Source organism: Cupressus sempervirens, chromosome 2 (genome assembly GCF_028749045.1).
Source record: "Cupressus sempervirens isolate cs-2001-9-10 chromosome 2, ASM2874904v1, whole genome shotgun sequence".
NCBI lineage: Eukaryota > Viridiplantae > Streptophyta > Pinopsida > Cupressales > Cupressaceae > Cupressus > Cupressus sempervirens.
The window spans coordinates 124,551,957-124,696,135 of record NC_143119.1 but is presented as its reverse complement, the minus strand read 5'-3'; the positions used below and the strand labels follow the sequence as shown (position 1 = coordinate 124,696,135).

At 32.5% G+C, this 144,179-nt stretch overlaps 3 pseudogenes; all 3 read right to left on the bottom strand.

The window, feature by feature from the left end:
* Positions 1–11,294: 11,294 nt before the first annotated feature.
* LOC149571343 (putative aspartic proteinase GIP2 pseudogene) lies at positions 11,295–17,917 on the bottom strand (annotated as a pseudogene).
* Positions 17,918–40,996: 23,079 nt separating this feature from the next.
* On the bottom strand, positions 40,997–87,815 carry LOC149571342 (putative aspartic proteinase GIP2; annotated as a pseudogene).
* Positions 87,816–123,712: 35,897 nt separating this feature from the next.
* LOC149571341 (putative aspartic proteinase GIP2) lies at positions 123,713–128,070 on the bottom strand (annotated as a pseudogene).
* Positions 128,071–144,179: the final 16,109 nt, after the last annotated feature.

The following is a 144,179-nucleotide window of genomic DNA, read 5'->3' as shown; positions in this document are numbered from 1 at the left end:
TCCTACAATCTACACCTAATGACCCAAAAAGGTCATGTTTCATCTATACCCACCTGATAAAACCAATCTAATCTCCTCTAAACCACTATAATCTACCCCCACTGATTCAAAATAGCCATGTTTCCTCCATACCCACTTCAGAAACTAATCTTTTCTCCTCTAATCTATTACAAGATACACTTGATGATCCAAAAAAGGAAAACAAGCAATATTTCCTCTATACCCACCTAAAAAAACCAATCTCATCTCCTTTAAACCATTGTAATCTGCCCCCACTGATTCAAAAAAGCCATGTTTCCTCTATGCCCACCTCAAGAAACCAACCTTTTCTCCTCTAATCCATTCTAATCTACACTTTTGATTGAAAATAAACCTTGCTTTCTTTGTACTCAGCTCAAGAAAATGGCATTTCCCTCACTACAAATGCTCACTTCAGGAAACAAAACAAACAATTTTGATCAGACCCTCTTCTATGCTTTAAAATAGCAAGTTCAAGGCCAAAGCCAGTAATGTATTCTTCTTAGGGACCCCACATGTATAATCCATGTGCAAAAGCATGGCCTTCCTTATTCGTTGAGCTCCACCCCATTTGAACTATTTTGGCCTTGTTATCTACTCTGAGCCACTCTATTGTGAACTTTATGTTCCTCCCGAGATTGTCTTACCCATTCAATTATAGCTACAGAGATCTTGGGATTACCCAATGAAGGAAAAAATTGTGATGTGGAGAATTTGCGTGTGATTTTCCTTGATTCTTTGGAGGATAGTTGTGAGGAAATAAAGTAGTTTCCATGCAAACATATATATCATAACAAGTACTATATTGTGAGAATTACCAAAATTAAGAATAGTTGTCCCCTATGTCCTGGGGTATTTGATTGTAGGGAAAGACAGTCATGTTGTAAAAAATAAAAGAGATTTTATTGTATTTCTTGCATCTGTTGATTTCTCCTATGTTCCTCTTTTCAACTAAACATTCTTTTGAAAACAAGATGTATTAAATGTTTTTGGAAAATTGGATAACTTTTAAAAGTTTATTATATAAGTACAAGTTTTGTAAGGAGAATGTTGAAGATAAATTTTTTATCGATTGGAAGTGGGTACATTCATGGTGGAGAATACCATGTAAGATAAACCAAAAGTTTTTCCTTTCTCTTTTGATTTGTCAGTATGACTTTATATAAGTTTGAGTTTATCAAAAATCTAATGTTCATTTGACAATTTATATTGAGAAGTTCTTCTATGCAATTCATGCACATATGTGAGACAAATAATCAACATAGCTGGATATATATTTTCCCCTTAATCTAGATCTTTGGTTGAGCTTTGACACATTCATAATTGTTGCTTTTGTTCTCAGAATTTACAAGTGTGCAAACACTTATTACTAGTACAAGTTGAATATTGAATGTTGCCACTTGCTCAAAATAGTTGATTACACATTGTTTGGTTTATTCCATGCATGGGTCTAATCATATCCTAGGCTATGATACACTTAGCCTCTGTATATGCACAGGTGTGAAATAGGCTACTCTTTGTTGTAGGGGCTCTACTGAAATAATAACTATTACTCCTTCAACATCTCTCCAACTAAAAGTTATTTATTGTAAGTAAAAGTTATTTATTCAACAATTTTGAGAACATCATATTTCTATAGAAAGATTCAACATAAGTTTTTTGAGTAAGAGCACAGATGCTCAACAAAATGTGAACACTCAATATAGAGTGCTAAATAGTTCTAAACAAGACTAAATATAATATAAAATACTATTTTCCTTATCCCTGAGAATATTACAATCCTCAAAATTTATATCTAATATAATCTTCCCTCACTGTGTCATCCATCTCTAAGAACCAAATAGCTCTTGTTGGTTCTTGCATAAAATTATTAGATGCAATAGTCATAGTTTGTTGACTGATTCTGGGGATGGCTTTCAAGGTAGCAAACAAATCTGTAGCTTCTTTCCTAGTATCCTCTTTATCAAATTTGATGGTGTATGACTTTTTGATTCCCTCCTGTATCTCATGGATGCTTTTAGATATAACATCCAAAGAAGTGGTCATGGTTGCCTTCCTCCTCTTTGGCCTCCTTGTCATTGGTGTTGAAAGAATGCTTCTAGTAGATGTAGTGGACTGATTTGACTAAATGAAATCTTCATCCAAATCAGTAGCATCATTCATAGGTGTATTCAAATCATCATCATCATCTAGATCAACAAAATCATCATAAAGGTTACCATCTTCATCATCTTGTGGTGTTCTAGTTACACTTCTTTCTGCCATGTCATTTTCCACTATGATAGCTAGATCATTAAAATAGTTGAATGGCTGCCTCCTATACACTTTTGCAGTTATGAATTCTTTTCTCTATACACGTTGCCAAAATTAAATAATTAGATATTTTTTATGACATTAGTATTGAATTTTTTTTTGAAGAGGACATTACCTTCAAAAGTTCATCCCACACACTATCCTCAGCATCCACACATTAAGTTACCTCATTCCAAGAAAAGCCACTAGTATTTCATAACTCCTTCATTATTCTATATCCCATCTTCCATGTTTTCAACTTATTTCTAAAATTTTCCTTTCCAAGGTTCAATTTCAACTCTTGATTGAATCTCCTCTCGATAGCACTCCATGCTTCTCTACAAAAACCTCCTTCACCTTTCCTTCCTAGGTTGACTTGCTCAAGGAGAAAATCCAACAATTTTCTCCATATTTCTTTAGTCCATAAAACTTTTGGATTTCTACATGAAGTTAAAGTAGGACTAGAAATAGGTGTAGCAATAGGGGTGGCAATGGGGGGCATATTAACCTCCTCATGTATGCTCGTCAAAAGATTTGTGAAAGACATATTGCTGCAATAAGCAATTGTTATATTGCTGGAAAAAATCCATAAAATAAAAGTGCACATTATAAATTGTCAACAACTAAAAATATATATCACCAAATATCAACCATACTCTAAAATAACCCTTTAACAAACCTATTTATTCATTCACATGGACTAATTATTCGGTACAAGTAAATGTTTTTCTGATAACAACTATGTAGGAGTTTATAAGTATGTGATGTGATATAAGAATATATGATGACTTAACAAATATACTCAAATTACAAATAATATGTAATTATGAGGTTTCATTATAACGCAGCTCACAGTCAGATTTTGTATCTGATATAACAATATTACCATGCAATAATGATGGCTGTGTGTACAACTCTTCCTTGCAATCTCTCAAATTTATGGTAGAATATAACCTCTGTGATCTCCAGACAAGAGATTTGATTCTAGATATTTAGGAGCAACTGAGAACCTCATTGATTGGCAAGGTAATCTTATTGCTAAAAAGAAAACATTTCCATCTGGCATTAAAGTTTTGGTAGACCATGCCCATTCTAAAGACTCAAACTTGGTATATATGCTAATGTAGGGTGAGAATTCTATCTCAGAATCAATCAAAACCCTTTTATCTTTAGGCATACCCAAATGTTGATAACTAGTATTGACTTCAATGGTTGGTTTCTAGTTAATAGGTATTTTTCATGTTATTTCCTCTATTTTCTGAGTGCATCACTCCAACATTCTCATGTTAATAACAACAAAAAAGTGCAGAGATATACCCTCACAAATAAAATTTCATGTAAATATGTGATTGTAACATATGAAATTGATTTGTGTAAAGGAAAATCCCTCAACCTTTCACACATTCCCCTACCTCTACCAAAGTGGCAGCTTATAAATGGGATGTTCATCTATCAAAGCATCAACTAAAAGGGAATTTTAGTCACATATTGTTGTAGTTGGTGTGGCCTAGTCAACAAGCATGAACAAAGGTTTCTCTATGAGCTTTTTGACTAAATCCTTCAATAGGTGCGAAATGTGGATATGAAACCAAACATGTGAATTGATTTAACAAAATCCTTCATAGAAATATGGTTTCATAAGTGCATAGCACACATGATATGTAGAAGATGGATTTGCTAAAAGTTTGTTTTGACATTTAAAAAAATGCAGTTGGCTAATGTACGACTAAGCTCAATAAGCAATACAAAGGACCTTTCATAGACCAAAATGAAATCTTTCAAAAATCATTTAGAATGAAGAATGTAGTTACTAAAGAAACACAACAGTAGCATTCGTCCATTGGTGCAAATAAAGAGCATATATCTGGAAAGAAAGGAAAGAAAAAAGGCCCGTGGTATTAGAGAAATTCATTTGAAATCTGAGAAAATATTCAAGTGCCACATTCTCATGAAAGCATGGAAGTTGAAAGTAGGGTGCCTTGGAAAAAAAATAAAATGATTGTGTCCAAACCAAGGTATTTGTGTCAATATGAAAGAAAATCTCCTTGTTCTTATCAAAGTTTAACAAAAAATATTGATTTTTATTGAAATAAATTTGTATTGAAATAATGCGGTACTATTGAACACTAGCTATATTTTATATGTTGGTGTTGCAGGGTAGGAGACCTGTGATGAAATCCTTAATTGAAAAGTTAAGTTGGTAGACAAGTCTCCTCCATAGTTAGCTTATATAATTTAAAGGCTTACTTTTAAGTGCATTCTTTTAACTATCATATATGGTAGGAAAGGAATTATATTAGAATCTCTTGAACAACTTACAAATCTCTAGAGTGAAGCAACATATGATTTGTTAGGAATAGGTGTATTGTAGAAAATAAATTATTCTAATATTTTGTATAATTGAGATTTGTTATGTATTGAGGATAGTTCACAATATCAGATATTTGGGAACAGAGGAAAAAAAAGGCACATGTTAAAATTAGAGGCCCAAAAAGTATTCAATCTATTACTTCATTTAACATCTCTTATAATAGAGAGATAAACGAGAACCAAGATTTGAAAGCCATATCTAGGAGGAAAAGAAAGTGGCTCATTAAATCTAGTAAACTCACCCTTAAGTAAGTAAATTGACAGACAATAGCTACAATTAATAGAATCAACAATTAGATTTAATACACACAATGTGATCTGAAATATTGACTCGGAACTATACACAATTAGGATTCATAAACATAAAGAAAACTCATTATAAAGTAGATTAATTGTGTAGTTTTTAGTGATCTATTTCTTGAATAGAAATTATCCTCTAATTAATTAGCTTGAATGAGATCCTTATGCTTTAGGGAATTATAGATCTATATAGAATGAAACAATGAATTTCAACCTAGAATTGTACTTTCTCACTACTTTTACTTGTGGAATTGTTAACAGAGCCTGAAGCATTGGGATTTTTTTTGAAATAATGTTTTGAAAAAACTATACAAAGAAAATCTTATTACAGAACCTGAAGTAGTCAAATTTTATTTGAATAAATTTGGCTAGCAGAACAAACTCATGGATAATAAATTAAAGAATTGAAGAGTAGGGGTGATTCTATCCCTTCACCGAAGTTCAAAAATTTACATTGATCAAAGAAAAACAATACCCGTAATTCGAAATTCTTTACATAGACTAAAGCAAAAGAATCCCTATCATCCCAATAAAATGGCAGAGCATATGTTTTCTATGGATTTGCTAAATATTCAGGTGCCACATTCTCATGAAAGCATGATAGTTGAAAGTATGGTGCCTTGAAAAACAAATAAAGTGATTGTGTCTAGACCAAGGTATTTGTTTAAATATGAAAGAAAATCTCTTTGATCTTATCAAAGTTTAACAAAAATTATTGATTTGTATTGAAATAAATAGGTACAAAAAATTTGTAGTATCTAGCTATTCAAAATTGAAATAGAATGTATCAATGCAAGTAAAGGGATCAACTAATGTCGAGATCTATAGTCCTCCCACATCTTTTCTACTAGTTCATCTCAAAAATTTCCCCAATCATCTCTATCTCATTGAGTCATCCCAAAAGTCTCAAGAATCGGGACATTTATCCCTCCATGATCAACGCCCTCTTCAATTTCTACATGTGTGGAACACCATCCTCTATCATAATGAAATTGTGTAGCATGCAACATGCTAACATGATCTTTGTTTGAGTCATGATACTATAAGATGTCACATGCCTCAAGATAGGAAAATGTTGCTTCAAAATATCAAATGTGCGCTCAATCACATTCCTAAGAGAGGAGTGTTAGTGGTTAAATAGCTCATGAGCATTGTTGATCACATTTTCTTTGGAAAACTCTTTTAGGTGGTATTGCATACACTGATAAGGGGCGAGAAATCCAGGAACATTTGGATAGCCAACATCAACTAAATAGAATTTTCCTATACAAAAGAACAATAAGTATTATGATTGAAATAACATAAAGACTATGGTTTACAATAATGACTATATAATCATTAGAAATATGATCAAATATACCAGGGGGGACTATTAGTGGATCTACTCTTGATAGAGATGAAGCAAGAACATAACTATCTGTAGCTGAACCTTCCCAACCAGCAAGAATATATTGAAACTTGTAGTCAAAGGAACAAACACCCATTACATTTTGTGATAGGTTTCCTTTTCTATCACCGTATTTTTCTTGGTTGTCCACATCAATGGTAAATGGTGTATGGATCCCATCAATTGCTCCAACACAATCCTAGAACATGAAAAATATTATAGTCAAATATGTAACAATATACTCAAGCAAGAAAGTACATGAATCCAATAGATTTACCTTGAAGTACAGATCAAAACGGTCCTTCCCAAGAATTTTTGGAGGGGTAGTTATAGAAGGGGACAAAAAGTAATTGCCATGGAGCAATAAGATTGCCTTCAAGACCTTGTGGAAGTGATGACTCATAGTCTCTCCTGAGTGAACAAAGTTATGGCCAATCTTACGATTCCTTAGATTGTGGCCAAGGTTATGTAGGAACATGACTAGTTATTCTTCCAATTTTATGTTTATCATATCTTTAGTGGTCCCTCTCTCCCTTAGAATATTGGTGAGTTTGAAGAAAGCTCCTCTAGTCATGTGTATTTGGTCATGGCAATCCATGTCATTAGAATATATAATACATTTAAAGAAAGGACAAGTAGCTCTTCTTTGCTTGTGTCGTTGTCTTCTAGCATCTTCGTAAGATGCTACTATGAGTACTGCTTGGTTTGCAAGCAAAATTGCAAGTACACACAAGAGCATGATCTTCCTAACAATGCTTTTGTAAACTCTTTTATCAATATAAGGATCTATCAAACACCCTATAAACACATATATATATTTAATTTAGATTGAAACACATTTTTGAGTAATAAATCTGATACACAACTAGTTTGGCTATATAATTCATATTATTGAAATGTATGGTCATCAAAATTGAACTCTTGCCTATCGATTTTATGTTTCATGCTGAAAATCAGTAGATCTGTTTGATTTTAATAAATAAGATAACTAAACCACTCTTTCACAATTTGGATCTCCTATACTAATATCCCCTGTAGTCTACTTCTCAACAGGTTCAAAATTTCATCCTCTGAAAAATAAATGTGGAAACTTGCATAGATAGTAATTTTTTATACTCTCCACTCTTATATCCAACAAACAAACCAAAAAGGCTTCCTATATTACCTTTCAAAATTATGAAGCTGACCGTCATTACTCTAGTTCATAAGCAGTAATCCTAGAGCCTTTTACAAAGCTTCATCTCTTCACGGTGTCAATATATTATCATACTAGAAATTGATGCATGTTAGATATACCACTTGAAAAATAAATAAAAAACTAAGGAGAATACATACATTAAATTAATGAACAGAGACACATAAACATGGTTAGAGAGCAAATTTATAAACTTGTTAAAAATAAATAAATAATATTTACCATATCCTAGCAAGAATGAATTGGTGGATGCTACCAAATAGAGCCTTAATAAATAATGTTGTAATGGTGGTTTTAGCTTGTGTTTAGTACTAGATCATTACATGTCTTTGAGGTCTATAGTAGAACTCAATTTTATCAGTTTGGCAAGCTTGTAAAAACTTTGTCTGTCAGCTCTTTAGTTCATAGATTTTGGTCCATCAACACTGAGAATTAGAAAGCTTATGAGAGTAGTTTTAGCAATTAGGTTTGTATTAGGAAGGCTTCCTCTGGTAAGCTTTGTCTATTGGTCATTTTTTTAGGTGGTTTATTTTGAATTCTGAACTTAATTATTTTGAATTCTAGAAAATAATTAAATATCCAAACAATCTAGTTGATTAGTAAATAGTGAAATTGAATTTGAGAGTCAAGATTGATAATTTTCAAGGAAGTATAGAAGGCATATAAGTTTTATTAAATTAAAGAAGAAATATCTAATTTTAGGAAGTTTCTTGGAAGCAAAAAAATAACTACAAGACATAGTAATGAATGAGGTATTTTCAATCTACCATCTATGAAAAAAATTGGTGTGTTTCACCAATAACAAGTAATCCAAAACTTCTAGGGGGGAGCACATTTAGGTTTGTTTAACTAGGCCACCCACAACATAGCATAATTATTAGAACAATAACAAATCATGGGAACAGGGAGAGAAAATGGGTTGTCTTGAGCATGATGGTGGTCTTGAGCATGATGATGGTTGTGATGAGCGTGATGAATGTGTCTTGAGAGAAAAAAAATTACTACACCAGATGCTTTCATATACAAAATTCAGAAAAACCCCAACTTAGTCCTATTGTCACTACTTGATACTCAAACCCAAGCTTTCTCCTCAGCCTAAATAATCCAAGGATTTCAGGTACTCTATGAACCTCTAGAGCAGAATTTTGTGACACCTAAATGCTGAATGAATCTCAAAAACAAAATGTGAAAATTTGAGGAAGCCTAGATAAGTAACGAATCCTTATGACCAAATGCTGAATGCAGGGCCATATGAAGATTGAATTGAAAAACCCCAATTCACCAAAAATTCTTGCCGATGAGTGAACCTTTGTAACAAAGTGATGCCCACATGAGCAATCAAAGAATTGAAGCTCTCACAAGGAAGCTATATTAGAGAACTCATGGTGTGTTGACACATTAGTAGTGGTAGGCCCGCAATAACTTAACTCTACCATTCAAAAAAAAAAATGTCTATTGCTAGAGGCAAGGCCCACAAAATTTTTGTTAAATTTTGGTTGCAAAGACTTCAAAGAACATGCTACATGACACAGTCAAGGTATCAGGCAAAAAGAGTGCTAAGTTTCATGAAGAAGAAAAAAGAGTTATCCAATTTTCCACATCATCTTAGATCTGGTAGCATTCAAACATTAAGGCAGATGTATTAATGTTTTTCAAATATAGAAAATCCTACTAACAAAGTTTTGAGCATGGTCAAATTTGAAAGGGGTTTAACAGCACTAGAGTAGTAAGGATTTAGTATTGAAATCTCCTTCATAAAACTTAGCATTAGATAGTATGTAGAATTAACCCTAATAATCTAATTCTAATCCATTCCCAATTTATTTAGGCACTATTGTAAGCATCAAAGTTAAGGTCTTTTATACATACATATTGAGCGTATGCACAAATGTGGTCCAGACTTCAATATCTGACCAAAAATCTTAAGTTTATTATATCAACTTCTTATGACATTATAAGTCATAATTAACATAGCTATCTTGTTTTTGAGGAATTGATTTAAAATGAAAAATAAATCCCAGTTCAAATTGATAGAAACAGAGAGGGAGAAAAAACATGTAGCATTGTTGTAATAGCCAAAATATGTAGGCAATTAGAGAAATTTAAAAGTTATAACTAGACCCTTTATTATAGTTGTACATCACATCTATTTTGACAATTTGATTAAGCACACTTGAAGAATAATTATATTATATATCTTTTCATATATGCCTAACTAGATTCTTGAGTTTTTCCAACTGATTTTGAGTTGGGGCTATAGGACATTGTTAGAATCTGCTAAGAATTATAAGTCACAACACATGACAACTATTAAAAATATAAATCTATAGATGACTTATCTTTAAGAAATAGTGAATAAACCAATCTTTTTTGTTACCCCTTTCTATCTATGATACATGTGGAAGGTCTAAGAAGCATCAATATTTTTTTTTAATGAAGAGGCTGCTTGTTTTAATCATATCAGTTCAACCTACCAAAAAAATGATACATCTATTTGCAATTTTATAAATAGAATTTTTTTTCTTATTTTCTTTGGTAGTTTTAAAATAAAAAAATTTGAAAATCGTATGTCTTAGATAATTGAACATAATTATAAATTGTTGAAGTAGTTGCTGGTGCTCATGAGTAAAAGAATATTTATCTTCCAAGGTTTGAGAAAAGAAAAACCCACATGCTGGAGGGTGTGACAGTTTTAGAAATAAGGATTCAACTAGAAGACGGTGACTTGGGTCTGTGACAGTCCTAAATTTTGTAGTTGGTTTCATATTTGATTCTGCATACTTCCCTACCAAACTAGCATTGTAACTAAATGCCACAAATTGCCTTAGCAAAGTACGGCAAAATTGCCTTAGCGTTGCAATTTTTTCACTGGACAACCCAACAAAACCCTAGTCTTGAACACACCTCTCGGGCATACAAAAGGATGCTCCACATGTTGGTCAGAATGAGGGCTTTTGATAAAGCTTGCGAGTTGCTGGAGGAAATGTCTTTAAAAAAAAATTTACCCTTAAAGCCCTTAGCATTGTTTTGTCTGCATATGTATGAAGGAAATCATAGAGAAAATCAAGCGGTGCCCATGTACTTTCTTCATTAACTTAGTATATGCACAAACTAACTATTCAACAATACCCAACAATGATGAACTGACCCAACACAGAAATGTTCAATAATAATAAATAATAATGATAATGAAGGGAGGAGCATGTGATATTGTAGAAGCATAATGGAATGGTCATCTGTGACCATTTCAAATCACTTGCGACCATTTCAAATCCACCAGAAATACCTCTTGCGACCGTTTCAAATCCACTTCCTACGACCATTTCAAAGCCACCACTGTCAAACAAACAAAAAACGACACGAAACGAACAAAGCAGAACAAATAACGAAAAAAACCAAACGAAAACCTTGCCTCTAGCTTTGAGCAATAGAATAAAATCGACGAACAAGAAAGAATGTGGTTGAGCGCCAAAAGATGAGCGGGCTTCACGGATGGACCCGAAATTTTGTAGTTTTGTAGGAAATAGAAATGTGGGATTGGAATAAGTATTCCAATTCTACCTTTTTGGGTGGAATTGAAATACTCTTTTTCTGGTACAAAATGGCATACGTATTCCAATCGTATGTTTATTCCATATTTCTACCTGCCTTACGCAAACAGAGAATTCGATAATTTTAAGAATAGACATATGCCTATTCCAGTCCTATTCCGCTTGCCAAACGGACCCTAAATCAAGATCCAAATACAAGGATTCAAAACACACTTTCAAAAACTCCGAAAGCAAATGGACTAGAACATGAAGAATATCCATGGCACTGCGTCGCCCAACTTCAAGGACAGGACTCCGTCCCGACGGAGAGTACAACCGGCACACTGGCACCTTATTTTATTGACAGAAACAGAAACCATGCGGGTTTCAAGATATGGAAGTGAAGTTGAAGTTGGAGCACGTGGTCTGCACACCGAGCAAGGTGTTGGAGAATCCAAGGCGAGAATTGGCCAAGTCGAAGTGCAAGAGATTATCTTGCATCTGGTGCCCTCCGATCATTATGGTAGAAATGTTATCCTCGTCCTTCCCTCCATCAACGAATCCAAGACACAAAACTCCCTCGCTCACCCGCACCATGGAATTCGCTCCCATTATTCTCCACATCATCTTACTGTTGTGCAGTATGAGATCAATCGTTGGTACACCCGGCCCAACTCTGGTGGTCCTCACGGTGCTCGCATCGAAGCAGGCGTCAAACGGTGTCACAGCACCCACGTGGGAGATGTTCATCGCCTCCGCTTCCTTCACAAATGCGTCACGGATCACTCTGTACATAGATCTCGCAACAGTGGCGTACGTGACCGCGGTGGTGAGTTCCGTGCCGCTTATGTTGATCTTCAATTTGGTGGAGTTGATGGCGATAGTCTTTTCACCCACTCGTATGGCTGTAACAGGAATGAAATACAGTTCTGGAGTAAGGTTAGGCTTTTTGAGCAGAGCGGTGAAAGTGAGGCTCTGAGAAACGTCTTTATTCCTGGGAAGAAAGGCGTAGGGCAGCTTGCCAATGAAGAGGACACCTGGTGCGGTAGAGGAGGGGAGACAGATGGCGAATGTGCGAGGGAAAATAAAGGAGGTGGACAACTGAGAGGGGAGACCCTCGTGAGTTCTGCCGAGTGCAGCCTGATAAAAAATAAGAGATCTAAGATTTACTAAGATCTGAAGTAAGCACAAATACTTGGCAATGGAAAAAACAGAAATAAACACTTAAGAGAGAAGCAAATTTTATTCATCAAAACTAATTGCTACAGGGCTATGCAATGGCCTCTATATATAGAGAGCCCATGAGATGAGAAGATGATTCTAGAAGATAAGGTGATAAGGTTGTATGACCTAGTATCAAGGAGGACATTCATATCTTCTTAGGATAATGTTGTATGACCTAGTTTCATGGAGGACATTCCTATCTTGTTACCAATTTAATAGGAAATGTGTGGCATACTTGCTGTTTGGTTATAACAGCATGACTGTTGACTATTTCTAACATCCTCCCTTAATTTCTACCACTAATGATAATGTATGGGAGAAATTACAATAAAAAATATAGATAGAATAGGTCTTGGCATTAAGCCTTGTTAGGTACTTATTTACAAAAAAAGAAAGAGAGGGGAACATGATATGACTATCCCCCCTTAATGTTCACCTCAATCATACCTAGCATGCCTCGTAGTTTCAAAAATTTGGCCTCAAGCATACTTTTAGTAAATATATCTGCTACTTGGTCTTCACTTGGACAAAAGAGAAGGTAACAAAATTTGCTTGAACAAGATCCCGAATATAGTGAACATCAATCTCAATGTGTTTTGTTTTAGCATGAAAAACAAGATTATTTGCAACTTGAATAGCACTTTGATTATCACAATACAAAGGAGTAGCTGAACTTTGTGCAAAACCAAGCTCAAATAAAAGGTTGCGAATCCAAACTGCTTCCTTTCCAGCTTCTTTTGTTGCTCTATATTCTGCTTCACATGAGGACAATGATGTAGTAGTTTGTTTTTTGCTGCTCCATGTAATTGGACCTGACCCGAGCTGAAAAATATAACCACCAGTAGATTTCCTATCATCTATGTCACCTCCCTAGTCTGAATATGTGAAGCCAGTCAAAGAAATTGAAGACTTGTAACTATAATGAATGCCATAGTAAATGGTGCCACGAATGTATCGTAAAATTCTTTTGGCAGCCAACCAATGAGTTTCTTTTGGTTCCTGCATAAATCTAGATACCAAATTGACTGCAAAACAAATGTCTGGTCTAGACTGTGTTAGATAAACCAAGCTACCAACAAGCTGTCTATATAAAGTAGCATCCACCTTTTTGAAAATACATTCTTTAGTAAGCTTAATTTCAGATTGAAAAGGAGTAGGGGCTGGCTTACATTCAAGCATGTTAAATTTATCTAAAAGATCCAAAGCATATTTTGCTTGAGAGATAAATAACCCATCATGAAGTCTACTAATTTGCAAGCCAAGAAAATAATTTAGCTTACCCAAATCACTCATATGAAATGCCCCTTTAAGATCTGATTTGAAATCACTAATTAACCCAATATTTGGTCCAGCTATGAGTAAATCATCCACATAAATTGCAACAAGAATAATTTCATTTTGCACTCTCTTCACATAAAGATTTGGATTTGATTTGCATTTTTTAAACCCATGAAGCTGAAAATACCTATCAATCTTCTCATTCCATGCTCTTGGTGCTTGTTTAAGCCCATAAAGTGACTTATTTAATCTACAAACAAGATTCGGATGTTGCTGATCTACAAAACCTGGTGGTTGATTCATATATATTTCTTCATATAAATCTCCATTTAAGAAAGCATTTTTTACATCCATTTGATGAATATGCCACCCAAGACTTGCAGCCAAAGAAAGAATAATTCTAACTGTATTCATTTTAATGACAGGAGCAAAAGTTTCTTCATAATCAACACCCTCTTTTTGATTAAATCCCTTAGCAACCAATCTAGCTTTAAATTTTTCTATAGCACCATCTAATTTAAATTTTGTTTTATAAACCTATTTGCAACCAATGACATTCTTACCTTTGGGAGGTTGCACAAGTTGCCAGGTTTTATTTTTCACCAAAGCATCATATTCTTCTTCCATAGCTTGCTCCCATTCTTTCTTCCCTCTAGCTTCCTCATATGATCTTGGGTCATTTACTTGTAATACTTTGGCCATGAGAGCACTACCATTCCTTCCTTGGATCTTTGAGCCTTGCCTATATATTTCTTCAACAGTCCTTGTCTTTTGGCTAGCTGAAAAGTTATCTTCTTCATCATTACTACCTACAGAAAATGTCTGATTACAAGCATTAGTTGTGTTTTTTTCACTAGTATTTTCATCATTTTTAGAAGTGCACAACTCATCCTCATCAATGTAGTCTCCATTTCCTCCTAAAATATCTGAAAAATGAGAAGCATTTGTTGTTCTAGAGTGAGGAGTGGCTATAAGTTGTGAATGCTCATCAAACTTCACATCTCTACTAACAAAGACCTTGTTTGTTGTTAAATCATATAACATATAAGCCTTTGATTCTTCACTATAACCCATAAACAAACACTTATGACTCTTTGGTTCTAACTTTTCCCTTTGTGCATCAGGAATGTGTGCCCAAGCAATACACCCAAATACTTTAAAATATCCAATGTGAGGTTTCTTACCACTCCATGCTTCTTCAAGGGTGACATTTGTGAGAGCTTTGGTGGGGATTCTATTTATAATATGTGCAACACAAGAAATAGCCAAACTCCAAAATTTACTATGCAAACTTTTAAAATGCAACATACAATGAGCCATTTCTAAAAGAGTTCTATTCATTCGTTCAGCCACCCCATTTTGTTGAGGAGTATAAGGAACTATTCTTTGCACCTTAATACCATAATTTTCACAAAATGACTCAAAAGCATAATTGCAATATTCACCTCCATTATCTATCCTTAAACATTTAATTGTTTTACCACTTTGATTTTCAATTAATGCCTTAAACTTTTGAAATAATTCAAACACTTCTTTTTTCCTTTCAAGAAAATAAACCCATACTCTCTTGCTATAATCATCAATAAAAGTGAGAAGGTACCTAGCACCTGAAAGTGAAGGATATCTTGGTTCACATAAATCACTATGAATAAGTTGCAATGGATGATTAGCTCTCCATGCTTTACTTGAATCAAAAGGATCTCGATGATGTTTTCCTAACACACATCTTTCACACACACCTTCACAAGCTAAAATTTTTGTTAATCCTCTAACCATATCCATTCTAACCATATCTTGTAATTTTCTATAATTTAAATGTCCAAGTCTAGCATGCCAAAGTTGTGACATATAATCAGTCTGGGCAATAAAAGCATGAGAGAGTGTATATTTATCATCAAGAAACTCCACAAATTTAAATAGATTCTCTTCATGATCAACTCTACCAATAGCAATTATATTGCTTGGGTCTTTTCTATCTCTAACAATAACTTGATCAGCATTGACAACAAACTTATATCCAGCTTGAAATATTTTGTATACTAAAATAAGATTCACCCCCAATCCTTTAACCAATAAAACATTTTTCAAAGACCCATGTGTTACATTAACAGTTCCTGTTCCTAAAATTGGAAGTTTCATTTTATTGCCAATAGAAATTTCTTGATCTGAATTCTTTCCTTCATAAAAATCAATAAACAAAGATCTATTCCCAATCATGTGAGATGATGCCCCTGAATTTAAAATCCATTCTTTATTAAAATCTGAAGCAAAGTATCCCCCTTTAACACTAGATTTACTTTTGGGTGTAGCAATTACCTCCTCATTTGATTTTCCTTGCCTTTTTAGAGAGATAGCTATGAAACTATGATTATCCTTCTTTCCATCCTTAAACCTTTCTTGCTTGGGCTTATATTGGTGCCTTTTATTGTCCCTCTTCTTCAAACAAAACTTCTCCATGTGATTCTCACCTCCACAATACCTACAAATAAAAGGCTTTCTTCCAGCTTGCTTTTCTGTACCATCATTTCTAGAGAAATGATTAGAACCTTCATGATTTTGAAATTTATTATTTCCTCTCCAATTCTTTTTTCCATCATTTCTAAAAAATTTACTTTTGGCTGTATATGCATAATTCTTCTTAATATGCCCTTCTTTAATAAGCCGAACTTCTTCATCTAAAACAAATTTGCAAAATTGATCAAAAGTTTGCTGGGGGGTATTGGGATTTAGTTGAAGAACCCTTTTCCTTGATTCCATAAAAACTTTATATGGCTGGGGAAGCTTACTTTCAACCATTGCAATCAACTGAAAATCCTTTTTTGCATATTCAACACCTATTTTTTTTAGCTGAGTATTTAAAAAATTAACTTCATTGAAGTAATCAGACATTTTTTCAAAATAAGATGGATCTAAATTCATCAAATTTTCTTCTATACTAAACGTGCTAGCCATGTCTACATCTTTATAATCTTTTTCTAAGGTCTCCCACAGCTCTATTGGGTTATCAATATCAACAAATCTTCTATTTAGATTGGGGCTCAAAGCTTTACCAATAATACTTCTAGCTTGCTCCAACTTGCATTTCCACAACTCCTTTTCTTTATCAGTTTGTTAAGGTTCCCCAATTTCTTTATTTACTATCCTCCATAAAGCCTTCTCTCTTAGAGCATTCTTGACTACAATCTTCCAATCTGCAAAACCACTTCCATCAAAGATAGGCAAAACTTCATTTGAAGAAACCATGTTAGCAAAAAGATCAATTTCAAACAAATCTAGCAATACTCTAGCAGCATAACAGCCCTGCAACCAAATATCACTCCAAAAAAAAAAATCAGCCCTGCAAACAAACCATTTTCAGCACACTATTTGCCTGCAGCAAAACCCTCTAGCAATATTTCTAGCTGAATTTCTAAATAAATCTCCAGCTGAACTTGGCTAAACCTGGCTCTGATACCATGATAAAAATAAGAGATCTAAGATTCACTAAGATCTGAAATAAGCACAAATACTTGGCAATGGAAAAAATAGAAATAAACACTTAGAGAAGCAAATTTTATTCATCAAAATTAATTGCTACAAGGCTATGCAATGGCCTCTATATATAGAGAGCCCATGAGATGAGAAGATGATTCTAGAAGATAAGGTGATAAGGTTGTATGACCTAGTATCAAGGAGGACATTCATATCTTCTTAGGATAATGTTGTATAACCTAGTTTCATAGAGGACATTCCTATCTTGTTACCAATTTAATAGGAAATGTGTGGCATACTTGCTATTTGGTTATAACAGCATGACTGTTGACTATTTCTAACACAGCCAAACCAGTGACTCCTCGGGGAAGTCCTTCGAATAAAGGCTTCCTCGGCACAGGCGAAGGTGAAGAGGGGCACTTTGAATAGGTTTATTCCATGGGTGTTGGAAGACAGCGCCAAAGCATCTTGCCTCAACACACCGTCTGTGCCAGTTAGAATGAAGGGGTTCCAAACGGTTACGCCGCATGTGTTGTTATTGCATCCATGTGTTTTTATTGATGAAAAAACCACTGAGTTACAACAAGCAGGTCGAAAGGTTGAGGAGATGTACTGCGAGCCGCCTCCACATTGTACCCACACCCGATCTCCGCTAAGATCTACCACCACACGTTTCTTCTTCAGCGGCGTCCCTTCCTCGACTTCAGTCGTATAGTGCAAAGTTTTTGAGTCCCGGGTGACTTTCATCACAATACTACTTGGTCATTTAGATGTCGTTGCTCCGTCTGAGAATGATGTACAGATTATAAAAGCCAAGAGGAACACAAGGACGGAAGCTAGTCCCATCGACATGTTGTTGCTGGATTCAAAATCTTTCAAGTGATGAGAAGAAGAGACGGGTACGAATGTTAGAGGGCATGGTATAAATAGGATTATATTAAGCTGGGACGTATACTATTTCAGGCACCATTGTCGAGCTTTAATTTGTTTATTTCATCTCTCCTAGTTCCTATAAAGCACACCCACTCTCGCAACGTGGGACCATTATTGGAACATTTGGATATTTCAGTTTATTTACGAAAGATTCGGACCTGTATAAGCCTCCTTTATGATATATTAAAGTGTAGTTACCTGTATTTTACATGAGCTTTGCATGATCTCTGCTTGAGACATTGCAATATTTTATTAAATTCTCTTTTCCCCATGCCTTATTTACCAAATCGAGTAAGCTTATTTAATTGTTCCACTTGCAAAAGTTCAAGTGGCTTCATGGATTTTGCATCATTTGGCTACACAAGTGAGTTATTCCCATATATTATATATTTCTGTTTCCAATTTTGCCAGTGTCTGCATTCATCATGTGTGGAAGGAATCGTAATTGCATGGACCATTTTGAGCGCCATTCTGAATGTGCACGAGCTTATTTGCATAAACTGTCAACAACACTTTTTATTATTGTCGTGCATCTTCTGTCCAAACGTGTGGACTATCCTCTGCGCTTCTTGTATGACTCTCAGTCTATTAAAAATAGGGAATTAAGTCGGTGATTCATTCATTATCGTTATCCTTGTAATTGGCAAATGACTTTTATTCCTGTTACACGAGTACGCATATATAGTCGGTTTTCCTTAAGATAAAGAAGAGAAAATTAATTACTCAATCTGAAGGCCTGAGTAGGAGAATGATGGCTCATCAGTCATGGTGATTAATTATAGATGTATTTTGAATTTTTTTTAATGATAGAAGTAAAATATTAAAAAAGCATTCTAGATTTATTGTGATAAAATAAAAATAATAGATCAGTTGACAAGCTTTTGAAAAAAGTGTAATTTTATTCTTTTCTTGATAATTGATTAATATTAGGAGGGTGAGAATAAGTGGTCTTTTAGTTAGACCTAACTTTAAAAGAAGAAATGCTTGAATACAATCACATCAAACATTAAAAAAAACTAATAAATAAACAAAATAACAATGACTATTTAATTATTATGTAGAAGATAAATGAAATTTGGTGAAAAAAGCTTACAATCATCATAATTGTTTTTAACAAAGCCACAAATTGTGCTAGACATGAGGTAACCAAAGAAGAATAACTATGCTCTAAATAGAGAAAAATATGCTCTATGTCCAAGATGCCAACTATTGCTCTTTTTTTCTTCAGAAATATCTCCACAAATTAATAGTTATTGAGTAAAATAGGCTAATCTTTTCTCAAATGAAGCCTAGCACACCTTATTCACTCTAGCACATATCAAAGTTCTTTGGCATTTCTTCAACCTTAGTCTCATAAGTCTCCTCATATTGTTTATCATGTGTGTGATCTTTGTTTTCCTCGTAATTTTTTGCTTTTTTAACACTCAGCCTTTTTTGAGCCTTAGCTTTCTTATCTTCTTCTTTACCTTCAAACCCTTCTAAATCCTACGTGTCCACCTCAATTATTTCCTTTAGGATTTTACCTTTTTTCAAAGTGTTGGTCAAAGAAGTTTTGGTAGATGCATTTTTGCATTTAGCTAGAGTTTCAAACAATAGAGATTCTTCTAAAGTTTGGGTTTTACCTTTATGGTTTTTGGGTTTGCGCTTGGGATTTTTGGTTTCACCAGTCACACCAGGGAGATTATCTATGTTATTCTCAAGCTCAATTTCCCATTTAACAATAGAGCTCCTAGGAGGCTAAGGGGGACTATTCTTACTAGTAAGACACCTTCCAAGACCTAGGTGGTGGGAAAACACATGGTGGTACACAACAAAATTAAAACCCATATGAATGGGTGGGTTGTCACCATTTTTAGTACTATTGGCCACAAACGAGTACAAAATTATGCATTTCAATCTTTTCACCATGTCTTAACATATGAAGAAGTAGGAAGTGGTAACATGGTAAGTGGTAAACACCCTTCTAGAGTGAAATAACACATAACCCACAAGAAAGCAATTGTAAAAGGGGCTAGGGAGGGCTAAATGATCATACCCATTACTAGATATAATCTTGAACAACTTCTCTATGCCCTCAAAGAATTTATGCTTGAATTTTTTGCAATCCACTACCCACTTCCTCTCAACCTTCTCCCCTTCACAATTCATGCCTGTCACCTCGTCAATGAATTGAGGGGTCACAACAAACTTAACACTACCAACGGTGACCTCACCTTTGTACCAAGAGTTGGGAAACTTTGTCAAGAGAATTAGACTATGGCTTTTCATAGCCTCAATTTATTTGTCCATACTTGTCCTCATAAAGTAATTCCATATTTCTTTGTTTTGCAATAATTACTTGCTACTTCTTAGCTCTACCAACTTCAGAGGACCTCCTGTAATGTAAGACTTATAAAACATTTGCGCTTCTTCAAGAAGATTAGTATTAAACCTCACAGTTCATCCTGATTGACAATATCTTTTGGCATTATAAACTCCCACCTCAAACCTTTCAAAGAAACCAAACTAATTATGAATAAAATTTTAGAGAGCTAAAGAGCCGCTTGAGTAATGTGGTTATGAATTAATTTCAAAGCACTCATAATAAATACAATACTTCTCATGCTATCTTCCTTTCTTCTCAAGAAACCCTTGACTTTAAAATTGGAAACTTTTGAGCTCTTTAAGAGTAAGGAGCCAAATGTTATTACACACTAAGCCACTTTCCCAATCCCATAAATGGAGGATGTACTTCAAATGATTCATCAAGATTTGTTTTTCTTTTGGAAAATTTGCCAATAAAATGTGTCACAAGATTAGACATCATAACTCTATATGAAAAAGTTTAATGATTAAGATGTAAAAATGTTTCTTCACTAAATTTAGTAAGGTTAGCTTGATACAGACCGAAAGTTAAAAAATTTTAGTATCGCTAAGTTTTCCACTCAAAATCCAATTTGAACTTCTCATGAATATCCTTTGGTTTCGCTTGCTTTGAGGTGCATGCTTCCTCTATGTGGGACTCAAATTAGGTTATGGTAGTCATTTCAGAGTTTTGGATGCACATGTGGTGGAGGTCTCCTCTATTCTATTATTTCACTCTCTTGCTTCCTATTGAGGTGGAGGACCCTATTAAGGTGTGGGAAAAGCTTATGGAGGTAGCTGGTTGCTAGAGGAAAGTGGTTATGAATGCATTCAATAGGTATTCTCCTATTTTTTTTGTATATCTCTTCTTTATTATAATAGATGTCTCTAGAGAGAGCATGTATAGACAATGTTCTTCAAATAGTGAAGAAAAGATGACTTCGCAGCTAAACACTTTGGTGTGGACATGTGTGTTACATCCTATGGAGATGGGTCAGGCTTTACTCTTAGCTTCTAAGTTCATTGCTCCTATGTAGGTGGAGAAATATTTTATTGAGGTGGAGATCATATTTGGGCATTGGGAAGAAGAGGAGATTCCTATTGAAATAATGAATACTTGCAATACTTTTAGTAGTTTTGTTAATGGAGGAAGGGGGAGTTTCTCTTACCTCTAGGGCTTGGGCTTCCTCCTCCCTCCTCCTCTTAGTATGGTACTTTGGGAGTTTGTGGTGGGTTGGTGGGGGACGACAGGAGTGGGCAAAGACTTTTGATTATGTGTGCCAAGGTTGGAGCCTTGCTTGGAGCTATGGTTGGCTGATATGCTTTGTGTTTGCTAAGGCTAAAGGTATAGTCTTGTTTGGTCCTATTTATTTGCTTAATGTTCTAATAGGAATTGATGGCTTGAGTTTGTTCACTTGTTCTTATGGTGATGTGTTTTCTTAGTTTTTCTTTTCCTTGTGATCAATTAATTGCTGGAAGTTTTAAAGTGCACACTCTAGCCCTTTTTTGTTGTTTTTAGTTTAAGTCTACAGTTATTATAGGGGCTTGTCCCAAGTTTTTCATTTTTAGCATTGACCATGGTTGGTGGGTCAATCACTTGTGTACCTTTGTCTTTGATAGAGGGAGATTTGGGTTGTCTAGATCTTTATTTATTATGCACTAGTAATGTTCTTTTTGTACTTTGGGTTAGCACCTATTAATTGTTGCTTTTCTTAATAAAAAACAACAAGACCAAAACATAAGTACTTTTATTCTTCATAACCTTAGTCTTAATGATAGTGGGATAATCTTTCCCATAATTATTATCCTTGAACTTGAGAATTCCTATCTTCATTTAAAACTATAAATTTTAGTTCTTCTATGCATTCAAATATGGAAACATGGGTCTAATTTTAAAAATTTAGACCCCAATTAGCCATGAAGTCAACACCTTTATTTCCTTCTCTATAGATATGGTGACTTTTGACCTTGTGGAAAGATAGAAGGTGCCTCATGATGTTAAGAGTCATTGTAAATTACCATCTTCCATTATAACTTTTGCAATACCTACATGTCACCTTTGTTACCTGTCATTGTTTAGTGAGATTCATTTGAAAACTAGCATATCACACAAATGTATACACTTCATGCCCTCATCTATTTACATATTAATATTCAAAATTTTGATCTTACTCATTCTTTCCACTTGTTACTTTCTTTTGTCATTAGAATCTTCTAGAACTACAAGAAAGGATATTTTCCCCTTTACACCCATTATATTTATTTGTCCAAGTTCTCTCCATTCACTTTCTTGAAAACTTCTCTCTCCCTCATTTAGGGAAAAATTTGTCTTTTGTTAACTCTCCCACTCTCCTACTTTCTGCAATAATCTCTTATAACATGTTTGGTAAAATCCTTCTATTTCACTTTTCTCTTTGATTATCTTGGGATCCATCACATCCCTTTTCTATAATTTATTTTATACAATAAAGGTTTTCGTCCACTAGTGGGGTTAATTTCTCTTTTCATATCTCATGTAATAAGGTTGTCCTCCATCTAAAAGGTTTGATTATATTATGTTTTGTCATTTATCTTCTTGTCTTCTCAATCCATCTATCAATCTAGATATTGTGGAGGTGGAAACCCTGAAATAGGGACATAGACTAGCATTTTTACTCTCATCATTGTCTATAGGTTTAGAGGCAGTGTTTGATTACATAAGGGTTTTCTTATTTTCTATTTATTTCTTGTATACTCATTTATGTTTTTAAATAACATTCATTTTAATTTTTTGTTTTGAGTTTACAAAGTTATCTAAAGTGAAGATATATTATTTTACCATCATGAGCCTTTTTGTCATAGTCCATACAAGATGACAACATGTTGCATAACTTTCCACACACTATATTGATATTTGTGGCCAAGACACTTAGATTTGTACTAAAGACACTATCATATAGTCTTCCCATTTTTCACAACTAAAATGTTATTTCTCTATGTCTATAATAACATATTTATACTAGTTTAACTAGTTGGATATATGTGAATATATTTTGTGAACTTGGCTCTCAAGGGAATATAGTTTTTCTTTGAAAATGTTAGATTTACACCATTATACACTATTGAATATAACTGATCAATTGTTTATTGTCTTTGATGTTATAGAAAATGCCATACGTTCACCAACCAATGTTTGTTGAGATCACTCAGGTGATGAAGATAGTTTCTTGTGTTAATAAAGTATTCTAATGTTTTCCAAGTTCAAATGATACTGCCTACTGAGTTCACTTAGGAGAGAAAGGAAAGATGGAAAAATAATGACTGTTAACTAAGCTCACTTGGTTACCAAAGTGAATTCATAGAAGATAGTGTCTACTAAGTTCACTCAGAAGACAAAGTAATGTTGGCATGGAACCAGTGTTAGTCGAGCTTAAATGGTTACCAAAGAAAGTTTACAAAGTTGTAGTGTTAATCGAAATCACTTGGTTAACATAGGAAAATCTAGTTTGGTTAGTGTCTATCGAGCAGGGTCGGCTAATAAATTTTTTTCTTGTTTTGGCATATTGAGTGTAATAGATTTATTTGATGGTTCTAGTTGACTGAGGAGATTGATATATACTATTTTAAGTTATGTTCAAGTCAAATTGATAATCTATTTGATATAAGTAAAAGTTCAAGTTTGTGGGATTGAATGTGAGCAAGTGTGAAGATAAGAAGATGCTTAGAGGAAATGAATTGGAAGTATAATCAAAATATCCTTAATAAGCTATAAAGATACATGAGATCAAGAAGGATCACATATTAAAGACATAATAGAGATATGAAATTAGAAAAGATAAGTTTGCATCAACAAGTAGGTCATATCATTGTTACTCTCTAACCATTGTACTAGTGAGCTAAATCTCTTAATAGAGTTGGCTTAATAGTTATTTGTAAATCCTCTAACAAGGTGGCATTTCTACTCAAAGTGTCTTGAAGACCTCTAACAAGGCCACTCCTAATAGGGTGATTAAATCCTTCAATAGGATCACACTAATAGTGTGTTTTTGTGACCTTTAACATGGTTGGCTCCTAACAAGGCTCACTTTAGAAGAGTGAAAAACAATAACTAGTTGCAATTGGTGGTTTTTCCCAAATTGGGTTTCCTTGTTAAATCTTGGTGTCACTTGTATTCATGCTATTTCTTTCATGTGTATGCAACTATGTTAATTAAGGTTAATCACACTAAATATCTTAAGATCTACATGTTTAGTTATTACTAAGTTACACAATTCTACTAGTGTTAATTGAGTGCCAGTGTGCTTACCACATTACATCAGTAAATCAATTTCACCAAAGTTTATGTTTTAATTTTTATTGACATCTAAGGGATATGGGATTTATTTTTTGGTAGCTGATTCACCCCTCGCCCCTCAATTAGTCTACTTATATTTTCAACAATTGTTATTAGAGCTTTTGGTGGTTGTAGAGAAGGTTTCAAGGACCTAAGCTAAAGATTAGGATGTCTTACAGAAGAGAGATTCCCAAGCTGAACAAAGATAACTTCCAGGCATGGTAGGAATTTATGAGGCTGCATTTGGCAACCATCAATGATTCAGGCTTGAAATATATAGACAATCAATACAAGGCTCCTACTAGAACATTGTCAATGAAAGAAATTGTTGAAAAGAAGAATCATAACATAATGATGATTGACATTGTTTCTTCTCTTAACTATGTTGAATTTGATGAGGTCAAAAGTTGTGGTACTGCTCTTGAAATGTGGGTCAAGACAAAAAATATCTATGGTGGTGATGACAATGTAATGAGAGCCAAGGCAACAAGTCTTAGAGGCCAGTTTGATCAAATGAAAATGAGAAAGGGTGAAAATATCACAAAGTATGTTGAATGAATCAAAGCAAGTGTAAGTGCAATTAGAGCCTCTAGAGGAGACATTGATGATAAAATAGTTGTAAGCAAGGTACTCAAATCCATTCTTCCTATTTATGCAATTAGAGTGTCAACTATTCAAGAGATGGGATGTGATCCTAATAACAAGATAAACTTGGATGTACTAGTGGGAAGGTTGAGAACCTTTGAGTTAGATAATTATGACAACTATGTTCTTAATTCCAAGAACACTAAGTATACATTTGAAGCCAAGCTTTCACTCAAGAAGAAAGGTGAAAAATCAAAAGGCAAAAAATCTGAAAGTGAAGAAGAGGAAGAAAGTTTTGATAGTTATCTTGAAGTCATCAAAGCTCTACTTGCAATGAAATACCCCAAAGGCAAAGGAAAGTACAAAGGTAAAATTCCTCTAATCTATTTTTCTTGTGAAGAAGTTGGTCACATTGCTACAATGTGTCCAAATAGAGAAGGCAAAGAAGAAAAATAAATGCAACAAGTTCAAATGCAAGAAGGATTTCAAAAGCTACAAGGACTACAAGGATAAAGGTAAGAAGTGTTGTTTCATCACTGAGGATTCTGATAGTAGTGATCATGATGAAATGGTTTACGTTGCTGTAAAACATGAATTTGATGATGAAGATGATAAGATGACACTCATTTCTCATGTTAGTAAGAATGATACATGGATTATTAATTGTGGTTGTTCTCACCATATGACTAGTGACAAGCAAAGTTTGAACATATGAAACACTATGATGGTGGGAGTGTTAGATTTGGAAATAATGAACCTTGTTGTATAAAATGAAAAAGGTTGTATTTCACTAACCAATGAACTTAGATGTGACAATGCCTACACTTGGTTGAAGGACTAAAGCATAATTTATTGAGTGTGGCATAGTTGAATAACATTGGATTCAAGGTAGAATTCATGAATGGGAGGGCCATGTTGCTAGATGGGAAAGAAAATCTAGTTGGGTATGGTAATCAAACAAAAGGTGACTTATTCTACCTAGATCTAAGTGAAAGTTCATGTTTCATTTCTAAAGTAGATGAAAGTTGGTTATGGCATAAAAGGTTGTGTCATGTGAACTTTGATAACTTGATCATGATAAGAAAAAAAGAGTGAGAGGTATTCCTAATCTAAGGAAACTTGATATGGGCATGTGCAAAAATTGTCAAATTGGAAAGATGGGAAATACTAGTTTCAAACGCAAGAAGAACTCTAGGAGCTAGTTCATACAAACCTTTGTGTACCTATTTGCATAGAAAGCTACAATGGAGATAAGTACTTCATTTTATTTGTTGATGATTATTCTACAATTATGAAAATAATATATTGGAAAGTTAAGTATTTCATTTTATAGTGGTTCATCCATCTTATCTAGATTACATCCACTCCTTAAGTAGGGTAATATCTCTATTTGAATTATAATTCTTAGTACAATGAATAGTAGCATCTTGATTGTCTTTTCTATTCTATATTAGTAACACTAAATGGAAGAGAAAAAGGCAGAGAAGAGGAAGAGTTGGCAATGATTGGACTGCATAATAGCCATTACATATTCCCTTGTTAGAACTATTATATTATTAATTTCTCTTTCTCACCATCCCTCTTTTAGAAAATTGAGTAGGCTTATTTAATTTTTTCCACATGCAAAAGTTCAATTCATGGATTTTGCATTATTTGGCTACACAAGTGGGTTTGTCCCATATATTATATGTTTTTGTTTCCAATTTTATGAGTGTCCACATTAATCATGAGTGAAAGAAATTTTAATTGCATGGATCAGTTTGAGCACCCTTTCAAATGTGCATGAGCAATTTTTTTTTGTTGACAACATTTATTATTATTTCCATTTATCTCTTCAAACACATTCTCTATCCTAACTGTAGTCAATTCAAAATGGAGAATAGACTCATTGATTCATTAATTATTGTTATCCTTGTAATTGGAAAATGACTTCTATTCCTTTTACATGAGTCCACATATACACTGTATTTTCCTTAAGATAAAGAAGAGAAAACTAAAAATTGAATCTGAAGGACCAAGTAGGAGAGCTATGGCTCATCAGTCATAGTGATTAATTACACATGTATTTCGAATAAAAACTTATAATAAAAGTAAAATATTAAAAAAAAATTCTAGATTTACTATGATAAAATAAAAAGAATAGATCAATTAATGAGCTTTAAAAACAAAAAGTTTCATTTTATCCCTTTGCTTGTTAATTGATTAATATTATGAGGGTTAGAATATGTGGTCCTTTAGTTAGAACTATCTTCAAAAGAAGAAATATTTAAATGCAATCACATCAAATATCAAGAAAAACTACTAAACAAAATAACAATGACCATTCAATTTTTATGAAAAGATAAATGAAATTTGGTGAAAAAGGCATACAATCATCATAATTGTTTTTTAAAAAGTCACAAATTGTGCCAGACATGAGTTAACTAAAGAAGAAGAGTTATGCTCTAAATGGAGAGAAAGATGCTCCATGTTCAAGATGCCAACCCTTGTTCTTTTTTAAAAGATATCTCCACAAATTAATAGGTAAAATAGGTTGAATCTTTTCTCAAATGAAGCCTAGCCCACCTTATTCATACTAGCACATATCAACTTTCTCTACTATTTCTCCAACCTTAATCTTGTAAGTCTACTCATCTTTATTATCATGTGTGTGATCTCTGCTTTCCTCCTTGTAATATTTCCCTTTTCTAACCCGCAACCTTTCAGATCAAACCTCTCCCCAGAACTAGACTCAATTCTATATAACCTTGAGCGCTAACTTTCTTATTTGCTTCTTCACCTTCAGACTCTTCCAAATCCTTCTTTTTCACCTAAATTATTTCCTTTAGGATTTTTCTATTTTTAAAAAAGTTTTGGTTGAGCTAGTTTTGGTAGATGCATATTTTGTGTTTAGCTAAAGTTTCAAACATCAAAGATTCTTCTAGGGTTTAGGTTTTACCTTTAATTTTTTTTCATTTGTGCTTCAAATCATTAGTTTCACTAGTCGCAACGAGAAGATTATCCAAGTTATTCTTAGGCTTGATTTCCTCTTTAAAACAATATAGTTCCTAGAAGGTCGAGGGGGGGGGGGGGGGGGGGGGGAGGGGGGGTGGGTGGGGGGCAGTGCTGAGGGACTATCCTTACTAGTAAGACACCTTCCAAGATGTAGGTGGTGAGAAAACACATGGTGGTACAAGAAAAAAAATCAAACTTTGATGAATTGGTAGATTATCACCATTTTTAATACTATTGACCAGTGATGAGTACAAAAAAAAAAGGCATATCAATTTCTTTACCATGTATTAACATATTAAGAAGTGGGAAGTGGTAACCATGGTGAGTGGTTAACTACCCTTCTATAGTGAAATAGTGCATAACCCACAAGAAAGCAATGACAAAGGGGTTATGGGGTAAATGATCATACCTATTACCAGATTTAATCTTGATTGGTTTCTTTGTGCCCTTGAAGAATGCATGCTTGAATTTGTTGCAATCCACTGCACACTTCCTCTTGAAATTCTCTCCTTAACAATGGAAGCTTGTTACCTCACCAATCAATTGAGGGGCTACAAAAAACTTAACATTGCCAATGGTGACCTCACCTTTGTAACAAGATTTGGAAAAATTTTCTGAGAGCATCAAATTATGGTCTTTCATAGCCTCAATATATTTTTCCATAGCCGTCCTTATGAAGTAATTTGATTTTTCTCTCTTATGCAATTATTCCTTGTTTTTTCTCAGCTCTACCCACTTTGGAGGACCTCCCATAATGTAAGCCTTATAAAACATGTGGGCCTCTTCAAGAAGATTAGTATTAAACCTCACAATACCCTAATTGACATTATCTTTTTGCATTATAAATTCCTGCCTCAAACCTCCCAAAGAAACCAAACTAATTATGAATAAAATTTTAGAGAGTTAAAGAGCCACTTGAGTAATGTGGTTATGAATTACTTTCCAAGAGCTTATAACAAAAATAGTACTTCTAAAGCAAGTTTCCTCTTTTCTTGAGAAAAGCTCAACTTTAAAACTAGAAACTTTTGAGCCCTTGAAATGATAGGACTCATTATTACACATTAAGCCACACTCCCAATCCCATACATGGAGGATGTACTTCAAATGATTCATCAAGATATTTTATTTTTGGAAATAATGCCAATAATATGTGTCACAAGTTTAAACATCATAACTCTATACACCAAAATGTTAATGATTAAGATGTAAAAAGTGCCTTCACTAAATTTAGTAAAGCCAACTTGATACCAATTGGAAGTTAAAAAATAATTAGTATCACCAAGTTTCCTACTCAAAACCTAATTTTAACTTCTCATGAATACCCACAAAGTAGATAGCTTTAACAAGAAGACCAAAATGTAAGAACTTTTATTCCTTGTAACATTACTCTTGATGATAGTGGGATAATATTTCCCATAATTCATATCCTTGAACTTAAGCATTCCTATCTTCATTTAAAACTATAGGCTTTAGGTCCTCTAGGCATTCAAATGGGAAAGATGGTTCCAATTTTGAAAGTTTAGACCCCAATTAGCCATGAAGTCAGCAACTTGATTTCCTTCTCTTAAGGTATGGCTAATTCCATCCTTGTGGAAGGATAGAGGGTGCCTCAAGATGCTAAGAGTCATTGTCAATTACTATCTTCCAGTATAACTTTTGCATTACCTACACGTGACCTTTTTTCCCTATCATTGTTTAGTGTGATTCATTTGAAAACTAGTACATTATACAAATGTATACACTTCATGCACTCATCTATTGACATCTTAACATTCAAATGTTTGATCTTATGGATCCTTTCCACTTGTCACTTTCTCTTGTTGATGGAATATTCAAGAACTACATGAAAGGATCTTTTCCCCCTTTACATACATTCTCTTTCTTTGTTCAAGTTCTCCCTATTTGATTTCACTAAAATCTCTCTTTGCCTCATTATTGGAAAAATCTCTCTTTTGTTGACTCTCCTACTCTCTTACTTTCTGCAATAATCTCTTATAACATATTTGGTAAAATCCTTCCATCTAACTTGTCTCTTTGATTATCTTGGTATCTATCACATCTCTTTTCTATAATTTATTTCATAAAATTTAAGGGTTTTCCTCCACTAGTGGGATTTATTTCTCTTGTCATATCTCATGCAATAAGGGTCATCCTCCATCTAGCAGGGTTTTTTTCTATTATATATTCTCATTTATCTTCTTGTCTTCTTAATGTATCTATCTATCTAGATATTATGGAGGTGGAAACACTATAGTAGGGGCCTAAACTAGCATTTTTCCTCTATGATTGTTTATAGGTTTAGAGGTAGTGTTTAATTACATGAGGGTTTCTTATTTTCCATTTATTTCTTTTATACTCATTTATATTTTTATATATCATTTGTTTTGTTTTTGTGTTTTGAGGTTTTGAAATTATCTAATGTGTAGACATATTTTTTTATTGCCCTGGGCATTTTTTGTCACAATCCATACAAGACGACAACATGCTACTTAAATTTTCACACACTACATTGATATTTATGGCCAAGACACTCAGATAATTTGGATTGTTCAAATACACTCTATCATCTAATCTTCCCATTTTTCACAACTAAAATGTTCTTTCTCTATGCCTATAATAAGACATTTATACTGGTTTAACTAGTTGGATATGTGTTAATGTATTTTGTAAACTTGGTTCTCAAGGGAATATAGTTTTCCTTTGAAAAGGTTACATTTACACCATTATACGCACTATGACATGAATGATGTATAGTTATGTATTTTTTTTTATAATAAAATCATTTATGTCTTTTCCTATTTTGATTAAGTTTCTTCCTTTTTCATGTCTTTTAATTTTCAATCCTCCTCACATCCCTTCTTCTATAAAGATTTTCTCTACAATCCATGTCATTACTCTTCATTATTTAGTGATAGATTATTGAGTGTTATTTAAAATAATGATACTCAATTATATAAATGAACTAAAAAATATTCGATACTTATAAATAAAATTATTTCATAAAATGTAAATTTAATTATTTAGAGTAAACTTATCAATTAGTAATTAATAATATTATAAATTACAATACTAAATAATATGTTATGGTCTACATAGAAAAAGAAAAGCTAATCATGATTTCTTTCATATAAAATGTTATATTTCAATGGGAGCATAAAGTATAAGTTTTAAAAAAGTAGTTTAGCATTTTAAATATTATTAAAAGAATGAAATAGAAGTTTTGTAGTTTAGTTGTTTAAATACAATTAATGAGTAAATTCGTAGAGTCTTTGATATTTTCATGTTTGAGATCTACATTTATGCAAAGTACAAATGGACTAGTCTCAATCCATAGAAAACTTTAAGCAACCACATACTCCTGTTGCAAGTATTCAAGTTCTGGGGGGGGGTGAATCAAAACTTACAACTTTTAATTAAACAAGTTACAATTTTCAACTTTAACATTCCATAAACTGAATGCATTCAAATTTTGCTCAAAATAATAATCATTCACCATGCAAGAATAAGAGAACATGAACTCACAAAAGATAGAGACACGAATTTTGTGCCGAGTGGGAAACCCTCAAAAATCCTTAAGGATTCATCATAGGGAGAAAAACCAGTCCATGAACCTATTATCTTTATTGAGCTTCAACTCTTTACAATCAACAATGACAACTACTCAAGGATTCAACCCTGTTTGTCTCTTAGTCAATTGTATTACAACCTTACATACACATATAACTTTCTATAATACACCATACACCTATACATGTAGATAAGTTTATAATCAACCTTCCAAATTACTTTTACACAATTTAAAAATATTTTGTGTCTCTACTTTTACATCACTGTATCACACACCTCCATGAAGTTTTACAATAATCTCTTTAAATAGAGATGTAATTCGTACATAAAGAATCAATTTTTAGAACAAACTGAACTAGTTAGGACCATTTCAAATATGCCCTCATGATATATGTGCAATTAAAAACAAACTTTTAACAGTTATATGACCAAACCAACATATGCCTTTTAAACAACAAAACAAACTAGCATATACCTTTTAAACAACAAAATGAACCAATAGTTCTTCAAATTTTAGAAGTCTCTTTTCAAAACAATGCTATAAGGGTTCATAAATGAAAATTCTTTTTATTTTTCACAAAAAAAAAACTTCATATCTTAAGAACAAAATCTTTGCTTTTGAAACAAAAATTCCAATCGACTGTGAAACTTTCCAGTCTTTTATTTCCCTTTTTCTTCCTTTAAAAAAAATTATTTTGAGAAATTTCACATGAGAATGATCATACTTGCAAATGAATATTTACCAATTTTTTTCTTTGCCTCCATCTTTTCTCTATTTTCAATGAAACCCTTTACCTCTATTCACTGTTAAAACCTCCTTGCTTTATTTTTTCCTTGACCATCCATGCATGCACAAAGAGATCAAATAAATGAGCATCTATACAAGGAACATGAGAAGAAATTTATCAATGTGTTTGATACTTTACCATTCAACCTTTCATCCTCACAAAGCAAACAAATCCTTTCCATATTCTGTTTTCACAGAGCAATGAAAAATTCCTTTCATTTTTGTAGAGCTATTTTACAACAAGACTTTCAAACAAAACAAATGCCCACAACCAAAAGTAATTTTAAGAGTTCTTTCAAATCTTCCATACAAAGATGACATTTGGCGAGCTTCTTTCGAAGCATATTTACTTGTTGCATGCGTTGCCAAACCTTATTAATGCCATGTACAACCAGTGCCTAGGCTTTTTTAAAAAAAAACATTTATGATGCCACTATTTTGTCATTTACCTTTGCTTTTTAATGCCACAACATTACACCTATGCCACGTAAGCCATTTCAAACTTGCCATCTTTATTGTTCAAAACAATTTGCCACCTTGTGATCAATATGGTCAACAACATCCCCCATTTTTTTGAGGCAAAAATTTTCATCATCTAATATATACAAGATGATATACAAAATATAAATTCAAACTTCTTTTCATATACCATCTAATATATACAAGACAATGTATAGATGTTCTAAGAATGAAGGAAAAATATGTTGAATAAAGAACAAGTACACTATATACAAGCATATCACTATCACAGAACAAAAATGTTGAACACTGAACATAGATGCTGAACTGATCACTATCACAGAAGAAAAATGCTGAACATAGAACACTAAACATAGATAAAAAAATATGCAGGCTAATCACTATTTAAAAAAATGCTAAATATGTTGATTACTACTACATGTGGATGTTGATTAATCACCATACATAACTCTGATATCTCCCCCAAAATTTTTGCATAAAAAAAATTGGAACATTTTCTTTTGATGTAGAAGAATTTTTTTGTGAAGAGGAGCAGAAACCTAAAACAAAATTTTGTTTGCAAAACTTTATATTAGCATTGATTGAGAGAAAACTCCCAATTGAGTTCTTAAGTGTTCAAAGGACTCCCTAGGTAGAGCTTTAGTGAAAATATTTGCTACCTGTCCTTGAGTAGGCACATAGATAAGCTTGAATTCATTATTAAGAGCTTTATCATGCAAGAAGTGAAGTTTAATAGCCACATGTTTTGTATGAGAGTACATTACTAGTTTTTTACTCTGTTGAATAGCACTCATATTATCACACATGATAGAGATAGGTTTTGAGACTTGAATACCTAAATCAGTCAATTGATAATCCATCTAAATCAACTGAGTGCAATAGGTAGTAGCAACAACATACTCAGATTCATAGGTAGATAATGTAACACATTCTTGTTTTTTGCTATGCCAAGCAACTAAATAATCACCAAGGAAGAATGTTGCACTACTAGTACTCTTTTTATCATCAGATTCACCCCAATCTGCATCAGTATAACCAAAAAGTGTAAAATCCTTATTGTGAGGATACCATAAACCAAAATCAAGTGTACCTTGAATGTACTTTAGAATTTGATTTACTGCATTGAGATGAGATTGTTTTGGATGAGATTGGAATCTTGAAACTATGCATACTACTTGCATTATATTAGGTCTAGATGTTGTAAGATATAATAGACTTCCCATCATGGATCTATATATTGTTTGATTTATAGAAGGTGAGTCATCATTCTTTAATAGCTTGCAACTTGTCTCCATAAGAGTACTTATTGGTTTCCAATCAGTCATATTAAACTTCCTCAACATTTACTTTGCATATTTTTTTTGAGAAAGAAAAAGACCATGTTCAAGCTATGAGACTTGCAATCCAAGAAAAAATGTGAGCACATCTAATAGAGACATTTCAAACTTAGATTCCATAATATGTGAAAAATGTTTTGTTGATTCATCATTAGTAGACCCAAAGATAATATCATCCACATAGATTTCAACTACCAAAATATCATCATTTATGACTTTGATATATAGAGTACTATCTAATTTTTCACAAGGGAATCCATTTGTAATTAGATGTTTACCAAGAATACCAAGCTCTAGGAGCTTGCTTTAACCATACAATGCGTTTTTGAGTTAGAATAAAAAATTAGGCTTATTAGAAGATTCAAAACCTTCTGGCTATTCCATATAAACTTCCTCTTCAAGATACCCATTCAAAAATGTAGTTTTAACATCCATTTGGTAAACAGTAAACCTTTTATAACTTGCATATGCAAGAAAGATTCTAATTGATTCCATCCTTGCAACTGGTGCAAATGTTTCACCAAAATCAATTCCTTCCTATTGAGCATATCCTTTGCACACAAATCTAGCTTTCTTCCTTATTACTTTGCCATCTTCATTCAGTTTATTGTGAAACACAAATTTTCCACCTATGACATTTTTGTTATCATGTCTAGGGACAATTTCCCAGGTTTTATTTTTCTCAATTTGATTTATTTCCTCTTGCATAACATTTTTCCATGAAGGATTTGATAAAGTCTCTATTATTGTTTTGGGTTGAAAATCTGATATCAAATAGAAATGTTCAGCAATATTTGCTTGTTCATCTATTTTGGCCTTTCTTCTTGTCAAAATTCCCTTTTCAACATCTCCAATGACTTGAGATTCAGGATGTCTTTTAGCAATAATTTGAATAGTTTTCTTGTGCAATCTCATCAACAACTTTAGACTCAACATTTTCAAAATTTTCATCATCATTTAAAGTTTTTGGTTTTTGAAATGATATTTCTTCAGAATCCTCTTTATTATTACTAGATAAAGAGTTTTCATCAAACACAATGTTTATAGCTTCAACTATCTTATTCAACCTCTTGTCATAGCATTTGAAAGCTTTTCTATGTGTAGAATATCCAAGAAAAATTCCTTCATCAGATCTTGAATTGAAATTTTCTAAAGAATCATCATTCTTTTTGATGAAGCATTTACAACCAAATTTTTTAAATTTTGGTACATTAGCTATTTTACCATTCCATTATTCATATGGAGTATAAGTTGTTGTTACTCTGCTTGATATAAGATGTAGACAGCTATATGAATGGCTTCTTTCCAAAATTTATAAGGTAATTTTGCTTCATTTAGCATAGTTCTAGCCATCTCGTTAACTATTCTATTTTTTCTTTCCACAACACCATTTTACTGTGGTGTTCGAGTAGTCGAGTACTATCTTGTAATACCATATTTCTAACAATACTCAATGAATTCTTGAGAAGTGAATTCTCCACCCCTATCTGATCTTAGACATTTTAACTTTAAATCAATTTCAATTTCAACCATTTTTCCAAAAAAATTGAAGCGATCAAAAGCTTCTGATTTGTGCTTTAGAAAAGTTACCCAAACCGTTCTTGAATAGTCATATATGAATATCATAAAATATTTCTCCCCATTTAATGCTATAGTTTTAGTAGGACCACATAGATTAGTATGCACAAGTTCAAGTGGTTTGTTAGATAAGTATTCTTTTGTTTTAAAAGATACCCTCATTTGTTTTCCTTTCACACATTCTTCACAAATGTTTACTAGTTTTCTAATTTGAGGTAGCCCACTAACCTTTTTATTCTTACTAAGGTGCTTTCTAATGAATGGCTCATAAGGCACAACACTTGGTGAAGGTTTTGCAAATGGGGTTGCAAGCATTGGGTTTAACTATGGAGGAAACTCCGTAGTTAAGCACGCTTAGGCTAGAGTAGTACTAGGATGGGTGACCTCCTGGGAAGTCCTGGTGCTTCACCCCTATGAACATCACCTAGATCCAATGAGTGCTAAGTGTTCCATTTATTCTCATGATAGATGGATTCATGTTGAATCACTACTCATGAAACATGGGTCAATGAGTTTGACTCAAAAATCACACAGTTAAATATTGATAGCAATATCACAATTTGACTAGCTATGGAAATTATCTCCTACTTATCAATTGATGAGCTTAAGGGGCTTTCTAATGAATGGTTCATAAGGCACAACACTTGGTGAAGGTTTTTCAAAAGGGGTTGCAAGATTGGGGTTTAGCTAGGGAGGAAAATTTGTAGTTAAGTGCGCTTAGGCTAGAGTAATACTGGGATGGGTGACCTCTAGGGAAGTCCCGATGCTTCACCCCAGTGAGCATCACCTAGATCCAATGAGTGGTAATTGTTCCATTTATTCTCATCAAAGATGGATTCATGTTGAATCACTACTCATGAAACATTGGTCATTGAGTTTGACTCAAAAATCACACAGTTAAATCCTGATAGCAATATCACAATTTGACTAGTTGTGGAAATTATCTCCTACTTATCAATTGATGAGCTTAAGAGGCTTTCTAATGAATGGTTCATAAGGCACAACACTTGGTGAAGGTTTTTCAAATGGGGTTGCAAGCTTTGGGTTTACCTATGGAGGAAACTCTGTAGTTAAGTGCGCTTAGGCTGGAGTAGTACTGGGATGGGTGACCTCCTAGGAAGTCTTAATGCTTCACCCCTGTTAGCATCACCTAGATCCAATGAGCGCTAAGTGTTCCATTTATTCTCATGAGAGATGGATTCATGTTGAATCACTGCTCATGAAACATGGGTCAATGAGTTTGACTCAAAAATCACACAGTTAAATCCTAATGGCAATATGACAATTTGACTAGCTGTGGAAATTATATCCTACTTATCAATTTCATAGGCAATTAGAGTTCCTTGTAATTGGTGTAAAATCATTTTAGGAAAACTTTTCTTTTCTTCTATAGTGGAAATTTTAGTTTCAAATTTAGGTAGAACTAACCTTATAACTTTTGAAACTATATCATGTTCTTCAATTTGTTCACCAAGACCTTTTCTAGCATTGACTATTTCATCAATTCTCAAGAAGTATGCTGAAATATTTTCATCTTCATTTATCTTTAAGTCATCAAATTGTGTTTTGAGAGTTACCAATTTTGACTCTTTAACTTTTTCATCTCCTTGGTAAATAGTTTCAAGTTTTACAGAAATGTCATTTGCTGATTTACAATAGACAACTTTTGTAAACACATCTTTGGTGAGACCACACAGAATGGCATGTTTAGCCTTTTTATCTAGTTCATATGTCAGTTTGTCATTAACATTAGTAGGCACTGTTGGCGGGACAACATATTTTGTCATAACAACATCCCACATTCTAACATCTAAAGAATGTATAAAAGCCTCCATCATAACTTTCTAAAAGACGTAGTCATTACCATCAAATAGTGGAGCTTGATTAAGGGAAGCTCCTTCAGCCTGTGCCATAGCTTCCAATAGAAATCCCTAGAACAATTCCTAAAAGGAATCCTACGCTTTGATACCACTTGTTGGAAGTATTGAAGTTCTAAGGAGGGGATGAATTAGAACTTACTACTTTTAATTAAACAAGTTACAAATTTCAACTTTAACATTTCATAAACTAAAGGCATTTAATTTTTTCTCAAAATAATAATCATTCACCATGCAAGAATAAGAAAACATGAACTCACAAAGATAGAGACATGAATTTTGTGCCGAGTGGGAAACCCTCAAAAATCCTTAAGGATTCATCATAGGGAGAAAAACCACTCCATGAACTTGTAATTTTTATTGAGCTTCAATTCTTTACAATTGGCAACAACAACTACTCAGGGATTCAACTTTGTTTGTCTCTTTGTCAATTGTATTACAATGTTACATACACATATAACTGCATGTAATACACAATACACCTATACATGTAGATAAGTTTATAATCAACCTTTCAGATCATTTTTACACAATTTCAAAATATTTTGTGCCTCTGCTTTTACATCACTGTATCACACACCTCCATCAAGTTTTACAACAATCTCTTTAAATAGAGATGTAATTCGTATAGAAAGAATCAATTTTTAGAACAAACTAAACTTTTTAGGGCTATTTCTAGTATGCCCTCATGATATATATGTGGTTCAAAACAACCTTTTAACAGTTAGACCATTGAACCAACATATGCCTTTTAAACAACAAAACAAACTAGCATATGCCTTTTAAACAACAAAATGAAATAGTAGTTCTTCAATTTTTAGAAGCCTCTTTTGAAAACAATGCTATTAGGGTTCGTAAATGAAACCCCTTTTTAGTTTTCGCAAAAAAAATTTCATATCTTCAAAACAAAATCTTTGCTTTGAAACAAAAATTCAATTTATTGTGAAACATTCTAGTCTTTTATTTCCCATTTTCTTCCTTTAAAAAAAATTATTTTGACTAATTTTACATGAGAACAATCATACCTACAAATGAATATTTACCAATTTTTTGCTTTGCCCCCATCTTTTCTCTATTTCTAATGAAACCCTTTACCTCTATTCATTGTTAAAACCTCCTTGCTTTATTTTTGCCTCAGTCATCCATGCATGCATAAAGAGATCAAATAAATGAGCATCTATACAAGGAATAAGAGAAGAAATTTATCAATGTGTTTGATACTTTACCATTTAACATTTCATCCTCACATAGTAAATAAATCCTTTCCATAATTCATTTTCACAAAGCAATGAAAAAATTCCTTTCATTTTTGTAGAGCTATTTTACAAGAAGACTTTCAAACAAAACAAATGCCCACAACCAAAAGTAATTTTAAGAGTTCCTTCAAATCTGCCATACAAAGATGACATCTGGCGAGCTTCTTTTGAAGCATATTTACTTGTTGCATGCATTGTTAGACCTTATTAATGCCACATACAGCCTATGCCTGGGTTGTTTTAAGAAATATTTACAATGCCATTGTTTTTTCATTTACCTTTTCTTTTTAATGCCGCAATGTTACACCTATGCCATGTAAACCATTTCAAACTTGCCACCTTTATTGCTTAAAAGAATTTGCCACCTTGCGATCAGTATGGTCAACAACTCCTACTTCTAAGAAAAAAGTAATAGTTCAAAGGAACTTGTCTTTTACAAAAATTAATGTTCTAGTTTAAGTGTATATTGCTTCAAAATATTAATACATTAATAAATTATTTTAATCTAAAAATATTATTTAAAATTTAATTTTATATTTATCATAATATATCAAAGATGATTTGGTATAATATTTTGAAATACATTCTAATAGTTGAAGAGTATTAAAAATCTTAGCATTGTAAAGATGCTAAGTATTGAAAATAAATTGTAATTCTAAATAATTAAAATAGGCTTGACAGTGGATGCGGGCTATCCTCCCAACAAAATGTGACAAAATGCATTCTTAAGTCAAAATTTTCAATTAATTTTTTCTTCAGCTTAAATGCAACAATTTTTTTCAAATTTTGTGATGATTTTTGCTATTTATCATAGAAATCAATATGAATTCGTTTTGACTTTTTTTTTTGTAAAAGTCCATTATGTTTTCGTAATTTCAAAAAAATATAAATATAAATTTTGTCTCAAGAATAACTGCGTCCTGAAGATTCTAGACCTATTAATTAGACACTCTTGAACTCAAACTAGAACATTCTCATTCATATGTTTATTTTTATTTATTGTTTTGCAAGCTTTTAATCGCTCAAATGAAGTCTCAAACACAAAAAAAAAATAAAAAAAGATATGAATATCAAAATTAAAAACCTTAAACCTTTCATTATTGATCTACAACCTCTAAAATAGCTTGTAGCATATAATGCTTTGTTAATGTAACCTGAAATCTCCAATAAACTAGAGAAAACTTTAACTAATAATGTATGTTAAGTGTGTGAACGGTAGCAACTAAATAGTGAATCCCGCAATGAAACCTATGCATTACTTCTGAACAAAGACAACACGTCAACCAAGACAACACTCCATGCCAACTAAAACAACTCAGCACACAGACGCATTTTATTTATTGAAAGAAACAGAATATCTATGTTCTGGAAAGCAGAAACCATGTCGATTTCAAGCAGTGTAAGTAAAGTTAATTTTTTTTTTAATAAGACAAAACACATCTTTTATATTCTGAAATAGAAGAATAAGTTACATTAGAATATAAACCATTATCAGATCAAGGGAATAGGTGTAAATCCACTCAACAGATCTGTTACAATCCATAGAATAGAAATAGTCTTCAAATTTGTGAAGCAGACATTAAGATCCAAAATACTAGGATTCAAAGCACAAGTTCAAAACAATACGAAAGAGAACAGTTTGGAAGATAATGCCCGTGGCTAAATAGCCGAAGAAATGCACCTGATGTGACTGTTTTGTTTGATTTAATTAATTTAAAACTCCCAGAACCGTGCTTCTGTAATTTCTAAACTAATTAATAAATCAAGAAAAACGAACGAGGTACGGATTCAGCGCGTCATCCGAGACAAGAATCCTTGCGATCGCAGACACATGAATCGAAAGAAACAGAAACCATTTGGATTTCAAGCAGCGGAAGTGAAGTTAAAAGATGAAGTTGGAGCACGTGGTGTTCACCCCGAGCAAGGTGGAAGAAAATCCAAGTCAAGAATCGGCCAAGTCGAATTGCAACAGATTGTCTTGCATCTGGTGCCCTCCGATCATTATAGTAGAGGTACGCCACTACTCCGCTTCAACGAATGCCAGACACAAAACTCCCTCGCTCACCCGCACCAACGAATTTGCCTCCGTAATTCTTCAGATCGTCTTGCTGTTGTGCAACACGAGGTCTATGGGCGGTACACCCGGCCCAACTCTGGTGGACTTGACGGTGCTCGCATCAAAGCTGGCTTCAAATGGTTTCCAAGCAGCCACGCGGGAGATGCTCATCGCCTCCGCTTCCTTCACGAAAGCCCAGAGAATGGCTGTATACACAGATCTGTCAACAGTTGTGTACTTAAACACGGTGGTGAGTTCCGTGCCGCCCATGCCCTGGCTGTCGACCTTCAATTTGGTGGAGTTGAGAGCGACATTCTTTCCACCCACTCGGATGCCTCTAACAGAGATAAAATACGGGCTTTGATAAGTGGCGTGTCTTTTGATGAGAGGAGTGTAAGTAAGGCGCTGAGAGACGTCTGTGTTCCCCGGAAGAAAGTGGTAGGGCACCTTGCCAAACAAGAGGGCGCCTGGTGCACTGCCGAAAGGGAGACAGATGGCGAAGGTGTGAGGGAAAGAGAAGGCGGCGGACAAGAGAGAGGGCAGAGCGAGTGGAGCATGGCCGAGCCCCGCCATACCAACGACACGTCGGGGAAGAACTCCGCAGAGCATCTCGACTGGAGCGCAGATGAAGGTGAATCGGGCAGTGTGATCGAGGAAGAGATGGCCAGCACATCTTGCGCCGTCTGGCCATACTGTCCAACCTATTGCGATGCTGTTGAAAGGGGACGCGGTGCATGTGCGGTTATAGCACGAGCCCCCAGCAGCCGAGCAAAGAGCAGAGGGACACCCGATTGGTCGTAAGGTGGAGGAGTTATAAGCGCCGCCTTCACATTGAATCCAAACCTGATCTCCTCCCAGATCTACCGTCAAAAGTTTCTTCTGCAGTGGCGTCCCTTGCTCGAATTCAGTCACATATTGCAGAGTTTTTGACTCCCGAGTGACCTTCAACTCAAGCCCATTTGGCCGTTTACTAGATGTCGTTGCTCCATCTGAGAGTGAAGCACAGATTAGAAGAGACAAGAAGAAGAACAAATGGACGGAAGCTGTAAACTACGCAGCTGACATGTTGTTGCTCGCTTAAGAAAATCTTACAAGTGATGAGAAGAAGAAATGGATACGAATGTGAAGCAACATGGATTGGGCTTGGTATAAATAGGATTATATTTAGCAGGGACATATTCTAGGATTAAGGTTTCGTCGTCGAGCTTTCATTTGTTTATTTCATCTCTCATGTTTCGGATTAGCACGCCCACGTTTGGAACGTTTGGACTTTTCAATGTTACAAATAAGGGTAGAATTGTATTTAATTACTACTCTAAATTAGATAATATAGCGATAAATTTAATTAGATATCTAAGTCTAGGTAAAATTCTTAATATAATCTAAGGATATCTAATAAATAAATATTTTGTTTCAAATAATTACAAAATTTTAAATTCTTTTTCATACAATCTTCAACTTTGGAGAACTCAAACTATTATATTTTTTCCAAATTTTTAATTGAGTTTCAAATGACTCTTATTAGTACTTGCCCATAGGCTAACTATGGATTCTTAACATTAACAAGTTATTAAATGATAATTCATTTTATTTGTTTTTTTCATATAAATATTATATTTTAAAAAGTTATATGACAATTTTTTAACTTTTCCATTTTTACATATTAATTTTCTATGTTTTAATTGGTTGAATTTATATGCAGAAGTTGGGAGATATGATTTTTTATAGAGTATAATTCTAAGCCTTGTTTATCACCACTATTTTCTTTATCTTTATATTTGAATTTTTTTTAAACAATTACAAATAATTTTCATATTAAAATACAAGACACTTTTATATATATTACAACATTATAAAATAATTGTACAATATAAAAATATTTAATAATCAATTAGATGTGCTATATTAGAAGAATCAAATAATTTTTAATAACATTAAAGAATGTCATTTAAATTTTAAAGTTTTTTAATGTTTATAATTTAAAAAATTTGAATCTTATTTTAAAAACATAATTAAATTAATATTTACACTTCACAAATTAAGCTACCATTTTGAACTCACTAATTTAATTTGTATAGAAATTATTAACATATTACTTTTTAATATTGATTAAAATAATTTAACTCAAAATTATAATAAAATTTTCAAATATTTTAAATTTTTTTTTTCTTATACATAAATTAAATTTAAATTATATTGTTACTTTACTAAAGACAAGTACTTAGCCACTATGTGACGCTTATTTGAAACTTACTTTCACTAATATGAATGATAATAAATATTAGATTTCTCTACAAACTAGACTTCAAATAGTTCTTATTTGAATATTACTTTCACCTATATGAAATTAAACATCAATTTTATTTGAATAAAAAAGAAAAAAATTATATTCTAGAATGCAACAAATTTGTATTTCTTAAAGAAACAATTTCAAAAGTGGCGCTCTCCATAACCACTTAAAATTATAATAAAACTTAAAGATTTTTTTTAAAATTATCTAATGAAAAAAATGTTGAAATATTACATAAAGCAAATTAGAATTTGGGAATGGGATCGATAGATATTTTTGCGGGATGCTTGGAAGAGCCTATAAGATTGTTCTCCCAAGCTTATTCTACCTAGATATGTACAAAACACTATTAAGTGAAAATAAATTATTAATAATAATTTTCTTTAAAGTTTAAGTCAGTTCAAATCAAATCCCACATAAGCTCTACATCTAAAATCAATAGTTACGACCATTAATACTCTTATTTGTAGTGTTGTACATCTGTGATTAATCATCTTCAATAGCTGTAAAGCTTTGCAAGACTGGTTCAGAGCCACAAGAGCACATACAACTTAATAGTGAAGATATAATGGACACAATTAATGAAGTGATTGATAATATTTCACAAATGGTGTAGGGCACAATAAAAATAATAACAATTGTTGATATCACTAAGAAAGATCTAGATGATTATGTGAACATGAATCAAGATGTTATGGAGGGAAATGAGAGAGTAGATGAAGAGAATCCTATAACCAAATCAACAACAACACAATTGTTAAAGGATGCACCTATTTTACAACAAGTATGAGTGATAACCAAATAATATGATAACCGAACATAGTTATGATTGAGCATGTATATGACTGAGGGACATCATATTTGCTGAGAAGACTAGTTAGTGTTTACTGAGCATTACAAGATGGATATTAAAGTTTGTAAATGTACACAATTATATGTGTTTGAATCCTACTGAGCTAAGAAAAAGTTTATGAAGATTGAGAAGATGTTGAGGTGAGATGTATTGGGATTGATGTATGATCTTCTAGATCCCAATGCAAAAATGTTAACCAATGAAAATAAGTAAATGAATATTGGTAAGGGAGAATGAATATGAATCATTGATTTGATTGTCTAAGTATTCTAGAAAGATCTAAACCCCAATTAGGTCACATATTGATGAAACTACAAGATTTATTTAGAAGGACATATCAAAAATAAATTATAAGTTGTTAATATGATGTCTATTTAAAGATCTAGCTAAGTTATACTAGAACATAGATAGAGAATGAACTAGGTCAAATCAATCGCAAGAAAGTGATGCAACAATACATAGCATAAAGGATATAAACAAGCATGAAGTAGATGGATACTTATATAACAATAAACATCACCAACAAATTGATTGAAAAATATTTGCATTGACTAACTCCTAGCACAAGCATTTGCATAGAGAACTTCAAGATAAACAAAAAATTAGATTTTGAAAGAGGGGATGCCGAATACTGCTTATAGCTCACTTCAGAAACTTAGATTTAGAAAATTACTACTGTATGCAAGCAAAAAAAGCTTACACCGGACACAAAAATCTTGAAGCTAATATAGTCACCAAATACATATCTAATTGGAAGCCTGTGCATTCTTATCACATCCCATCAGCAAACAACATAACAGTTGTAGCTATAAATCAAATATGGAGAGCTCCCTTCCGATACCACAACTGTAAGATATAGATTTCAAAATTAAAATTATTTTCCTACAAATGTTGTACAATCTCAACTAATTCCATTGATTAACAGCTTACTCATTATCATATCTTGGAATCTTCCAAAACCATAGCTATTCGTACAAAAATCTACAAGATATCTACGCATCATCTACAAAACCAACACCACTGCTACTACTACTAAAAAATGTAATTTTTAGTGGTCCAAGAGGCTTAACAATACTAAAATCAAGCCAATCCACATTTATCAATCTACTCAATGATCAATGCACAAAAATAGCACTGCAAAATCTGGCAGAAACAAAGTTGCAAGTAATAAATTATATAACACACACACACACACATTGTAGGCTAATATGTACAAGACTCAAGAAATTACAAATACATTTACTGATTTCTCCTATTCACTTTTAGGTTATAGGAACACTACAAACAAATAATGTCCACCAAACACCATACCAACCACTATGCACAATATGTTAACAAACAGTCTCATTATCCCCAAGCACAAGCACAGGAGAGATTCATTGCACCAACTGTGGCAAAACCACAACATTCAATTTCCAATCTTATCTAAAATATGTCATTGAAATAGAGGATAACATTCTTGACTATTGCCTATATGGAAATCTATTTGAGGAAAACTTCCTAGAGCTTACCAAAATCCACTTCAACTAGTACACAATAAAAATGTCTACAGTCATCTACATAATGTGAAAGTTCAACATACATGGCACATTCACACTAGCAATGGACAATACAATTCTCTCAATCACCATAGAAACCACCATGGTAAGTGAACATTCCACTCATTTTTAGTTTGCATACTTTCTTTTCCTTATTTTTAGATTGCTAACCTTCTCATCTTTTCGTATTGTAGGAAAAATATGGTCCATGGACTTAACAACAACATACACAACTATATCAAACAAATTTTTCTTTAGCCAGTCAAATTTCAGCTTCATCAACAGTCCATGTTCTGATCCTTTTAGCTACATAGTATCAACATTTAGCTTCTTTTGTTATCATGAAAAATGAACAACAAACAACTGCATTTTGTATAACTCTACAGTAATATATGAACAATTCTACTGAATAGAGCTTCTTTTGTTATCACAAAAACCGAACAACAAACAACTATATTTTGTCTTACTTTAGAAAGCAATACATCAACAGTTCTACTGAATACAACTTCTTTTGTTATCATGAAAAATGAATAAAAATGAACTATATTTTGTATCACTTTAAAGTAGTTTAAGATTTTTTGTATGATAGTTGATGCTTTAGTTTTTATTCTAACAAAGATATTGTGTAGCACATTTATCGAGTATTGACTCTTTTAGTAATTATACAGATGTTAGCATAGAACCTTGCATGGAATCTTTTCATTCAAACACATTTCAATTTTTTTTTATCTGGTTCATTTAAACCTATGGCTTTTTTGATGTATTAATTAGTGACTTATCTATTGTTCTATTGTGAATCAATGCTTTTTAAAAAATTGAACAGTCATTTCTCGAAATTTCTATTGTTGTCCATTTTTGGAATGTTCTATTGTTTGATTTCAATGCCAGATAAACACTCTATCTACATTGAGCACTTAATCAACATAAATAAAAGACCTTTGTCCTACTGGTAAGCTTGCATCTATAGTATCAGAATCACTCTTTTCATGTATTTCATTCCATTTTGTATAATCTTATTGTTTAGCTTTTTGTTTCAAGTTATTTTGGTTTCCATCTACAAATTAGTAATCCTAGTTAACAATACTTGTGCAAATCCAAGATAATACAAGAGCAAAAACATGTTAGCCAAAATAAAAAATTTAATTCATCCTCAACTCCAGTAGTGAAGAAATCCATGGAACCTTATATTTTTTAATGCAAAATATTCCAAGTATTGAACATTCATCTTTTTCAGTACCCAAAAATGAATAGTTTTAGTATTTGCTTGCCTGAAAATGTTAAAGGCAATTTGTAATGTTTGGTCAATGCTGGATTTTTTTAAAGAAAATATGGGGACTTCTAAAAATTGCTGAGTTTTATTTGATGAAGCATATATTTCTTTTTCCTCTTTTCTTTTAGGATGGAATTGTGAAGTATCTACAAATTTGTCTATAATATGTAATTGTTTGGATTATACAATATAAGTTTCACATATATCCTTTAAGGTAATATGAGAATGAGATATTTGGGCTTAATGAATCCAATTTCTACCTGAGTCTTTTGTTTTCCCTCTTCATTAAATAATAATGGTTAGATTGGTGTTTTTGGGGCTAAAACAAATAATGAAGAAGGTGAGAACATACATAGGAATGAAAGTTGTATGGTTGTTGCTAGAGAAATCAAAAATAAATTTGACTCTAATCACATTTGAATTTGCTAATATGATTTCAAATGAGCCAGTAAATAATAAATAATAGTTTTCAAATTTGGTCCCAAAATAGTTAAGAAAATGTGTGAAATTTGTTAGAATCCATCAATCTTCAGTAACTATATGACATTACCTGTGACTGCCTATAGAAACTCCTAATGGCAGGGCTCTTAACTCTGTAGAATTTTTTCTTTCATCTTGTCTAATCCTTTTGGAATCCAACAACAATTTTACAATAATTGAAATGTGGTTTATTTTTATCCTCCATTATCAATTTGGTAAGGTTTGATTCAAACAATTTCATTTAGGTTTTAAGGTGGATCTAAACTACTTTATTCCATTTTCTTATCTTTCTTACATTAGATTGTATATAAAAAATTATTAATTTTTTTAAATAATAGATCATATACAATTTTAATCATTCATTATCAATGTTCAGTTTTTAGTATCAATTCTCATATAAATTTTGGTACAAAATAAATATAGAATCTTGTTAGCTTTATTTATATAACTTTTTAATTTATTAGCCATAAGAATTGTGTCTATCATCATTTTTTTAATATTTCTCATGGGCGGGAATATTGGCACAATGAAATTATAAAAGAATTCAAGTATATGTTTTTTATACAACAAATCCTTGCAATATTCTTTTATAGAAGAAACACCAGGTCCTCCACCATGCTTGAAATGAAAAAACTTTTTACAGGCACTTGAAATTTTCATATTAAGCCTATTTAAAGGTTCTCTTTCTAAACTAGTTTGCTATTCCAAAACTTCTTCCAAAATGAAAAGTGTGATTTGATTCTCCATCTTAAAAACATCAACCTAAAATGAGAAGAATAGAGGATTCTCCCTTTCTAGATGAAAAACAACTTTCATGTTCTGAAAATAATGGTTTAACTATTGAATTCTAAGGCTTTCATATTGGTTGTAATAACCAATAAATTCCAAAATGAACACAGCGGGTGAGGAAATGGAGTTGCCTACTATAGTTTAACATCAAAATTGAGTTCATTAGTTTGTGTTTCCTTTTATGTTTTCCAATAGTTTCTTTGACAAAACCCTCCAATGTCAAACTATTAACATGTATACATTTTCTGCCATAGAAACAAAATTTGGAGAAAAATTATAAATAGACAATATATTAGGTGCTTTCCAACTATTTCTTTGACAAAACCCTCCAATGTCCAACTATTAACATTTATGCATTTCCTGCCATAGAAACAAAAGTTGAGGAAAAATCATAAATAGACAAAAGTTGCAGCAATCCACCAAACATTGGAGTGGCCTACTTACAACCTTAACTTTTCCCTATCGTCTATTCTCAGTGACTCATACATGATTGCCTCTTCCATTTTATTTCAAATCTGAAACTTCATCATAATTGTACTTATAACATGATCATTATAATTCAATTCTATTGATGTATTTTTTTCCATCCAAAATCTGATATATTCCTTTTATTCCATACTTTATTATCATTTGAAGCATATTCAACCGACCAAAATCTAATTTCAAGAATCTTTAGTCCCCTATTCCAGTTTAACATTAATAGTAATTACTAGATTCTCAACTCTTAGAGCTTTGAGATTACCAATAATTGTTATATTTTCACTTGCACTACTTTAATTATTATTGCCTAATATTGTGCATATAACAATGCAAATTTATATGCACATATAATTATTCTATTCATTTAGTTATGCTATAGAAATACCTTACATTTGAATATAATGACATAATTTTACTAATTTATTTTGTTTGTCTTTTTAGTGTGTGCTTGTCCACTCTGATAGTCTTGTCAACATCAGACTCCTTGCAACCAAACATTATCATAGCTCAATTGAACAGGTGAGCAATGCATTTTCATGCCTACAAAATTCAATTTAAGAAAATAGAAATTATGTAAATTGTGTACACATATTTTCTATGTCATCTACAATTGCTATCATTACATGTTTAAAAATTAAAAATCTGTTCACAAAGTTCATATCAGTTGCCCTAAATAAGAGTTAAATTTTCTTTGCTCTCAATTGTAGTAACATCTTTATTAAACAAGAATAAATTGGCAATGGCAACAACAAATGATATTAACATGCAATAATTTCATGTAGTTAACCAAAGAAGTCATACTAACTCTCAGCTAGTTATATCGAAAAAAAATACTCACAACAAACAATATGTGATCTTAGGACATGATAAAAAAATTTGACATATGGATATTGTACCTTGTAGAAGCTCAACAGCTAAAATAAGGTCTTCTGCCACTACAAACATAACAAGAAAATACTCAATGAAAAGATTGAAGGATATAATATGTGATAGGCAAAAGCAAACACCCAAGGACAATATCACTAGTGAAAGAGGAAAACATATGGCACTAGCAAGTGAGTTGAATATGCAACAACACCATGTAGTTGACACAAATATAGACCCTGTGTGTAGGTTAATGACACTAAAATTAGGATCAAGGTCTTCTACCACTACAAACATAATAAGAAAATGGTCAATGAAAAGATTGAAGGATACAATATGTGATAGGCAAAATCAAGGACCCAAGGACAATGCCACTAGTCAAAGAGGAGAACATATGGCACTAGCAAGTGAGTTGAATATGCAAAAACACCATGTAGTTGACACAAAAACATACTTTGTGTGTGAGTCAATGACACTAAAATCAGGTACTAAAAAGAACACTAAAACAATACCATCCAATTCTACAAAATAAAGGACTCAATATTCACTACGATGCTTCAAGAAAAGAATATGCAATAGCAAAAACCAACAAGAACCCAAGAACAAGGCCATCTTACACATATAGACACATAGAAGACAACAATTTTCTAAGAACATAAATTAGACATTGATAAGAAGATATTTGACAACAATAAATGACACCCCAACATATGTATGTACCCTTTGTAAAACTTTACATTTCTAAATGAATATACAAAATACAGACAACACATGTATTGATGTTTTTTCCTTATTATTTGGTACAAGTACGGAAAAGAAACTACAATTTGGGAAATTAATTTGCAAACAGTGCCTAAAATTCATACTGATAAGAAAAATGTCTTCTCTAGTTGTGCCTTGGAACATTAGATGTAACCCACAAATAGAAATAGTACAATTGTTAACATCATTAGAAGAAATACGTGTGTTTCTATGTATAGCTTTTACACAAGTCAAATAATTAGGATTCAAAAGATCACAATTTGGCTTAAGATGAACAATCATCAATGTACTTGTAGACATTAACAAAGTACAACATGCATTGCCTAGAGAAATAAATGACAACAAAACTATTGCAGTTAAACTAAAATAGAAATTAGAATACAAAAATGCATATGCACAAGGAAATGTAAGACCATCTTGCATCATGAAGGCATTGACAAGTTTATTAAAAACTCTATTGTATGAAAGTGAAAATGTTTGCATAAACCAAGATTGGGAAGCTTTGCTTCAGATTCAAAAACACATGATACAAAAGAACATTGATACAAATATAGAAACAAACATTGATATGTTAGAGACTGATGATGAGCCAATCAATGAATCATTGGTTTATTAGTTTAATGATGCATAATCAATTAAGAATTTTGACTCAAGGATTATTGAAATTGCACCTTCTGAAGGCATGAAGCCTTTGGGCATTTTTCAAGACACACATTCAAAAGAAATGAACTTTCCAACATTATTCTATGGATTTCCATATCCAACTGACATTACAAATACCCTATTATACCAAAAAATTGTAAAATGGGAGCTCATGCATTAGGACAATGACATATAACCAATATTTTTTTCAAAGCTATTAAGTTCATTATTAAGCAAATATCATTGCTAGCATAGGTTTGTATAAGAAAAGTTGAATTTAGAGGGAAAAAACTATTTGCCAAAGATGTTTGCGGGCCTAGCAATATGGAGAAAAATTATGTTCACCACTAGGATTTACAATATTAAAAAGTATATGCACATCATCAGACTACTTGGAAAATAGTCGAAAGAACATATTCTCAATGATTGGACAGCTAGGCCCACCAACTTTCTTTGTAACATTAACTAGTGCTAAACATTTATGACAGCCACTATGAAAAGCATTAGAAGCAATATCTAAAAAAAAACAACACAAAAAATTTGAAACAATAGAAGAAAAAAATTTAGACTTAAGCATTAGGCAAAATCCAGTTCTTTGCAGTCATTACTTTTTCCATTGAGTAAATGTATTTCACAAATTGATGACGAGAAACAAAACACTTTTTGACAAAGTAATTGACTACTCCTTTGTCACAGAATTCTAAAATAGAGAAAATGAACATGTGTATTTTTTATTATGGGTACAAAATGCACCAATCTACAGTAGTTACAATAATGAAGACATTGAAAACTTTGTAGAAAAGTACATCTCATGTGACTTGGTACTCCTTGACTAAACATTGGCCACTGTACAAAGACATCACCACACAAGAATCTACAAAAAATAGAGGACCTCCAACTATCAATTTGGATTTTCATTTCCCTTGATTAAAAGAACAACAATTCTAGAGCCATTAGACAATGCAAATACAACGATGAAAGAAAAAATAAAAGCATTCTTTGCAAAACTAAAAAATGAGCGCTATATAAATGAGACCACATTTTTAGATTTCTTGAATAGAATCAACATGAATGAAGAAGATTATGTTGCAATGCTACAATTTACATTAATGAGAAGAACCATACTACTAAAGAGAGATCCAAAAGACATTTGGATAGATGCATTCACAAAGCAAGTGTCATCTTTATAGTATGAAAACACAGACACACAGTTCATTCTAGATGCATATGCTATAACATCATACTGTTGCTCATATATGAAAAAACAACATAGGAGCATGTCTCTAGTATTCTCATAGATACAAAAGCAATCTACACATGTCTATAATGAAAAAATACAATACATAAGAAAACTAGGAAATACTTTGCTCCAGTATTAGCAAATGTCTATTCGCCAAGCTATGCACATTGCCCTGTCATTGCCATTACATAAATGTTTAATAAGAACTATCTTCATCAACATTGCACTTTTAAAATGTCAAGTCTTCATGCTAAAAAGCTCCAAGTTTTTGGCAAAAAAACATGACAATTCTAAAAACATCATGTGTGCATCTGTAATAGACAAATACATACAATGACAAGACACATTTGAAAAATTATCATTGGTTGAGTACACTGCATACTACTACAAAGGCCCAAAAAACATACAAAAGAAATATAAACCATATATCATATGCTACGTGAAATAAAATCCACATATTGACCATGAAAACTATTGCAGAGAAAAAGTCATGCTTTATGTACCATTCAGGCATAATGAAAATACATCTCTTGCTGGCCACAACTCTTAGCATATAGTGTACAATACATATAAAATGCAAATTATTGATATAGAAATAAAGTTCAGTGCTCAAGTTGATGATGAATGGGGAAACATACATGAAGTTGCAATAGACCAAAATATTAATAACTACCCAATATTTCAATATAAAGTTGGACATACCACAACAGGCATGGAACAAGACCATTATGACATTCTTGTTGATGTTATGTATATTATGAAAATGAAACAAATAGACTTGAACACAACTCCACCATTCAAAGAAAAAAATCATCCATTCTTGCTTAAAATTGAAGAGTACTATAAACTACAATGACAATTAAACAAAGAACAACAAGCCCTTGTGATTGATGTTCTCATGAAAAAGAAACTACAACCAAACAAGTCATTATACTTATTCTTGACAGGTGGAGTTGGAATAGGTAAAACATTTATAGCAAAGGTCTTGTATGAGTGACCTAGTAAAGCCCAAAGCTATTGTAGTAGCCTCAACTGGAAAAGAAGCATTCAATGTAGGTGGCACAACTGCTCACTCCATACTTCATCTACCCTATAGCTCTTCAAAAATGTTACCATTAGATTCAGACACACTTGACAATTTGAGCAAACACCTTGATCAACTATAACTTATTCTTATTGACAAGACCTCATTAATTGACTCCAAAATTCTATACAACATTGATAGAAGGCTTTGACAAATAAAACATACATAGATAAAATCATTTGGAAACATCAACATCATATTTTGTGGTGATTTCTACCAGGCGCAGCCAGTTTGCGATCAATGGATATTTGAACAACCTACAATTGACAATGACATAATCCCCTACACATTTTAGAGTGATAATGTTATATATTTTGAGCTACACACTATTGTTAGACAAACTAACAAGCAATTCATTTCAACATTGAACTGTGCAAGAACATCTGAACAAACTGATGCAAATACCTACTATTTGAACATAAATTGCTATAGGTTGCCACCAAACAATCCAAAGCTACCTCATTTGTTCTAATGAAATTCAGCTTTTGATGACCACAATAACAAAATGCTAGACTACTTACCTGGCAAACTATACACACTAGAAGCAATTGACAAAAATGATATATCCATTGACAACAACCATTACCACACTAAGAAAGCATCTTTATCAAGCAAAATCTTAGTAAAACTAGAAATGTTGATAGAGCTCATAGTAGGTAATCTAGACACACAATATGGTCTAGTAAATGGTGTTGATAATATATTTAAACTCTACATAACCCACTAAGAAGATGTTGCCTGGATCGAGTTCAACAATCCTATTATTGGAAAATCATGACACCAATATTTAGAGAGGTTCTACACAAATTCCATCCCACCTAATTGGACACTAATAACAAGAATTGTTGAAAAAGTAAACACAATCACAAAAATTGTCGCACGGCTATAGTTTTTCATCCACTTGGCTTGTGCAAGAACTATTCATAGAGCACAAGGATTAACAATGGATGCACTTGCCTTCAATCCTTCTGGAGTGTATCAACATGGACTTGTCTATACAGCTTTTTCACATGTACAAAATATTCAATCATTGTATTTGTTGCATAAACTACAATACCAAAACTTCAAAGTCTCTAAAAAAATCAAATCTGAAATGCAATGTCTACAAACATTAGCACAATGGAAAATTCAATACGCTCTACCTCTTCCAGCATTAGATGATATTACCATATGCTCATTGAACACTCGTAGCTTAATATCACATACCAAATATATCATCCATTACCATTCCCTAATCACTGCTACTATACTCTGCTTGCAAGAAACAAGAGCTAAGAACATTGAACATTTACCACTAATAAAGCATACATTCAACTGCTATAGTACAATAAACATTCATGGTATCTTAACTTGTTGTGCAAAAACAGACATATTGCAAAACATCTAGACATTTGCAACAAACCACTTAGAATTAATAAAAATAGACCTATGTCATTCCCACATAGCTACACATATCACAAATTTATATTCAACCCCAACAACACCAATTGATGACTTGTTAACATTCATAAAAATAACACTAATACACTTCTCACAGATTTAATACTCATACTTGTTGATGACTTTAATATTAACATCCTATAGTCAACAAATAAAACAACTCAACTTCTTGAATTTGTGCATCATCATAGCCTATATCTTGTTGTTGACAAGCCAAAAACATATACATGAAGCATGTTGGACCATTTCTAGATCTCTAACACTCATAATCACAATATCAACTCCATAGTACTAGATACATACTAGATAGACCATTTTGTAATAGCAATGCAATTTCGCCTTGACAAAACACAACAACAAAATATAGCACCATCTTCCATAAAAACAACTTAAACTCTCTCTATCATTAGTCACTCTTACACACAACTCATGAAAAACAATAAAAATACTACATCATATATACATCAAACAATTTTGCAAAAGATACCTCTAGATAACAATCCAATTTTCAGGTACTATAACTACTCACTTACACATCTTCCAATAAAAATATCTACAATATTACATTATTTCTCCTTCTAACAAATCTTTTCTCCTTATGTTCTTTGATGTAGATGATGGCCAACATACAGAGAAATGTTGAAGATAGCATGGCTCCTAAAAACATGCAAGATGCTCAACGCCAAAAGAGGTAAACCCTTACCAAATGATATCAATAAAAAAATTAGCTTCACTAGATAGAGTCCATTATGAATGAATTCACATACTAAAATAACATCCACACATGTAGATTGGAATCAGAAACAACCAACCCATCTAGCATTCTTGATATCTATGATCGACAATCAACAATAGTCTTCAAAGGCAACGTTCTCATTACATACATACCTTCTTGCAAGAATAACTCTACATCTGACTAGAAAATTGCACATGTAGACCTTATTGACAAAGATGGATACATGACCATAATAGCTAGCGTATCAAACAACTTAATTGGTAAGCTTCTGCACTCACTGCTCCCAGGTGCAAGAGTTCGCATAGAGAACTTTAGAATAACAAGAAAATCATAGTTTGAAAGAGGAGATGTAGAACAATGCTCACAATTAACATCAGAGACAAGAATCAACTAAAATTTTCAAAGAAAAGAAGCTAGCACTGGATACAATAGTTTCTCAACTCATTCATTCACTACAATCATATCCAATAGGTAGCCTTGGTGTACTTGTCAAATGGCAACAATAGTAACCAACATAGTTCGAGCTCCACATCCGAGATAGCCATCTTCCATCAAATACTGCTACTATAAGACAACTCGCCCATGTTCAAAAAACCAAACAATAATTTCCCAATACAATAATGCAGTCCACAAACTAACATACACTATCTCTCTCCTTGCAATTCATTGTTCCAAAAACACATGCATAGTCATTCAACAACCTACAAAAGATCTTTGGAGCACAACATGGGTCAACAAACCAACTCTTACTCCTTAAGAATATTGTCTATAGTGGTGCAATAAGTTTGTTGTTGTTTTTATGGATCTTCCTAAATTTTGTAGAACCTAAAATAAGTCATATCTGCACAAGAAGCTAGAGAAAAATTACAAATCTAGAAGAAAAACATAAAATTAGTAAGAAAATTTGAAGAAGAGAGAGGTTTTAAGATGAAGCCCCATGTTGTGTGCCAATGTATACATGGTGGAATCTCATATTCATGAGACCTTAGAGAAGAGTGCAAATAGATGTTGGAAATCTAATTGAAAAACTCATTGTTGAAGATCAAAGAGGAAGATTTTTGCAAAGAACGAAGTTTTTTGTTAAAAGAATGTTTTCAATCATTGTTTTTTCCTTGATGTCAAACCTACTATTTGTAGGAATGACATTTTCTTAGAAGATTTAAGTACTATCACTTAGTTGATTGATGAAGAGGATTTGATCAATAAGATGAAACAAGAGAACTTAAGGGAAAGGTTGAGTTATGATGTTGTAATGAATTGCAAGGATCAGTTAAGACAATGGTTAAATGATGTCCTAGCAACATATTCAAAGATATAAATTTTGTTGGAACCATGTTTTTCTTCCAAAAGCTGGATGTTTTGCATGGCTTGCACTTAAACACATAATTCTTACAAGTGATAGATTGACTAAGTTGAATATTGCTCCTCCATTTAAATGTGTCCTGTGTAATGAAGAATATGAATTAGTGGATCACTTGTTTTTCACCTGCTCGTTCATATATGATTGTTGGGTTTTTGTTTTCAGAAAACTTCATTATTATACTCCTCTTCAAAATAACCTTTGGGAGATTTTTCAATCTTGGTCGCTTCTTTTTTCGAAAGCTTTATTTGTAGGAATTTGGATATGTACTCTAGCTTTGGTTATTTGGGCTATTTGGTGGGAGAGGAACAAGAGGATATTTTGAAATAAGTTTGCAGAGGAAGAAATAGTGTTACAAGGCATTGAAAAGTCTATATCGGAAGTCACTAATGCAGGGCTTTTTAGATGCAAAATTAATCCTACAATCTCATTTTGGCATAGTTTCATCATTTGGGAGTGGAAATCTCTTCTTATTCCATGGGGGAGTGGAATTAGCAACAATCAGCATTCCAAGATAGATAGAGTAGTTGTACAATGGCTACCGCCTAAGTCGGGTATAGTGAAACTTAATTTTGATGGCATTTCAAGGGGAAATCTAGGTAAATCAGGTCTCGGGGCATGTGTTAGAGATAGTAAAGGTATAGTTTTGGCAATTTCATCCTCCTTGCTGCCAGATGGGACTAATAATTCAGCAGAAACACAAGCTCTCTTGGCAGGCCTAGTACTGCTTAAAATAGGTAATTTTCATAGAGTCCATATTGAAGGTGATTCTCAAATGGTTATTAATAGTTGCATCAAACGAAAATCCTATTCATGGCATTTGCAATATATCTTCAAGAAAATTTGGTACTTGATTGATCAATTTTCAAAAGTTACCATATCACATACCCTGCAAGAAGGAAATAAAGTGGCCGATTTCATATCTAATCTCGGCTGTGATGGTGTTGTTGTTAACACACATCAACCCAACTCATTTATTGAACAATTTGAATAATTACATTCATTAATTAAATCTAAAAGTTGTTTATCATGCTCATAAAATTCAGATGTAAAGCTTGACTTAGGACAAACTTCTCAATGGTATAGTTTTATGAGCCTCGATTTTGTCGAGATAATATCTATTGTAAATATCGACAAATATCTTTATGTAGATTTGTATATAAGCAATGATTCCAAGTTTTCTTTATGGTTCTTTCCTGGTCGAGCTCTTTGAACTAGTTTTATTAATAAATATATTCAGTGGCTAGCCCACTTTTTCCTAAAAGAAAAGAAAAAAGATATAGAGGTTAGTCACGCTTATAAACATTGGAGGAAGAAGTTGTAACAAGGTTGACTACAAAGCTTAAACTAAGTTCATTAGTGGGTGTTGAGCATGAGAGTTGAAGCTAAGAAAATTCTTAGTTGGAGCTGAGCAATAGGGAATTCTAGTGTGTATCAAGTGATCTTTAGGTTCCGAGTAAAGTTCAAGTGTCGAGCATCATAAAATATTAGTTGGTCCTGAGTGAACTTCAGGTGCCGAGCATCAGTAAAAACATAGAAGGTGTCGAGTAACACAGTATGTGTTGAGCACTAGTATTTCAATAGTGCCAAGCTGTTGCATTATTTTAAATAATGAAGATTCACCAAATCTGAGCCGACTTAGTAGTTACCTTGAATTTTGTGAACCCTTTGGAGGATAAGAATGATGAGTTGGTGGCACAAAATTCTATGTCATTTTTGAGCAAATTCAAAAGAATTATTCAAGAAGTTTCTAGAGGAAATAAAATATGGGTTAGATACAATGAATCTTACCTAATCTATATGAATTGAAATTAAAGAATGGAAGAATCAAGTGAAAAAGGAACTCCAAGACTTCTATTTAAGGAGTCATAAACCAAGAAGCACATGCTTTTGATGTCAATGCTACAAAAGTGCCAAATTGTCAAGTGGTTAGAAGGGTGTTAAGGAGGAAACAATTAGGAGAAGGAAGAGCATAGAGGCTCTGCTTCTATAAGTGGTCAAAAATCATGATTGCACTAGTACATTAAGCATGGAGACTCAAGGAGACTAAGCTTGAAAGGAGATCAAGCTATTAAGAGTTGCAAAATTGAATGCCAGACAATGAGAATAGCTAAAGAGTGATTTGAGATCTGCAAGTTAAGTTGTATGTTGTAATCAAGTCAAAATTCCTAATTGTTACTCTCTAGCAATTGTATCAGTTAGAATAGAAGGGAAAATTCTATGGACTTAGGTTTCCCTAACAACCATTTGTAAATCCTTTAACAGAGTGGCATTCCAAGTGAATGTTCTAAAGTCCTCTAACTAGGCTCACTTCTAATAGGGTGGTTAAATCCTCTAACAAGGTCACATTTAATAGTGTGTTGTAAGCCTTTAACAGGATAGGCCTTTCATAGGACATCACTTTAGAAGAGTGAGAATTGAGTAGCATGTTACTAATGGTTTTTCCCAAATTGGGTTTCCACGTAAATCATTATGTTGATCTTTTATGTGTTATGCTTGCATGTTGATTTATAGTAACTTGCTGATTAGAAAAGTTAATGCTTGGATGAATGAATAGTTGAATGGGCTCACTACACTTAGTGAAAAAGTTTGAATAGGACAATTGGACCCTGAATAACTGATTAACTCCCCCTTCAGTTATTCTAAAGCATTTTTAACAATTGGTATCAAAGCCATCTGCTGATTTAGTTTCAAGGTACTAGAAGTAAGAAGATCAAGATGTCTAAGAGAGAAGTTCCCAAGCTCAAAAAAGACAACTTTGTTGCATGGTAGAGTCTGATGAAATTACACCTTGGATCAATAGGTGACTATGCACAAACTTCAATTGGAATAGAACATGTAAATCTAGCTAGACCTCTTACTGTAGATGATTTGAGCAAAAGGAAGGAGCACAATCAGGCAATGCTGGAGATTGCCTCTACACTCAACTATGCAGAATATGATGACATCAAAAATTATGACACTGCATTCAAGATGTGGAAAGCCTTATCAGATATCTATGGAGGAAATCAGAATGTCTAGAGAGCAAAAAGAGAAAGCCTAAAAGGAAATTTTGATGACATGAAAATGGAGGAAGGAGAAAATGTTGCTTAATATGCTACTAGAGTAATAGAAGTGGTAAGTGCAATAAGATATCTAGGTGGTCAATTGGAAGAAGAAACTATCATCAACAAATATTTAAGAACTCTACTCCCTATTTATGCTATTAGAGTTTCAGCCATCCAAGAGCTAAGGTGTGTACAAGGAAACACACTAACCTTTGAAGGAATAGTGGGAAGACTTCCTACATTTGAGTTATCCAATTTTGATAACTACAGACCTCAGAACCTTAAATCTACTTTCAAGGCCAAGATGATAATAAAAAATATTGAGGAGGAGACAACAAGAAAGAAGAGAAGAAAAGGAAAGCATGCATCTAGTGATAACAACACAGATGAGGAAGATGTGAAATAGCTAGAAGCAATACTGGCTAGGAGATTCCATAGAGGCAAAGGTAAATTTAAAGTAAGCTCCCTATCATATGTTTCAATTACAATGAAGTAGGTCATATTGCTATAAAGTGTACATAGAAGAAGAACTACAAAGAAGGAAAGAAGTACAAGAATAAGAGAGAGGATGATAGAAAAGATTATAAGGAAAAAGGCAAAAGATACTACATTGTTGAAAAAGATTCTGATGATAATGATGATGAAGTAGTTTATGTAGCCATGAAGGATGAATCAAATAAAGATGAAGATGAAGATGAAACAATAAAATTGGTTACTTGTGTGAACAATAATGACAAATGGATCATAGACAGTGGATGCTCATATCACATGACAAGAGATAAAAGTAAGTTTATGACCTTTACTCAATATGATGGAAATAGTGTTAGATTTGATAATGATGCTCCATGTCAAATCAAATGAAAAGGTTCCATTAAACTTAGAGAGAAAATTTCATGGGATAATGCATACTATATTGAAGGATTGAACTGCAATTTATTGAATGTATCCTAGTTAGGCAATGTAGGTTGCAAAGTAGAATTTGGAAACAAAACTGCAAAGATCTATGCCACTGATGGAAATCTGATAGGAAAAGGTGAACAAATTAGAAGTAATCTATTTTACCTAGATATGGAAGATGCAACCTATCTTTTTGTTAGACTTGATGATGTGTGGTTGTGGCATAAAAGATTGTGTCATATTAACTTTGACAATCTGATTAGCATCAACAAGAAGGATAAAGTCAGAGGGTTGCCTAAATTGAAGAAACTTGAAAATACAATGTTCAAACAATGTCAACTAGGAAAGATGACTAAGTCTAGTTTCAAAATCAAAACATATACTTCCAAAGAAGTACAAGAGTTAGTTCATACAGACTTATATGGTCCAATAGAAGTGCAAAGGTACCTAGGAGATAGATACATAATGCTATTTGTAGATGACTATTCAAGAATGACAACCATTATGTTCTTGAAGCAAAAATATGATGAATTTCAAATATTTAAGTGGTATTTGGCCAAATTTGAAGAAACAAGAGAGAATCTAAAACGCCTAAGATTAGATAGAGGAGATGAGTTTACATCAAAGGAGTTTGAAATATTCTACAATGATAAAGGCATCAAAAGGTAAACATTAGCACTAAGAACTCCACCACAAAATGGTATTGCTAAAAGAAGTAATAGATCAGTGATTGATTGTGCTAGAACCTTGATGATAGAGAAAAATGTTGCACTAAAGTACTGGAGACAAGCTATAAGTATTTTTGTTTACACCCTGAATAGAGTCCAAGTTAAGAAAGGTACAAATGCAACACCTTTTGAACTATGGTATGGTCACTCACCTAATGTTAAATATTTCATAGTCTTTGGTTGTAAATGCTATATTCTTAAAGATATTAGAAATGACAAGTTTGATGCAAAAAGTGATGAAGACATATTCCTTAGATACTCCACTAGAAATAAGGCATATAAGTGTTTGAACACTAACACTAACAAAATTGTGTAGAGTAAAAATGTAAATTTTGATGAGTATGTAGAAGTTTAGGTTGATGGAACCAAGCAATCAAAGGATTATAAATCCTTTGTATACTTCTATAAAGGAATGATTGTTGAAGACAATGTTGCAAATCAAGTTGGGAATCAACAACAAATTTTAGTATCAGCCAAGTCATGGCTAGTGAATGCCAAGTTGCATTTAGAAGCCGAATTGTAGAATATAGAAAATGCACATTCTGATTCTAAAAATAGTATACACGAGAGAAATGATGAAGCACTAGATAAAGAAGAACAAAATGACTCTAAAGCTGAAGGATCAAGCATGGAAACAAGGTCAGAACCAAGGTTAGCCAAATATGTAAGAACACATCACCCTACTGATAAAATCATTGGTGACAAGGATGCCAAACCAATGATAAGGAATAGGCTAAAGAATGAATCATGTTTGTTGAGCAAGGTTGAGCCCAAAATAGTGAAAGATGCACTACAAGATGATGACTGGTATAAAACTATGGAAGAGGAGAAAGATCAGATTGAGAAGAACAAAAATTGGACCCTAGTTCCTAGACCAACTGATAAGAATTTAATTGGTACCAAATGGGTGTTTAGAAACAAACTTGATGAGAATGGTGAGATAACAAGAAACAAAGTTAGAGTAGTTTTTAAAGGCTATGCACAAGAAGAAGGACTAAATTATGGAGAAACATTTGACCCTATTGCAAGAGTGGAAGGAGTAAGAACACTACTTATATATGCTACTTACAAAGGTTTCAAAATCTACCAAATGGATGTCAAGTCTACTTTTCTGAATGGTATACTAGAAGAGGAAGTCTACATAGAACAACTAGAGGAATTTTTTGATGACAAGAACAAGGATATGGTGTGCAATCTACACAAAGCACTTTATGGATTAAAGAAAGAACCTAGAGCATGGTATGAGAGACTACACAACTATCTTGTGAAGATAGGATTTGAAAGAATAGATAACAACAAAAACTTGTATATCAAAGCTGAAAAAGGTAAAGACATTTTGATATCTGAAATCTTTGTTGATGATATAATATTTAGAGGAAAAGATGTTCTATGCAAAGATTTTACTGATAAAATGAAACATGAGTTTGAGATGTCAAAGTTTGGAGAAATCAAATTCTTTGTTGGATTACAAGTACATCAATTGAAGCATGGCATATTTGTGACCAAATCTAAATACATCAAGGAGATACTCAAGACATTTGGATTAGAAGATTCAAAACTAGTTAGCACACCAATGGCAATAGGACATAAGCTATCCAAAAATGATGAGTCTATTGAAGTGAATCAGACATTGTATAGATCAATGATTGGAAAGTTGCAGAATGTTGTACATAGTAGACCAAACATTGCATTAGCTATTGGAATAGTGGCAATATTTTCTACAAATTTAAGAAAAAATCACCTAATGGCAGTAAAGAGAATACTAAGGTACCTAAAAGGAACTGATGACTTTAGTCTGTATTACAAGAGGAGTGAAAAGTTTGAGCTAAGAGCCTACACTAATGTAAATTGGGGAGTTAACATTGATGACAGAAAAAGCACCAGTGGAGGAGCACTTTTCTTGAGAAAAAGATTGATTACATGGACTAGTAAAGAACAAATTTGTACCTCAGAGTCCACTGCAGAAGCTGAATATGTTGCAACTACTATAAATTGCAGCAATATTGTATGGATCAAAAATTTGCTACAATGTATGAAGGAAGAGGTAAATTAGCCTATGATACTTTATTGTGATAATACAAGTGCTATCAACATATCAAAGAACCCTATAATGCATGCTAAGACCAACCATATTGCAATCAAGTATCACTATGTAAAAGAATTGGTAGAAGATAAACAAGTGAAGATGGAATATGTTAGCTCAAAAGAACAAATTTCTGACATCTTCACAAAAGCACTACCTAAAGATGCTTTTGAGTATCTTAGAGGTAAGTTAGGGGTAATAACCCCAGCCAAGGCTATTTAAGAACAAGCAAAGACTGCCCTACATCAAATGAGTTGGTTTTTGAGATATTACACATTGATGTAGAGGATGTTTACTTTAGCATTCATGCCTAAAATAATTAAAGTGCCAAAGTTCCAAATCTGTCACAAGTAAGGTGACATAGGGAGAAATTGAAAGAACTTGCAAATGCTACACTTACTTATTAAGATGCTAATATGTCTTTGGAATTTTTTTTAAAGAGGGTGAAGTAGTGAGAAACTAATCAACAACATGTGATCAAAAGAATGAGAGCAAAGTGTCAAGAAAATATAGAAACTGATCAAATGAAGATAGAAGAAATAGACAAAAATGATCAGTAGTTGATAGAAAAAGATGAAGAAGCTAATCAGAACAACAGAAGAAGAGCAATGCATATAGAGGGAGAAAACAAAGAAAGGGTACAAAAACTAAGAGAGAGATGTGAGAATTGATGGTAACACAATTACTTTTTGGCATTTGACTTACTATTCTAACCTAGCTAGCATTTGGTTAAATAGTTTAGTTTGATGGTTGATTAGTTTGGTTTGCCATCAATGCCAAATAGGGAGATTGTTAGAAATCTAATTGAAAAGCTCATTGTTGAAGATCAAAGAGGGAGATTTTTGAAAGAAGGAAGTTTTTTGTTAAAAGAATGTCTTCAATCATTATTTTTTTATTGATGTCAAACCTGCTATTCGTAGGAATGACATTTTCTTATAAGATCCAAGTTCTATCACTTAGTTGATTGATAAAGAGGATTCGATCAACAAGATATAACAAGAGCACCTAAGGGAAAGGTTGAGTTATGATGTTGTTGTTGGAAATGATTGAAAAAGATCATGAATGGAGAATAATGGAACTGGTAAAGAATGTTTCAATCATTTTTTTGTCATTGATGTCAAACTTGCTACTTGTAAGAATGAAAATTGCCTTAGTGATCCAAATACTATCAATTGGTTGATTAACAAGGAGGTGGCAATCAATAAGATGTAACTATAGTACTTAGAGAAAGGTTGAAGTTATGATGTTGTAATGAAGTATAAAGATTAGCTAAGCCATTGATGAAATAGTGTAGTGATGGCATACTCTAAGACATAGAAGATGGACACACTAAGACACATGATGTAAGGATTAACTAAATTCTAGTTAGTGCCAAATAGATTCTTAGTTGAAGCTGAGCAAGTTCAACTTAGTGTGTACCAAGTGGCCTTTAGGTGCCGAGTGAAGATCAAGTGCTGAGTGACTTCAGGTGCTGAGCGCCAATAAATAATAATAGAAGCCGAGTAACATAGAAGGAGTCAAGCATCAGTAAACCAATGATGCTGAGTTGCTACATTATTTGTTAAAGTCAAAGATTCACCAGATCAGAAGCGATAAGTTTCTTACATCAAATTTTGTGAATTAGTTGGATGATAGGGATGATGAGTAGATATCATAGAATTCTATGTAATCCATGCAAACCATTTTCAAGGTGAATGCTAATGGATTTATCATGAAGTTTCTAGAAGAAACAATTTGGAGGGAAAACAATACTATTTTCTCAAGAGAAAATTAAGATTTGAGCAGGAAATCAAGAACAAAACTTCTTTATAAGGAGCTACAGGTCAGAGATCAAATGTGCACGCATGAGAGGGAGTTGGTCATAAAGTATGATCATGCAAAGAAGCTAAGAGGAGTAAGAACAGAGCATCAAGACTCTGAGTTGATAAAGTGACCATAGATTCCATTGGCATAACGAGTGGAAGAACTCAAGGAGACAGATCTTGAAGGGTGAACAAGCTGTCAACACTGCAAGGGAAGAAAGCCAAGCAAAGAAAAGAACTCAAGAGTGATCTAAAATTTGCACAGTTAGGGCTGCAATCTGTATTAGGTCGAAACCCTTCTAATACTTTCTTACCATTGTATTAGACATTGAAACCCTACATTGCTAGGTTAGCTTAACAGCTAGGTGGATAAGCCTCAGGAAAAGGATAAAGAGATCCCCAAGAGAAGGACAAAGAGATCCTCAAGAAAAGGATAAAGAGATCCTCAGGAGAAGGATAAGAGATCCTTAAGAGGAGGATAGGAGATCCTTAGAGAGGTATGAAAGATTCTTTTGAGAAGGTGACTATAAATCCCATGGACTTGGGTGAGCCTAACAGCTCTATGTAAATCCTTTAACAGGGTGACATTCTAAGTTGAATGTTCTTAAATCCTTTAGCAGGGTCACATCTGACAATGTGTAAAGCCTTTAATAGGGCAGACCTTTAACAGGGCATACCATCAAAAGTGGTTAAAATCAATTGCGCAGTTATTTTGTAGGTATCACCCCCACCCCAGTTTTACCTTCTTATTCTTGGAGGGTTTTTGGGTCATCAAAATCCTTAGTGTTATGGTGTGATGCATGTTTACTTTTCATGGTTGTTTACCGTTCAATTGCATACATGATAATTTCAGTTATGTGCCATTAAGGATTTGTAGAAAAAGTTTTATTGGACATCATTGGACCTTGGATAACTGATTCACCCCCCCTCTTAGTTATTCTAAAGAATTTTAATAAATGTAATAAAGTGCAAGGATCAGTTAAGACAATGGTTAAATGATATATTGATAACATATTCAAAGATATAGAGGTTGGTCATGTTTAAAACCATTGGAGGAAGAAGTTTAACAAGGTTGACTACAAAGCTTAAACTAAGTTCATTAGTGGGTGCTAAGCAAGCTAGTTGAAGCCGAGAAAATTCTCAGTTGGAGCCGAGCAACAAAAAATTCTAGTGTATGCCAAGTGATCTTTAGGTGCTGAGTAAAGTTCAAGTGTTGAGCATTAGAAAATCTTAGTTGGTGTCGAGTGAACTTTAGGTGCCGAGCATCAGTAAAAACATAGAAGGTGCTGAGTAACACAATATGTGTCGAGCATTAGTATTTCAATAGAGCCGAGCTACTACATTATTTTAAATAATGAAGATTCATGAAATTTGAGCTGACTTAGTGGTTATCTTGAATTTTGTGAACCCTTTGGAGGATAAGAATGATGAGCTGATGGCGCCGAATTCTATGTAAACCATTTTTGGGTGAATTCAAAAGGATTATTCAAGAAGTTTCTAGAGAAAACAAAATATGGGTTAGATACAATGAATCCTACCTAATCCATACAAATTGAAATTAAAGAATGGAACAATCGAGTAGAAAAGAAACTCCAAGACTTTTATTTAAGGAGTCATAGACCAAGAAGTAAATGTTGCTGATGTGCCATTGCAAAAGTGCTAGATTATAAAGTGGTTAGAATGGTGCCAAAGAGAAGACATCTAGGAGAAGGAAGAGCATAGAGACTTTGCTTCTACAAGTGGTTAGAAAGCATGATTGCACTAGTACATTAAGCATGGAGACTCAAGGAGACTAAGCTTGAAAGGAGGGAAAGCTATCAAGAGTTACAGAGATTGAAGGCTAGGCAATGAGAAGAGTTGAAGAGTGATTTGAGATCTGCAAGTTAAGTTTTATGATGTAGTCAAGTCAAAATCCCTAATTATTACTCTCTAGCAATTGTATTGATCTGTTAGGATAGAAAATAAAATCTTATGGACTTAGGTTGGCCTAGTAGCCATTTGTAAATACTTTAATAGGGTGGAATTTCAAGTGAATGTTCTAAAGTCCTCTAACTAGGCCCACTTCTAACAGGGTGGTTAAATCCTCTAACAAGGTCACATTTAACAGTGTGTTGTAAGACTTTAACAGGGCAGGCCTTTGACAGGGCATCACTTTAGAAGAGTGAGAATTGAGTAGCATGTTACTGGTAGTTTTTCCTAAATTAGGTTTCCACATAAATCACTATGTTGATCTTTTATGTGTTATGCTTTCATGTTGATTTACAGTAACTTGTTGATTAGAAAAGTTAATGCTTAGATGACTGAATGGTTGAATGGGCTCACTACACTTAGTGAAAATGTTTGAATAGGACATTTGGACCTTGAATAACTAATTCACCTCCCCTCTTAGTTATTCTAAAGCATTTCTAACAATAGAATGACAATGAACTAATTTAGACCCAATAAATCATTGTCGAATAGAGTTTCTATGAACATCCCATATTTTCCTAATTGCAACTACTAAGATTTCTCTCTGACCAACATCTTTGTGATAGTTCTAGAATGAGAGTATGCTATGTATGAAGATCTAAAAATGTCTATGTAAGATCTATGTGAGAATGCAAATTATACGAGTATAATAACCCCAGAATACTATGATATATGTGTGCAATAGACTAAAAAAGTGCTAAATGATATCAATAACAATGCCAAAAAGAAACTAGAATGACATGAATTCGCTATAATAACAATGCTAACATGATAACATGATAACTCTAGATATGCCTATAGTATAGATGCTTCCCCCAGTTCTATCAATTTCACTAATCTAGATTTCTCTGGACTTTTTTTTCAATGTATCTATCTTATAGCTTAATATGAGTGCTAGCAAAGGATGGGTTGAGATTATTTTAACAGTAAATGGCTTCAACAAAATGTGAGAGAATTATGCTAAGACGTGCACATTTTTTATGAAAAATGGAAAAGATGTTTCAAGTCTACTATTTTTCTTTAATGTTTAGTTACAATGAATCTTAGTTTTAAAGAAATTCATGAAAGATAATGAACTTGTTTAAATCTAAAACTTGAGCATATGATAATTCTCATTGAGCAAGATCTTTGACCATGAAATTTTTTTGGAACATAAGAGAACTCAACAAGAAAACTAGGACTTCAAACCTAAATGCAAAATGGTATGTCAACTGTTGTTTATCAATGCTTCTTTGGTGCCTTATTTTTTATGATGTTATTTGGCTTGTAATTAATCTGGAACAATGTTTATTTACTGTATATTAATGCTCTCTGAACCGTGTTTATTACACTTTGTGAACGAATTTTTATCACCTCAAAGATTTAGACAAAAATTTGAGAAATAAAGGTTTCTATGAAGTTTTATTAAATTAACAACAATCAATTCTAATTTTTGATTCAAGTTTTTGGAATAGTTGTTCAGGAACCAAACTTTACTTTATTCTAAATACACCATGCAACATTTGAAAAAATTGACAAGCAATGTACTATTTGTCAACATTAAGAATATACATGTTCATTAAAATTATTTTGTACCATGAATTTATTATTTTGTTTATAAAAAATAACCTTTACCCTGCAATGAGTCTTAAACTACTTATTTCTTTATTGAAATGGAGAAAGAAAAAAATGTTTTATGATCTCAAACCTCTATTCCATTTTCAAAAGGCAGGGACTCCAGCTCACTAAGAGCTCTTGTAATCTATAAAGTTTTACCTTCTATGCTAAGGTTTAGATATCTATTTTCATCAATGCTATTTATCATTTTTATGCTTTTATTAGTACATGAACCCCATTTCTTGTTTTGTATTCATCTTTTAATCTTAAAATGATGAATAATCATGTAAATTTAATTTTTGATTATTCCACAACTATTTTTCTTAAGATTTTTAATGTGTTGGTTACTCTAAATTTAGTCTTTAGAGTTTTCTCAATCATATATTAGATTTTACTCATCTTTTAGATATCTTTAGGCTTAGAGACTTATTCTTGTGTTATCTTATATTAATCTTGTTAAATCATCCTTAGAATTTGTTATTATTTATTATAGATCCTCATCAGTCATGATTGTTGCTAATTTATATGCTTAAAATTCTAGTTTTTACATGTTCACACATGCAGGCATGTAGACACACCATTGTTGATCCACCTATGTTCAATTAAAGTCTAAACAAGCACATATTTTTAATGGATATTGTTCTTTTATAATGTATTTAATTATGGCTCTATAAAATTGGTTAGTGTCACTCTTTTTCTTTTTGATATCATTATTTAATTTATATGTAAAATTCATTTTAATATTCTTTCACCTATAATATCTAATAATAATGACCTTATACCAAACAATAGTTTACCTTTTAATATACCGAGGATGATGTATATTGATGAAGTGGTTGCTCTATTTTGTGATATTGTGTCACCTTATGTTAATATTTCTTATATATTTTATGGTCTCATTTCTCTACCCTTGTGAATGTACCCACTTTTACACATGGTTATTTGTCTCCCAATATCTATTTTTCTATATTCCACATAAGTTCTATAGATGCTCATGATGTTATTTGATCAATGGATTCCTCCCATAATGATGTCATTCATACAATGATAGTTCTTTAGCCCTTTTTGAGGTTAGGAACTTTTTAGAGGTTATATATAGCCATTTGTCTGTTTATATCCTACGATTTAGATAACTAAGTCTATTACAAGTATCTAATTTCTTCCCATAATTACTTAGAGTTGAAAATTTTTGTCACAAATTTGTTTAGTTTATCAATGAGTATATTTTCATTTTCTTTACTTATCCCATTTTAATTTTTTTTTTAAAATTTAGAGATTGATAGAAAATTAGAGAATTGAATCATCACAAAATTTATTTATAATACACCAATTTATTCACTAAATCATTTATACTTGGATAAGTGTATCCATTTACTCTAAAATTTGATTTATAACTTAAGGTTCTCTTAATATTCTATTTTGTAGTGGATTGGCAAGAGTTTTCATAGAATTTTTAAAAGGTTATTTCTTAATTTATATACTATTATGTAGGTACTAGTGATACTTTCTTACCTCCTTGTTCATTATATGGTGATTGTTAACAAGAAATTTGAGGATGCATATCAAACTCTTGAGTTATCTAATGAGCTTTTGTAATCATAGTCTTACACATTAGACGTGGCCTTAAGGAATCTAGTGAATGAAATTTGAATGATTGATTAATGAATTAATCAAATTTGTATAGAATATATAGTAATTGAACACATGTGACTATCAAGCAGTGGGGAGTAAGAGGTGAATAATTGTAAAATAAAATTTTAAACTTTTTACTTATCCTTATACATTAACAACAATAAAACAACATTACTAAGGGAATAAATGCCATCCAATCATGATTTAGATGGTAGAATGGAGATAGAAAGAAAATTTGATTCTAGGAAGATGTTTGTATAGAAGACACACCCTTAAAGATAACTATAATTTTAAAAGTTTTCATAAACAAAGGTGGTTGATTTCATGACACCACTCCTAGAAAAAAATCCTTGATAATCTAAGGGAGTTACATGATCTTTTACTTAAGACTACAATGCCTTTATTCCCAAGAGAATACAGGTTCCTCTAGTGCAAGAGTAAGGATGATGACTTTTAGTTAAATTTTCCTAAAATATGTTTCTAGCTAAGGATTATCCCTCATCTAAGTGTGGGCTGATTTAGAACCCACAATTAATCCCTAAAGATAATATTTTATGGAGGAATATAATACGTAATATAGTAATTACCCAAATAACTATTTTATGGTCTCATTTCTCCACCCTTGTGAATCTACCCACTTTTACACATGGCTATTTGTCTCCCAATGTATGTTTTTCTATATTCCACACAAGTTCTATAGATACTCATGATGTTATTTGATCAATGGATTCCTCTCATGATGATGTCATTCATACAATTGTAGTTTTTTAGCCCTTTTTGAGGTTAGGAACTTTTTAGAGGTTATATATAGCCGTTTGGCTATTTATATCCTGAGATTTAAATAACTAAGTTTATCAAAACTATCTAATTTCTTTCCATAATTACTTAGAGTTAAAAATTTCAACACACACACACACACACACACAAATTTGTTTAGTTTATCAATGAGTATATTTTCATTTTCTTTACTTATGCCATTTCAAAATATTTGTTTAAATTTAGAGATTGATAGAAAATTAGAGCATTGAATCATCATAAAGTTTATTTATAATAGACTAATTTATTCACTCAATCATTTATACTTGGATAAAGTGTATCTATTTACTCTAAAATTTGATTTATACCTTAAAGTTTTCTTAAGATTCTATTTTGTAGTGGATTGGCGAGAGTTTCTATAGAATTTTCAAAAGGTTATTTCTTAATTTATATACTATTATGTAGGCACTAGTTATACTTTCTTACCCCCCTGTTCATTATATGATGATTGTTAACAATAAATTTGAGGATACATATCAAGCTCTTGAGCTATCTAATCAGTTTTCATAATCATAGTGTTACACATTAGATGTGGTCTTATTAAGGTTTCTAGTGAACTAAATTTGAATGATTTATTACTTAATTAATCAAATTTGGATATAATATATAGTAATTAAACACACATGATTATCAAGTAGGGGGTGAACAATTGTAAATAAAATCTTAAACTTTTTGTTTATTCTTATACATCAACAACAACAAAACAACATTACTAAGGGAATAAATGTCATCCAATCATGATTTAGATGGTAGAATGGAGATAGAAAGAAAATTTGATTCTAGGAAGATGTGTGCCTAGAAGACACACCCTTAAAGATAATTATAATTTTAAAAGTCTTCATAAACAAAGGTGGTTGATTTCATGACACCACTCCTAGAAAAAAATCCTTGATAATCTAAGGGAGTTACATGACCTTTTACTTAAGACTACAATGCCTTTATTCCCAAGAGAATACAGGTTCCTCTAGTGCAAGAGTAAGGATGGTGACTTCTTAGTTAAATTTTCCTAAAATATGCTTGTTGCTAAGGATTATCCCTCATCTGAGTGTGGGTTGATTTAGAACCCACAATTAATCCCTAAAGATAATATTTTATGGAGGAATATCATATGCAATATAATACTTACCCAAATAACTTGAATAGGAGGAATACACATTTCCACAAGTTTTGATCCACTATAGATTTTCTGAAGAAATGTGGTGAAAGGTTTACAAACTGGATAATCATTAGATAATGAACACCACTAGCTATTTCGTAATCATATAATCAAATTTATTTTGAATAAAACTCTTCCTCACTTAGCTTGGAGCCTTTAGAACTCAAGGGACAATAGAATCTTTAGAGGCATATAAACTCAATTCAAAGTGTTTTCCAATCCTTTTACAAAAATATGTTGGAAATCATTGATGTAACAATTGGGAAAGTGTCAAGCACTTCCTTGACCTTCATATGAAGTCAAATTAGCCAAAAGTTGGGTATTGTTGGAAATGTAATGCAAACTAGGTGACTGAGAGAGGGCAAGGGTGTGGGTGAATTAGGAACCATTTAAACTTCTTTCACTTAATCCACTTTGTTTAATTCTATAATCTACTTGCATGCAAGAAACATAAAGTAGTAAAGTAACACCACCATAACACAATATTTCATATCCCAGAAACCCTCCAAATAGAAGGTAAAATTGGGGTGGGGATGACACCTACAATGCTTCACTACTGCAGTAATAAAGTTGGTTTGCTAAGGCCTACAATTGATCACTTTTGGTGATCTTACTCAGTTAATATTAATAAGGACTGTTAGGTCCACCTTGTGAAAGAATTTATACAATATAGTGAAGTATGTACTCTATTAGGAGTTTTTGCAAATGACTATTAGGTCCACATTGTTAGGGGATTTGGGACTGATGCACCTATTATGATGAATCAGTGGATTGATCTAGAAATGAAACTCTGATTGTTGATGAAGATCCTTTGATGTAAACTGATCACCTTATAGTGATAGATGAGCCTCTTCATTTCCTTGTGTTGCTTGTAGCCTTCTAGACAATATGCTCTTCCATATTCACTTATACAATGCTCTTCAACTTATACATCTATATTTGGATAACCAAAATATCTTATACTTATATCCATCTAAATAATTCCATCATAGGTTGGCTACAACATAATCATTTCCAAAACAATCACCAAGCTGGCTTAGTGTTGTAACTCGGGTCCAATGGCTTACTTGGGTGATGCTAAAGACACTCGGGAAACTCTTTCACCTTGGCTAACTCTAGCACTCAATTGATGTTGGATGTTTGGCTCATATTGATCACTTAGTAGATACTACTGACTCAATTTTCACTATTCAGCCAGCTTGATTACTATCTTGGAAAACTCTTCTGACTCGGTTCTCACTGGAGCTCAGTAGATACTGTCAACTCGATTGACACTGCAGCTTAGTGGGAACTGTCAACTCAGATGACACTGCTTACTTCATGCAAGGTTAACATTGTTTTCTTGGTTCCTTTATGAACTCAGTTAACACTGTAGACTAGTAACTCGATTACTACTGTCTTTCCATTATGACCAAGTGTTTTGACACTAATTGATAATATATCTTGCAAAGAGATTAACAATCTCCCCCTTTGCATTAGTGAGAAAAACACTTATCATACACAAGATCTAAAATCAAAATTTCTTCGGTAAAACTCCCCCTTTGAGTACGCTCTAATCTGTAGCTCGGTTTGCACTGAAGATCTGCAACTCAGTTTGAACTGAAAACTCTGTTTTTGATTTTTCTGTTTTTAACATATCTTTCCTTCTGTACAATATATTTCGCATTATTTTCTTGCACCAGTGGATTCGTCCCATTTAATATACGTTACAGCAAAGGCTTTCCAATATTTTATATTATTAATTTTCTTCCTTAGTTGTCTGCACTCATTAGCAGAGGTGGAAGAAGTCATAATTGCATGGACCCGTTTGAGCAACCTTTCCTACGCGCAAGAGTATATTGTTCATTTTTTTAATCATCGCCGTTCCTTCTTTGTCCAAACGCTTTCAACATTCCTCTGTCGGTGATCGTAGGACTCCCACTCAATTCAATCAAGATAATAAAGTATGTGATACGTATCGTTATCTTATCTGATTCTGTGTCATCAAAACAGCTTTCTCTAGAATTGGAGCTTACAAAATATAAGCTTGCTCATTGTGATTAATCATGTGCCATTCTATTACTTTTCAAATATATTGTTACGTAACATTTGATTTCAGTGTTGCATGTTTTTAATAACAGAATAATATTAATGTTGGTAACGCGTTACTTTTGTATAAATATTTAGTATTTGTTATTGATTTGTTCACAGACATGGAGGATTTTCAATTAAATGTCTGCTTGTTTCCGCTGGTTCTTGTGATTCTATAAGAACATCTATTGCTCCGTATATAGTGGTGCAGATTTGATCTAAACTGTAGGGGACTGTGACCACTGTTCTTTGGCTGCATAGATTATGCCGAATACTCAGTTGCTTAAACTTTCCATGTTTTTCTGGGAAATTTGGCCTGGTTTGCCACCGGTACTGTTCCTACGGGCATGCTGCACTAACACTTTGTATTTTCTTTTGGGGATTTGAACCTGGGACTTCATGTTTAATTGCTTTTTCACTAGTCGAACAAAGATTATCGTTGACTGTCTGTGGTCTTTGCTGTAGCTTGCGTAAATGCATCGAAGGGGGCAGACTATACGCACAAGAGACTATGTAATTCACACCCTCTTAAAAGATGACCTTAATGTCTGGTTTTAATTTTTTTTAAATATGATGTTAAATGGAGTTTTTTCCTAAACAAATTTTTAAAAATATATTATATTTAATATATTAAGTCATAAGACAATAGATTCAATTGTCTAGTGCACAGTCTAAATTATTTAGGAAACATTAACATTAAGAAATCTAACTCAATTGTTTTTAGATTTCGTGTTTTCTACTTTGTATGACATTTTTTTTTATCTTCATCAATAAATAGATAAAAAGCTTAGTCTAAATTATTTAGGAAATATGAACATTAAGAAATCTAATTCAATTGATTTTAGATTTAGTGTTTTCTGGTTTGTATGATTTTTTTTATCGTCATTAATAAATAGATAAAAGGCTTTCTTATAGATGTATGCATTTCCCTTCATTCGTAGATTTAAGATCTAACACATATTAATCAATGTCACATAGCCCTCACTAATATTTTTTAATTATTGAAGATGAGACAATCCTCTCTCTCTCTCATGCTCTCTATTTGCTTATTTATCTATATCCTCTATCTCCTTACCCCTTTCTTATTTCCACTCTATCCCTCATCCTCTCTATCCCTATCTCTCTAACTCCATTGCAAATCCCTCCCTTGTTTTTTTTAATAGAACTCATAAATCTCAATCGTCTTTAAATTGCTTTATGTGGAGGCTTAGGCGAGTTTAAACTATCTTTTCTCTATTGATATTTTAGATCGACAAAAAAAATATCAATATCTAAATAATCCATTAATTAACTTCATGTACTATATAAACGAGAATAAAAAAATTAAATCAACTTTTGGACAAATGCTATTGAAAGATTTTAATTCATACAAACTATTGTGATAGAAATGCATGTAAAATGGATTAGTATAGAGAAGTCACATCAAATATTTTAGAAAAGGCCTCAAAAGAGATGTAATATTATGCAATGCCATGATTGTAAGGTATTCACAAAGTGAATGAACTCAAAACGCTTTAGAAATCTTCAAATAAATGCAATCGACAACTTTGCCAAATTTTAATCAATAATAATAATGGATGTCCATCCTTAAATGGTTGACATGCAATATCAACTTCACATCATTCCATAGTCTATGCACCTCCAAGCAATAATTGCTCCAAAATTCTTTGCTACTATGTGAAAGGTCATCTTTCCATCCTTGCAATGTGTTGGATAAAAAATGAATGGTCCATTGACTCCAATAATAGTGTTCATTCCTTTATAGTTGGATAAGAAAAATGAAGAGTATTTGGTGTTTGGTTTACTTCATATACATTGCAAATGTTGAATTCCCTACTCACCTATTACTCCCACACATCTACAGTTATGTAACTTACAACAATGCCTTTCAAATACTTTACAACAACTTGGTTCCTTCCACGAATTTATGGTGTGCATTATCAAATCACATACTCAAGTGATACCTAATCTTGTTGATTTGTTTCTATTTTTTGAACCTATTAAACTACCAAATTTGTTGAGTTTCATACTTTAAAAATACTATACCCCTTGACCCGTGTATAAGTATGTGTGTTGGCTAATGTTTTGTCTTCCTTGATTTGGTTTATACCTTGACTCTTAATGTGCCCAATATGGTGAAAGAAAAGGTAGTTAATAACAGAATGGGTCAATGTAGGTATTCTATCAAGGACTCCTGAATTGAAAAGTTACAACTCCCTTATATGCAAATATTTGCAATGAATATTTTTTTTAGTAGATTGGAAAGACTTGTAGGTATGCTCTTAACCAAAGAGTAAAAGAAGTATGACTAGATTGCCTAAAACTTTGAACAATCTGGATGGATTTCAGATGATGACTCACAAAGCTCCATAGCTATGAATGCACATGAGTCACTTTAAGTCCTTCTATCTCCTAAATGCAATCTATCTAACTTACTGAATACAAGATGCAACAATGCAAGACTAACTAATAATGCATACTACTTAAGAAGAGAAAGTATGATCGACTAAGACATACCTAGATTGCCCAAGTTATTGAGATTTCACAACAACTGAATGCTCCCTACAAAGTAGCTTACATTAACAAAATTTGAAACTTCTCACACAATAATGAAAATGATAATGCACTAATTTGCATAGAATAGAGAAAATGAGATAATACTATGAATGAAGGAAATAAAGTTATAACCACTAAAAAGAAAGAAAGAAAACCTAGTTTATTTGTGATCCCACAACTTTCATTAACAACACATTTCATTCCAAGCACCATACAAGAACTAAACTAGACTAATTTGAATAAAAAAATCAAAATATGAACATAGAGTCTTACACAATAGTCCCAGCTACAAGGGTTTGTCTACATCAAAAGCTTACCGATCTTATTTACTTCTCAAAAGTTACATTTATAGGCCCCTTAGAATTGGCCAGTTACATTTCATGATTACTCATAAGAGAATCTTTGAACATTCTAAAAATAGGATTGACTAGATATGTCATCTATTGCAAAGTTTTAGCCTATGAAGAGAATGCCAAATATGGCAACAATATCAGAGAGAGAGAGAGAGAGAGAGAGAGAGAGAGAGAGAGAGAGAGAGAGAGAGAGAGAGAGAGAGAGAGAGAGAGGTGACACTTGTCATATCTTTGCAAGGAGAATATAATACTTTGTCAGAGCATCAATTCTTCTTTGGAGTTATGACTTTGGCTCTATAGGCCTTCATTGCATTAGTTACATTTTAGATCATAGACACTTGGGATGAGAATATTTTTAGCTTTGATCATCCAATAATCATGCACTTTTGTCAATTCCTCCACTCACGAGATCCTTGATTGGAGCTTCTCTATTGCACGCCTTAGAACATAGTCCAGTGCTAAAAGCTCTAGAAATTTTCCACCTAGGAATTTGATGGGTTAGTAGCCTCATTAATGAATGTCAAAAACTTAGTCTTCATTCATTTGATGTCTACCAACTAGCCATTATTGGTGACATATGATTCAGTGTGTGAAACCTTTAAATGTTTAAATATCTTGTCCATTAGTTTCTTCACTAAATCATAGACATCTTTTAGCTCATGCTAACCTTTAGTGAGCTCTCAATTTTAAATTCCAATGATTACTTCCAATGAAGCAATGGTTCTTGGCCCAACTTAAGTATCTCGTGGGTCACAACAAAATTATTCTTCATGCCAATCACCTCTTGTAATAGGGCCAATTGCTCTATTAGCTCTTTAAAGTTTTGTGCACTAAAGTCTAGTCACATTGCACTTTGGTCCATTGTGTCAGTGTCTAACAACCTATCTCTCAACCTGTCAGTGTCTAATAGTAGATTTCCAAGGTACTTGATGAGAGGGAGGCCTTGGGCCTTCATTTCATCTATCCAAGCACAAATAAATTGACCAAATTACCTTTCCTATTGTAGCTTAAGTAGAAAATTATTGTTCTCCTTTGCAGTTAGGTTGAATGTTTTTGTAGAGCTACTTCCAAGTGTAGCTCTGATGTAATCCATAAACTCCTTATTTGAAGCTTTGAGTACCTCTTTTTTTGACCTTAACTCCTCTAGCCTATCCTCAATCTTCACATTTGTTGATTTCTAGATGTTGACCAAATAATCATTAACTGGAATGCATATGCCAACTATACTAATCTAAATATCATTAGGAGTTAACTCATGAAATTTTACCTCCTTCTAAGGTTTTGCAATCTCCACTAGCATGTGACCAATAGAAGAATATGTGGCCAATGTTTCTATATTCTTTTGCTTCTTCACCTTCTCTAATGTTGGTTGAGTTGAAGTTGCTTTTACAATAAGGTACTTAGATGTGGCACTTTCCTCACATATTCTCTTCCTTTGATCAATAGTCTCTTCCAACCAAGATTTTGTTGAAAGGTCATTAAGTCTTGACTACAGAGCCGTAGGATCAAAAAGCATCCTTGGAATTGGAGGTGTCATCTTGCATTGGTTGGCAAAAGTAAAAGAAGTTCCTTTAGTAATAGAGAAAGCTAGATTATCACTTGGCTGAGACACCTCCTACTCTTGGCCATCGAGAGGGTTATTATCACCATCAAGGTTGATGACTGGCATAGGGGAGGAGGCCTTGGTTATTGATTTTTCCTTCTCCTTTTCTTTTTTTTAATCTTTCTCTTCATCTCCGATCTTTCTAGTATATCGGAGAGATCCTCCTCCATAGGTTGGAGTGATTTGAACATTATTCTTAGGAGGTTGCTCTCCTCCTCCACCAATGGATTGTGTTTCAATATGGCTGATGTTGATGTAGTAGTAGTAGTGGAGGTAGCAATAGATAATTAAGCTATTCTGAAAGCTACTCCAATAGAAAAACTTGCAACAATAGTTTTCTTCTTCCTTGCTCTAGTCTAATCCACTCTCTATCCTCTTGATGATACCACACATCATGACTTCCATTATATCAATAGTAGGGACATCAGTCGAAGTTGACACTACAAGAGTGTTCTTGGTTTTCTTGTAAGTTGAGGGATGCATGTAAGAGTCATCATATGCAAGATCACTAACATCAACAATACCATTATACAACTTAATCTCATCTAGAGCCAATGTAGACAAGTATCTTTCTCTCATTTTATACTCATCATAACATCCAACCCAATAGTCTTCATTATTCGAAACATGCCTATGAGCATACCCTAACTTCAAATGATCTTTTACAAAGATAGCAAGGTCATACTTGAGTCTTATCACCTCATAATCAGTTAATTGAATTCTTCTCTCAAAGGCTTTAACTATATTCTAGGCATCAGATCTTGAGGCACAAGAATAAGGTCCTACCACTATTGGAAAAGGAATCCTAGGTATCTTCTTCACATTCAAACATAAGGTGTTCACTTCTAGTATTTATCTACACAACTCAACAAGAACTACCTTTTCTTTGGGATATCTGGGGAGCCTCTTTGGGAATCCATTGAATGCACCAATCCTTAGGTAGGAGAAAGATGGAAATTGGATGAAATAACATCCGACTAGCTCACTGCTAATATAGCTTCTGGTGAAAACCTCTACTCAGGGCATCTTTGAAATTCTCAGCACAACCTCATTGTAAATACATCATTTACCTTTACATATTCTTTGAAACTCCTTTGTAGTTGTAGGTGAGGATAAAATTCATACCCATTGGTGTTCTCGTCAAAATATTTGATACTAGGAAGACCAGCATAGATATTATGCATGGCTAAAGTGTATATCAAATATCATGACATAAAGAACTATCTAAATTCCTTTGCCAAATTCAGCCAAGAGGCACGCTCATCACATATAATCTTAGCCCAATCAATTTGCAGTCCTTCAGCACAAACGACCTAGACCAAGAAGAAGTGGTGTTCAATGAAATCTAGAATCTCCTCCTTTCCTTGTAATCTTAGGAATAATTTCAATATATCCACAATTTATCTCTTTAGGTTGGTTCCAGAAAGAGTCATTGGTATCTTACTCTTTTTGTCATGAGGCATTTGAAACTATGTTTTTTTTGCATATCTTCTCTCCTCAGAGTCTTTTTCTCATTGAACATCGATGTAGAGGTAGAAAAACTGATTTCACAATACTCTTCCTTCACTAGGATTCTAAAGGTAGATTGCATCAATTCTTTGTTCATAGAAAGAAAAATAGATTGGTCAAGAAATAATATCTATTTTGTCTTTGGATTATATCTTTTGATACATTCTTTTACCAATTCTGGCACTTACACAACCATGGGGAATCCAATAGCCTCAACTAGTCCATTCTCTTTCAATTTTTGTGTAATTGGATGGTGGGATGGGTATTAAGTCTTCTATACAAATAGCCTAGGTTGTAAAATTTGAAGGAAGTGCCAGAAAATTTCTTCAACTCACTCTCCAATCAAACTAGACAATCATACCATGCTATGACTTCCATTAGCTTATAGTTTTACATAGAAAAAAAAAAATTACTTTGACAAAATATTCATTATGACATGAAGAACTCCATTTGGTAGAAATCTAATCATATAGACTTAGAAATTTGAATGTTGGCACCACACGAATAAAATAGCTCGCAACTAATGGTCATAATGGTCAGATTTACAATAAATTAGGTAGACTAATGACTCTTTAAATCATTTTACTTCTACCCATATAATGATTCATAAATCTAATGAACATAAAATTCATTTAAATATCCTATAGTAGAGAGATTATTCACTTACCAAATCGACTAGTTCTAGCATACTAGAAATTACCCTTTTAATTTTGAAATCTAGAACAAGGGTTTGCACTTCAATTAATTATGTGTAGGGAAGGAAGCATAAACTTATTTTTCATAAGATTACCTTTTCCTTTGATTTGGGATCACATCATGAGAAATACTCCTTTGGTGCCTTGGATACCTTATCGCTTTCTTTTTTGCACAAAGATTTCCTTCACTATTTATCTCTTAACTTGGAGAGCCCACGAAATGAACTTTCCACCTTGAGGGCTTGAACAAATATTTCCTTTACATTGAGTTGACATTTCACAAACTACTCCATTAGAAACAACTTTGTGGTGTTTCCCAAGAAGGTATTTGCATCCAGTTTTAGTATTTACATATTTTTATATCTTCCATGATAGAAGCTCCATATTTTCCTTTAGACGACTATGTTTTTGAATATTTGAAAAACTAGAAGTATTTCTCTTATTTTCCAAGAATTTCTTCAGAAATGAACTCGAAGACATTTGATTCCAAGGGGGAAGCACTTCGATTGATGGAACTCCATTTCTCTACACAAAAATAGATTCCAACTTCAGATCAGTACTTTGAGAGTTCCATGGCTAGATATCCTTGAATTTATAATCATCTCACCATGAGTCAATCTTCAAATACACCTGGAGATGTCAATCATACTTTTTGTTTTGGGATCTTAACTGATGAAGTGCACTAGCAATGGGAATTCGAAAACATAGGTTAGAATCCAAAAGGAACACCATGCTAGTAATAGGTGTTAATTGCAGAGCTAAAAAAAAAGGCTTCCTTCTCATCAAGAAGATGCTTAGATAGAAACCTAACCAAACCTAGATCACCTAAGACCTTGATGCATAGAAAAACAAGATTCTCACATAGAGGTGTTGAGGGAAGTGGAGCAAGGAAAACTTGGAAAGACACATAAAGCAAACCTCAAGGATTCTTGATGAGAAGGGAGTCACCTTGGGGATACTTAGATGGGGACTTAAAGATAAATGCAATGAAAACTGATGAAGCTAGAAGCTTAAAAAGGGCGGACTAAAATTTGGCAACAAAGTGTTTGATTAAGCTATCAATTGACAAAATATAGTACACAAATGTATACAAAAGAATTATTATTATTATCCATTATTGTCCTTTAAAACCTCTTTGGGGTACCTATTACAAACTAAGGTGTGATTAATAGTATAATACCTTTCAACTAAGAACACAAGAATATAAGTTTTAATTAAGTTGCATTCAATCTTAAAAAGAAGAAAGAATGTGAAATGCTTGTGCTTTCTCTCTTGGTTATATTTAGTATTGATGTGGAGGTAATTGATCTAGTGGTGGAGATATATGTCACTAAGAAGAAGTCATATGTATTTGGTTTTCCTTATCTTTTCTTTCCTATTGAGGTGGCGTTGACTTCTATTATGTTGGAGCAAACTGTGTGGGTGGAGGCTATATTGGGAGAAAGTGTTCATTGTGGAAGGTTAGGGATAACTTTCAAAACCCCTAATTTTTTTCTCTTTTTAAAGGTTGTGAGATCCTTAAGAAATCTTAATTACACTCAGGTTATAGGTTTATTGTAAAATCTATTGTTTATTGGCTAAAGGATCCTTTCAAAACCCTATCTTTTCAAAGGTAAGGCATTGACCTATTGATATTTTGGTACGTGATTTGTATCAAATTTTCATTCTAGGATATTGTTTTTGTGATGTTGATTAGCTGTTATTTAAAAAATATTATATATTTTATAGTTTTTTTTTAATGTTGGGTTTTAGATGCCTCTGAAAAATTCTCTATAAAAGGGTTTTGGGGCCACTTAAAAACTTGTTTTACACTAGTAAAAGATATTAAGCTTTTAGTGTTCACATTATGTTGACAATATTTAAAGAAAGATTACATGTTTTATTTATCCAAAAAAAATGATAGTACAAGTGATTATGTATCATCACAATGTAAATTTATACTTTCAAATCCAAATTTAATTAGAAAATATATTTCACATTATGATCTATCATCACTTGCCTGAACCATAAAATTTACTCCTGTAATTCTCCAAAGAGTATTATTGTTTCACAACACCACTTTAATGGTGGGAAAACTGGAAAAAAATCATGTAGAAGACATGGTCATGGCATCAAAGCATACAACCAATGGCTTCATATAATTAACACAAAGAATGTTACTGGCCTCTTTGTCTTTCACAAAAATATCATGAATGGAAGTATTTATAGATGTCATAATAATGGTGTATGGAACCAAAATGCTCAAATTGGTATCGTCCTTCCCCTGGGTATCAATATTAAATTTAGAAATATTAGTGTCAATGTTGTTTTAACCCACTTTGACAAATCTTACAATAATAAAGTAATAGTTTGGAGGATTATGGATTTTTTTCTAAAGGAGTGTGAGTGAATCCCTAAGAGACATATTTTATGAGAAGGATCATGTATGATATGCTACAAAAAAAATTGACATGTAGTACACTAGTAATGAGTGAAATTTAAAGAGGAAGAAAATTGAGAAGGTAAACCCACAACTTGTGTACTCAATCCCACCACTTTGGTGGCTCTCTGGGTGATTCCTACTAAAAAATGGTGGGAGGATATGAGAAGATGAAAGGGGGGATTATGCCTTTAGGAATTGGATTTTTTCATTGGTGGAAGAAAAAACCATTATTTTTTATTCCAAATCACCACTTATTTGGATTCATGTGACAATATTCTTGAGAAAGATGCCACATGCTTTTTTATTATGACTTAGCTTTGGTGGAGCATAACATTTGGTGCAAGATATTGAAGTTTCCTTGTAGGACACAATGAAGAGAAAATGGGTGGGGTGGAAAGTTGAGGAATTGGGGGATTCATCTCAACATTACACCCACATATAATTTCTAATGATGTCTACCACTAGCCATTTTTCTTGTAGTGGTATGTTCTATTAAATTTGAGTAACATATTACAAAATTGAAGAGGCTCAAGTGACTTATATTACTACAACACTTTGCTAACTTGTTTCCCTTGATAATGAAGATATTTTTTAATAGATCATGAGAACATGGAGGTTGGGTAATAATGCAAAGTGTGGTGACATTATGACATCTAGTTATATTAATTGATTAAAGGAAGCGAGAATAATGATTTAGAGATAATGGTATATTATAAAAATTGGACGATGAGAGATGTTCTTTGCAATGTATAATATTATTAATTAATAAATTATTAATAAGCTCATAATCAATACATTCAAAACAAAAGCATAATATTCAAACATATTATATTTATAAAATAAGTCTAGAAATTTTTGAACATAGTTGGCTACAACAACAATACCATGATTTTACAATCTCACTTTAGGGTCAAAAATTGCATACCCCCATTCACACTCTAGGCCACACTTTTGCGACCACTTTAGTCTCCATTCCTTTATTATTGGTGTAGTTCCATGTCATCATTCATTTTCTCTCTTACCATGTTGAGAGTCCTTGTAAATTAGTAACTTCTAGTATCACTTTTACATTGCAAACATGTTTCCTTTTTTCCTTGTCATTGTTTAGAATGATTCATCTGAAAACTACAACAATGTGAAATTGTATACACTTCATGTACTCATCCACCAACATTTTAAGATTTAAATGTTTTATCTTATGCATTATTTCCATTTGTCACTTTCTCTTGTTGATAGAATCTTCTAGAACTACCTAAAAGGATCCTTTCCTTGAAACTCCTATTGCTCCTCTCCTTTCAAATTTTTCCATCAAACAAATGGGGGGAGAATCAACCATAAGTTTTTGAGGTATGAGTGGGAAGTCAGATTGTCCTAGTGAGAAAATTGCTTCAACTCACTATCCATACACCACTAGACCTCCCATAAAGAAAGAACTTCCCTCTAAACATTTTTGGCAAAGGGGTAGTGGATAAGTAGGTGTGGAATAGATTCAACATCTTGGAGACATAAAATGCAATAGTTATTGAGTTGACAACCTTTATGTTGGTAGTTATCAATAGTGAGTATTGAGCTATATAGAGCCACCCACCAAAATAAGTTTATCTTTGGTAGAATCCAAGGGTGCTAGGATTTTTTCCAATTAGCCTAGGATGCCTCCCCAGCCATACCAAAGAGATAAGCATACTTATTTGTGAACTCCCTTGAGGGTATGAGTTTCCACACTAAGGAGTCCTCAACCAAGGTGAGGGCAATCCTATAGTTGTGGAGAAGGTCTTGCATCTCTTGAACACGGCTCACCTCTCTTGGCTCAAGGTTTTGGAAAGTAATCCATTGTCCATCAGGGGTGATAAAGTTTCAAATCAGAGTGCCATACAATCTAGTACATATCTCTTGTAGAGGTAAGAACTTAGTTTGCATGAGGGGGTTATCATGAATCCATTGATCTTCCAAGAAGTCAATATAATTACCATTCCCATGGATAATCTAATGACACCTCATTATTAGGATCTTTTGAGAATTAACAACATTGTTCTAGATCTTGGAGCCCTAGGGGAGAGCATGTGCCCAAGGGAATTGGTGGGAAGACAATCCTCCAAGATATTTGGCCATTATAATGCTACTCCAACTTCCCTAAGATTTCACCAATTTCCAACCAATTTTAGTCAAGAAGACCCTATTCAAGTGTCCTATTCTTCTTAAATTCAAACCTCCAAAAGCTTTTAGTCAACTAAATTTCTCCCAACTAACCAAACTCATTCTAGCAAGTTCTCTTCAGTGCTAGACCATAAGAAATTATGCTTGATAGTGTTTTAATTAGATATAATATATTGTAATTAAAAAATTCTACAAGTACATAATTTAACACTCGAAAAGATGTCAATTTTTAGAAAGAAAAAAATAGTAAATCATATTAGAAAAATTTAAAAGTTATATGGCATTCTAGAGGAGAGAGTCTTCTTCAAGAATCTATAATTTTTCTTTTGGTTGGAATAGATTTATTTTCAAAATTATAGTGGGAGATGAAAACTATTGATTTGAATAAGCTAAAATTTGAATCATTATAAAAGAGAAAATATAGGTCTAAAGTTAATTTTTGTTTTTGATTGTTTGAGCTACATATATTATCTATAGCATAATCTGAGATATAAAGGAATTGATTTTTTTTCCTTGTAGTTTTGTGGTGGGAACTAGACCCCCAATTTTTAGTATTTTTCAACAACTAAAAAATTATCTTTAAAAAATAGGAAAATCTGTCATTTCTTTTTTCAAATAATTATTAAAAATTATAATCCTAAACTTCATCCATTTCTACACATTTAATTAGCTTACTTCATTTTCAAATTCTAAATAATAATACAAGATTTATGTCATTGAAGTTGAACTATTATACTTATGTTAGCCTTTTCCTTTGTAAAAGGGTGACACAGGTCTGTACTTTTACTTGCCTTTGCTACATGAATAGGACATGCCTCATTATTTATGGGCAGAGGCATGTAGTACATCAATCTACATTCAAAATAGGGTTCCACACAAGGCGCTAGTGAAGATGACACCAGAGGAAGCTTTCATAGGAAAGAAGCTAGATATTGGTCACTCCAAAATCTTTGGGAGTTTGGCATATTGTCATATTCTAGGTGATACACATACCAAGTTAGATCAGACTTCAGAGAGAGGGTACTTTGCTGAGTACAATGAAACCTCAAAGGCATATAGGATTTTTATCCCTAGGACCAAAAGAATTATTGTCAGATGTGATGTTAAGTTCATGGAGGACAAGGCATTTAGAAGGTTGAGAGATTTGCTAGCAGATGATAAGAGTAAGTAGCCAGCAGAAACTCCAAGGCCTAGTCAAGGGAAGCAAAGAACAAGTATAGTTACCAATACAAGTGTGGGCTCAAGTGGTGAAAATTCACAAAGCATGGAGCAACAAGTCCAACAAAAAATGCATAGATCTAGAAGACTTAAAGTTGATATTTCATCTTCTATAGTTGGTAGCAGGAACCATGAGGTTGAAGAGACATAAAGGGATGCTCGAGAGTTTGTGGGAGCTCCTAGAAGGAGTACTAGAGAATGGAGACAACCAACAAAGTTCAATGACTATGGGTAAAAGCAAAAACCTGTGTCACCCTTTGTGATATCTTTCACTATTTCGGTTGAAAGCCTTTCGGCCGTAACAATTTCAGTCATAATAGTTCTGGTAGAACATTCGTGGTGGTTTTGTGCACCTACGTGGCTCGTACCATTTTGGTCAAAACCCGTTCGGCCGAAACGGTAACGGCCGAAACCCTGAGCCGGTATAAAAACCGCCACAAACCTCTAGCGGCTATCATTGTTACTGTAGTTGTTCCTGGATTTTTGGAGAGCGGGTCAAGGGTTTCGGCCATAACTGGTTAGTGGTTTTTTCCTCCCCATTTTTAAATAGTGTTTAAACGTATTTTTTGATTAATAGATGTTAATTGTACTTCAAATAGTTGTTTTTGACCTATTTTGTGAGTGAAATGCTTAAAATTATTTATTTTTTAATATGTTTAAATTATTTAAATTATTTTAGATTGTTTTAGAATGGTATTTAAATTAATTTGTTAGCAAAAATGTAGTTAAACATGAGATAAAAATGTAGAAAAACATTAATTAAAAGTGTAGAAAAACATTAAGTTAAAATATAGAAAAATATTAGGAAAAACATTAGGTTAAAATATAGAAAAAGATTAGGTTAAAATATAGAAAAACATTAGGAAAAACATTAGGTTAAAATATAGAAAAACATTAGGTTAAAATGTCAAAAAAAATAGTTAAAAAATATAGAAAAACATGAGGTAAACATGTAGAAAAATATTAGTAAAAAATGTAGCAAACTTTTAGGGGACATTATTCAGTTTCTAACATAACTTGATGGATCTAGAGGTGAAACAATAATATCTTATGGTGAAATTAATTTTGACATTAAATACACCTTCTAACATAACCCTATATTAACTACAATCATAACCTATACCACATTCTAACCATAACATAGGCCCTCTACTAACCGAATGAACCACACTTAGATATTGATGATGTTCATTTTAACAACTAGTTATTGTTAGGTAATAATGAGTCTTACATTACCAAACAACACATTAAGATCAGTTAAATGATATGTTTTTAGGTACGTTATCCATGCATCTATGTCTTAAGGGCACAGATGAGTCGTAATAGGTCATACTATTTTTTATAGGTTCTAATAAGTCTTAATATGTATTATTAGGATATAATAGGTCTTATTAGGTAATGATGATTCTTACATTACCAAATGACACATAACGACCTCATGATACATTTCTAGGTATTTTTATACATATATATGTTACGGGGACCTAGGGACTCCTACTAGGTCATTACGTCTGTTATAGGTTGTAATAGCTATTCATATGTTTACTAGCACATAATAGGTATTGTTAGGTAATAATGAGTCTTACATTACCAAACAACACATTAAGATCACTTATGTCAACTGCGTTTTTCAATACGTTATCCATACATGTGTGTCTTAAGGGGACATAGGAGTCGTAATAGGTCATACTATTTTTTATAGGTTCTAATAAGTCTTAATATGTATTATTAGGATATAATAGGTCTTATTAGGTAATGATGATTATTACATTACCAAATGACACATAACGACCTCTTATGATACATTTCTAGGTATTTTTATCCATATATATGTGAAGGGGACCTAAGGACTCCTACTAGGTCATTACATTTGTTATAGGTTGTAATAGGTATTCATATGTTTACTAGCACATAATAGACTGACCTTACTATCAACCTTAATAAAACTATATCCCATTTACTTTATTAACATTCTTAACTCTAATTCAAACTACTAAATTAAGTCATGAGTTCTAAATTGTAAACTAACATTTGCTAACTAAACTCATTTACTTATCTAGTAACAAATTTTTCTATCCCTATGTCCTAACTCTCATCTACACTCCCCATAATCATCAAAGCATTTACATCAAAATCTAGATTTTAGTCAAGAATTATATTTTTTTATTGCATGTATGTACGTGTACACTTAGTTATCATTTAATTAAGAAATTTTATTTTATTTTTATTGCATATACATGCACATGTACGAATATTTATTTTTCACATTTGCATGAGCACGTTACAATGTACATTAGATATGGTCTCTAAGATAATTTGTTTTAAAATACCTATGTATGTTACATGATTGAATTTAGCACCATACATTTAATGTTGTGTATTTATATGTACATGTGTTTCAAATTAAATTTAACTTTTAATTATTTTAATTTAAATACACTTGTATGTTTATATTTGTATATATATGCATGTGCAGATCTCTAGATATTTATCACATTCATATCCTCATATTTATTTTCATATATACATTATGGCATCTGGTTATGGGGATCGTGCTCCTGTATCCTCAGCAAATGCCAGTGTTCGTGGTGGGGGTCAGAGTGCTGAGTTTGGTACAACACGTAGATCGACCTCCTCCACTCATGATAGACAACAATTATTTAGAGATACAGTTGCAAGATTATCTCGTGCTATGTAGGTATAGAAAACCTCACATTCCTCTTCTACCACCCTCCCTAATAGGGAGAAGGTCACAGCGATGCGAGAGGAGTTATTTCGTATGATTCAAATAGTTGAATCATACAACTCTTTTGATGATATGAGCATTGAGACATTTTATTCTTCTTTATCTCACAGTGTCATTGGCACTGTGAAGTACACACAGATTGACACTGAGGTTTCCACCGGCATGGTGAAATCCATGTTTCCATCTTATGCAGATCATCACAGAGTCAGAGGCTACTCTACGATGAAGTGTACTAATCCACTCGTCATACCATTGATGTATCCTTGTTGGTTGGCTACTCATCATAGATGGCCACAGAAGGATGAGTTCCCCCTATATTTCTGCAAATAATTTTTTGCAGAAATTCATTTACACTATGATGTTGACTATACAGATTATCCAGGGCATGTTGGGTAGGGTCAAGGGAGACTTTCTAAAAGATTTAGACCTGTAGACACTCCCGTACTCATTAACAAACGGGCAATGGTGGGTGCAAACCTTTTGGTTATGCCGAGAGGTCCACAGATGGCCACTGCAGGTGAGAGTGTTCCTGATGACACAATTAGGACATAGATTTTTTCGAGCATCGCCACCATCGCCACACAGTTACACAAGATTTCTTCTGATCGATGTAGTTGATATATGCTATGGTCTCGAGGTACTGCTCCCATAGCTGCATCATCTAGCACAACTGTTGTTGATGATTATGGAGTTGCAGACATACCTTCTCCTGTAGACATTTCTACAGTCTTAGAGGTGGATGCATTGCATCGTTTGGCATCATATTTAGCATCTGATCTTTTAGATGCATATCGAGAATTATCTACACTCTCAGGGATTCCAATTCGTGACATGCGCTCTCAGATTAGACATATTTTGTCACATATATTAGTCCCAGAGGATTCACAGAGGTAGGAGGACATTCTTGCACCTTCTACTACTCCTATTGCTACACAGGCCCAGGCTACAGCACCAGCCCTAGCTACTTAGGACCCTACAGCACCCCCCCCCCCTACTCAGGATCTCAGTGGCACCATATAGCCTGGTCTATTTACTTCCATGCTTTCAGATCAGGGCCGCACTATTGACTTGGATGTTGATACTATTTTTTCATTACATGATTCAAATATCAGTCAGATTGGCAGAGCATTACATAATGCTACAGTAAATATCTCTATATGTTTAGATTTATTTTTATTATAGTAAATAATATGTCTATATGTTTAAATTAATGTATATGTGTGTGTTTGTGTATGTGTTATAGGGTTTGAGTGATAGTATGTTACGTTTTGCTGATTTGCAGGCACCGACAGATCCTACACGTCGTGAGTCCTAGGTATGTTACAATATATATATATATATATATATATATATATATATATATATATATATATGTATACATGTATACATATATATCTATATATGTATACATTTATACATGTATATATATATGTATACATGTATACATATATATGTATACATGTATACATATATATATACATGTATACATGTATACATATATATATATGTATGTATACATGTATATATATATATATATATATATATATATATATATATATATATACATGTATACATACATATATATATATGTATACATGTATACATGTATATATATATGTATACATGTATACATATATACATATATATATATATATGTATGTATACATGTATACATGTATACATATATATATATACATGCATATATGTACATATATACATGCATATATGTACATATATACATATATATATACATATATATATGTATATATATACATATATACATGTATATATGTATATATATACATAATATATGTATATATATACATATATATACATGTATATATGTATATACATATATATACATGTATATATGTATATACATATATACATGTATCTATGTATATATATATATACATGTATCTATGTATATATATATATACATGTATCTATGTATATATATATATATATATATATATATACATGTATTTGATTTATATACATGTAGATCTTGATATAATTTGTCTGTACACATAAATAAATGGTTCAAGTTATCATTTGACACAGGGTTCAGATGCAGCTGATAGACCCTTTTGGGGACAAGGCCCAAGATCAGGAGGGGGGATGTAGCTGATTAGATCATATGTGGCCTTTTATTTTATTACACACATGTTATGTCTAGATACATATTTATATGGACATTTTGATGTTTTATATGTTATTTCCATATGCATACATTTTATATCCAAACACTTTGATGTCTTATATGTTATTTTCAGATACATGGTTTATATGGACACTTTGATGTTTTATATGTTATTTCTAGATACATGTTTATATCATGGACACTAAATGATGTTTTATATGTTATTTCCAGAGACATGTTTATATGGAGATTTTGATGTTTTATATATGTTATTTCCAGACATTTGATACATGATCTATTTTTATACATTTGATATGGTTACATTATATTCTCCAGATATATGCACATGTATGTTATTGATCTTTTAATGTAGATGTCTATTTTATTGATCTTTTGATGTCTTCATATTTTATGTAACTTATGTGTTATGCACATGTTTCTATATGCTATTCATATTTTCAATATTCAAGTTTACATGTATATGTATAGTTATTCATCTTAATGCCTTAATCTAAGTGTAATTAACTATATAATTTTAATGGTCGATGTACATAATAATATAACATATATTTAATGACATGTCTTAATTAACTGTATAATTAACTATATTTAGTCTAATTATATTTAATGTAGATCATGTACTAACTATATTTAATGACATGCCTTAATTAACTATAATTATCTATATTTAACCTAATTAACTATAACTAACTATATTTAATCCTATTAACTATATTTAATCTAATTATATTTAATGTCTTAATAATTAACTCTATTTAATGACTTAATTAACTCTATTTAATGACATACATTCTTAATTAACTATAATTAACAACATTTAATTAATAAAATATAATGTATTTAATATGTAACATAGTTCATATAACATATACATGTAAGAACATAATGATTATATACAAACATAAAGAATGTATCATATAAGAACATATATAGATTATATGTACATAAATACATAATAACATTAACAATCATATGTAAGAAAACATAAACAATGTACATATAAATACATACAAATACTAAAAGGGTTGTCTTAAGGGGAGGTCCTAAGAGACCTGGTCTTAAATGAGATATCCATGTCGAATTTAAATAAAAATAACAATACATGTCTAATTTTGCATATGCAAGATAAATGATCCAATGTACAAAAATTTATAAAACAAATATCCTGTCAATATTAAATATGAAAGTATAAGAGCTATACAGGCATAACTCAACTAGAACTCCATAATAAGTACATAGGTAAACTAGAGCTCCACAAACAATGTATTGTTAGGATCCTCTCTACTTTTTATTATCTCTAGAAGTTTTTCATGTTCTTCAATAGGCAATTTCCACTTTTGATTTCCATGACGTCCTTTTCTTTGTACTGCTTCAAATCATAATTTGGTTGCTATAACATGGTTACTTTAGTGTAAAACCTTTTCTCCAGGCTTGTATTCAATAAATTCAATACCAGTACCAATTACCCTTGTTTGTTGATAATATGTTCCTTCAATAACAACTGATCCAATTGGATATGACTGTTCATCAACATCTATAGTTCCTTCTAGCAACTTGTGTTTTGCTTTTGTGCATCTTAAAAGATAATAGTCCACATTTTCCGCATTATCTTGTAAGGCTTGAACTGCAAAAATATCTCCTGCATGTATATAAAAAGATAAATATAAATTAATTTTAAAACAAGTATACATGTATATTAATTTATATATATGTATATATGCACACAAACCTGCCATAACTAAATCAGAAATGCGCTCATAATCAGCTGAATATACAGGATCATGAATGTCAATGTCAATGTCAACATCTTCAAAAGGAGGCTTTCTAACTATCTCCTTCAAATCCCAATGTGAAACATATCCATTCCCAATATTTTCACATGTACTCAGTACACTGTCCTTAATGCAGTCATCACAAAAACATGTTTTCTCTCTTACTTTAATTACTGGAGGTATATGGTTTCCTATAGTCATCACTTGATGTAAACTTCTAATTCCAGGAATCGTTTGACAATTGTAAGGATTAGATCGATCTATATCTGTTACAAATACAAAAAATAATTGTCATATTTCAAAATAAATATTTAATTAAAAACTCAACTTGATTTGAAAAATACATTAAAAATAAATATAACTTAGTTCACCTTTCACCTCCCAAAAGTAATGCTTATTGTATTCAGTATCTTGAGTAGCAAAATGAGCTTTTCACCATTCAACAATTTGATTTGCGCTCTCTATCCTATTCCTTGTATGTACATACAATATGCATGTATATATAAAATTTAAAATATATGTTGTTAGAGTATTAAACATGTACATTTTAAAAATGCATATATTTACTTGCAAGTTCATGTTGTCGAAGTGCACATTTTATACATGCTCCTGCTCCATCATGCTCCCCTTTTCCGTGTCCAGTTTCAATGAAATTCCATAAAAACCTAACATTGGTTCTAGCATGTTGCATTGCTAACCAATTAAATGCTTTTGCAACTTGTTCAGAATGATAATATTGGCTTTGGAGCTCTGTATGAGGTGCAAATGTATAATTTTTAGAAAAATCTACAACTGAAAGTATACAACTAGGTGGAAAACAATTTTTGGAATCACGAAACTGTTTAGCTTGCCATCGTGCACCATGACAATGTTGGATATGTGGATATATCAATGGATAGAACTTGGCCATGAACTCATCATAATGCAATTCACTCTCCTTCAATACAATTTTTCTGGATTCATCCCCTCTATTATTTTGGTATGTCTCATATTCATATCTCATCCATGAAACTGGTGTGGATTCATTAATATTCTCAACTTGCATAATTTCAAAAAAAATTTGTAAATCTGCACAATCTTCACACTGATTTTTGATGCATTGCACTTTGAATTCATCTGAATCTTCTAATTTATCACATAATATGGACCTCACAAATTGTGTTGTACTGCTAGGGATGACCAAATTAGGATAAAGTATTGTCATAACTTTTTTAAATGATTGCAAGTTGTAATAGACACCCAGGAATGCCCAAAAGCTGAATCAACTGCTGAAATTATATTAATTCTAAAAATGTTGCAATCAAGTACAAAGAGATGTATTCCAAAGGCCAAACCCTAAGAGAATGATGTCTAGAATGTTACAACAGAGAATGAACATCCCCTATTGCCAAAAAGAGTGTGATTCACTCATCCAAGCTCTTATCAAATGCAAGTTATAATCATCCGATACAATAATCTCATGCTCAACAATGAGACTTTCAGCCCTATTTATCCTTTTTTTCATCCTTCTAGAAGGAACTAAAACATTAATTAATTGCAAGAGCTAGAAGCTTCCTCCTTCCAATAATTAATGCATTCTCTAGAAATCCCTCCCTAGCAATAATTAATTAAATGACAAGAGGCTTCCGTCCTTCCAATAATTAATACATACCCTAGAAGCTACTCCTTTGTAATTAATATTTAAATTAATTAAATACAAAGTCACTTTTAAATTGAATGACTTTATAAGAAATTAATTTAATTTCTTCTTATCCTCCACTTAGACTTTGGAGAACGTGAGAGCTAAAAGATGGGATCATTACAAATCCGCCCTCTTTGAAATTGCTTGTCCTCAAGCAATTAAGTAACATAATGGACTCCAACCTCCACCTGGATCCCAATATGTGATATCCATATGGAAGTTATACCAACTGCAAACCCGCATCATCAGGACCAACCCCTGTAGCCTAGCATTCCAAACTTGTGCTGATGAAGTCGGAATGTCACCATAAGGCAACTCCATAGAAGATCTATGAAACGTCTTCTTCCCTGTATCCATCCACATAATATATATTGGAATGGAATGCATATTATCACCATCATGCATTGAAAAAGATGTCACTGCAGGTGAACCATATGTACTCATGCTAACTGTATCAACAATAGGTGTTGCCGGATCGAAATATATGGACATAGGAACAACATTAACTGCTGCAACAGAAAACTGGACTGAATTTGTAGTTGATGAAAACTCATAATCATTAACATGTGTGGCTTCATTAGAAAATACATCAACCACTGCATTTATATCATTAAACTCCTCATTAGATGCTTCAACTGACATAGAAGTGGCTGCTGATATGATAGTATTCTCGCATTCTCCTAATTCCACTATTGCTACGTCATCATCCCCTGACAAGGCTTCATATGTGGTCTCCTGACTTTGCACGCATGTCTCTACTAACTCTGCCGAAATGCCCACATCACCAACATCATAGCTGGCTGGCTCTATACGTGTCTCGATCCCACCTGAGAAATTGACTATCTTCTGCTCTGGAGCAACATACAAATCATCAATGTTGATGCCCATATGTCTAGCCATAAGCTGCAACATCATATCCATTCGCCTATTCTGCTCCTGTTGCATACATTGCTTCTTCTCCAATGTACCCAATAACTGTCTGAACATCACATCTTGATCTGGACTAATATACATCTTTATCCGGCTATCAATATGATCTCGACAGGATGGCAGGACTTATAGCTCTGATACCACTGTAATAGACACCCAAGAATTCCCAAAAGCTGAATCAACTGCTGAAATTATATTAATTCTAAAAATGTTGCAATCAAGTACAAAGAGATGTATTCCAAAGGCCAAACCCTAAGGGAATGACGTCTAGAATGTTACAACAGAGAATGAACGTCCCCTATTGCCAAAAAGAGTGTGATTCACTCATCCAAGCTCTTATCAAATGCAAGTTATAATCATCCGATACAATAATCTCATGCTCAACAATGAGACTTTCAGCCCTATTTATCCTTTTTTTCATCCTTCTAGAAGGAACTAAAACATTAATTAATTGCAAGAGCTAGAAGCTTCCTCCTTCCAATAATTAATGCATTCTCTAGAAATCCCTCCCTAGCAATAATTAATTAAATGACAAGAGGCTTCCGTCCTTCCAATAATTAATACATACCCTAGAAGCTACTCCTTTGTAATTAATAATTAAATTAATTAAATACAAAGTCACTTTTAAATTGAATGACTTTATAAGAAATTAATTTAATTTCTTCTTATCCTCCACTTAGACTTTGGAGAACGTGAGAGCTAAAAGATGGGATCAGAATGCCCAAAAGCTGAATCAACTGCTGAAATTATATTAATTCTAAAAATGTTGCAATCAAGTACAAAGAGATGTATTCCAAAGGCCAAACCCTAAGGGAATGATGTCTAGAATGTTACAACAGAGAATGAACGTCCCCTATTGCCAAAAAGAGTGTGATTCACTTATCCAAGCTCTTATCAAATGCAAGTTATAATCATCCGATACAATAATCTCCTGCTCAACAATGAGACTTTCAGCCCTATTTATCCTTTTTTTCATCCTTCTAGAAGGAACTAAAACATTAATTAATTGCAAGAGCTAGAAGCTTCCTCCTTCCAATCATTAATGCATTCTCTAGAAATCCCTCCCTAGCAATAATTAATTAAATGACAAGAGGCTTCCGTCCTTCCAATAATTAATACATACCCTAGAAGCTACTCCTTTGTAATTAATAATTAAATTAATTAAATACAAAGTCACTTTTAAATTGAATGACTTTATAAGAAATTAATTTAATTTCTTCTTATCCTCCACTTAGACTTTGGAGAACGTGAGAGCTAAAAGATGGGATCATTACACAAGTGTAGACCAAATTCAACATGATTTCTACAACAACAAGTTTCTCGCATCTTATTTATGCATACAAAGGAAGGACGCAAACTCTCAAACATTCTCTGACATATTTTGACATTTGAAAATTCTTGTTTGAATGCTTCAAAAAGTTCACTTTGAGTTATATCTATGAAATGTTTTGGATGTTCAATTTTGGCCCCTGTTTCTTGATCTTTAATTTGTATAGTATCACGCCTGTTGGAAGAAAAACGAGAATGTGTGATCCAAAATTCAATAACTTGTCTTTTTACTTCTTCAGAAATCCTGTCTTTTTGAGGAACTCTACAAATATTCACCTAGTTATTCTCAATGTTATCATCTAGCATATTTCTCCTCTTGATGTATCTCTAGAAAGTTCTTCTAGATATATGTAGTACATCAAAAATTGCACGTAACTATTTTCTATGTGTCAATTTTCTACTAGATATAGTAGTCATCAATGCTCTACGTGCATTACTCAAATCACCTCCTCGAGTTGTGTTGTCAATTTTGTTATAAGCATTTTGCAAATTTTCAACTATTGTCTTATTAATATTATGGGCATGGCTTTTCCTGTTATCAACACCCAACAACTCTAAAACAGGTCCATATATTTTCTCCTAAATAACTTGACAAATAATTGAGCCTGTCCAAATATACTTTTATCCTTGAAATATTCATCCCACATGTTCTGACAATGCTTTTTGATAGTGTTATCATTTATCATATCTTTAGATGGAATTTTGTTAAAAAGTAGTTCTTCATCCAAACCCATCAAATTTTTTATGCTTTCTAATTTGCCTCTATCAATAGAACTGCCAATTTCACCCTCTTCATTACTTTCATTTTCTTCATGAATCTCATCATGTTCAAGAATTTCAGTAGGTTGGTTTTGAGCATGTTTTGTATGGCCTTTCATTTTGTCATCTCTTTTTCTATCATATTTCCTTGATCTTTTCCTTTTACTACCCATTGAATATTTCAATCTATAGAAAAAAAAAAAAAAAAAAAGATTTCACTAAATATCAGCTAATGGTTCAATATATAATACATAAAAATAAAAATAATTAGAAGAGAAAAAAAACACCTTCAAAATATTCGATCCTTTGCAATATTGATTAAATTCCCACAACAGTTGTTGAAAATTGCTTCAAAATTAATTATTTTTTGAAAATCTTCTTCCAATTTTTGCTGTCTCTGTATATTTAATTTTTTTAAAAAAAGGAGAAATAATATTTTTTTATATCAAATAGTCACATTAACCGCTAGCGGTTTATTCTACCGACAGGGGTTTTGGCCGGAACAGTTTCGGCCGAAACAGTTCTGGCCGAAACAGTCTATGTGGCAGCCAAACAAGCAAAAATCAAAACTTTTGTAAACATCTCACTTTGAAGGCCAATTTGACCTACTAAATTGAAGTATTTTTAAAAACTAAAAATATACTTTTGTAGTTCTCGAAGTCACGATTATGATTGTATAATTTTTTTAAAGTTTTGATTATGAATAATATGTTATAATTTGAAAATATTACAAGTAGGTATCTTAAGATTCAGGAAGATGTCTATTCAAAAATAAGAAAAAAATAGTAAATCATGTTAAAAAATTAAATTTTTTTATGGTGCACTACAGGAGAGAGTCTTCTTCAAGAATATGTAATTTGTTTTAAAAAATATGTAGATTTGATGGAAAAAGTTTGACGGGAGAAAAAAAACTGTCTATTTTTTATAACTTTGACTTTGACCAATTATAACTTCAAAAACATTAGCCGAATTTCAATTTTTCTTTTCCAGTGCACCAGGTATACATGTTAACTCTAACATATTCCAAAATCAAACCAAAATATAAATATTTGCGTATATTTGTTTGACAGGAAAAAAACTCTATATTTTTAGTATTTTTAAAAATTTAAAAAATACACTTTAAAAATTCAAAAATAAATAAAATTTTCCCTCAATTTTTTAAAAAAAAATTATAGACATAAACTTCATCCAATTTTACACATTTCATTAGTTTACATCATCTTCAAATTCTAAGCACAAATGCCACTTTTATTTCGTTAAAGTTGAAGACTTTAAATTCTGATATCACTTCTTCTTTATAAAAGGTGACACAGGTTTGTGATTTTACCCCTATGTGGCATTATTTAGTTAGTTGGTAGATAGTGAACCTTCCATCTATTATGAGGCTATAGAGCATTTGGTATGGCAGGATGCTATGGTTGAGGAGTATTCCTCAATAATGAAGAATGATGTATTAGAGGTAGTACCTAGACTAACAAATAAAGTAGTAGTTGGATCACACTAGATCTACAAGATAAATCATGGTGTAGATGGTAGCATCAAGAAACACAAGGCAAGGTTTGTGGCCAATGGGTTCTCTCAAAAGGAGGGAATAGACTACAAGGAGACATTTTCTTCAGTGACCAAGTATACTTCTATATGAGCTATGATCTCATTAGCAACATAGACTGGATGGCAGATCCATCAAATGGATGTCAAGACAACATTCCCAAATGGTGAGTTGAAGGAGGAGGTATACGTAGAGCAACCAAAAAGCTTTATAGCACACAACAAAGAGACCCACGTGTACAGATTGAAGAGAGCCTTGTACAGACTCAAACAGGCTTCCAGAGCATGGTATGAATGCATTGATACATACTTGCAAGAAATGTGCTTGGTGAAGAGTGAAGCAGATGCTAACAATGCATTTACTACTTGGTGGTTATGGGTGAAGTTCTCACTCTTGTTCTTTTATGTAGATAACCTATTTCTTACAAGTGCACTAGGGCTCATAGAGGATTGCAAGAGGGACCTTGTAGAAGAGTTCAAAATGAAGGATTTAGGACTTATGCACTACTTTCTACGCATGGAAGTGTGTTAGCAAAATGGAGAGATTTGCCTTGGTCAAGGGAAATATTGTATTGAAATCTTTAAGAGATTTGGCATGGAGGATTGCAAAACCATGTCTACAACCATGATCATGAATTGGATGAAGGTAGATACATCTAAGGAGAAAGATGTAGATCCCACATTAAATAGAAAATTGATTGGTTTACTTATATATTTGGTCAACATTATGCCAGATATTGCATTTTCAATAAACTCTTTTAGTTAGTTCATGGTTGAACCAAAGAGAATGCATTGGACAATGGTCAAGCATGTATTGCATTATTTACATGGTATAATTGAGTATGGGACCAGATATGTTTGAGGTGAAGGTATCGAGTTGATGGGCTATACTGATGCAGATTGGGCAAGAAGTACAATGGACAAAGGAAGAACTTCAGCGTATTTTTTTAGCTTGGTATCAGGAGTTGTATTTTGGTTCAGTAGGAAGCAAACATCTGTGGCTTTGAGTTTAGCAGAAGAAGAATACATAGCAGCTAGCATGGCGACATGTGAAGTTATATGGCATTGAAAGTTATTAGTAGCCTTGTTTGGTTAGAAGGTTGAGACTACTATAATACACTGTGATAATCAAAGTTGCATCAAGTTGTCTAAGAATCCAATATTTCATGATAGGTCTAAACATATTGACATCAGATATCACTTCATCAGAGATTATGTACAATGGGGAGTTGTTCAGCTATAGTACATACCTATAGAGGAGTAGGTAACAGACATTCTAACTAAGGCATTGGGGAAGGAAAAATTCATCTTCTTTAGAGATAACTTAGGTGTCATGCAGAACATCTTCCTCACTAAGAGGGAGTGTTAGTTTTTGGTAGCTTGGACAATTGTCTATCCATATGTAGTTAATTAACAAGTAATTGTCTTGCTAACTAATTGGTTAGTATAGAGACAAATATTTTTTAAAATCACCACTTTTAGAAGCAAATAGAAACCAACTTGGTCAGGGTTGTTTAGTTTCTTTTAATCTTGACCGTCAATTGAGAATCAGTCTTGGCCGTTGATTTTCCAACAAGAGTAGTATAAAAGGGGGTCAGGGGGACATTTGGAGAACAAGCTTGTAGAAGCATTTGCAATGTTAGCAAATGAATTTTTAGTGATAGCAAACTGTCTTCTAGCTTTACCAAGGGTGCAGTGATAGCATTGGAATAATAGAGAAGGAATTATAGCTAGAGAAATTATGAGGTTGTCAGAGTTCTACCAATGAGAGGCAAGGAATTTTCTATCTCTTGATTTGCTGAAGTTAATATAATTTCCTCATCTGTAGAACTGGTTTTCCCTTAGGTGTTCTTTTAGGGATGTTTTTTCCAAAAATATTGTGTTCATCATGTTGTGAATTTCTTTCCATATTTTTACTAGTGAAGTTACAGTTGTGTTATTTTTTGATATTAGCTGGGAATTTATTTTCAAAAATTTAATAATCATTTAATATAGGAAGTTAATAATTAGTGACTACAATATGAATTTTCATGGATTTAATAAAACCATTTGAAGCCTGTTTTGATGCCATGATAGTGGGTTCCACTAAAACTAGACCTATCATGCCACTTATCGATCTGGTTTTGGATAACAAGTATGTATTTTGGAGGATTCATGGGGCCAATTCTATGGTCAAAGTGAAGGAGGGGGTGATGTATATGGCTTCTATAGAAGCAAAAAAATACTTGTCCAAGTCAATTGTTGTGGGAAGTCATTAGTTGGTGGACAACTAGTTGTAGTTCAACTTGATAGAATTTAAGCTCTATTTTAGGTCATCTTTGCTAACTTCTAACACTACATGCTGAAACATCATCTTTTCTTGATAGTACAACTTCCCTCTTTCCAAATCAATGTAATGATGTAATTTAAAGAACATCATTAATTCTTAAACTATATGATTATGATTCTAGCCTCTTTGAATGTGATATCTACTTGGTATTTCATGTCCATGCTTTACGTTTATGGAGATGTAAATGCATGTTTTCAACACTCAATCAGAGGTTTCTCATAGGACCCACATACCATACATATCATTTTTATTAAACTTTTAACTAATATTATACTTATGGAGGATGCGATTGAAGTTACTTTTCAAATTCATACCCCTTAACTTGTTATGCCTAGGTGTGACATCACATCCAAATTAAGATTGGACAAAGGTTTTCATCCATAATCTAAGTTATGAAAATAAAAGGGTTTTTTTAATTAACATTTTAATTCTCATTTCCTTCCAAGACTTACTTCTATGTTATTTCATTTTACATTAAAAAAAATTATTCCCTTTAGAAACTATTGGTTGACACCGCTTCAAAATTTTGATTATCTAACACTTATGACCCTATAATTAGACACTCATTGTAGGAGCTACTCCCAATTTAAATAACAAAACCAAGCATGGAGGATCGAATTATAGTGACCCCACTTTCATCTACTATTCTATCAAAGCCTTCTTTTTAAAGTTCTTTTCTATCAATCCAATAGTGCCTTTGCCTTGTATTCCTATGCAATATTTCAATTGATGACTTTATATTCAGTAAATTAAAGCTCATTTTCTAACTAGAGTACATAATACAAATTAAACCAAGCATATAATGAATAATGGACAGACAAAATATGATTGAAAACGAGTGAGATTTTCATCCTTAAAAAGAGCACTTGTCTAAATGGCTATGGAAAATTTGCAAGTAAAGCTAACCTTTAATTATTAGATGCATAGACTTCATATATTCTTTAAGAAAATACTTAGCTCAAGAATTTTGTATTATTTTTTATTCATTTAGCTCATAAATCTATCATCACTTTTCTCTTCAACATAAATCATATTGAAATCGTTTGAATCTACTCAAAAAATTACATGATTCCCACCATTATTGATTAGTAAAAGGAACATTATATGCTTAGACCAAAATTAATCATAACCTTTTTAAACATTTAGATTCCTATAAATCCTCTTTCAAATTAAGAAACACCCCTTTTCACAGTGTAGCTAAAGGGTGTCAAGAGTACTGAATCTCTCCTCCTATGGCTAGATTTAGACTTCATGTTGGGAATACACCATAGTGGCTTCATTAACCCATTAAAGTTTTGTTGACTATATCTCAATAGCTACAATGAGTGTTTAGGTCACAACTAATAAATTTGATAGTTTTTATTACTTTGTCTAAATAATAAATATTTATATTTTTAATTATTCTATGGAAGAGGATCCCAAGTCTCATCATTTCATGCCTATAGACTAATTCCTATCTTCTATTATTAATTAACTTACATTCTATCTTTTTAGTTTTCAATGGAAACTTGCATCTCTAATGATTAGTACTTACTAATTAAAGGAAATTAAAGATATATCCCAAATGTATTTTCTAATCCAAAGAGAATGTGTTTTCATCTTTAACATCTAATATGTTCTTGTCTAACTCAAAATTTCTCTCAAATACATGCTAGTGTTTTAGATGTCTAGCTACCTATCTTGTATCTCTTTATTTTTTTCACTAATCATTGCTATGAAAGTTGGTATCTTTAGTTTGAATTTAGATCTTTCTTTTGAAAAGCATGAAACCAAAGACATGAAGAATCGCAAGAAGGCACTAACTCCTAGAAAATATTGTTCTCTTTGAGTTTCTAATGATATGCAAATATTTTTGTCTTTTAATTTCTAATGAAATGTAAATATTACTTCTACCTATCCATGGATAGAAGGTATCTATTCAAAAGGATGGAACTATATTTGTTTTATCATATAATCAAGACATCATCTCTATATTTATATCTATATCTATCTCTATATCTATATTTGTATCTATATCTATATAATTTCAAAATCTATATGTAGTTTTCAAGTATATTTTAAATTTAATTATTGATATATTAATTTTTATGTTTAAAATACATATTAATATTTAATATCTTATTAAAATATTTTAATGTCCTAAATTCTGTAATGTCCCCATTAATTAGGGCAAGAATACCTAGAAATTCAATGTTATAATTTATACAATAATAAATCAACTTTTACTATTATACCCTCTATCCTACCCCAACCTTGAAGACATCTCCACATCAAGATCAATGACCCACTTGAGGATTCTTAGATCCCCTGCTGCTTCTATGTCTTCTATGAAGTGCTCCCTTTAAGGTCCTTCTTGGAAGAAACATTCTCCATGTAGGGCCCTTGTCACATATGCATAGGTTAACATATACAGAATATTCTAGCCTTATAACCATATTAAGATCACTCTCTTCCCAAAAGGACTCTCTTGGTATTAAGTTATTACCCATATTAAGATCACTGTTGTCCCTAAAAGGGGATGCTCTTGATCTTAAACCATTAACCATTAAGTCGTGTGTGTTATCCATTTCAAATTCCACTTTTACATCTACATATGTATATGTATAAATTATTCATGAGTATGATTCATTAATATAAATTAATTCATAAACATAATTAAATAAATATAATCCATAAACATAACTTTCTTACATTCATCTTTGTTTGGTCCATATGGCTCTATCATAACACTTCATAACACTAAAATCCATTGAAAATTTCTCAATACATTATAATTACAACATTTTTGAAGAGTCGTCACTATTCATAATTATGACTCTATCGAAAGTTCACATCCTTGCAATATCATTGATACCTTTATTTTCTTCATATTACTTTCCTCTTCCATTTTCTCTTTTTGAACTCCTATCTTCTCTTCTTTTTTCCCCTCTCTAAAATAATCTCTCTTCTCTTTTATATCTTAATTTGAAGGAGTCATGTATATTTGTTAAATATCTCTTGAGTTTTCATTAGATTTAGTTGATTTATATATTATTCTATGTTATATTATTTACTTATTTACTTACTTGTTTTAATTATTATTTATTATTAAATTTTATTTAGAAAGTTAATATACTTTCTACAATATTGTCTCTTATATTTAATTTTTTTTCTTTATTTATTTATTGTTATCTTAAATGTTTATAAATATTTAAAATATCATACTAAATATTATTTCATTGATAATGTAGATTAAATAATAATTATTTCCTATATTTATATTTTAGTATAAGTTTTAGTATAAGCTTATTATAATTATTTATTTAATAACATTGTATTATCTAATTATTTTAAAAATTCTATCTTAAGATGGGGATATGATAAATATCTTCAAATATAATAAACTAGTAGTTGCATGCTTTTGTGCTTGGAACAATAAGCTTTAGGTGATCGATAATAAAATTATTTTTAAAAATATAATCTTATATAAACAAATTAGATTATTGATAATTTTTAATTTAAATAACATAATAAATTTACTACAATATTTTCAATAAATAAATTAATATTATTTATTTAAATTTAATTTATCAAATATGAAAAATAATAATCATTTTTAAAAACTCCATCAAAAAATCTATTATAAAAAATTAATAAGAGAAATACAGAAGAATAACGTATAACAAATAATATTCTATTGACTAAATACATTATAGAAACTAAAAGATAATATTTAAAAAAAAGCTATATATAGCTATATATGTATATGTATATGTATTATACACACACACACACACACACACATCAAGAGGCATAACCTACAGTGACAGAATGGGGGGAGTGAAGTGGTGTGACCGTGTTAATGTTAACTTTTTAAAATAAAAAATTTAAGGCCAACTAATATTTTATTAAATGAACCATCACATTAGATAAAATTAATGATGTAAATTTAGAATATAAATTTAAAAATTACACATTTTAATATTCAAATTTATAAAGAAGATAGAGTGGAATGATAGTACAAAATACAGTTTAGTAAAAATACAAAGGTAAGTTTATACAATCATTTTAAATTTAAAAATATGATATTGGAATTTCTAGCTTAGATATTAAAAGTTGGGCCAATGTTAAAAGTTTTTGGTAAATATTCTTCTATATTGATGTGCATTAAAAATTGAATTTTTCTAAATTTAATACATCTATTCTAATATGTCCAATATGAATCAATTTAAATAAATTGCTGAAATTTATTAAAAGTTAATAATTAGTAGTACTATTTAATCATACCACTATTCAAAACTAAAATTTAATATGTCTACTCAAGTGTTTCATAATTTCTTCTTCCAATGTGTATTAATATTTTCTCTTCTTAATTCATTGGTAGTTCTATATGTTTTATAAATCTTGAAATGAAATTATTTAATATCAATATGAGATTCTCACAAATTCGTTCTTGAAATAAAATAATTATTAGTCATAAATATTTTTTATAAAAATATTGTAAAGAATTTTTCCTTTTTAGTTTTGATATCCAACATGTATCCAATATTTACATATATTCAACTTTTAAAAGAACTTTTAGGTTTACCTTAGATATCTTTTTCCAAATCTAAATCTAATGTAGGTATCTTTTCATTTGATATTTGATACTTCTATTGATAATTAAACAATAGAATATACAAAAAAATACTTAATATTTAATTTAAATAAATATAAAGTTCCATATATTTAAAAGTAAAAACATTTGGATTATATTAAATTTATTAAATATTTAAAATAATATATAGTTAAATATATTTAATGTTTTATTTATTTGTAAAAGATTACTAATTTAAATCCTATTACTTTTAAGGTTATCACATTCACATTTTCTAGAATGCATCATCCAAGACTAAATTTTGAGAATGAAAATTAATAAAGACAATATCAAAGAGAATATGCTTAGAATTATATGAGACAACGATGTGAACAAAGGAATAATGCTCACACAAGGGAAGCTACAAGTCCTAGAATTGAAGAGAAACAAGTACAACATAGAGAATATGCACAGAATTATATGAGACAATGATGTGAATAAATGACTAATGCAAAAAGGCAAGAAGAAAGAAATCATCGAAACCAACTTGATAGAGAAACACAAGTCAAGCATAGGGCAACTATGGCAGTGGAAGAGATTGAAAAAGAAATGAGATAACATGTAGATGAGATGAGAGCACATCATACACAAACATCTCAGGATAATAAAAATATAGTGAGAGGACAAACAAAAAGAGTTATGAACCTAGACAAGTTGAATGAAAGAGAAATACAACAAATACAACTATTTAAATGTGAATCGAATCTTTAGAAGAATGAATCACAAGAATGAACATCAATTTTTTGCATGAAACAACATGGATCCCAATTTACAACCATTGCAACTTTCTAATCTAACACAAATAGAAGAAATGTTGATAGCACATATCAACCCCATTCTTCAAGTTAGACATGCAACTGGAGGTCAATTCAAATATAAAGGGCATACCATAAGTTTTCCACAAGAAATAAGAGAAATAACTAAAATATTACCACATCAAATAGAAGATTTACCTATTGTCATTGTTCACAAGAAGGATCAACATGGAACAAGTTATCATTTTATAGTCAATAAAGATAAGGTATACAGAGCACTTCAATTTAAAATAAAACATGATAAGTTTTATAGGGATGTTCAAAATGATGAAAATTCACTTAGAGAGCTTACATCCAATTTAGATGATAACATCTTTGATTAGCTAAAGTTAGTTCATATGGAATTTGGTTTGGATGCAAATAAATATGTATTTTCATGTCCAATAATGGAGATGGAACAAGGAAATATTATCAATCATACTAGATCAATGACCTATAAACCACCAAATGCATGAAGAGAGATGGAACTAATTCATGCATGGATAAATAACCCAAATGTAGATCTTGGATCACTAATTGATTGGCTAGGAATTGGAACATCTCTAGTGAATGAGTATGGAGAATGCAATATAAAAGATAGGGTGTTGAAATGGAGAAGCAAGGGTGCTCATGTGAAATAGGGCAGGGGACTGCATTTATCTATGTAAATAATCGAGGCTTATACAATTCTACATTTATTCATAACATTGAAAAATCCAAACGTTCCAAACGTGGGTGTGCAAATCTCGCCTTGGATTCTCCAACACCTTGCTCGGCCTGAGTACCTCCTGCTCCAAGTTAACTTCTAACTTCATTTCTAGAATTTTTTTAATCATGTTTCTATAATAAATAAATATCTTGGGAGAGGCAGTGCCTTGTTGCCGAGTGATGAATAATTTGAGACAATCGGACTGCATTAGTTAAAAGTTGTTTGTCTAGCTTATCTGTCAACTCTCGTGCTGATTGACGGAAAAGAAAAAGAAAAACTAAATGATCCATTTGTCAAAAGCTGAAATAAATAATTTTTATTGTCATTTCCTATGATTGTGTTTGTTAGAAAAGTGATGTTGAAGTCACCGCCAAAGTTCGTAGTTTCAGGTGGAGTGAAAGCTTCTAGCTTTTATTTGAGTCTCCGTCAAGTTTACCTGTAATTTAAGTTTTAAACTATTGTTCCAGGACCTTCTCCAGTGCGTAGACTCTGCCATGGATAATGCATGAGTTTTCTTATTTTCTGCTCAATAATCTGTATGTGGATATAATCTTTTGATTTTAATAAATAGATATTGAATCCATTTAGAATGTAAGCCTATAATATGTAATCAGAATGGGATATGAATAAAGATACATAGTGTTTGTGTGTGAAATCTGTGTCTTTTTTTATATCTTTGTGTGCTCTATTTTTTTTTATCTATTGTATTTCATTGTTTGAATTCATCATTGGTATCAAAGCTTTACGGAAAGATTCAGAGCAAGATATTATTAGACTGGATGATGATCTTGGGGGTTATGAAGAGTGTTCGTGAGATTAACTTGCCTGAATTTTTTTGAAAAAGATGAGAGCATGAAAACATATTTTGAGCATGTGTAATTTGGGCAAAGGTGTTTGAGAGAAATTTAGAAAAGAAAATTGTTGTCTTGAAAATTTGGTTGAAGAAAGAAAGAAGGTTGTGTTAAAAGCACTACAAAATCTAAGCAAATTGTTTGAAGAAGTCGACGATGAATTCAAAGAAGATATTGAAGCCATAATTTCAGGTGATTTATTTGTGTAAGTTTTTTTAATTTATTTAAATGGAGAAGACAAAAATATAGTTAAGAAAGGGAATGGAAGTTTAATTTATCAAAAAGATTGTTTAAAAGATGAATTGGAAAAATTAGAGAAGTGTATTTCAGATTTGTTAGAGAATTTCAATTTTATTGGAAAGGAAATATATGATTATCTATGTTGAATTGAGAATCTTAAAAAGAACTAGAAAATGTGAGAAAAGAAAATCTTGAACTAAAGAAGAATCTAAATTTGTTTGATGAAGTTAAAAGGAAAAATGAAGATTTAGAAAAACAAAAATTGCAAGTTTTGGAAAAAGAGAAAGAAAAATTGAAATAACTATGTGATATTAATGGTTTGTTCCCATTTTTAAGAGCTCTAAATGCTACTTTTCTTGCTCTTATCCCCAAGCAGGAGGGGGCTGATAGGTTGAGCCAATTTCGGCCCATCTCTTTATGCAATGTTATCTACAAAATTATTTCTAAACTTATTGTGGATAGGTTAAAGAAGGGGCTTGCTGACTTGATCTCTGAGGACCAAAGTGGTTTTGTCGCGAGTAGACAAATTCTAGATGGGATTGTTATTTCTATTGAGGTCATCCATTCTATGGCCAAATCAAAAGAAAAAGTGATATTTATCAAATTGGATATGGCAAAGGCTTATGATAGAGTAAAGTGGTCCTTTCTACAGAGGGTTCTTAGTGCCATCAGCTTTGCAAAAGACTGGATTCAATGGGTTTGGAGTTGTATTACTTCGGTCTCTTTCTCAGTGCTTATTAATGAGAATCATTCTGAGCTTTTTGGGGCCTCAAGGGGGCTTTGTCAGGGAGACCTTCTCTGCCCTTATTTGTTTATTCTATTGGCAGAAGGTTTAGGGAGATGGATTAAACAAAATGTGGATTCTAGTTTTATTCAAGGTTGGAGGTGTGGTGGAGTTTTACCTCCACAGACTCATTTGCAATTTGTAGATGATACTGCTTTGATGGGAATGGCTATAATAAGGGAGGCATCAAATCTTCATAGGGTCTTGGATGTGTACCTTGTAGCCTCAAGATAACAGATTAATGAGGGAAAGTCTTCCATCTACTTCTTCAATACTTCGGGCTCTATTCAACAAAGGATTGCTCACATCTTGAGCTTTCATATTGGGAATCTTCCAGTGAAGTATCTTGGCATTCCCATCTTAGTAAGTAGGCTTCCCAAGGAGTCTTGGCAGGTTATTTTGGATAAGTTTCAGGTGAAAGTTAATCATTGGACTCACCATTGGTTATCCTTTGCTGGTCATGTCCAATTGATTAAGTCAGTTGTGCAGGCTTTGCCCATTTATAGATGCATGCTCCAAGTTTCTCCTACAAGCTTCCTTAAGGATCTAGATTCTGTGATTTGCCATTTTTTGTGGGCTGGCTGCTTGGAGACCTCCAAATGGAGTTTGGTTAGATGGGAAGTGGTGTGTAGTCTAAAACATTATGGGGGTCTTGGCTTGAGGCAGTCGGCTTTGACAAGTGAGGCACTAGCTGCTAAACTTTACTAGCAGTGGTGTAATGAGTAGGACAAGAGCTGGGTGAGGGTTCTTTCTCAGAAGTATCTCCCAAGGATTTCTCATCTTGATATTTCTAGGTATCCTCCTGGCGGGAAGGGATCTGTGATTTGGGATACTTTAAAGAAAGGGGCTAAGCTTATTAAGGATGGATTATTTTGGATCTACAAGAGAGGGGCAGAGGCTCAATTCTGGTCAGACTCTTAGGATGGATTTCCCCCAATAATTTCTCAGTTCCCTAACTTAGAGTTTTTGTGCCAACAATTTTTGGAGGCTAGTTGGTCACGGGTGAGTGATTTTAAGTCCTTTTTCCCTTGTGGTCGGACGGAAATGGCTAAATGGAAATTCCCAAAGGAATGGCCAGTTGCTGATTTACCAGAGGAGTGTGCTATGCTACAAAATATACTCTCCAATAGAAGATGTTGTTCTCTCTGGGATGACGATGTGCTAGCCTAGTTTCCCAATTCTAAGGGGACTTATATAGTTACCTCAGGATATAGCAAATTGGTGTCTTATAAGATGGTTATGCCTGAAGTGTAGTGGTGGAAGAAGGTTTCGAACAAGCTTTCTTGGCCAAAGTGTAATTGTTTTATTTGGATGTTGGCTTGGAATAAGTGTTTGATTTGGGATAATATCCAGAAAAGAGGATTCCATGGACCCTCTATGTCTGTTATGTGCGGGGCTAATGAGGAGTACTCTTCCCATTTTTTTTCGTTGCCCTTTTGCCCTCTAGCTTTGGCATTTCTGGTGGGGAGTTTGGACAACACCTTGCGTCCATGCTTCCTCCTTGATTGAGTTTTGGTAGGGGATGGGACGGCCACCTTCTATGAATCCTTTTTTGTAGGAGGTGTGGTTTGTGGGGCCTATCTTCTTATTATGGCAGATTTGGCTGGAGCGCAATTGGAGGATCTTCCAAGGTGAGCAGAGGCTAGTGCAACAAATCCAACAGAGGTTATTGGGTATGATTCAAGAGACTGTGGAGGCTAAGTGTGAAGTGGAATTACCTTTGGGGAAATGAGATACAAAGTTGGTGGAGAAATTAGGGACTTTGAGGTCTTCTTTGGCATTAACTAGAGCTAAGAGACAACATTGTGCCAAGAAAAAAATTGACAGGGTTGGTAAATGGTAGCTTCCCCCCTATGGGGTCTTGAAGATCAATATTGATGGTTCTTTAAGGGGTAATCCTAGCTTGGCTGGTATAGGAGGGATTGGTAGAGATGCTGGGGGCTCAGTGGCTTTTATCTTTTCGATCTATTAAGGGATTCAAACCATTAACCTAGTGGAGGGGTTGGCTCTTCTTGTTGCTCTTGAGAAAGCTTACGCTCTAGGCTGGAGAATGATTGTTTGTGAATCCGACTCCCAGGTTTTGATCAAGCTACTTATTAAACAGAAGGTGGCTGATGTTAATTGGCAATTGGCTAGGATTGTGCAACAAATTTTGCAAATCAATTCTTTGATGGATTTGGTGACTTTTTCTCATATTCCAAGGGAGTGGAATAGGGTAGCTGACTGCTTGGTCAGATGGGCCTCTGAGCATGCTGAGGGATGGAGGATTGAGGATTGGGATTTGGTTCCTAAAGAGCTCCATTTTGATTTGAGAAGCAATCTTGATGTTGATAGGAAGGATGATGTTAGATGATAGTGCTGGTTGTTTTGTCACTATTTAGGGCTATCCTTGTGCTTATTGTTGGGACATTTGGTTCCAACTCTCTTTGTATTAATGCTTTCTGATTCTTAATAAAGTTTTTACCCCCTTTTATTTCATGGTTTGTTCCCATTTAATGTTGATGATGTATTCAAATTTTCTTTAGGGAAAGAGTGCAATGATGAAGGTAAGAATATGTCTATAGGTATTAATGGAGTTTGTCATGATGAAAATAAAATTTATTTTAAAGATAATATTATTTTGAAGATATTGTGGAATTTTTTTTTAAAGAAAGTGCATTAGGAAAGCATGGGCAAGGCATGAAAGAGCCCATTCAACACATTTGGAGGCCAAAATATATAGGCCTAGGATTTGGTAAGAAAGATAGATCTAATGTTGCTAGTGTGAAAAGATAAGAGAAATCAGTTGAAAGAGTGTATTTTTCTCATTGTCGCAAAGGGGGACATTTTGAGGATAAATTTTGGGATCTTCACACTTGTCAAATTTGTGGGTTGAAGAGTCACAGTGAAAAGACATGTTGGAATCGAGATTATAATAGAAATCTATGAAAAATTGTATGCAATTTGATTATGGATGGATCAATGGATCTTGTTGGAAGAGGGTGACAACGATGTTAAAAGGTTGTACAAACCTTCAAGTTTGGATGTCAAAAGAGACACTAGAGGATCAAGGTTCAAATGTTTGAGTTAAGTAGTTGATGACTACTTGTTCTAATTGGCATATGGATGTGTCACAAGTCATCTCTATATTAAAGAAAGGAGGGGAAGACCGAGCCTTGTGATCTCTCCTAAAAAATAGAAATTAATGAAGAGTTGGTCGACTTGTATTAGAAACTATTAGAAATATTATGTGATTCTATAAAAAGAAAAACATTTGTGAAACTCAACATCAAGGGAGAGAATGTTAGAAAAGTGATGTTGAAGTCACCATCAAAGCTCATAGTTTCTGCGTGAAAGCTTTTATTTGAGTCTATGTCAAGTTTACCTTTAGTTTAAGTTTTAAACTATTGTCCCACCGCCTTCTCCAATGTGTAGACCATAGCATAGATAATGCATGATTTTCCTATGTTCCTCTCAATAATTTGCATGTAGATATAATCTTTTGATTTTAATAGATAGAAATGGAATTCATTCAGGCATCATTGTTTCTATACATAGGAAGCAGTTCATGATTATGTAGATCTGCTATTAGGGAATCAAAAACCCAAATTTCTCAAAATAAATGTTATATTTTGTCAAGTGCTAGTCACTAAATGTGTAATTGTAAAGATGAATTTGTCATTGCTTAAAATACTACAAGACTAAGCTAAAATATGTCGCTAGTTGGAGATTGAAGAGCCTCCTATTTGAAGTTTGAAAATTGTTAAATTAAATAATGCAATTGAAGTCTTCAAGAGTTGGATAAGTCAAGAGTTTTGATTCGAATTTGATAAAGAAAAACATACTAATAGTAATGGGTATGTTCAAGAGTCATGATAGACCATTTTGAAAACAAATTAGTCTAGTTTTTAAAAATTTGTGCAGTACAACATATCAATCAGTGAATCATTTAGCTAATGATGTTATTTGAGCAAAAAATTATTGAATGGGGAAGTGAGATCTTCAAATAAACTATGTATCCACTTACAAGAATCCAAACATGACTAAAACAAAGTCTTTAAATATGGAAGATAATTAGGCTCAATTACCAATAGAAATATTATATTTGAAGTAAGATGGAAGGGAGAATATATTATATAAAGAGAAGTATCTATATCTAGTATCCTGGTCTCTTAAAGGTTAAGGTGTCTTTCTCTTATCAATAAAAAATTTAATTAATATAGAAAATAAAATTATATGGTGCATTATAAATATTAGATTAAAAAATATTTTAAAAAAATATATCAATATTAAATATACAATCAACTGTACTAAGGTTTTTGAAATATTTGAATGTAACATATATATTATACAAATTTATTATTTAATATAATATAATTTAATTTAAATGATATTATATGTTTTTTGTAAATAAGAGGCAAATGCCTATTTTATTAATAATAGAATTTTACATCTCTCTACTCAAGTGTAGACACTAAGGGAAAAGGATGAGGTAATTAAAATCCCCTAATATTTCCTAGGACCAAGGTCCACATTACATATAGATCTATACGACCAGAAGAAAAATTGTCTTCAAATAATAGTGTGAAAGGAATCCTTGGACAAAGTACATAAGCAAAAAATAGGCCTGGGCTAACTACTTAGAGTGTTGAAGAAGCCTTGTCAAAACAATAGAAACTACTAGGCCTACAATTATGCAAAGGTTAGAATACAATTACCACATAATATAGTCCAACTTCTTGTCATTGCCATCAACAATCATGTACAAATATTCTTGAAACTAAAGAACATAAAGAAGAATTTACTAAGTAGCCACCATAATAGCATCTCATGATGCTTTTAATTATGTCACTATAGGAAACTAGGGGATTTTCTGAGACAAAATTCTTGTGGTGCCATTTAGAACTCTGTACAAGTTGACACTCAACAATCACAGTTAGTCAAGCTAATTATAAAATTACATTATCCTAGATACTTAAGTAATAACAAGTAGGGCATAAATTTCATACACTGAGAAGCTACAATCTAATTATCAAACTCCTAATTCACTTGTTTAGCCACCACCTCGCTAGGAGCAACCTTGCCCAAAATATGTGGTTGTTCCATTCCTTCCAAATTTTTAGTTCCATATAAGGGGGGATGACTTTCCATAATATTTTGAGGTATGGCTGGTTAGGGACCATCCCAATTAAAAAATTGATGGAGTTTCTCATTGAAGCACCATTAAATCTCCCAAAAAGGGAGAACCTCACTCTAAACTTCCATAGTAAAGGGATAATGCATGATGAGGTGTTGAATGGATTCCGCTACATTATAACATAAAATACAATAGTTAGCTAGCTATAATCCTCTCTTTTGTATATTATCAATGGCAATGATTGCCCAATGTAGAGTCGTCCACCAAAAGAAATTTATTTGTGGTAGGATCTAGGGTGCCAAACATTTTTCCATTCCTTTGGGGATTCACCACCCTGAAGACAACAAGCATAAGAATATTTCACCATGGAATCTCTAGAAGGGGTAGGTTTCCATACCAAAGAATCCTTTGACAAGATTGAGGGGATACAATAATTTTGTAACATCTCATAAAGTTCCCTAAGTAATCTCATTCTAGGATTGTCTTGATGGTAAAGTCTTTTCCATTCATTCTCAAGGTATGTAACTCTTGATGGTACTCTTGATGGTACTAGTCTTTTCCATATGTATGTTGATCCCTATGCTAGAAATATTTTTGGGCATGATTGGTGTTTAGTTAATTAACTAGGTGGGAGTTGATCCACATGTTTATCCCTAAGTTAGATTATTATTTTTTGGATATAATTGATGTTTAGTTGTTTAATTGGGTAGATTTAATACATCTCAAAACAAGCTCCTAGTTCAAGAAGCACAAACTTTCTTTATTTGCCTTAAATAAACTCTAAACAAAATAGAAACATAAAATTTCTCTAATATCCTTAAATAAAGTCTAAATAAACTTAGAACAAGCCCCTAATTCTAAAAATACATAAATTTTGTAAAATCCCCCATGTTAGGTAGGGACTCCAGTTGCAAGTAGCTCTTGTTTATTGAAAGAAATGAAATATCATGTTCCTGAAAGCATAAACCAGGTCAATTTCAAGTGGTGGAAGTAAATTTAAAGTTAAATTTTTAATAAGAAAAAACACATCTTTTATATTCTCAAATAGAAGAATTATCAGTTGCTTTTTAAATATTGTAAGAATTTGCCTTAGGGAAAAATACCATGTATAGCTCTAATACCATGTAAGAATTTGCCTTAGGGAAAAATTCACCCAGAACCTAAGAACTCAAACACAAGCACAATTGTAAACCAAAAAATGGATATGATCAATTAATCAGAGTATGTCCTAATACATTGCTCTTTTTAGTATATGATGTGTGTATACACTAGGAGAGCTTGTATATAAAGGCCTCTCAGGAAGCACCTAGAATGTCTCTAGAAAGAACTAGGAGATAAGATAAGAATCATGAAAACTAAGCACATGCTTTATCCATCATTTTAGATGAGTGGATAAGAATGACAAGGTTGTAGACACCATGTGCTTAATTAGTGTGCTAACTCCTGTGTTGTAGACACCATGTGCATAAAAGAGGTGTGAACTACTATGTTGTCAACATGACAACTCACAAGAGTACACATACTCCTAGGTGACTAATAAATAAATAATTAAAAATATGCATTAACCTAAGTAAACTTAAGTAAGTGTAAATAGTGAATAATTATTTACACCAACATGCCCCCTTAAGTGCAACTTAGGGGAATGCCCTTAAGCTTATGAAAAGTAGGATGCAATGCATGATGGGTCCCGACTACTAGGCCATGTTAGGTACCCATGTACATAATGATATGCAAATCTCTCATAAAGTGGAGAAAGAGGAAAAACCTCATGGGAAAAACCCTCCCCCAAAAGAGAGATGAAAAGGGATGCATGGATGGATGGAGTAATCAAGACCCCCCCATTACAGCATATATCGAGTATATACAAGAGAAAAAATGAGAGAAGGAAAAAACCCCCTAAGAGGAAAAAGTCCCCTCCAAAAGGAGAAGAAAGAGATGAGGTAGTCCCCCCTCCCCGTAAAAGTAGTGTGCCAATTAGTGAGAAATTCTCCAATGTAAAAGTTGATCCATGACCTTTAAATGATGTTCCTCCCCTTTGGCAAAACAAATGTAAGGGTACAAAGGAGATAAATCCCCTGTATGGAGAAGGAATCTCGATGATGTACGGTATCTCTGAAACCTGTTCAAGTGTCCCTGTCTCGATGTTAATGATGGCTTCCTCCAAAATTGCTAAGAAGAAGTGTAGATTGAACAAGGAGTGATGTAGAACTTGTTTCAAAAAACCAACAGACATCTCAAATGACAAAGAGACCTCCTATAGATGTTCTACATAAGTATCCATGATCACATTAGCCTGGAAAGACTGATCATGTAGAGAATGGACATGAGGGTTAGAGTGGGCCCTCACAACAATTGTAGAAGGATCATCCTCAGCAAAGAGAGGTGGTAGCTAATAAAAGAAGCCCCCTAAATCTGTTGTGTGTGACTCTATGAACAAACCTGAAATGTCAGTCAAGAAGTCATCACTTGGAAGACCATGTGTACCTTGCTGTGTTAAAGTACATGAATCTATCACTGTGGAAAAAGAATTCACCTCAAAAAGAAGATGAATATCATCAAGGGTGTCTCCCATATCTTCAATGTGAGACTCCATGAATAGGCCTGCAAGAGCAGGAAGGAAGTCATCTCTACACCAAATCCAAAGCATCTATGGCTAGAACAGGATAAGTAGGAGCAACAAGAGCTAGAGGTGTGATCTCATCTGAAGAGGATGTAGCAACAAATGGAGGTAAGACATCTTCTGGGAATGGAGGAATGTTTGGATCTCCATACTTCTCCCAAAGATACATCCAATAATCATGTGGTGGCCATATCATGGCAACTAGCTTATGACAATTAGAAAAAGAGAGGCTGGTAAGAATGATACAAATTAGTCTACCAACAGGTTTATGTAATTCATTAGTTATCAAGTCATTGGAACATAAATAAGGAAATACTTCCTTATGCTCTCTTCTAAGATGATCAAGAAGTGTATCACTCCATGTATGATAGTTGTTATTTATCAACTTGGGTCTAATGCCATACTAACATGTGGAACAATACTCCTCTTCCATGATGGACCAATCAATGTAACCTCCAAAAAACAAGAATAATGAATGAAAGAACCCCCTCCTAATGTATGATTTAGGCACTTGATAGTCACTTGCCAACTTAGAGCCTATTTTTTAAAATAGTACTTCTATCTATAGAACTTCTAATGTGATTATAGATCTGGAAAGTAGACAAAAAAATGCACTTTCAAAAAAAAAAGAACCTAATTTGGAGTCTAGATGAGCCCGTACTAAGCATTTTAAGTGGAAAAATTTGAGATTTATGAGTTGCAAAAAATTTCAAAAATAGAGATGTCAAACTTCCTGCACCAATGTGTGGATCATGAAATCCTACCCCAAAACAAAAAAACATTGCTCACAAAAAGGAGTCTATATGAGGGAGATATCGTTGTTTGAAAATTGTTGTTGCTATTTATTTTTCTGAATCACCATCGCACGTCCAAGAAACAAGTGAGTCTAGATTTTGCCTCAGATGTCTGATTTGGATGAAACAAAATCTGATTTGGGGGTTTTTGGACCTTTTGAATATGATGCAAATATTTGATTTTCACTAGCAAGCACCAATCTTCACCTGCAAAAAATCTCTCCTATGGCCTTGTGGCCAAAAAAATTTCGAAAAATAATGCAGATCTAAAAAAATAGCAGTGATGCAGATGAAAAAAATGCATATCTAAAAATTAAATGTACAAATTTGAAATGATCATACCAATATTGCAAATTGGTCCTTCAGGTGTTGATTTGCAAAAAAAATGCCTCAATTTTGACTATGCCTAGGGTAGGAAAAATTATAGTCAAATTTCACCGAATCAGCATTTTGAATGCAATGGCAAGGTCAAATCTTGCTCTAGATGCTCCCACTTTTTGTAGTACTCCAGATTCGGGCTAAGGTGTTGAAGCAACAATGGTCTTGAATGACTATGTGATGAGAAAATCTCCAAGCTCTGATACCATGTAAGAATTTGCCTTTGGGCAAAATTCACCTAGAAATTAAGAATTCAAACACAAGCACAACTGTAGACCAAAAAATAGATATGATAAATTAATTAGAGTATGTCCTAATACATTTCTCTATTTAGTATATGATGTGTGTACACACTAGGAGAGCTTGTATATAAAGGCCTCTCAGGAAGCACCTAGAATGTCTCTAGAAAGAACTAGGAGATAAGATAAGCATCATGAAAACTAAGCACATGCCTTATCCATCATTCTAGATGAGTGGATAAGAATGACAAGGTTGTAGACAACATGTGCTTAATTAGTGTGCTAACTCCTTTGTTGTAGACATCATGTGCATAAAAGAGGTGTGGACTCCTGTGTTGTCAACATGACAACTCAGAAGAGTGCACATACTCCTAGGTGACTAATAAATAAATAATAAAAAATATGCATTAACCTAAGTAAACTTAAATAAGTGTAAAAAGTGAATACTTATTTACATCAACAAATATCAACCATTAAGAGAAAAATTCAATGGTTCTAAATCCAATGTCTATTAAAATCCTTAGACTAGTCTTCACAATTGAGAAGTAGACATTAAGATTCAAAATAATAGGATTCAAAACACATGTTCAAAAAATTCCAAAAGAAAATAGTTTGGAAGATAACAAGGTATGGATTCAGTGTGTTACCTGAGACAAGAATTTGTGTGCACTGAGACAACCAATATTTGGGCACAAGTTTATTTATCAAAATAAACAAAAACCATTTGGATTTCAAGTGGTGGAAGGGAAGTTAAATCTTGAAGTTAGACAAGGTGGTTCTTTCCCCAAGAAAGGTTTTAGAGAATCCAAGGTGAGAAGTGGCCAAGTTGAAGTTCAATAGATTATCTTACATCTGGTTATCCTCTAACTAGTAGGGTTTCATTTCCATCAATCCACTAGTGAGTTTCATTTCTACTTTCATATTTCATGTAATAAGGGTCATCCTCCGTCTAGTAGGGTTCGTTTCTATTATGAATTTTCATTTATCTACTTTTCTTCTCAATCAATCTATCAATCTAGATATTGTGCAGCTAGAAAAACCAAAGCAGGGACTTGAATTTGACATTTTCCCTCTTTTGATTTTCTACAGGTTTAGAGGTAGTGTTTAATTATATGAGGGTTTTCTTATTATTTACCTATTTATTTTATACTCATTTATGTATTTACATATCTTCTTTTTTTAGTTTTTCATTTGAGAAGTTATCTAATATATAGACATGTATTTTTACCATCTTGAGCCATTTTTGTCATGATCCATACAAGACTACAACATGTTGCATAACTTTCTGCACTATAAAGAAATTTGTGGCCAAGAAACTTAGACTTGAAGAGAAGACACTCAATTATCTAGTCTTCCCATTTTTCACAACTAGAATGTTCTTTCTCTATAATTATAATAAAATATTTCTACTATTTTAACTAGTTGGAGATATGTGATTGTATTTTATGAACTTGGCTCTCAAGCAAATATATTTTTTCATTGAAAAGGTTAGATTTACACCATTACACACACTATGACTTGAATGATGTACGCATTTATATATTTTTATAAAATCATTATATTTTTTCTTCATTTGATCAAGGTTTTTTTTTATGTCTTTTATTTTTCAATCCTCCAAGGGTAAAAGTACAAGGTTATGTCACCTTTGAGGTTGACTTATTGGAACAACTAAATTTGAGTATTTCTATCTAATTTTTATTTTTTTAAACATATTATGTAGATAAATTATTTATGGTCTCACTCTTTTTCAATTGAAAATATCTATTAAATGCACATTTTATACTAGTTTGTATCCAATTACAAAATAAATAAAATTATTTTAGAAAACTGATGTTTCAATAACTCTTACTTATTTTATTATGTTGTATTAATAACATATAAACACCATTTTATAGAGCTCAATATCAAGAATATTATAATATCATTTATAGTGTTTTAATTAGATATAGTATATTATAATTAAAAAGTTTTACAAGCACATATTTTAACACTCAAGAAGATGTCAATGCTGAGAAAGAAACAAATATGAAAAATAATAACAAAAAAATTTAAAATTATATGATGTTCTAGAGAGAGAATCCTCTTCAAGAATGTATAATTTTTCTTCTTGTTAGAATAGATTTGTTTCAAAAAATGTGGTGGGAGATGCAAACTATCAATTTTAGGTGAGTTGAAATTTGAATCATTATAAAAAACAAAATATAGGTCTAAAATCTGTTTTTTTTTTTTAAAGTGTTCTAGCTATATATGTTATCTATAACTAAGTTTGAGATCAAAGGGAAATAAGTTTATTTCTATATAGTTTTGTGGTGGGAACTAGACCCCTAATTTTTAGCATTTTTCACCAACTAAAAATTTATCTATAAAAATTAGGAGAATATATCAATTCTTATACCAAATAACTATTAAAAATTATAATTTTCTAAACTTCATCCATTTCTAGACATTTCATTAATTTGCTTCATTTTCCAATTCTAAATAACAATACTAGTTTAATGTCATTGAAGGTGAACAATTATATTTTTGTTAGCCTTTTCCTTTACAAAAGGGTGACATATTTTTGTGCTTTTAACCCCTCTCTTCTTTATAAGGTTTTCTTTACAATCCATGACATTATTATTGTGAGTGTTATTCAAAATATTGATAGTCAATTATATAAATTTGAACTAAAAAAAAAAATTATTTTATAAATTACAACTTTAATTATTAGGAAAAACTTATTAATTAGTAATTAATAATTTTATAAATTAAACTACTAAATAATATCTTGTGGTCTTAGAAACACAAAAAGAAAGGCTCATCACAATTTATTTCATATAAAATATTATATTTCTCGATGGGAGCATAAAGTATAAGTTTTTCTTGGACTAGTTTATTGCTAAATATTTTAAATAAAAGAAATTAGAAGTTTATTTTGTATAATTGTTTGAATACAATTAATGAGGAAAGTTGTACACTCCTTGACAAAGGTTTGCGCTTTTAACCCCTCTCTTCTTTATAAGGTTTCACATATTTGGTATAACATTTTGAAATAGTTTTCTAAGAATTGACTTGAGTATTAAATTTTTTAGCATTGTAAAGACATTATATATTTAAAATAAATTGTAATTATAGATTATTAAAATAGTCTTGGTAGTGAAGATCATACCAATAAAATGCACTCCAAAGTCAAAAATTTCAATTTTTTTTTCCTTCAAATATATTTAAACACATTTATTTTTCTCTAAAATTTGTTATATTTTTCTTCCATTTATTTTTGTCTAAAATTTGTTTTATTTTTCTTCTATTTATCATTTAAATCAGTGTGAAATTTTCATAAAAATCCATACTATTTTTGTAATTTTGAAAACAAGTCAAAGGTACATTTTGTCTTCATCCACAAATATCCTAGGTCTTTTAATTGGACACTACTAGACTCCAGCTAAAACATTCATTTATGTATTTCTTTATTTTATTAATTTGTGCAGGTTTTTAATCTCGTGTACATTTCATTATAGAACAAGTTTCCAAACACAGAAAATAAAATTGAAAAAAATTCAATCTTTCATAATTGATCTGCAGCCTCAAAAAAAAGATTATATGTATTACTTCTAAACAAAGGCAGCCCGTCAACCCAGAGAAGTCTTTGTGCCAATTGACTCGACTACCACATAGACCTATATTCTATTTTATTGAAAGAAACAGAATATCATGTTGATTTCAAGCGGTGGAAGTTAAAGTTAAAGATATCTTTATTATAAGAAAAAACACATCTTTTATATTCAAAAGAATAATCAGTTACAATCCTTAGTTCGAATGCTCTTCAAAATTGAAAAGCGGAATTAAGATCCAAAATAGTAGGATTCAAAACAGTCCAAAAGAGAATAGTTTGAAAGATAACGAGGCATGGATTCAGTGCGTCACCGGAGACAAGAATCCGTGCGCACTGAGACGACTAGATCGCAGGCACATTTGATTATTTATGGAAAGAAACAGAAACCATTTGGATTTGAAGCAATGGATCTAGTGAAGTTAAAACTTGAAGTTGGAGCACATTGTGTTCGCCCTGAGCAAGGTGTTAGAGAATCCAAGGCGAGAAGTGGCCAAGTCGAAGTGCAACAGATTGTCTTGCATCTGGTGCCCTCCGATCATTATGTTATAGCTGCTACGCCACTCCTCCGCTTCAACCAATGCAAGACAAGACTCCCTCGCTCACCATCACCATCGCATTCGCTCCCATGATTCTCTAGATCATCTTGGTGTTGTGCAACACGAGATCTATGGGCGGTACACCTGGCCCAACTCTACTGGACTTTACGGTGGTCGCATCGAAGCAGGCGTCAAATGGTTTCACAGCAGCCACGCGGGAGATGCTCATCGCCTTTGCTTCCTTCACGAAAGCGTCGCGAATGGCACTATACACAGACCTTTCAATAGACGTTGTGTACTTCAAGGCGGTGGTGAGTACCGTGCTGCCGATCTTCAATTTGGGGAAGTTGATGGCAACATTGTTTTCATGACCCACTCGGATGGCTGTAACAGAGATAGAATACTGGCTATCCACGAAAGGAGTGTAAGTGAGGCTCTGGGAAACATCTTTGTTCCCGGGAAGAAAGACGTAGGGCACCTTGCCAAACAAGAGGGCACCAGGTGCGGTAGACGAGGGGAGATAGACGGCGAATGTGCGAGGGAAATTAGAGAAGGCGGCAGAAAAGAGAAAGGGCAGAGCCAGTTGAGTATAGCCGAGCCCCGCCATACCGACGACACGTAGGGGAAAAACTCCATGGAGTAGATCGGCTGGAGCGCAGGTGAAGGTGAATCAGAGCAGTGTGAGGGAGGAAGAGAGGGCCAGCACATCTTCCACCACGTGGCCACTCCAACTATCCCTTGCGATGATGTTGAAAGAACTTGCGCTGCACGTGCAATTATCGCACCAGCCCCCAGCAGCCGAGCAAAGAGCTGAGGGACAGCCATGTTGGAAGTATTAGAGTTCTGAGGGGCGTGAATCAGAACACACTGATTTTACTTAATCAATTTTCAAATTTCAACATTCAAGATTTATAAACTGAATGTATTCAAATCTTACTCAAATAAATATCATTCACCATGCATGAATATGAAAAACATGAACTCACAAAAGATAGAGACACGTATTTTGCCGAGTGGGAAACCCACAAAATTTTTCAAAAAGGATTCGTCATAAGAAGAAAAAACCACTCCGTGAACCTGTAATTTTTATTGAGCTTCAACTCTTTACAATCAGTAGCAACAGCTACTTGAGAATTCAACCCTGTTTGTCTCTTTTTAATGGTATTATAACCTTACATACACATATAATTGTGTGTAATAAATCATACACCTATATATGTAGATAAGTTTATAATCAACCCTTTTAGCTTTTTACAAGTTCAAGAATATTTTGTGTCTCTGCCTTTATAACACTATATCACTCTCATACATTCAGATTTTTACAATAATCTCTTTAAATAGAGATGAGATTCCTACAAAATCAATTATAAAAAACAAACTGAACTAGTTAGGGCCGTTTCAAAAATGCATTATCAGTTATGCCATGGAATTCTTCATGCCTTTTGAATACCAGCCTTATAAACAACAAACTATGCCAAAAAGAACTTCCAACTTTTCTTCAAATTCTTCAAAAAATAGCCATTAGGGTTTGTAAGAAACCCCCAAAAAATTTTCCCTTGAAACAAATGAAAGACCTTCAAAAATTGTTAATTAGGGTTCGAACATAAAACCCTCCAACATTTTGATTTGAAACTTCTTCTTTTTTTAAAAGATACTAGATTTGAAGAAGAAAATGAAACTTCCATATTTTACATAGGAAGACAAACATAAAGTTTGCCTTTGAAAACATTCAAAAAACCTTATTCTTCTTTTCAAAAAGGAATTTTGAACAAACTGAAATAGTCATACCTGTTTTTGCTTTTACCTCCTTTTTCTTAATGAAACCCTTTGTTCACAGTAAACAACATATTCCTCTTTTTGCCTTAGCCATTCATGCAATCACAAAAGAGGCAGATAAATGAGCAACTGTACAAGAATAGAAATTCATCAAATCATTCAAAGAAACTTTACCATACAATAGAAACTTTTATATTTCTTTTCACAACGTAGTGAGAAGAGAAACTCTTTCCATATTCCATCAGTGAAGGGCAACAAAACTCTTTCCATATTCCAAATCACTTTTCACATTAACCCATACTTGCCAAACAAGAACAAATTTATAGCTTCGCATGACAAAGACCACACAAAAGTCTTTCAAAAATACTTTCACAGAGTAGCAAGATCCTTCTCATATATTTTATGCAAAGAACAAAAGAAGAAATTCCAAATGCATTCGTAGAGAAGAAAAAAATGCCCATAAGAAAAACTCCTTTTTAGTTTCCTTTCAAGTCCACCATAGAAACCTTACACTTGACGAGACATGTAGACTTTTATTAACTGCCATGTACTGTTCATGTTCAGTATTTTAAAGTCTTATATACTATGCACTAGTACCTTTGTCTTGCCACATTTCAAACTTATTTTTGTTTTGCCTTTGCCACGTGTTTATGCCATGTAAAACATGTTTTCAAACTTGCCTTTGCCACTTTCGTGTTATCAAAAAAATTGTCATCCTTGAAAGCATGGTCAACAGTCTTCCCCATTTTTTGAGGCAAAAATTTCACCATTTCATATATACAAGATGAAATATTAAAAAAAAATAGAATTCAAATTTCTTCTTATATATACAAGATAATGAACAAATATGTAAGTAGATTACTGTCACTAAACAAAGAATATAACGCTGAAAATAGATGTTGATCACATAATATGCTAAACCATAATGCTGATATAGAACAGATCACTTAAGAATGTTGAACACATAGAACATTGATCACAATATAACCAATATAGCACTGGTCACAATATGTAGTGTAGATCACCATATGCAACCACCTGAATATGTCAACTAAACCAACTAATAAAAAATGTCAACTGATGAAAAATAATACCAGTTGAAATAACCAACAACCAATTGATGTATGCTAAACAACTAGAACAACCAACTAATATCTTCCCCAAAAGTTTTTCATCAAAAAATTTGACCACCTACTTTTAATGTAGAAGAAAATTCTATGTATAGGAGCATAAACCTAATACAAAAGTTATATGCCAAAAAAACTTTATATCAACATTGATTGAGAAGAAACTTCCAATCGAGTTCTTAAGCACTCAAAAGAGTCCCTATGTAGAGCTTTAGTGAAGATATATGCTACATGTCCTTGAGTGGGCACATAGATCAACTTGAATTCATTATTAAGAACTTTATCATGTAAAAAGTGAAGTTTAATGGCCACATGTTTTGTCCATGAATGCATTACTAAATTTTTACTCATATAAATAGCACTCATATTATCACACATGATAGAGATAGGTTTTGGGACTTGAATTCCTAAATCAGTAAATTGTTAATCCATTCAAATCAGTTGAGTGCAATAGGTAGTAGCAACAACATACTCAGATTCACATGTAGACAATGTAACACAATCCTATTTTTTGCTATGCCAGGGAACTAAGCAATTACAAAGGAAGAAAGCTGCACTAGTAGTACTCTTTTTTCGATTAGATCCACCACAATCTACATCAATATAACTAGAAAGTGTAAAATCATCACTGTGAGGATACCATAAATCAAAATCAAATGTACCTTGAACTTGATTTATTGTATTAAGATGAGATTGTTTTGGATCAGACTAAAATCTTGAAACCATGCATACTACTTGTATTATATCAGGTCTAGATGTTGTAAGATATAATAGGCTTCATATCATGGATCTATATATAGTTTGATTTATAGAAGGTGAGTCATCATTCTTCATTTGTTTGCAGCCTATCTCCATAGGAGTGCTTACTAGTTTACAATTAGCCATATTAAACTTCTGCAACATTTCCTTTGCATATTTTGTTTAAGAAAGAAAAAGGCCATGTTCAAGCTGTAAGACTTGCAGTCCAAGAAAAAATGTGAGCACACCCAATAAAGACATTTCAAACTCAAATTCCATTATTCTTGAAAATTATTTTGTTGATTCATTATTAGTAGACCTAAAAATAATATCATCTACATATATTTCTACTGCCAAGATGTCATCATTTATAACTTTGATATACAAAGTGTTATCTACTTTTCCACAAAAAAATCCATTCGCAATTAGATGTTTATCCAACCTAGATTACCAAGCTCTAGGAGCTTTCTTTAAACCATATAATGCCTTTTTGAGTCGGTAAATATAATCAGGTTTGTCAGAAGATTCAAATCCTTCTGGTTGTTCCATATAGACTTCCTCTTCAAAATACCCATACAAGAATGCAATTTTAACATCCATTTGGTAAACAGTAAACCTTTATAACTGACATATGCAAGAAAGATTCTGATTGACTCCATCCTTGCAACTAGTGCAAATATTTCACCAAAATCAATTCCTTCCTACTGAGCATATCCTTTTGATACAAATATAGCTTTATTCCTTATTACTTTTCCATCTTCATTCAATTTATTATGAAACACTCATTTTCTACCTATTACATTTTTGTCATCAGGTCTAGGAACAAGTTCCCAGGTCCTTATTTTCTCAAATTGGTTTATTTCTTCCTGCATAGTATTTTGCCATCAGGAGTCTGATAAGGCTTCAGTAATAGTTTTGGGTTTGAAATTTGATATCAAACATAAATGTTCAGCAATATTTGCTTGTTCATCTATCTTGGCCTTTCTTCTAGTCAAGATTCTTTTTTCTACATCTCCAATAACTTGAGACTCAAGATGTCTCTTAGAAATTATCCTAGATGAAGTTTTTATTTTTGAACTAGTAATTATTACTTTAGGACTTGAACAATTTTCTTGTTCAATTTCATTAGCAATTTTAGACTCAACATTTTCAATATTTTCATCATACAAAGTTTCTAATTTTTGGAATGATGCTTCTTCAGGATCCTCTTTATTTTTGCAACATACTAAATTTTCATCAAATACAACATTTATGGCTTACACTATCTTATTCAACCTCTTATTATAACATTTATAAGCTTTGTTGTGTGTAGAGTATCCAAGAAAAATTCTTTGATTAGATCTAGAATTGAAATTTTCTAAAGAATCATCATTCTTTTTGATGAAGCATTTACAGTCAACAATTTTATTTATTTTAACATTAGTTGTTTTGCCATTCCATAATTCATATGGAGTATGAGTTGTTCTAACTCTTATTTGTGCTTGGTTTAGAATGTAGACAACTATATGAACAACTTCATTCCAAAATTTGTCAGGTAGTTTTGCTTCATTTAGCATAGTTCTAGCCATTTCTTTAATTGTTCTATTTTTCCTTTCCACAACACCATTTTGTTATGGTGTTCTACCAGTAGAGTATTGTCTTTAAATGGCATCTTTCTCACAATACTGAATGAATTCTTGAGAAGTGAATTCTCCAACCGTATCAGACCTCGAACATTTTAACTTCAAATTAGTTTCCCTTTCAACCATTTTTTTGAAAATTTTGAAATGATCAAAGGATTCTAATTTGTTATTTAGAAATGTTATTCAAACCATTCTTGAATAGTCATCTATGAACAACATAAAATATTTCTCACCATTTAATGATGCAATTTTAGTTGGTCCACATAGATTAATATGCACAAGTTCAAGTGGTCTATTTGATAAGTATTCTTTTGTTTTAAAAGATACTCTCATTTGTTTTCCTTTTACACATTCTTCATAGATATTCACTTGTTTGTTAATTTTTGGTAATCCTCTAACTTTTTTATTCTTCCTAATTCTAGCAAGATTGTCAAAGCTAAGATGTCCCAATCTTTTGTGCCACAACCAATTTTCTTCTACTTGACTCATAAGACAAGTATTAATCAATGATGTTTCTTGAATAGTAGAATCAATCAGGTTATACAAATTTTCACCTCTCCTTAAGACACTAGCAATGACTTTATCCCTTCCATTTTTGATAAAGCATCCTTTAGCACTAAAGGAAATAGAATACCCACTATCACAAATCTGACTAACACTTAAAAGATTATGTTTCAAACCTTCTACAAAGTATACATCATGAATTGGTGTATCTTTTTTTAAAACTATTGAACCTCTTCCTGTTATATAGGCTCTTTAATTATCACAAAAGTGAACAAACCATCCATCAAAATCTTCTAGGGCTTTGAACTTACTTTTACACCTAGTCATATGATGTGAGCAGCCACTATCCAAAACCCATGTTGTAGGTTTTTGAGCAAATAGAGTTGTTTCAACAATTAAAGATTTTTCAAATGTCTTAACTTATTTCGAAATCTATTTAGTTCTTAAATTTAGTCTGCATTGATTTGCATAATGACTATAGTGAAAATATTTGAAGCATCTGGTGATTCTTTTCTTACCTTTACTGGTACTATTTCACATAAAATTGCCTTATACCCAAAGACATTATAGTTAAAGCAATAACCTTTGAAGAAGAATTTAATTTTCTATTTAGAAAACTACTTAGATGAACATTGCAAAACATTCATTTTTTTATCCTTTTCTTCAAGTAAGATTTTCTAATTTTCTATAATTTGATTTGCTTCTTTCAACTCTTCTTGAATTCTTTTATTTTCATTCTCATGATTTTAAATTAACTTCGTTAATCTTTTAAGTTCTTGCAAAGATTTGAGAAGTTCTTCTTCAAGATCAATTTCTTCATCTAAATTAGATGAAGATTCAGATCCACTAGATTTAGGTTTAGGAGTGTTAACTATTTCAGCCATGAACAACATTTCCCCTTCTACATCGGCATCACTTGACTCTTTATTTGAGTCTTCTTTTGATGTAGAACTAACTTGATTGCTAATTCTCATTTCATATGCAATTAGGGTTCCTTGTAATTGATGCAGAGTCATTTTAGAAAATCTTTTCTTTTTTTCTAAATTAGGAATTTTAGTTTCAAATTTAGGTAGAACTGACCTAGTGACTTTTGAAATTATGTCATGTTCTTCAATTTTTTCACCTAGACCTTTTCTAGCATAGACTATTTCATCAATTCTTAAGAAAAATGCTGTAAGATTTTCATCTTCATTCATTTTCAAATTATCAAACTATGTTATGAGAGTTAACAATTTTGACTCTTTAACCTTTTCATCTCCTTGATAAATAGTTTCCAATTTTTCCCAAATATCATTTGTTGATTTACAATAGACTACTTCAGCAAACACATCTTTGGTGAGACCACACATAAGAGCATATCTTGCCTTTTTATCTAGTTCATATTTCAGTTTATCATTAACATCAGTAGGTATTGTTGGTGGGACAATATAATTTGTAATAACAACATCCCACATTCTAACATCTAAATAATGTATAAATGCCTCCATTATAACTTTCCAAAAAACATTGTCATTACCATCAAATAGTGGACCCTGGTTAAGGGAAGCTCCTTCAGTCTATGCCATAACTTCTATTTAAAATTCTTAGAATAATTCTTAAAAGGAATCATATGCTCTGATACCACTTGTTGGAAGTATTAGAGTTTTGGGGGGGGAGGGGGGAGTGAATTAGAACACACTAATTTTACTTAATCAATTTTGAAATTCCAACTTTAAAGATTCATAAGCTGAATGCATTCAGATCTTACTCAAATAAATATCATTCACCATGCATGGATATGAAAAATATGAACTCACAGAAGATAGAGACATTTATTTTTCCGAGTGGAAAACTCTCAAAATTCTTCAAAAAGGATTCATCATAGGGAGAAAAAACCACTCCATGAAACTGTAATCTTTATTGAGCTTCAACTCTTTACAATCAGCAGCAACAACTACTTGGGAATTCAACCTTGTCGGTATTACAACTTTACATACACATATAACTATATGTAATAAATCATACACATGTATACATGTAGATAAGTTTATAATCAACCCTTTTAGCTTTTTACAACTTCAAGAATATTTTATGTCTCTGCGTTTATATCATTGTATCACTCTCGTACATTTAGATTTTTACAATAATCTCTTTAAATAGAGATGATATTCCATAATCAGTTATAGAAAAAAAAAAAAAAAAAACTTAACTAGTTAGGGCTGCTTCAAAAATGCCCTTATTATATGCAATTTTAAAACAAATTGTTATTAGTTATGCCACATAATTCTTCATTCCTTTTGAATACCATCCTTATAAACAAAAAACTATGCCAAAAAGAACTTCTAGCTTTTCTTCAAATTCTTCAAAAAATAGCCATTAGGGTTTGTAAGAAACCCCCAAAATATTTGCCTTTGAAACAAATGAAAGACCTTCAAAAATTGCCATTTAGGGTTCGAACCAGAAACCCTCCAACATTTTGATTTGAAACTTCATTTTTTAAGAAAAAGATAAGGAGAAAAAGAAACTTCCATATTTTACATAAGAAGACAAATAGAAAGTTTGCCTTTGAAAACATTCAAAAAACATTATTCTTCTTTTCAAAAAGGAATTTTGAATAGACTGAAATAGTCATACCTATTTTTACTTTTACCTCATTTTTTAATGAAACCCTTTGTTCACAGTAAACACCTTATTCCTCTTTTTGCCTCAGTCATTCATGCAATCAAAAAGAAGCAAATAAATGAGCAACTGTATAAGAACATAAATTCATCAAATCTTTCAAAGAAACTTTACCATACAACAAAACTTTTTATATTTCTTTTCACAAGGCAGCAAGAAGAAAAACTCTTTCCATATTCCATCAACGAAGGGCAACAAAACTCTTTCCATATTCCAAATCACTTTTCACATTAACCCATACTTGCCAAACAAGAAAAAATTTATAGTTTCGCATGACAAAGACCACACAGAAATCTTTCAAAAATTCTTTCACAGAGCAGCAAGATCCTTCTCATATATTTTACGCAGAGAACAAAAGAAGATATTCAAAATACATTCGCACGGAAGAAACAAATGCCCACAACAAACACTTCTTTTTAGTTTCCTTTCAAGTCTGCCGTAGAAACCTTACACCTGGCAAGACATGCAGACTTTTATTAAATGCCACGTACTGTTGATGTTCAGTGTTTTAAAGTCTTATATACTATGTGCCAGTACCTTTATCTTGCCACGTTGCAAACTTATTTTTGTTTTACCTTTGCCACGTGTTTATGCCACGTAAAACATGTTTTCAAACTTGCCTTTGCCACCTTTACCTTATCAAAAAATTTGCCATCTTCGAAAGCATGGTCAACAAGCCGAGTGGTCATAAGGTGGAGTTGTAAGCGCCGACTTGATCACATTGCATCTAAACCTGATCTCCTCCCAGATCTACCGTCAAAAGTTCCTTCTGCAGTGGCATCCCCTGCTCCAATTCAATCACATATTGCACAGTTTTCGACTCCCGGGTGACCTTCAACACAAGCCCACTTGGCCATTTACTAGATTTCGTTGCTCCATCCGAGATTAAAGCCAAGAAGAAGAACACAAGGACGGAACCTCTAAGCCGCGCAGCCGACTTGTTGTTGCTCGCTTGATAAAAATCTTAAAAATGATGAGACGAAGAAGTGGATAAGAATGTGAAGCGACAAGGAGCGGGCAATATGGTATAAATAGGATTATATTTAGCAGGGACATATTCTAGGATTAAGGTACCATCGTCGAGCTTTGATTTGTTTATTCCATCTCTCATGTTTCGGATTAGCACGCCCACGTTTGGAACATTTGGACTTTTCAATGTTACAAATAAGGGTAGAATTGTATAAGCCTCCATTATTGACATATATAAACGCAGTCCCCTGTATTTCACATGAGCGCCCTTGCATCTCCGTTTCGGACATCGGACATGTACTTACTAAATTCTCTTTCTCGCGGCCATCCCTATTATTTATATATTTTTTAGGTTTTTGCTAAATGGGGTCAACGTATTTAATTTTATCAACGTGCAAAAGTTTCAACTGGCTTCATAGATTTCGCATTATTTTCTTGCACCAGTGGATTCGTCCTATTTAATATACGTTACAGCAATGGCTTTCGAATATTTTATATTTTTATTTCTTTTCCATAGTTGGCTGCACTAATTAACAGAGGTGGAAGAAGTCATAATTGCATGGACCTGTTTGAGCGACCTTTCCTACGCGCAAGAGTTTATTAGCATAAAACCCTCCCGGCCATTTTTTAATCATCGGCGTTCCTTCTTTGTCCAAACGCTTTCAACTTTCCTCTGTCGGTGGTCGGAGGACTCCCAGTCAATTCAGACAAGAGAATAAAGTAGGTGATACGGAGCGTTATCTTATCTGATTCTATGTCATCAAAATAGCTGTCTCTAGAATTGGAGCTTACAAAATATCCAGTTGCTCGATGTGATTAATCATGTGCCATTGTATTACTTTTCAAATATATAAAGGACTGGCCACACACCATTTAGCATATGTAAACGAGTTCATCCATTTATGATGGCCCCACTTTACCTCCTCTTCTTCTTCCTGTTTTCAGGCTGTTCAACAGCAGATTGGGTGTCGACTGTGGTTGCTCCGCTCTCAAAAGACTCTCCAATGGAATGTGGCAACGCAGCATGTTAACTCGTCTTTATCTCAATTGTTTGATTGTTCAATAACTAAGGAAACCAATCACTATCAAATGCATTAATTTTCGCTCCTCAAATGGATCATAGAGTAAGATCATAATCAAGATCATAATCAATGATGGAAAAACTAACACAATGAAACTTAGAAACAAACTTCAAACAATTAACTACTAATTGATTAGATTGGAGATCTTGCGTTGTATTTCAAAAAAAAATCTCTGTCCCGAGCTCTGAGTTTTGAACATGATAGTTTGGCTTTATAAGAAATATACATCTATACATATTAAATTAGTCATAGTATTCACTCTTGACATATTATGAATGAACCTAAGCAAATTGTAGGAAAATGATCGCAATAGAAGGAACTATCTTGTACTTCAAGTGAGACTGATGACACAAGACCATAAGAAGATGTGATTCATTGTTCCATTTCTTAATCATCTAGAGTAGACCAGTTGGTAAAAGTACATGATAAAGCTTTAAATGTTGACTCTAAAATCTATGTTTCTAATTGATTTAGAGTGTGTTAATTGGTAAATTGCAAAATAGTCTACATTTGGGAATTTTGGCTATCAATGTTAGAGGAGAGGCATCCTTAACAGCATGGAACACCTACTAACAAGTTGTTGCAACATGCTGTAGAAAACTTCATATTTCATAGCTTGATTGAGACATGAAGAGTTTTTGAAGTAGTTGTCTTAAGTTTTAGCCTTCAACAATTTCAACTCTAGACACCTCATATTCCACACACTGAGAAATACACATTTTAATCATTCATTTATTATACAAGTCATTTACCCAATTACACTACATGGTTATCCACTTGAACCATTTGCTAGTTTTTCTAATATAGTAATCAGTCAGTTTTTTTGTCCATTCGCCAGAACTATTAATATAATATTTTTCAAGGAAATACAAGTTTTAATCAAGCTATGTTCAATTATAAAAAGAAGAAAGAATGTGAACCCAATAAGGTAGAAGAATTTAAAGTCCTCGAACTAAACATTTTTGATGCAAGATCTGATCTTGCTTAGAACAATTCTAGAATTTATCTTAGATTGAGTTGGTGTTAAACAACGATTCTCCTACTTATATATATGATGTTGTTCACCCCTAATATCCCATCTACTCATTAAAAAAGGATAGGCATCAAATAAGAACATAGTGGTAGATTCACACTGTTTTAGACATTTTCTTAGTCTTACATCTTCTAGTCTCAAATTTAAATCACTCAACACTACCATAATCTATCTTCTATAAAAATGGAGAAGCATCAAACACTTTTTCCACTAACCATAATTCATTCTAAGTAGAGTATCAAGAAAAAATAAAATTATAAATTCAAATTTTCATTGGATACATTCGGATGCAAATTGAATTAATCACATTGATATCTAAATAGCTTTATATAGCCTTATTTTCCCTTTAAAAACTACTTATAGGAATAACTTCACACCAACTAAATATTGAACTATTTTATTTATTTAATCTAATCTTAGAAACTAACCTAATTTAATGTAATAAGTCCAACATTCCCCACTTATTACATTAATCCAACAAAAGTGAAAGTTGAGAGAAAGCTGTAAAGGTTTTAACCCAACCTTAGAAACTTTGATGAAGCCACTTCACCAATATTCTTCCTCTGAAAACTTTGATGAAATGCTTTCACCAATTGCAACTTCATATTGCAAACCCTCAAATTGTGAAGTTGACCCTCATAAGTAGATTTCATATCCCAACTTCAAACTGCAAATCTTGAAGTTGTCCTCATAATAAGATTGTTCCTACCTCTCTTGCACAATGAGAGATAGTTCCTCCAAAATTTCTTATCTCATTGGAGTGTGTCTAATGCCTCCTCCAATGTTGTAGAAACAATCACCACTAATATTTCTGCACATGAACACCTTTCCTCTAAAAGTAGACATCCCCTTTGAGTGTCTCTAATGCCACCTTAAGTGCTCAAGAAATCTTCTTCAAATCTTGTCCCCCCTCACTCTATGGAAGGAAAATCATGTTTCCAAGTTCCCCTCTCCTCTTTAGAGACAAAATTAGGTGTTTCTTATCTAGTAATCATCTCTAAATGAGAAGCTAGCTTGAGATGATAAAAATCCTCTAGCATTCATTGCCTCCAACCTCAAATTTACTTATTTGTTATTCTTTAATGCACAAATCTTGTATCAATTTTAGGTGGACTATCAAAATCATCATTATTTGTATGTATTTCAAAATCACAAAAGTTTGTCTCACCTTTAATTGCAACAAAGGCTGTATTTTTCTTCAACTTCCCATCAATAAGATCTTTGGACCACTGAAAACAATTCATCTGTACATGTCCATTTTGCTGACAATAAAATCATTTTAGTTCTCTTCCACTAGGAACACTAGATTTCTTTCTAGAAAGTAAAGCACAATCCTCTGTAAGAGTATGACTTTTATGAGCTCTACTTCCTTCATCCATTAAAGAAGAAATTATAGTTTCTAGGCTAGGATTCATTCTAATCAAGGTGAAAACAATATGATCAAATCTTGAAGGTATGCTACTGAGTAGGATTTCTTTGGTATCATCATTATCAACTTTAGAGTTCACACCTGCAAGTTGATTAAGAAGTGAATGAAAAGTACATATATGTTGAACAATATTATCACCTTAATTCATCTTCAACCTAAACAACTTTTTTTTTATGGATATTTTTGCACTAGAAGCCTATGAGCCAAACATGATGTTAAGCCCATCTCATATTTCTTTTGAAGTATTTGAAAGATCAATATGGTACAAATATGCATCTAATAGACCAAGTCCAATCAATGCAAGGACCCTATGATCTTTTTCCATCTACTTTGTTATTTCATATGCATCTTGGGGCTTCTAAATAGTTCCATTAACAATGTCCCACAGATCTTTTTCAATCAAAAGCAATTGTATCTTAATTTTCCATGTGTGAAATTGAGGCCCTTAAAATTTTAGAATTGTAGTTAATTTATCTATTGTTTAGCAAACAAAACTGTAGAACAAATAAGTAATTGAAAATTGAGTGATGCAGGTAATTTGCAACTGATCCCTATTTTATTCTTGATAAAAAAAAAATCACAACATATTCATGGAGAATATAACATTATAATATATGCACAATAAATCTCAAACCTCTCTTCAGTAAAATCCATAGAAGTTAGGGGATCACTCTTCTCCCCATCGATCAACCCACTCTGATACCAAATGAAAGTGGTAAAGTATAAAAAAGATTGATATTATAGATTCTAATTTTTATTGGATACATTTGGATACAAACTAAATTAATCATATTTATATCTGAATAACTTTATATAGCTTTATTTTCCCTTAAAAACTACATATGGGAATAGCTTCCCACCAACTAAATAATGAACTAATTTATTTATTTAATCTAATCTTAGAAACTAATATAATGTAATGTAATAAGTCCAACATGTTAAATATTCTAACTTAAATACTGTAGATACATGTAATAACACATACATGTATGTATTTCTAAATATACCCAGATGCATAGATTTGGTTCATCTGTCCATGTACACATAAATCAAGGTGTAGTTTATCTATGCATCCATCCATTCCCAATTACGTGTATTATGTCCACATCATGTGTGTGATATATGTATGCCAAGAAAAAAATGATGTCAAACATCTTTGAAAATGGTCTGCTTAGTAAATCATAAAGATTGAATTGTATAGTTATTTTATATGTTTTTTGAGTTCTTCTATACTAGCCTGTCTTCATTTTGGTTCTTCTACTCACCAATATAACCAGGTATCTATCCATTATATTGATTTGATTCATTCATTTTGAATCTAGAATTTTAATATGAAATTATATTATGTGAGTTTTGTAAGGTGATTTGATGGGCTGAATGTTTCAATTATGCAAATTTCATATTTGGTCAACTTTACTATTTGATGAATAGCTATATTAATATTTTTATACCATAGATTAATACTTTATAGTGTAATGACTATCATTTTCTTATATAATTTAATAGTTTTCATTTCATTTATAATTTTTTTTCCAAATTAAGTTTTGTAAATGCATTCATACATCTGGTCTACTCAAATTTTACTTCACCATGATCTAGAGATAAATTGGTTTTCTCTTTTAGTTTTTGATTCTTCAATATTTGATGTGTGGTATGGTGTTAGATGGGTAACAAAATGGTGGAAGTTTTGATCATTGATGTTGGGATAAAATGGAGATTTTTTGGTGGATGATTTTAGTTAGTTTTTAGGTTTTGTGAAAATAACGAATGTGCTGAAATATGCATAAGAAAATTTAGGATTAAGTTTAATTTTTTAAAAAAGTTTTATTCATTTCCAAATAAAACCTTTCAAGGTATATGTGTATCAAGTTTTTTTCTTGTTTTTATGTGGGTGTGGATTCTTTATATTCAAGCCTTTGTAATCATTTTCAATAGAGTTGCAATAAAAGTCACATTTTCAGAATTTTATTCTTCTTTAAACATTTACAAGAAGTGAAGGGACTCGATTATTTTCTCAAAAACTACCCCACTTTCAATGCTTCAATGACTTCCATAGCCTAGCAATCTACATATTTATGCATCTCTAAATGCACTTTTTTTGTGTCCTACTTTCATTCTGATTTATGCACATGTGTTTTGACATTCCACAATAGGGATACTTTGCAACTCATTACCACTAAAGACAAGGCATTGTACACAACATTCCTCAAAGTCTAGATGTCTTAAGACTGTCATGGTAGTTTTCTTCTACTACACTTGGCACGCTTTGTATCATGTCTGATATTTTACTAGGTACAAATTAAACACAATTCACTTGCTTTATTTCAAACCATCTACAATATATAAGAAAAAATTACATTTTCTTAAAGTTAAAATATACTAAATATAGACCAAAAATGAAGTATAAATTAAATCAATACCTAGGTGCAAAAGATAAAGTGTATAGTTAAATTTTATTTAAAGAATTAAATGTGTAGGGAATTAAGTTGTTAAGGCCTAAGATTTATATGTCATAATATTTTTATTTTAGACTAACTATATAAATGGATCTATCTCTTAAAAATAAATCTAAAATGGACCTATCTTTAGACTAGATATATATCTAGTGAGTAATAAATTTAATGTGCACAATTACATACTTTTTTTCCTATTGGAAAAACTATGCACTCTTCTTCTGTTTAATTCATGTTTTCAAGTTACTAACCATTACAGATCAATTATATTTTTAAATACTACTATATAAAATTCTAGAAATGAAATTTTTATTTGTTGGAAATGAAATGACAAGAAAGTGACTGAGAGCGGGAGGGGGGTGAATCAGGAATCAATGAAACTTTTCACACTTAGGTTACTTCAGCTATTACTTCTTTAGATTGTCTAATCTACTTCCATGAATGAACATTGATCAATAAAGAAATCAAAACCATAACACTTTTGACACAAGATATGGTAACCCAGAAACCCTCCAAGTAGAAGGTAAAACTAGGGTGGGGATGACACCCATAAGCTTCACTACTATAGTTATAAAGTTGGCCTATTAGGGCTTACAATTGATCACTTTTGGTGATATACTCTATTAGGAGTATGAGGGATTGCTAGGTCCACCTTTCGAAAGGATTTTACAATACAATAAAGTATCTACTCTATTAAGAGACTTAGCATAAGACTGTTAGATCCACCTAGTTAAAGGATTTGACTAATGCACCGATTAGGATAAATCAACAAGTTGATCTTTGAAATTCAACTTGATATTTTGAATAAGATCCTTTGAATGATATGATCACCTAATTGTGATAGATGAGTCCCTGCTCTACTCTTTATACTACCTTGTATCTTGATTACATATTCTACTCCATAGTCGCTTCTTGTCTCCAAATAATCATGTAGCTTGTATTTTTCACACTTGACAAATGAATTTGTTTTCCTTATGTACCCTTTAAACAATAACTTTATACCTTAGTCATCTTCTACCATAGATATATTCATAAAAACTAAATATATCTTTAGGTTTTCTCAAGTCCTCATGATGCTTAGGAAATATAGTGCTTTTGATTTGCTATTGAAACTCTTAGGTGACACTATTTCTTAGTTAGTATTGAAAGCTTGGATGACACTATGGGACTCAGGTGATAAAGTTGGCTTGATTTACATAGAGATCTAGGTTAATATTGTGAACTCGGTTCACACGCAAAGCCAGTTTCCCATATGTCAAACTAAATAGCCTGATTTACATTGTGAGCTAGGTTATCACAATATAACTTTATCTACTTGAGCTATATTTAAATCTACTTAGGCTACACTGAAATCTATTCCTTGATGGAAAGCTTGGTTGTAGTATTAACCAACCATCCTAGATAGCTTAAGTGGTTTTTCACTAATTTACAATATGTCTTGCCATAAGGTCAACATTATTTTCTCATTGGTTAATTATATTAATGAGAATAACTTTACAACCATATAAATGATCAAATTCAACACCATAAAATCATCAATTATTTATAAAATGATAATGTTGTATATTTATGTTGTTTTTTTCTCTAAATCAAAATATTACTAGAATGGGTTTTCTTTTTAGTATATAATATTTTCAATGATTTCTACATGATTAATGAGTACACACTCAATGTATTCAAATAAAAGAAATAAAATTTACTCATACAATATTGATCCAAATAGTCTAAATCTATTAACATTGTTGACTTATTTATTTCTGTTTGATAGTTGTTTGGCTTTTTATTGTAAAGTTTCAAGTGCTTTAGGGGATGGGATTTATCTTGTTGATTGTGTTCCCCTCCTCTCCACCCTCAATTCTAGGCATTCTTTAACATGTTATATCTTGTTTTTACTAACAGAAAATGGTTTTTGGCAATAGTTGTTGTGGCTTCTACTTCTATGTTTGTGTTTTCTCTCTTGGGTATGTTTCTTGTTGAGGAAGAGGTAATTCTACTAAAGGTGGAGTTTTATGTAGAAATGTTTTCCTCTCCTTGGATTGTCTTATCTTGACTTTCCTATTGAGGTGGAGTGCATTCTACAAGTGGAGGTTTTATTAGGTGCAATTTTGAAATCTACAAAAGGTTATGGGAACCTTTCAAATCTTTGTGTTTGTTCCTATTATTCAATGTCATAGGAGCCATGCTAAAACCCAAGTACTCTTAGGTTATGAGTGCCTAGTAAAACCTATGGTTTTTATTAATAAGATTAAGGAAGGATTTTCAAACTATATTTTTTTGGAGGTAAGGATATGACGTATTGATATTTCAACCTATGTTTTGTATGATTATTTTATTCTAGGTATTTTTATTATGCTATTGATTAGTTGCTAGTCTAAAAATGCTATATATTTTTCATTTATTTGTTTATGTTGGTGTATAGATCCCTCTCAAAAACTATTTGTAATTTTTTTTTATTGAATATAAAGTAATATCAAGGTGAGGCCATAATAATGGTTCCCACTTTTCATCACAAAGAAATTAGATTGAAAGTGTGAATTCCCTTTTTAAGAGGCTTCAAATGAAGCCTAAACTTCAAATAAAGGTCTCTTAGGAATTCATTTTAAGACTTTACGCTAGGGGATTCGAATGAAGCCTTAGGTTTGATTTGAAGCCCCTAATAATACCATAAAGCCATTAAATTCCAACTTTTTCATTTTTTATCTCATTGTTATGGCATCAAGTTAGTGGACTAAGGGGCTTAGAGCGAAGTATGTGACATATTAGCTTGCATCATTGTCTCAATCTACCATTTTAAACCTCTTTTGAGTATCCAACATATCAAGTATGTATATTTTCATCCTTTTATGCATTTTTTAATGAATATTTAACTTTATATTTAATTATTTTAAATAAATATTTAGTTAATTTTATTAAATTTTTAGTTATTTTTAATCAAAATTTAATTATTTTTTAATATACCTTAATTAGTTTTATATTTAAATGTTGTCGTGGTTAGCTTTATGTATATAGAGAAGTATTTTTTTAACTATGTTAGATAGTTTTGAACACAACAATAGTCAGAGAATATTGATAAAACATAGTTAAAACTATAGTTGGAAATAATAGTAGGTTTAGAAAATGAAAAACCCTAGGTAGATAGAAAACAAAAATCTAGGACTAGGTGGATAGAAAACAAAAAACAAATTTAACTCACTCTCTCTCTCCTCACTTTCTCCCTCCAAAGTCTCCTCTCTCTCTTTCCTTACTCTCTCTCTCCTTAGTTTCTCTCTCGTCATTCTCTCACCTTATTTTCTCTTTCCTCATTTTTCTATCTCCTTATTTTCTCTCTTATCACTTTCTCTCTCCTCTCACTTTCTCTCACCTCACTCTCTTGCACTACTTAATTTCCCTCTCCTCACTCTCTTGTGCTCCTTAATTTCTCACTCCTCACTCTCTCTGTTCACTCTATCCTCAAATTCTATCATCTCACATTCTCCCTCCTTACTCTCTCTCCCCTCACTCTCTATCTCCTCAATTTCTCTCTCCTCACTCTCTCCGACCTTTTTATCCTCGCTCTTCCTCTCTCTCCCCCCTCTCACTCTCTATCTCCTTGCTTACTCTCTCCTTACTTTCTCTCTGCTCACTCTTGCTCCCCACTTTCTCTTTCCTTACCCTTTCTTCTCACTCTCTCTCCTCACTTTCTCTCTCATCACTCTCTCTCATTAATCTCTTTTTCCACCTTTTCCCTCATCGCTTTCTCTCTTGTCACTCTATCTCATTGTTGTCTCTCCTAACTTTCTCTCTCATCACTCTATCCTTATCCTCTATCCTTATTTTCTCTCTCTTCACTTTCTCTCTCCTCACATTCTCTCTCTCTCTCTCTCTCTCTCTCTCCCTCTCTCCCTTCACCCTATCCTATCTCTCTCTCACCCTCTCTCCTCACTATCTCTCTTCACTTTCTCTCTCCTCACTCTCTCTCTTCACTTTCTCTCTCATCACTTTCTCTCTTGTCACTCTCTTTCCCCACTCTCTCAAGCTCCTCACTTTCTCTCTCCCCTCTCTCTTCAATATTATACCTCCTCACTTTAAAAATATGGGCATAGTTAGATACTTAAATATATATGTATTTAATTTGTCTACATTTGTGTAAAGTTGTTTTAGATATTTAGATGTGAAATTTAATGTTCATTTTTAGAAATACATTTAATTTATTTTGATCTACACATTAAGTCTTAACCTAACCTACTAACCCCTAATAAGACCTAGATTAATATTTAATATGACCTATTAACTCTTAATAGGATAGGTCTTAGGATCTCTAAATTTAAATGACCTACTAACACCTAATAGTCCATGTCTTAAGATGTAATATGATAGGTATTGACATTTAATAGGGCCTAGTTAACATTTAATTTTCACATGTTACCCATGTAAATGGCATCACATGATAGAGATCAGGGTCACGGAGAGGATCATGGGAAGCCTCAGTTATAAGGACATGATGATGGGAAGCCTCAGGATCAAGGATAGGGACAAGATCATGGACAACCTTAAGGTTAGGGACAAGATCATAGGTAGCCTCAGGATTAGGGACAGGGAGATATGAATGGACATGGTCAAATGTAGGGAGAGGGAGAGGGACATGGACATGGATAGGGACATGGAAAGGGATAGGGGCCATGTGCTGATGCGTGCCTTATTTACTCACACTCCCGATCTAGACAATATATTCAATCAAAAAATATTAATAAATCATAAAAATTTATTATTAGACTATAATTCTTTTTTTTTTTAGATAATCGGCCTAAGAATTTATTTTTTTATTATTTAATTTTTTTACATGAAACCCTATTCAAAGTGAAAGTACTAAGGGGGACAAAAGGGGAAGAAAATCCCTATTATAGCTTGAGTCAATATGTCCTATTCACTGACTATATTTTATACTTGCCCCACCTTATATAATAAGGGACTTAAAGGAAG